This window comes from Magnolia sinica, chromosome 12 (genome assembly GCF_029962835.1).
Source record: "Magnolia sinica isolate HGM2019 chromosome 12, MsV1, whole genome shotgun sequence".
In the NCBI taxonomy this organism is placed as follows: domain Eukaryota; kingdom Viridiplantae; phylum Streptophyta; class Magnoliopsida; order Magnoliales; family Magnoliaceae; genus Magnolia; species Magnolia sinica.
This window is the reverse complement of record NC_080584.1, coordinates 10,005,084-10,132,970: the sequence shown is the minus strand read 5'-3', so window position 1 is coordinate 10,132,970 and position 127,887 is coordinate 10,005,084. Positions and strand designations below refer to the sequence as shown.

Sequence of the window (127,887 nt, the reverse complement as noted above, 5' to 3'; positions counted from 1 at the left end):
AGTCCGATTTCTCCAAATCTATACGATTATGACCACCTTGCTGGACTTGGCAACCATCTCGGAAATCAAGTCCTAAAAGTGTCCAGAAACGCATAACTTGAACCTGGAGCGAAGTATATGAGAAACGCGAATACCTTTGGAAAATGAACTCAGATTTAAGTGAATTAGGCCGTTCACTTGCAGGCCAAATTTAAGCTTTCAGACCGTCAAAATCTGACCCAAATACACCCTCGGATCAGGAAAATTTTCCAGCACAGGTCTATGTACTCGTGGCCCTGATCGAGCGACGATGGCCGTTGAACTGAAATTGGTCCGCCACCGTCGATCCATAAATCCGATCGGACTGAAAACTTAGCCAAATTTAGATCCAATGTCAGGGAGCTTAAGTCCGACCGCATGTAGAAAATGGGCCTCCAGAACAGATCCGTTGGACCGAAACGGCCCCTATTTGGTTATAACCTAAGTATACCATGGCCCTGGGGCCATTAAGTTCAGTTTTGGGCCTATATAAGCCCCTTAAACCCCCTCTCTCTCATTCCATACGAATTTGGAAAACCCTAAGAGAGAGAAGAGAGAAAAGAGAAGGAAAGAGAGAGAAAGTGAGAGTGAGAGTTGGCGTTTGTTCGTGGAATTTAATCCCGCCACTCCACGTGCTTAACTACCACTTCTATATCGCTATTCCGGCGATTCTGATTCCGTTCTTAGGTAAGAAAACCTAACCCTAATATGTTTTAGGGTTTCAAATAGTGTAAGTGATGAAATAGTTAACCTATTTCATGCTATAGGTGACCGTCGTGTCATAGACAAAGACTTGACATACAAACTGAGTTCGATACTCATTTACCGGCGTAAGGTACAGATTATAAATGTTTAGGTTATGGTTTTCAAGGCTTTCAATGTCAATAATAATTTATGACTGGCTTGATTGCTATCACATGTGCTTAGATACGAGGTTTTCCGTACATATGCTTATATATAGACTATGTTGACTTATAACGCATTCCATGAAATGTTTGAATGAGTATGGAATTTGGACTCATGCTTGCCATGATTATCCATTGTGGATATATGATTGTTGTATAGGTGACAACTCCTTAATGAAAGGATTTATCCTAATACATGTTATGACCAACATACGTCATGTATGTTGTAGTGTGTAGCCTAAGTGTTTGTAAGAAATGTCTGAATGAGTAAATATTTGGTAAATTGTATTTTATATGAGTATTGAGATAAGATTCTCAAACGACCTTAGCTATGTGTATAAATCCATTCATGTAGCTTAGATTATTTGATGTGATTTACTTATGAAATATATAGGTGTGAAAACATGTTTATTTGTATTTCATAAAAATGCTCAAGTGGTTCCCTTGTTTGAATTAATTGTTTATTGCTGATATGTCTATCACATATGCTTTCCTATCATGTTTAATTATGTTTGAGACTGCTACATAGTCTAGGCGATCGGTAAAGATTCCGAGTTAGTAGCCGAGGTCGTTCCACCACATCAGATGTGTTCGGGGAATCTGAGTCGTACGCAGATTTGTCGACAGTGGTTAGGCCACACGGAGTGCTTACGCACTCCATGTCGATTAACTCGACGTACGCTCGTACTAATCGAGCTTGTCAAGTAACCCGATTGACCCATTATATGTTCACCATGTATGGACGCTACTGCTTGAATCTAAGGTACCAACTTACCAGTGAAGATCCCGTTTAACCTTGGTACCTCGATCCGATAAGACTCATGAGCCGGACATAGTGGTGTATGGGACACCATGGTTGAGCTGTCGGCCTACGCTAAGGTGACGAGCCTCCCCATAGTGACCAGTAAGCAACCCAAACTCATGAGCCAAATATGGTGGTGTATGGGACACTGTATTCGAGCTGTCGGCCTACGATCAGGTGACGAGCCCGTAATGACCATGAGTATACACTGGGACTACGCTAAGGAGACGAGCCTTTCCGTAGTGACCTCGAGTATAAACCAGGCCTGCGCTGAGGTGACGAGCCGCTCCGCAGCGACCTGAAAACTGCCTATCGTATGTGACTACTATGATTGATGACCCTAGATAGATTAATGTTTGGGTATATGATTTAAAGGGAGGTGCATTAGCTTCTCAATCCTGCTGTATGAATATGACTAATTAAGAACTTGGTTAATCACGCACATGCACCGCATTGCATGTGCCTTTGGCGTTGGAGTTGAGCACGGCGGGAGTGTTGCATGCCGCGATCGTAAGATGATGTCGCAGAGGGAGTGCAGGCGAGGGCATGCATCATTATCGCATAACATCCTTGCATTAACAAGATCATTAGGACATGAGTGTTGTACTGCTTTATCATTATTGCTTGACTGAATTGATAACATGTTAACCTTTGCTTTATGACTCCACTGAGTTGATCACTCACTCCCACGTTCTGGGAAGGTGTTTTAAACACCAACCAGACCCTGTTGTAGATGCAGATGATGGCGATGCTTTCGAGGCAGAGCCGGTCTTTTACGATGAGGAGGAGGAGTTCTCCTATATGCAGCTATCAGGCGGGTCTATGTAGACTATGTACTGATTGACGGGGTTGTAGGGATGTTGTCTAGATGCCATTATACTTGTCATTTTATATTTTGGAACACCGATGTATATTCATTTTGTCCATTTTAGGAGTATATATGTATATATATATTTAACCTGGTAACATGTTCACACTTTGGAGACTTACAATAGTTTATACATTCTATATAATTATCACAGTCTTCCGCTTGTGAAATTTAACTATCTCTGAAGTATGATATGTTGTTTAGCATAATCCCACTCATGTTTAAGGCACTAATACAGACAACATTTAATCATCATTTTCTATGCTGCATAAGTGATGTGTTGGAACTCTGGACTTGGGCTCCTACTCGACTCCCGATTTTCAGGGCGTTACAATATCAAATACGAAGGTAAAGCAGGGATTGCATACCATGTAACATAGTATCATGGTATACTTAATTAATACTAAAAATTGTTTAGTAGGGAAATCATGTGACTAAAGTTTGATGACGATATACAGAATAAAAAACAAAAATACAATACCCGTTAGGAATGCAGCTAACGTTTTGCCCTAGAGACGTCGGCATCATCCGTTGAAGTAGCTCGAGAAACCATTGTTCGGGTCGTTTGTTGGGTCGACGACCATGACGTCCTTCGTGAGGTGAGCTCATCACAAGAAAGGGATGCAGGTGCCTCAATTTTGGTCGGTCCTATAGTTGGCTGAGCAATGGTGCCACAATGACAACTCTCCCAATAAGTTGCAGCTTCTCTCCAATTTTTGAAGGCCCGGAACCTACTGTTGTTGTACCCTTCTACTTCCAATCTGACCTCATCCTAAGATAGATAAATCTCTGCACGACGACCAACCAGTACGACGTAATATTTCTCCTTCCTCATCTGCATAAACAAATTACACTCAAGCATATTAAGAGAGCGCATATGAAAAGAAGATAGCAGAATAAGATAGTATTAGATACAAATGTCTGTATCTAATAATCAAGAAACGGAACTGACATGAATATATAGTTTACACCTACGTTGGTGGGACTATTGCATTGTAGTGAAAGGAATATTAACACATACCTTCTCTAATGTCGAAGACCTATATTAGAGCTTACATCTGTGCAATTTATGATTTTCAGATATGGCTAATATCATGAATGTCTACCTGATATGATCATATGAAACAATTATAGTTATCAATTGTAACGAGTTTAATGTCATCCAGAATATGTAAACCTACCACATATAAACCAACCTAAAAAACAAAAAAAAACAAAAAAAAAAAAAAATCAGAATCACAATCCACACAACCAAGCAAAATAAAATTTTAGTTATTACAGGTCCAGAAGCATAAAGTGTATCATCATGGGACAAACCCCATCATACGGAACTACTACCACCATCACCAAACTTATCTTAGAGGGTTTGCTTTAACCAATCCACACAGCGCTCGGGGCGTAGGCTGACAAAGAATGATGCGAGCTTCTCGTCCCTGCTTAACAGCTGACCAACTTCAATGAACTCAGAGTTGGTTAGGCCCTGCATCTCTTCGAGGACATCCAAAACTTTGCTAGTTCGATTGACCTCCTTTCCTAGGCCAAAGTCATACATAGCTTCCGCAACAGACCTCAGAGATACGCCAAGTACATCACAGGGACGAGGTGGGCGCTGTCGCTTCTTGGTGCTACTCTCGCTCTCACTACGGCCATGATCAGTATCAAATGTGTGAGTGGGAGTGCCGGGAAAGATTTGATTTTGGATGCTCGGTGTGTCCGAGGAAAATTGACCTCGCATGGTCCCTGTAGAATCTCCTAATGTATCCTCTGATAGGTCAATATGATCGTCAAGATCGTAATCTAGCTCTGTCCAAGTCTCGTTCAGATCTCGATTAACCCTAGATGAGGATGTAACCATTGTCCTTGATCCTTGTACATAACGTCCAATCGCATGATTAGAGCCGACGATAACCCCTAGGTCATCCATTCGCTTGATTCTCTTGCCTCGTAGTCTCTCAGCGCGCGGGTGTGACTACAAAAATAGAATAACCTACATTAATTCCATGTATTCATATTTATATAATCAGAGGTTTAGGGTTGAAAGCTTATACATGGGATAGACAGATATACCAGAACTAGATTTTGTAATACCTTAAGATACTCTCCCCATATTTCGTCTGGTGCAGTGGCCACCATACGCTCATTGTCCTAGCCAAATCCACTGGCAACAAGCATGTCCCTGACGTCATTGTACTCCCTTTTGTGATATTGTAGTCTGTTTTGTACGTTCTGCCAGTTGACAAGAACCTCTATTTGTCTTGTCACTTGCTCGGCAGCAACTTGATAAGCTTCTCTTTAAAAGCCGTTGTCGGCTTTCCTTCCCAGTGCGATCTGTTCCAGCAATGTGTTAAATAGAACTTGATCCATTGGAGAGCTCCATTTGATCTTTGCTACCCGGAAGAGGGGTTCTGCAAGGGATTTGACTGTCTTTTCTCATGGTGAACATCGCGTAGGTAAAGTAGGGGACTTAACCGGCGACTATATCGGTGTAGATGTATCAAATACATAATTGTCCAACATTACACTTACATACAAAACACACTATTATGTGCCCTGCTATTCAAACAATCAAACCACCCAAGTTCAATGCGTAAAGAACGTCGGAGTAAGGGGCAAATTCTACAGTTGATTAACACGATAGCAATAGTCCTTAATCGATGCATGTAGATACAAAACGTATATCGAAGAGCACTTCATACGTCAAGACAGAACTTGCGAAAAGTAAATTAGAATGTAACGGCTATCTACTACGCTATCTAGTCCTGCTATTACATTGTGCATCTGCCCACATTCGTTCTGCGATGGCATCACGCGCCTTAATCCATGCTTCTTTCTCCAGTTGATTCGATCGAAATAACCACTGTCGCTCGTCATTTGTGGAGACCTTGGTGGGTGTAGGGTTACCCTCCACGTCGCCTACTGATATACCAGCATCCTGTAGATCTTCATAGCACTCAATATCAGATCGCCAATTGACAACTTTCACTTGTGTTTCAAATGGATACTGCATCGCCGTCTTCAGTATCGGAAATCTACTCTTCACTAAGCCAAAACAACATTCAATGGCATTGTGCAACTGGGCATAACGATAATTAAATAGCTCCCTCATGTTCGACGGTGCTCTCCCAGTTCGATATTCTTGTAAATGGTATCGAACACCGCGGTATGGAGCCATAAATCCTGGCGAATGAGCATATCCAGTATCGACAACATAATATTTTTCTACACATTAAAATTAATGTTAAATTAAGAGTATCATTTGAAACATTCATTAGCAAATTGAATTCCAGGGCAACGAATGTAATGATCTACCATTTGGGACTTTCAAAGGATCATCGGTTTGAGTCAACGCATTATGTAGCACCCTCGTGTTTGATGCAGAACCTTCCCAGCCGGCTAGCAGATACAAAATCTTCATATCAAATGAACAGGCCGCAAGTACATTTTGAGACAGAACCCCTTTCCTGTTGCGGAAGCTAGCATGATCGGGTGCTAGAACGTGCGCAGGAATATGTGTCCCGTCAATTGCACCAACACACTCTTAGATGTGTTACCTGTAATTTTAGCCGGTGCATAGTTGTGAATTGATGGACAAAAAAGAATAATAGACATAAAGAGACCTTCGGAAATACTTATACCTGAAAATATGAAGCCCAATTTAGATTTGTTTGGATCTCAGTGGGTGTCTCTTGTCCGACCTGTTTAACGTAATCAGGATATAGTGATACCAACGCATTAAGAACGTGATGAAAATGCTGGCTAATGGTTTCACCTGATCGAATGAAATGATGCCCTATTATATGATTGCGAACGTATGACCCATCGTGTGAAGAAAAATAACGACTTGTTCTTCAAGACTGACATTCTGACTATCACGAAGAAGTTTCTTCTCGCGGAGTTTAGAACATAACATAAAAAATGCTTTTCGACTCATCCTGAGTTGGGTAACACAGTACTGGTCAGTAGCCCGAATAATCGAGTTGATGAACCGTGCCCGCTCATCATCCCCATAACGTGCCAGTTGTTTGAACATGTAAGCTTGGCAGTATTCTCCAACCGCCGCCACACAAGCTGTCACCGCTTGAACGACAACGGCCCTCCGATTTTCCTCGTCCTCTTCGCTATCCATTTGACCGGGTCACCTACACTTACATGTCCGGAGGTAGGTTTAATAATTATCCACACTATTCATACTGCCCTAGTTTGTGCATTGTGATTTGCTACCATTACTTGCAATTAAAAAAATGATTTTAATTGCAATTCCATAACATCATAGGAGACAACTTCTTTACACTGTCTTGTCAATGGAGTCAGAGGTGAATGACGCCTTTAATCTGATCTAGACAAGGCCAACACATCCATTATTTCACGATATCCAGGGCTAGATTCAAAAGAATTGGATTTACCATCCATATGAAATCTGGAAAGGGGTTGTTTCTGATGCAGGATCATTTGGACATTTCTTCATTCTTAACAGAATCACATCTAATTTGTACTGAAATAATGAACAAGAATGAAACATATATTATAATAGATACACTCCCATCTAGTCCATCGAAGGAAGTCTGGAATCCACTGTTTTCCACTTTCTCCAGGATGACCCGCCCACTCATCACTTTGTTTATTTTTTTTCACACAACCTCACCATTACCAGTTGTTTTTTTTTTTTTTTAAACTTAAAAATGTTGAATGAAAAGAAATCAATAAGATCAAATGTATTATGAATGTGTCTTTTGGTATGGTGTTGCTAAGTTCAACATATATGAATGTTTCTTTTGGTATGGTGTTGCTAACATCAAATGTCTGTATCTAGTTTCGTTGATTTTTTTAACGTGGAAAGGTCAATTCTGAATAACACGAACAAACGGGTATTGTCTAAACTAATTAATTTCCTCTAATACATATGATCTCTCGAATTAAATGGGTATTGTCTAAACCACCACTCGAATTAAAACTTTCTCATAGACCATGATAAATCAAAGATACGTCTAACCCAAAACTGGATCGAAGTGGGTGATTAGATCTATCTTCATAACTGTTCAATCAAGAATAGCAACACCCAAATAAATTTCTTTTTAATACCAAAATCAACAAAATTAAAACTAAGAAACAACCACTTTTTTTTTAGAAAGGTGAGAAACAGCCACTTATTTTCCGAAATGTAAAGATGAAGTCTCGACTCTCAACGACAATCCAGCAAAGAATTTATGCGTTTTGATTGGAATTCAGCAATGAAAAGGATAGGAAAAGGATTAAATCAGATAACCCATCTTTTCTAATCTACTATTAAAAAAAAAAAAAAAGGAGCAAGAAATTAAGATAATAGAAAGGCAAAAAAGAAAAAAAAAAAAAAAAAACTATGTTGAAGTAGACCCTACAGCTCTTCTAAAACACCATTTATTTTAAAAGAAAAGCAGAATCTATTGCAGAAATTAACGCGTGACTGTGAGTCCCTTACTCCTTGATTACATGGATATCAATTTGAGTGTGAGTTCATTTCTTGGGCGGACGCGGATTAAGTGAGATAGGGTAACAACTTGTGGAACTAGGGTCCACATTGATGCATGTGTTGTATATCCGTTTTGCCAAATCAAATGAGGTAGTTCAAAATCTCAGGAGGATCACAGAGTTGGGTTGAAATCCACTCATTAAAAACTTTTTTGAAGGGCCACAAAAGTCCTGTCACAGGTTGGATGACAAATAAACATTAATGTGTCCCTTGTGAAGTTTTTATGGTGAGCGTTTAATCAACACCTGCATTCTGATCTCCTTAAATTTGAATTGTCTCATTTTCTTTAAACATGCCCTGGCACGAGTTACCAATTTGAATGAGTTGTCAATTTTGCTTCTTTTTTTTTTTTTTTTTTGGCTAGCTCAGCTCAATGAACTACTCGAGCTAATTTAGGTTCAACTCCACCATCACCAACATTGTTACAATGGGCTAATATGATTTTTCAAGTTATCTTGATATTTTTAACAGAGATTTCACTCTACAACTGTTTCATCAAACCCTCAGCAAGAACCATCAAAAGCTACATAGGACAACAATTCCTTCCTGATCATTTTTTGGAGCCGTTTTATTGAAATGTATTTGGTATCAGTTCATTCCTTGCCACCAACTATCGGCAATTCTTTCCTGATCATGTTTTGGGCATGAAGCATATCTCAACATATCCTATCTATTTCCATCCAAGAAAACAACCTATTATATTTATATTTTAAAAAAGGGAAAAAGAAAAACACACACACAGAGGCACACATAATGGAGCTAGTGGATTATCTTTAGTTGTAGTTCTTAGTCCTTTTAATGATCTTTTTCTCCTTAGAATGGTCTTTCACTACAAAAGAAAAAACAAGTCCCCAAATCCATGCAGGATCCAACAAATAACTAAAACCCATCAACCAAAAACAAATCTGTCCCATTTCAATCAAAGAAAAAACCACTCCCAAACAACACATTATTATTTTTTTTAAAGCAAAAAAAAAAAAAACACACACACACACACAATGCAGAAACTGGTTTTTCTTCGACTATTGTTCTTAATCATTTTAATGATATTTTTCTCCTCACAATCAAGTACCCAAATCCATTCAAGATCCAAGAAATAAAAAAAATGCAAAACCCATCAACCAAAAACAAATCTGACCCATTTCAATCCAAGAAAAAACACTCCCCAAACAACCCATTATCTAAAAAAAAGAAAAAAAGAAGGAAAACACACACACACACACACACACACACACACACACACAATGCAAATAGTGATTTCTCTATAGCTGTTTGTTCCATGATCCATGAATTGTTATTACAATGATCTTAAGAGGGGGAAAAAAACCCCAACTCCCCAACTCCATCAAGATCTATGACAACAACAACAACAACAACGAACATAAAATCATGTGCATTTCTCTTTCCCTCATAAGAAAGCACAAGAAGATCTCATACACATTACATGAAATGAAGAAACACTCAACCAGACATTAAAGCAGTTTATTGCAATACCTTACAAGACCAATCTGAAAAAGAGATCCAAACAACCACAATGCAAGTTAAATGTACTGAGATTTGGGATTTCATAAATAGTTGGCTAAGAAAGAAGAGGATGCACGTTATCCATTCGTGAGATGCAGGATGTTGAGATATGTTTCATGCCCAAAACAGAGATTGTAGTACATACAGCCTTAGTCGAATATCAAAGTGGAGGAGATACGCATATTCCATGCACCAACAATCTCCTACATGGTTATATCCCAAATCTCCCAATTGGTGTAGGGACAACGAATTCATGTGCAAAATAATCACAGGCATAACATATTCTACGATTATTTAAAAAGAATGGATGCAGCTATTTACATTTTAATGTGAAATGGTGGGACGACGCTAATGGCAGAGGGATATGGTGGGATGGCGATAATGGCGGACGGATTCGCCTCCATCTGATCCCATCCAAAATCTGATATTTGCAAACATCTTCATCAACAATAACGGAGAACCACTAACACATCCCTTGCAACCTTCAAAATCATCACATCCCTCCTAATCCCTCTTAAACCACCTGGTCAAACACGCCCTAAACTGACAGAGGTAGCGAAATCACCATTTTTTTTTTTGTACGGGGTGGGGTACCTACCTGCAATCAATGACCGTCAACTTGTGGCCTTATGAAGATGGGGAAGAAGATTCACCTCACTTTCTACAATAGGGACCGCAAACACCGTGGCTGGTAACGCCGTTGGTCGAAGTAGTCCGACCGTGGCTGTATAACATGGGTGATGAAGATGACCGAAGAACACCCACCTCAACACCGGTGAGGGAGTCGTACGACGAAACCCTAAAGCTTCTCTTCTACCTATCCTCACCGGCCATGAACCTTATATAGATATGCACTACTACCCAGGTCGCAGTGCCTCGTCTCTTCCATCAGCCGACCGAATCGCCTGCGCCCGCTATCTGAAGCAAAGTCTTCAATCCCATCGCGAATCCCATGGGATTTGGTGGGATGGAGAAAAGAGGGGGATGGGGTATTCGCCAAATCCGATTGAAATCCAAGGCACCGTTTACGAGGGCAACACCATTGCCCATACACGGACTGCCCAAACAGCTAGTGGGATGGGAAGTAATGGGATAACCCCCATATATCGTCGTAAGACGATATCCAATGCCCGTCCAAACACGCCCCAAGAGTTCTTGATGTACCTCCTATTGGACTGGATGATAATATACATGAATTAATCCAATCCTATTTGTTTCCAAGCACTAAGGGCATGTTTGGAGCCTCGATTTCAATAAGCATGATAATATACACTTGATGGATGGTCCGATCGACAAGATCTATCCAAAACTAAGTCCTGAATAGACTAACAGGTCCTATTTTGGTGCATGTAATGCTTATACAACATCTTAATGTATGCACCCAATAATAATTGTATGTCAATAACCAATGTAACATCAAAAAGCATGACGGAGCCCAAAACACAGGGATTGTTAACTTCAGATGTAAATATTAGTCAAAGCTAGTACATGATCAAGTTAATTTGATCTAAAGCATGACGGGCATGCCTCTCAATTTTGAGATTGGATGTAATTCAACAATGCAAATGTTCAATTGAGCTCAACATGAGCATTCATAGACAAGTAAACAATCAAACTCTCATGTGGTGAAGAGCAATGATAACAAAATGCTCAATGGTGGAGATTAATCCATTTCAACTCATCATTGGTTTCACATACAAGATATCCACAAACCTAACCTCAAGTCATCCAAACCCAATGAAGTGGAAATGATATCTAGGGTATACAAGAACCATAGATACACAAGTATCTCTAAGCAATGATGGCCTTTGTGTCTACCTCATTTTTTTTTTCCCATGGAGAGTTCCATATGCAATTACTCATGAAGAGCCAAAGAATATTCCATTCAACTAAATGATCATAGGTAAAACAATACATGAATGATTGACTTTTTAGGGTACACATCTAACACATGACCTACACTTATTTGAGAGGTTTGGATGGTTCATGGTCCTATTTCAACAAACGAGTGTCCACAAATGAGAGGTTTGGATTGTTCAACAAATCTAATATTGGGATTTCGACTCAACGACGTAGACTTCCATAATCTAGTCGGTGTAATTTGACTTCATTTGCACTACTTATACAATTTTTGAGCGCCTGTGTATCAAGTGTCACACACAGCAGGAGTTTCAAATAACTCCCCAATAACATCCCAAATACAAACCATCCAAACCTCTACATGACATCCATGTATATGGTATACATACATGCATCCATCACAGTATGTATTTATCTACCGATGTACCCATGTTCGAATGTATTTGTGCATGCATGGGCAGCTTAAAAGTCAATCACAACTGTTCTTCTCCAATGATCTCTTGCAACATCGGTTGAGTGGGTAGAGGTGAGCTTTCCACATGAATGGACATGTTCGAATTCGATGATGTGTCAGATTGACTGTTCATGGTTCTTCCCATGGACTCTCTTAACATATCATCAGCCCTAAAGCTGTTTAAGTCATTGAATTGCCACTCTGTTAAGTAGCCGGGCCACGATATGACACTGCTCACTTCGATGTGGCCTGATAGCATGGCTACCACATGGGACATGGATAGCCATAGCATTGGTGATGTTTGAGTGCACAGAAGAGCAACACCAATCATTCGCAGTGCTTCTTCTTCGTCGAATTTCGGCAGTGTTGGATTGATCAATTCAAATGGACAGTTAGCTTCATGTAGATTCCAAGCCTGAGAAATTACAGAATGATAAATTATTAGAAACACTTTGATGAAAGTATAAACATATCGATATCGAAAGCTAGCCAGTGATCATTTAGTAGAACGAATTATCAACAAAATTCATTTTTTTGTGATCGAAGGAATGCTACTTTGTCGATGTTTGTCTGCAAACACGAAATAGAAACATCCCAGAGGTGCCAATGTGACATGCGTGTGAGACCTAGGATGTTCATTAGCCAGGACCTGCTAAACCCTAGCCCGAAAATCGGGGTGGTCCACTGATTAGGCAGGTCATTTGTACATTTGATTTAAACCATTGGCTCTCCTTTTCGAAGCATTCATAAATTTTATAGAATATAGTTGACCTCGAGTGTGCCATCCTGATTTTTGGGCTAGGAAACCTTTTCCATGGAACCCGCTTGATTGATGCCTCATATCTTGCATATGTATCCCATGTTGGCATGTGTAGGATGCTTGTGTTTTGCAGATTGGTAAGTTGGCATTCCTTTTAAGGTTGCAATTGGATGCACAAGCGAATTGAATTGCAAACCTTCAATTTAACCAAGATGACAAAATGACAGAAGTGAATGAGGTTTCCTAGAGTCCACAGCCAGGAAATACTCAAATTGCAATTACAATTCTTAGTTGTCCAACTCAAAAGTAACACTACTGTAATTTGGTTCCCAGACTTCCAATACGAATGCTAAGGAAATGCAATTTAGTAATTTCCGCTTTATTAGTGTCTCATAATTGCTATTTGAATTTATTCTTCGGATTACAAAAGCTATTCAAATCAGAAGTGCTTCCAAATGCACCCTCGGTGATCATTAATTTGATTCATGAACAACAAAGCCTAATCATTGGAACATGCAAACTGCAAGCAAGATGAAGAATCTCGATAAACCACAAGTGCATGTTTGAATTATCTTCCCACAACACCTAAATCCTAATTGATGAATTAAATTACCTTCCCATGGATTCTACTTACTATAAGGTAATTAAAATGTCATACCCATTCGAGGAGATATATCTTATCTTGATCCAAGCTTGTATCTGCATTGGGCCTTCCGCTAAGAATCTCAAGTGCGAGAACCCCAAATCCGAACACATCAACCTTTTCTGTCAGATGCCCACGCATGGCATACTCTGGTGCAAGATACCCACTTCAAGAATTCAAGAAGCTTAAGGTTATTTCCATATAAACAACTCATAATTAGCAAATTAGGATGTGTTTGGATGCTCAATTGAATTAGATTACAATAATTTGATCAGTAAGATGGTTTTTGAATGCATTAGTGAATTCAATTGTGCAAATTCAATTTAGTCGAGAGGAATGAAATGAACTAATGATTTTGGACAAGTATTCATAGTAATGAGATTAATTTTTTTTTTAAATATGTGTTTGGACTAATAATTGCAATCAGGTTTGATGGTGAATCCAAACACACCCTGAAGTGTAAATGATCAAAGTGGGGCTCCCCCTACCCCATTCATAATGAGACACTGGCCCCTTCACCAGAACTACAATTGCTTTAGTTCTAACCACGGAATTGCAATTTGGTGTTTAGTCATCATATTGATTAAAATGGATCCTTACTCTTGCTCCGGTGGTAGACTCTCAGGAGTTTCAACACCCGGTCAAGGGTTTGAGTATCCATAGGTGGTGAAAACCCACTACTGCGTGAATGTGTGGGGGTGTGTGTGCATGTGTTAAAAAAATAATAATAAATAAATAAATCATATTGATTAAAATAGTCACCCCACTTCGATCATTTCTTAAAAACTGATTCTTGCAATTTAGTCCAATTGAGCATCCAAACGGACCCACAGGTGAATGTAAACAATTGATTTAATAAGACCGTCGAGTGCATTGTGAATTGAATTGCAAACCTTTGGTTTAATCAAGATGAATAATAGAAAGAAATAATGATGTTTCCTAGTACTCATAAGAAGGCTATCAAAATTTTATTTTTCCACCTTAGCATAGTTATAAAACTCAGTGACTCAGCTTGACTTGGCCGAGTCAACTGGACTCAACAAGATTTCAGCTGACTCACATGCAAAATCACTCATGAATGTGAGTTGGTTCTGACCTGGAAAGACTCCTTGAGTCTGTTCACCTAAGTCAATTTGACGTGGCATGATTTTCAAACCGAGTCACTCGCAGGTGGCGAGCATATTGTTTTCAATAAAGGCAGTGTTTCAAATAGCGCCCGTAGCGTAGTGGTAGCGTACGCTACGTAGCGTAGCGTGGCCGTAGCGCTCCGTAGCATCCCAAATAGCGTAAATCCCCTGTAGCGCACGCTACAAGGGTCGTACCGTACGCTACAGCTACGTAGCGCGTAGCGTCCGTAGCGTAAGCTACCATCTATTTTTTTACTATTTTAGTTTTTTTATTATTTTTTCACGTTTTCTTTGTTTCTAATGTTGAGCAATGTGACACTTGTATTGTACTTGATACTTTTAACCCATGGGATTTTTATTTCTTTTCATAATTGTGACTTGTGGTTTCAATTAGACATTATTAATTAAAGTTGTTTACTTAGGAAGTTGTTGATGTGATAATTATTTGATTTAGCTTATATATGTGGATTGGCTTTTAATAATGATAACTAATAACTTTTTGGAACATGCTTACAATTGATAAAATGAATCATCTTTTAGGCATTTTTATAATTTTTTTCCCTTTTTTTCCACTATTTATTATATTTATCCTATTTTTAAATTAAAAAATAGAAACATCGTGTAGCTTACACTACACGCTACGTATTTACGCTACACGCTATAGAGGGCTGAGCGCTACGCATCACGCTACCGCTATTTAAAACACTGAATAAAGGGAAAGTGAGGAGATTCATGACCAAAAAGAAGTGAATTGAACCCATCTGCCAATGCACAGGTGCTGTGTTGAGACTATTTTGCCCAGTTTTAGTTATATCTGCTATTAGTCTGAATATCCCTTAAGCCATTTCTTAAATATTGAGTCAAGTCGAACAAAGACTCGGGCAAGTCTTTGAGAAGACCCAACCCAGTTGGATAACGAGTGTATTTTTTGAGTTTTTGAACTATGTTCTGGACTAATAATTGCAAGTTGATTGTGCATCCAAATGCACCCTAAAGTCACAATGACCAAAGTGGGGTTGGACTCACCCCTTTCAAAATGGGGCACTAGCCCTTAAAATCTTGGATCCAACTTGAAATGCATATAGTTGCAGATTGTTTTTAGTCCATAGTTTTAAAACTGTTGACTTGACTCAAAATGTAGCTGAGTCGACTCGACTGGGCGAGACTTCCAGCCGACTCTCTAAGAATCAAACTTGCATCAGTGTGTTGAAACACAACAACACTATTACCAGTGTTACACAAGCAACAACTGAGTCTTTTTTGTGGATAAATTTATATATATATATATATATATAATTATATATATATATATAAAATAAGTTCAAATCTTTGTTCATGCTGCTTGTATCCTTCAATTATATATTATACCAATTGAGTCAATTTAAGAATCATTTGAGTCTTTAAGTCGACCTGACCCGACTGGAAATAGTCAAATTGAGTTTTTGGGTTTTTGAACTATGGTTTGCTCATCACATTGATCAAAATGGCCACCCCACTTCCGTTATTTCTCATCAACTAGATTCTTGCAATTTAGTTCAATCAAACATCCAATCAACCCTTTAAGTCAGATAGGTGAACGAAGATGGTCAAGTGGCTCTTACACTGTCCCTGCGACCCGTGTGCTGATGTGGGTCTTCTTATCATCGTATAGCTTGGCCAAACCAAAATCTGAAATCTTGGGGACAAGGTCAGCGTCGAGTAGAATATTACTGGCCTTGACATCTCTATGTACAATACGGAGCCTTGATTCTTCGTGCAGATAAGCAAGACCTCTGGCCGTACCCAAGCATATCTCATAGCGGGTGGCCCAGTTTAGATTCAAGTGGCTCTTTCCTGCGAGGAAATGAAATTGCAAATGAGCAGTGTGTGTGAGAACAATGTTGTTTATAAGGTGAGGCCCACCTTTCATATGCCATGGCCCAAATATCATGCTGGTCCGATCATCAGGCAGATAACTTGTGTATGACAAATGTGGTTCTTAACTGTCCATTTATTTCAGACAAATGTGGAACACCTTATGAATGGATGGCCTGGATTCGGGCAATGGCCCATCCATGGTGAGACCCACCAAATAGATGGCCTGGATCTGTTACATACACGCCAAATTGGCACATGTGGATGGTAGGATTCCACACCCTACTCTACGATAGGCCATTACAAGAATATGGTCCCATACCGAAGAGTGCCTGATCAAGGCTCTTGTTTTCAAGATACTCGTAAACCAGAAGCCGCTTATCTCCCTCGATGCAGCATCCATACAACTTCACAAGATTCCGGTGCTGCACTGCAGATATGGTAGCAATCTCTGTTACGAACTGATTCTTTCCTTGATGAGATGCTACCGAGAGTTGCTTCACAGCTATTACCTGTCCATCTGAGAGTGTTCCCTATAAAAATACAATGAATCGATATAAAATAAATGAATACTCACATTACCTATGCATCTAAATGTATGGATGGACGGATGATGTAGAACGGGTCATGGATGACTCAATGGAGTGCCAGGATCACATGAATTTGGGCTAGAAGGGCCCTGATTGGGTAAAAATGACCTAAATGCGAACTATAGCTTCTAACAACCATATCTTTGTGACCAGTTATCGGATTTGTCCATATATATGCATTGGAAAGCTGTTGACGAGCCCTACGACATGGAAATTGATGGAGTATGTTGGCCTCAAGGATTTCTAAACAAATGACAGTTTTCTGAGTCAAAATTATGTTTAGTTCAAAACTTACTATTTTTTGTAAGTTCCTTTTTCACTTTTTGTAGGGTTTTAAGAGTCTGATTGAGGTCCAAAGTCTTTGTTTAATCACCTAAGGGTTGTTTATGAGTTTGGGTAGGATTATATGTGTTTACTACTTTTTAGTAATTTTTACTGTTTCAGAAAAGTTTCCTAGTTTGAGTTGGAGTAGGAGTCTAGGGCTTATTTTGCTTAAATAAGGCCATCAAGTATGTTAACGACAGAACTTTTCATTCAATAATGTCAATTTTATTTCTCATTTTAGAGATTCACTCTGCTTATGAATTCAAGGATTAGGAGAAAACAGTAATCTTCTTCCTTCATCCATGCACCCACTATGCCCGCTAATCTTTGTATGTTTCTAGGTGTGTCATACGCATGCATGCGTTGTTGTCCATTATCAAATTATCAAGAGTGCACAATAAAAGGCCGGTTTGGATGTCCCCAAAAATTGGAATCTGTTTCCATTTTCTCAACACAAACCAAGTGAGACGACAATGTTCTAGAATTACAAACCCATTTTTTTCTCATTTGTGATTTGAGCCAAACCCGTTTTACTGACAAAAGTGGAAACTTCCAAACATGTCCTTAGTTCTTAAATTGCCATTTCTTTTTATTTCAGATCAAACACGAAAAGGTACCTTATAAACAGGCCAAAATCCTCCCTCTCCCAACTTATTTTCTGGACTGAAGTCCTCTGTTGCAGTCCGGAGTTCAGGATAACTGAAATTGTTTGCTTTGGCAGCCACGCTTAGAAACTCTGCAAATTCACATACGAAGGAAGGTTTGGATCATATTATCTACTTAAACAACACATGAAAATATCTATTTTTGAACATGGCCTTCACTAAAAAAAAAAATGTACAGCTGTGTTTGCATGCACAGCCAATTGAATTGTGAGCATTCAGTTGAGTCCCAATGAAATAATCAGACCGTAACGACAATCAGTTTCTCTCCTTTCAAGTCCAACCTCGAAAGTAACGTATTGCAATTTCAATAATATTCCACTAATATGAATATTTTACAAAATTTCCATTTCCAGTTTACTGAACTAATTATTGCAATTTGATTCAATGCATCCAAGCAAAGCGTAAGGGTGTGCTTGGATGTACCCTAAATCACAATCACAATGGATATTTTGGTGAACCGGATGTTCATCAGTTCTGCTGAGTGCTTGAGACAGCAGAGAAAATGGGAAATCCAGTATGAGAGTAGTAATTGTCCAATGACTCAATATCTAGGATGTTTCAGGTCATGTTTGAAATGTTACAGATATTGATCTGGGTTGAATGGAATCCTGGCCACCCAGACATCCGAATATGGCCTAAGAAAGCCAATTGGCCACAAGAATTTTATTGGAGCAATATTATAATTTCTTCTGGTTGAGACCAATGACTCAAATCCATGCCAATTGAGTTACAAGTGTCTGAGTTGGAGTTTCAATACATATCATTTAGGTTGTGTTTGGATGCTCAGTCGAATTGAATCGTAGTAGTCCATTTCAATAAAACAGAGAGTGACCAAGTATGGTTAGTCTCAAGGTTGCAATTGCGACCATTTCAAGTTGATATGCATGGAATTGCAATTACAGTGTCACCCCCAACTTTGGTCATTCCTCTGCAATGATTTGAATGAATTGCAATCCAGTTCAGTTGAGCATCCAAATACACCCTAATTAAGCAATATTGGCATTACCTTCATCTTCATCAATGCTCCTTCTCTTTCGTTTCCAGATAAAAGCTGCGAAAATGGATATAAAGCTCAGAGCACCAACACCAACTACAATCCCGATGATCAAACCAGTCTTGCTTTTCTTTCCTGAACCTGGCGGACGGTTACCAACGGTTGGTGTGAAATCTATAAAATAAAAAAAGGGCCAGATATTCATCTGTTAGTATCAAACAGCTAGAAACTTACAGAATTTAATTCTAATATTCAGTCCTGGATATATTACCTGGCGGACTGTTTCTAAAAGTTGGTGTGAAATCTATAAATAAAAAAAGGGCCAGATATTCATCTGTTAGTATCAAACAGCTAGAAACTTACGGAATTTATTCTAATAGTCAGTCCTGGATATATTACCTGGAGTGACACTGATGGCCGAAATGGATGGACCAAAAGTACCTTGAGCAGGAATACAGCATGTCCCTTTCCCAGCCCAAAAGAGATGGATTTCAAGGAAATTCTTGGTTACATTAACCGGGAAAGTCCTCAGAACGGCACTCCTGGAGAGCCCACCTGCTGCTTTTTTTATATCAAAATCTTTCAATTCAAGATTTCCCTGGAGAAGTGATTAACAGAGTTTCAAAACTAGTGGAGACTATTCTTACATCAAATTCACAAACTACATTATCGGAAATGCATGTCCCGCCCAATGATCAAGTATGGGTATTTTTTTTATTTTTTTTTAGCATTTCACGATTCATGGGAACCAATTTCGAAGTTCAAGATGACCCTTATCATGACTGTCCTATCGATACTCTATGGAACTGTCATTTTCTTTAGACCCTTTAACTATCCCAAACCTAAATTTTAGTAAGATGTTTTATGGTGATATACTTAAATTGAATTTGGATGCACTATTATACGGAATTGGTAATTATTGGTCCAAGAAGAAAAACTAAATTGTATTTATGCTGGAGTAGGCTCCAAATTGCAAGTCTGCTAGATTTAAGTTGGACTCAAAAGAGACCTGACGGCAATTAAAGGGCCATTCTCTTCATTACAAGAACTCAAAATCATAATTGTTATTTTTTCATGCCAAGAGCTGGACATGAACCGAACCGAGTCGAGCTTGGCATGGCTCGGCTTGATTCGGCTGGCAGCCTACCTCAGCTCAAGTTCGGCTCGGCTTGGTCCTCGAGTCGTACTGGCCAGCTTGGCTCAGTTTGGTCAGGAGATTGGGCCAGCTCGAGCTGAGTTCGAGTTCAAGCCTGGAGCTATTTTGTAAAACAAGCTGAAATGGAAGTCATGAAGGGTCCTCAAGTTCTAAAAAGATAGATTTTATCTTATATATATATATAAGTTATAAATCCAGCCAACTAGGCTCAAATTTTTTTTTTCGAGCTAAAAAAAAACAGCTTCGGGAATCTTAAGCAGAATGACTAGGTCAATACAAAACCATCATTGGCACAATCTGTGCTAACGATCTGGCCAGTGCAGATTCATGGTTCTTACTTCCCGCTCACTATCCAAGGACAATGCAAGGGGTCATTAAGCAGTCTTTGTGAACATAAAGTTCACTCTACGCTCACCTCCAAAGGCAGCGCAAGGCCATGCATGCCGCACCGTGCAAACTGTCTATAGGCGAACATGACACCATTCTCTTCAATAGAAGTCCACTTTGCACTAATGGCCAACGTCAGTGCGGTATAATGTATCGCACGTAGAGCATGCCGACAAAAAGCACTCAAAGTCGTCCAATGGCAGCGCAACATGTGTATATAACTGCCTAACAAACTTTCATGTGGGAAATAAACGTGTAACCACCTTGTGGGCAGAAAATAATCTCCTCACATCACTATAAATACCCCTTTTGGCCTCCATTCCAACAACTCACACCATTTTGGTTCCTCAGATAGCTTAAGAGCTCTCTAGATCCTTTGCAAAGGCCTTCTCTTCCTTCTCCTCATGTTGACGCTTGGGACAAGGTGAGAACAAGAGTCCAACAACTCATCCCTTTGAAATGAGGCTTTGAACTAGCCTATGGATCGCTAGCAATGGTGCCGCACCAACTATCTGAATACTAGCAGGCTGGCTCCGTGCTAACTGTCTAAGAGACCTAAGCAGTGGTCTAGCTGATTGTTTAGGGCTTTGAAGGTGGCTCCGTGCTGAATATCCAGAAATTCAAACAATGGCCTCGTGCTAACTGTTTGCGTTGGTGAACTGAATTGCTCGGCAGTCTCAGTAGCTATCAAGACAATCCGCACTGACCCTTGGTTTTTCCAGCAGAATGGTCCAGTGTTGTTTCTGTTTGAGGTCTTTTGAACACCTTAGGGTAAACCTGTGCTAGACCATAACCTGGAATGTACTTTATTCATAGATCAATGAAAGCCTCTCGACAGGGCATATTTGGGTGCATATCTTTGCAATGGAATCAATAATCAAAATAATATCAAACAATAGTCATTTTTAATGAACGCTTGGCTTTCGTTTTATGTTTTTAAATTGTTCGGGGCATTGAGAATCATTTAGAAAAGTCAATATTTTTTTCGTACTTTCTAAGATATTAAATGATAGGCATTCACTTCAAAGTTAAATCATGGAGCTTTTTCCTATGGTTTCTTATGTCTTAACTAGTCGAAACGCCAAATTGATCGATGACTTATCTGGAATGTTGTTATGGATGGTTGCGATCATGTTGAGTATATAGGGTTATGTGATAATTAGTAGTAAAATGGTCCATGCTCGAGTAGGGTGCTAAACATTTTCAAATTTTCACAGATAGTCACTACAAGACAATATACTTTTACCGGCGGCCAAAACCGCCACTAATACTCTTTAGCGGCGCTAGTCTATTTTTACGGCGCTTGTACGAGTGCCGGTAAATATGAAACCTTTGTCGGCGCGCTTTCTGGCTTCGCCGACGCTTTTGCTGAGCGCTGGAATTTCTAGCAGAAGCGCCGGGGTTCCTGAATTCACGGAAAGCGCCGCTATCTGTACAAGCGCCGCTAAAGTCATGTGCAGATTTAAGAGGGCCCAATCAATGTTTTATATTATTATATACAATTCTATTGAAACCTGCATTTTTTAAAAAAATATTTGAAACAAAAAATGTTGCAATATAATGAAAACTGAATATTACACAAAATTTATATTACTATAAAATAAAAAAATATAATATTTATTACAATAAATTGAAAATGGTCTTGAATTATAAATAAATAAATAAACAAACAAATCCTCTATATGGTATACTCCTAGCACGAGTGGCGTCAAAAGGCTGAAGTGCTTGTAAGCCTAAATTTAGGCGCAATTGATTAAAATCCTGCACACATGGCAAAAAAAAAAAAAAAAAAGAAGTCAAAAAGTAGCATTCAACAAATTGATGCATGGAAAACAATCAATCCTTTGATCCTTTGTCCTTAAAAAGTCAAAAACTATCAAGTGATAGAAATGCCCTGAATTCAAGTGATAGAAGTGTAGAAGTGTAGTTGAACTTAATTGCAAAATGTCAACCAGATGACAGACACAAGCTGAAGTCTGTTGCATAAATGCGAAGGAATGCGTACGTGCACTATTGGATTAGTGCTCTCATTCCTCTCTGTGACAAAGAAAACATCTACAACATACCATGTCAGAAACATAACAGAAACTTCAGGTTTGTGTTCATGGAGCTTGGACCGTCAAGGATTCACTCCTGCATAAAGTCTGAGCCAAATGATAAATTAAATTAGATGTGTGTGCAAATGAATACCAAATGGCTCCTCCATTCCAGGAGACTACGAATGATGCATTAAAGCAATAACATAATGGAAAGACATGAAAAGACAAATTAGGAATTAAAGGCATGGGCTCTTAGAGAAGGTTTAAGGATTTATTCTAGAAATTTATTGGGGCCAGTAACTGTTGAAGGGGCCTCTACAAATATTGTTTCTTGAGTGACCAATAGCCATTCAGAGCCACCTCTAGAAACAAAGTTATCTTTTTTGTATGATGAAATCTAACAGACAGCCTCTAAGCTAATTATTTCATTTGTCCATGCACAGAGGTAGTAATGGCTTGGTGGATGCATTGAATGATGTATCTCAAGGAAAAAAGAAAGAATTAGGAACACCAAAATGCTTGAGCTATGAAATTGCTGACAACTCGCCCATCATCAATATTCATGCGTGGCCCATAAGTATTGAAAATCCTAGCAATGCAGATTTCTGTTACAGAACAAACCCAAACATCAAGGGCATACATGAGAATAAAGTCACGTTCTTCACATAACCAATACAATTCCCTTTAGTTTTAATAAAGTTGCAGTATCAATTAGAAAAGAATAAATAAAAAAATAAAAACAAAGAGCACCACTAACTCATTTAGTAAACATCCAACTCTTGTTGTTACCTCAGTTTCAAAAGGTTCCAGGTCAATGCTAGCCAATTTGTTGAAACAGACACAGAGACAGGTAAATGATATTTCTCATAGCAAACATAGAGAGAGAGAGAGAGAAAAAAAATTGATAAAAACAAGAGTAAATCATGTTGGCTAACTTGTTGATTTAGTAACCCAACCTATCATATGCATTGGATCTTAAGTTAATCCAAATTGCAAAATTAGAGTCAAACACTTTCTATCCAAAACCAATCACACATCAATCCTGAACCCATGCACAAAATATAAAATATTTACGAGAGAGAGAGAGAGAGAGAGAGAGAGAGAGAGAGAGAGGTCCTTTCATTTAGCTCAATCCATCTCTCCTTAAACCTGCAAAACAAAACAATAAAAAGAAATTAATCACAATAATGGTTACAGGCTTCTAAAAACAGCACAACCATAGGATGCTCAGATTGAACAAATGGACAATGGCTTTCAATCGGAAATAATTGGACATTTGCTGAATAGTTGGCAACCAAACTCATGGGCCCATTGTGGATGAGCCACTAAAAAATCATGCCTTTGAACAACTTTAAATATTAAACTTTCGTAAATCCCAAGCGAATTGATTCAACATTGTTCATATATTAAACTTTTGTAAACCGCAAGAGATTGATTCAACATTCACTTCAATGACAAGCGCCGTTGAGGTTACAGAAAATAAACAAGATGTGTCATGAAAGCTTACAGGATATGGTGGGTTTGTTCAAAGTTTCCTTGTATTCATGTGAGTTTGTTTGGAAGATATATCCAGATTTATCTATTGCATACCGATACATGCAGATTTTCTTTCCAGAAAAGGTACTTATATTGCCTGCTTATGCAACTAAATCTGCAATTTAAGAAAACAAAAGTCAATGTTTTAAATTCATTTTTCTGACATAATCAACACCCAAACAATACATCATGACTTGAAGTGTATATTTAGAAGCAAGGAAATTACAATTTGGTCATTTCAGTTTATAAGTACAAATAATTGCAATTTGTTTTGACAACAAATCCAAACATTCACATCAAAATAATAACAAACCATCCAAGTAAAATGATAAAATCCAACAACCAGCAATTAATGCATTAACTGAAAAAAAATTTCAAGTAAAATGAAAAAAGGGTGTGAAAGACATTGTCCATCCTAGCGATTTATACATAGTGCTTAACTATGTTATCAAAATCTATCTTGTCAAAAGGGTTCAAAATAGCATGTGTTGACGCATGTACCTAGGTGAGGTTGAGGGTCGGCAACCCAGCCCCAACCGAACACGACCCAGAGTTCAGGTTGGGCCAATCGGGTTCAAGTTGACCCAACTGAAGTTGTACACTTATGGTGCACACTTCATGGAACCATATGAAAACACCCATTGTACAAGCATTTCTCTATAACAATATGACAGAGAAAAACGAGCAGTTTAATGAAAGAAAAGGTCTCATGAAAGAATACAAGCCACTGGTGTCCATAAAAAGCAGAGGGCCCGAAGCAATTCTGTAATATGAAAATGCTAATCAGTCCAAACTAACATGCACAACTGTTAGAGAAGTCAATGAGACAAATGAACCCATTACCGGTATAACACAAAATTCCAAGCAAACATTTTAAAGGGCGCTACTTGATGAATGGCCTAGACAACATACCTATGCCACATTGGCATCTGTGTGTACCACTGAAAAAACACTCAATCCTATTCATGAGAATATTGTTCAACATTTCTCGCTCTTAAACTTACCTTAGCAACAGTCCTGAGAAAGAAGATGGCATGCCGTAGAGAGAGAGGCGCGAGTGAAATGAGTACTGTAGGGTTTATATATATATATATATATATATATATATATATATATATATATATATATATATATATATATATATATATATATGGGAAAAGGTACTATGCGCTCGACCTCACAAGACCGTCCCATGAGGTCGAGTTGTGTGGGCCCCACCGTGATGCGTTTCGAACATCTACCCCATCAGTCAGATGCACCATTCCATCGTGGGCCTAGGTCTCAAAAATCAAGTCAATCCGTGACTTGTGTGGGCCACACCACATACAGAAGTGGGGAGGGGCCGTACACCATTAAAACATTCATAATCATTTTTTGGGCCCACCGAGATGTGGTTTGCAAATCCAGCCCATCCATTATGTGTGTCCCAATTGGATGAGGGTTCAGACCAAGTTTCAGCAGCATTCAAAACTCAGGTGGGCCCCACCAAGTGCTTTTATATGTTTTTGGCATGTCTTCACATGATTTTAGATGGTATGGCCCACCTGAGTTCCGTATACGGCTGATTTTTGGGATATCCCATAATTTAGAGGGGACCCATCAAATGCACGGTGTTGATGGTCGACACGCATCACGGTGGGGCCCACACAGCTCGACCTCACGGGAGCTTATCGTGAGGTCGAGCGCATAGTACCTTTTCCCTATATATATATATACACACACACACACACACACACAGTGATATGCGTGGGCTGTTTTACATAGCACCGGTGAAAGATGCACCCAAAGTGCCGAGTAAGCACGTGTTTGTTGTAGTGCTAGCTTGATCCAATCACGACTGGGCTAAACTTCTCAATCTGAGTCACTCAACTCAACTAATGCTCCATGTCAACTGACTCTACCAATAAACCATATATGTAAATTCTATTCATGACCATCTACATCAACTTTTATAACATAACCTATTAATACTTATTATAATTACTTGAATATTCTTATTAAATTGATAATAAAATATCGAGTCGAGTCAACCTGACCCATTTAGACATTGAGTCTGTTTTCTTGTTTATGAAGTATGGTCCACGCAATGTGTATGAGAGAGAGAGAGACAACCTTTCAGCAAAATAAGCAATAGGTGCCATGAAAATGGTAGCTATGGCTTCTCTGTAGACAACAAAGACCTTTGGACTCAGGTCTAGGTGATGTTGCCTAAGTGAAAACTCTTTACAAACATAAGAATTTTTTTTAAAATAAAAGTTCTACGAGCTACCAAATAAGGAAAACCAAATCTACATATGACAATTGCAGTCATTGTTAACATATTCATCTAAACAAAGCAGTCAAAACTGAAAACAGATCAACCAGTAATGAAATTGCGTTGTAATGTGGAAAATAAAGAGTAGAAAGGTGAACCCCCTGAAATAATGTTCTGTTTGTTTCAAGTACTACTTTCAAGGAACAATATATTACTTTGGCTTTGTGAAAGCACTGCATCAAAAACCAATTTCACAGGGTGCCGTTGTGCATGTATCCAGGTATCTGGTACAACATCGCGAAGTATATGCTATGAGGCTCCAATGAAGAAGTTCCATGTATCACAGATCAAATTGATATGAGTCAGTTGAAATAAACAAAAGCATCTCTGGATGGGAGAAGTTGATAAATAGAAGAGCATGTCCTGACTAGAAAGACTATTGCAAGATCAATCAGCAAGATGGGAGAAGCACCTGCATGACTTGTATGCAGCATTCAACTTTCTAGAAAATCAAAACTGATATACTAAAACAAGGAAATCCATTAATTCTCCTGATAAATCGACTGGGCACAAAACATTGACCACGATCTCAATATTCCTCACATGAAATCCATTAATTCTCCTGATAAATCAAAACTGATATATTAAAACAAGGAACCAATTCATGGCCACATCAGATTAACAGTCTGGAACATGCAAAACGATCAAAACCAAAATCTATAGAAATTTGGGGGAAGACAGAAACTAAGGAAAATCATGGAAAACAGAAACCTTATACCTTTCAAACCTAGCATCTTCAGCATCCCCATTGAGAGAAAAGTGACAACTCGTCCCACAGGATACAAGACCAAGGAAAGCCATGCAACTGGCCTGACCTAGTGTCATTGCACACAATGGGTCAAATGAATTATAAATAATCACTTCCCCTCACTTGTAGAAATTAGACAAAGTACACATTTGTATAAAAGAAATATATCAGTAAAAGAATGAACGTAGACAATTAGGACCAAAGGTCCAAATCCAACTTACATGTAAGCGCACTTAATGAACTAAAGGGGCATTATATGATCCTCCAGTCATAGCTTGTACAAGTGGGGCTCACTGGTTGATTTATAGTGGCATGAAGCAAAGTAGCAAAATATTCAGGTGCAGGTGGAGATGTGCGTCTATTTCAAAAAGATGAGCTGTCACTACCTTTGACAAATCCTGTAATGGTCTTTAATACCAGTGATTTGCATGAAATATGCAAGATGAAGCATCAAGATCTTTGAGATGTTTCAGTTAAAAGGTTTCAAGTTACCTGTAGTTCCAAATGAGAATAGGATATTCATGAATGCTTCCATAGGTTGTTCTACTGCAGTATAATCCTTAGCCCTGCAATTTTGAGGAGAAATATACACTTAGAACTCCAAAAAAAGAAATACCCATTTGGATATCTTATGATCATATGAATATGCAGTTTTTATGAATTTTCACATAACGTGCATTGAACATTCATCTGTTTGGGCCATACCATGATCATCATCGGTGTACTGGTGTGACCCACCCAATGAGTGGATAAGTCCGATTTTTATCTATGATGATCACTATGGTCCATCAAACCTTTTGAACAGATCAGATGTTATACACGTATGACACTTAGGCAGAAAAGGATTGGTTATATGTAGAAGTTTGTGTACAGTCGCTGCATGAGTAGTGGATATTTTTAAGGATAAAATGACTGTGAGTTCCAGAAAAGGATTGGCTATATGTAGAAGTTTGTGACAACATTCACTTGGTACATAAACAGACTTTAATATGCAGTTCTAGCCATGGATTTGTGGCCTCTAAAGGAACGGTGAAGATTAAAAGATAGAGATATCATAGAATGCTCAGTCCGAGAGTTGGCCCACTAAGCTCAGTTTTCAATTTGTACTTAGCATTAGTCTGGGTGGCCCATGTACCATGAACGACTCAGATTTGAAGACCTTGTTGTGGTTTATTTGTTTGGCCCTGTTGAGTGGTTAAGGATCTTTCCAATAACTGACAACTTCAAAATCTAAAACTGTAGTTCTTTCCATAGAGATTGACACAATTCAACATTCTCAAATGAAAAAAAGGAAAAACGAAAATGGAGAAAAGAGAAACCTCAGAAACTGACTCCCTTCCGGATCACTACCACCTTCCATGGCAAAATCCAAAGCACAAAGTTCATTCCCTTTGGTTCACAAACATCTCCCTCAAAAGATCTGAATGACAAACAGTTACAAATAAGGCTTGACAATTGACAGCCAGATTTGTTTGTGATGCCAAGGCAGATAAAGCTCACCAAAGCCTCTCTTTCTTTCGATGCTCCAGATCTGGAAGATTTCTTCCTGAACAGAACCGTCTTGATCCATTTTCCTGGAGATTTCCCCATGCCGCAGCTGCTACGACAGATACCCTAAAACCTCCAAAACCCAGAATTCAAGCCCTGCACAAGATCCAGACACCAGAAGCAGCTCAAACTCCATTTGAATACAAGCATAAATGCCACCAGACCATTCCAACACTATTTACCACTTTATTGTCGCATGAGAATAAAATCAGAGGATCCAAAACCCTAACTAGAAAAAAACAAAAAAAAAAAAAAAAAAAAAAAAAAAAAAAAAAAAACCCTAACCTTATAATGATTCAGTGGCATTTTGTTCAGAACAATTTCGATCCACCAGATCTCACTAAAATCCCCTAATCAGAGAGGACAAAAAAACCCACCAAAATTCACCTCTCCAATCTAGTATCAGAGAATCAAGGAAGAGAGAGAGAGAGGGTTGAATGCCGTAATCAAACCATAAACACTAGAAAGAAAGCCAACAAACAAAACCGAAAACCCTGCCACGATCTTCTGAAAATAAGAGAGAGAGAGAGAGAGAGAGAGAGAGAGAGAGAGAGATCCTCAGAGATCTGAAGCTTACCACAGGAATGTAGCTCTTCGAAACCCTAATTCGACCATTCCTCGACTCCAAAAACCAGAAAAATCCCTAATTAGGATTTCAACATTGAATTAGGGTTTCAACATAGTAAATCCCTAATTAGGGTTTCAACATTGTAAATCACTAAGGTTGAAATTGATGAAATCTAGACTCTTACCTGTTTCAGATCTTCATCTAAGCCCTGAAATTAATGGCAGCTCGCGTGAGAGAGAGAGAGAGTCGGGGGTAGGAAGAAGCTGAGAGTCGCGCGAGAGAGGGAGAAAGTCGGGGGTAGGAAGAAGCTGAGAGTCGGGAGAGAGAGAGAGAGAGAGAGAGAGAGAGAGAGAGAGAGATGGGAGCGAAATGGAAATCGCGGTTTGTTTTTATTTTTATATAGAAACATCCGTGGGCCCGCTTTTAAGTAGCACCGGTGCATGATGCACCCAAAGTGCCGGTTTTACACATTTTTGTTGTAGTGAGAGAACAGTGAAATAGAAATAAAAATGCAACTACAGATAATTTCCAAGTCCGTGTTTGGTTTCACTATCAAATAGTACTGGAATAATTAGTCCAGCAGAAAGGAAATGACCACATTGCAGTTGCATTAGCAAGCATATTAGGAAGTCGCCCTCAAATTGAAAATTCATTCCTTCTGTCCAACTTGAAAGAAAATTGCAATTTGGAGTCCCTCAATGTGACTGCTACAAACAGTAGTCGTGGTTTGATTATTTTCACTTCATGGAGCTAATTATTTAAATTCAATTCAACAATGCATCCAGATGCGGCCAAGAGAGGAAAATGCAATTTAAATTATGAATTCAATACAAAAAGGTCGAATAACGTACATGTTGACAAGTGATGAGCTTTTATTGGAAGGAAGGCTACCAGACAAGCTATTGTTTCCAAGAAACCTACAGATTGAGATGGATCAAAAGAAACACAAAATGCATATACCAAATAACACTTAAAGAGGCTGGATCCAACACAAAGGTTTCTACGTTAAGCTTAACAAATCAATGTTGGGGGCCCACCACGATTTTTTAATGACATCCAATCCATCCATCATTTTTCTCTTATTTTTCTCCTTGGTGCTCAAAAATCAGGTCGATCCAAGACTCAGGTGGGAATGGACCACAACATGGAACAATTGGGATGGTGACAACCACCATTAAAAACCTTCCATATTGTATGAGGGTCCACTACGTTCGTTATATTCCAGCTAATCCACTTGGAATGCATCCAACCAGGAATGAACCTGGAAGACTTAGGTCGTTACAAAACTCAGTTGGGCTTATAGGTTTTAGGCATGACTATACATGTTGTTATTGGTGTTGTCGTACCCTAGAAAACCAATGTGAGCCCTAATTCACTAGGCCTGACAAGGATGATCTTAGTTGTAGATCATGATGACCAAGGGTCCTTGGAGGACAAAATGTTATGCTTTAATTAATGTGGTGTCGCCTTAAACATATTTGGATACGAGTCAAGTGAGGAGTGATTCCTTTGGTTGTCCTTGGGAACTCGAGATTGGACACAATAGTTGTTAACTAGGGAGAGTTGTAGTCCATGGATCCCAATACCTTGTCGTACCATGACCATTTTATCCGACGGGTGCTTGAGGAAGGAGGCGTAAGTCTAAAGAAGATTCACACCAGTGTGAATCTGGCGGACATGCTCACCAAGGTGGTTCCTATAGAGAAGTTTAAGTTTTGTGCGACTTCTCTAGGCTTGGCGATGGCGTAAAACAAGGACAGAGTGTGCACGAGAAGTGATAATGGAACTATGATGCGAGGCAAAGATAAGAGCAGAGGACAAGAAATTACACGTTTGATGACATGATGGAGATTGTTGTTTTTTATGTCTTAAATTTAGTCAGAAACAGGGCCTGTCGATGACATCGACAGACTATTCGATGTCATTCTCAATGACATCAAACAATGCTCAATCCCATCGAGAATTTATGGATTTTCTACAGTTGGTCGCTGGACTAATTGGGTGCTTTTTCGATGCCATCAAAGAGTGTTCGATGACATCAAAGGTTAGTTCAATGACATCGAAGATAGCTTGATGCAATTGTAAAAAATCGGATTTTTTATGTTGTCTCTGGATAGTTTTATTGTTTATTCGATGTCATCGAATGATAAGTTTCCATGAGATCGAAGTGTGTTCGATGCCATCAAACAATTCGATGCAGAGTTGCGATTTTTCTGATTTCGTTTAGGATTCTTCCATATGTTATATATATGAGTGTAATCAGGATTGGGAATGTAATTCAAGGGTTTCTAATTCGTCCAAAGGGTTTCAAGGGTGTAGCAAGGGTTTAATTCGAGGTTGTTCGAATCAGGTAATGTAACGCCCTGAAAATCGGGGGTCGAGTAGAAGTCCAACTCTCGAGTTCCAATGCATCACTTATGCAACATATTTAATGATGATTAAATGTTGTCTGTATTAGTGCATAAAACATGAATAAGATTAAGCCAAATCAGCAAAACATAATCCAGGGACAGTTGTAATACGCAAGCGGAAGACTGAAACGAATATGTATAACTTTACAAATCAGTATAAGTCCCCAAAGTATGTATGCATTGCCAGGTCAACAATTACATGTATTGTTTCAAAATACAAAATGTCAAAAATGTAATAGTCCACTACAAGTATAACCCTAAAGCCCCGCCGATCAGAACGGTGTATGTAAACCCACCTGAATACTGCATATATGAGAAAGCATCCTCATCGTCTGCGAAGTCCGCCTCTGCCTCATCAGTCGAGTCTCCATCTGAAATTAAGACAGAGTCTAGTTGGTGTTTAAAACACCGTCCCATAACGTGGGAGTGAGTGATCAACTCAGTGGAACAATAAAGCAACGGTTAACATGTTCTCAATTCAGTCAAGTAGTAATAATAAAGCACTACAATCGAACATCCCCAAGTACTCTGATTAATGCAGGAGTGGTATGTATAAATGATGCATGCCCTCGCCTGCACTCCCTCAGCGATCTTCATCTAACAGTCGCGCATGTCAGTCACTTCCTCGTGCTCTCTACACATCGCCAAACGGCACATGCAATGCGGTGCATGAGCGTGCTTACTGAGTTCTTATTAGTCCTTTTCATACAGCAGGATTGAGAAGCTAAGGTACCTCCCTTATATCAATTCCCAAACGATGATCCATTCTAGGGTCGTCAGTCCTAGCAGTTCTCATACGATGTTGCGGTTCTAGGTCGTTGCAAAGCGCTCGTCTATCAGTGTAGGCCTAGTTTGTACTCCTGTTACTACGTAAGGGCTCGTCGCCTCTACGCAGTCTTAACGTACGCTCGAGGTCACTACAAAGGGCTCGTCACCTTATCAGTGTAGGCCGACAGCTCGAATACAGTGTCCCATACCACCGTATTCGGCTCACGAGGCTGTGTTGCTCACTGGACACTACGGGGAAGCTCGTCACCCCTGCGTAGGCCGACAGCTCGACCACGGTGTCCCATACCACCATGCCCGGCTTATGAGTCTTAGCGGATCGAGGTACCAAGGTTAAAGGGGTTTTCACTGGTGAGTTTGGTACCTTAGATTCAAGCAGTAGCGTCCATACATGGTGAACATACATCGGGTCAATCGGGTTACTTGACGAGCTCGACTAGTACGAGCGCACGTTGAGTTGATCGACATGAAGTGCGTAAGCACTCCATGTGGCCTAACCACTGTTGACATCCCAAGTACAGCTCGGATTCATCGATCACGTCTTATGCGGCGAAACAACCTCAGCCACCTATTCAGTGCCTGTTACCGATTGCCTGGACTATTCCGTAGTCCCAAACACATTCAATTATAACAGATAATCATACAAGATAATCTGAGCAGTAATGGATCAACAATTCCAATCATACAAGCATGTGAGCATTTGATGGATTTCAACTTAAACATGGATTTACACATATGCAGTCCCTAAGTAAAACAGACAAAGAATATAAGTTACATGGAGGAAATCATACACATCATTAAGGTAGTTGAGAATCTCATCTCAACACCCATGTAAAGTACAATTACTACATGCCTGATCATTCAAACATCTCTACAAACACTTAGACTACATATTCCAACATACATAAATTAATTTACTTAAAACGTATATTATAGCAAATCCTTTCACATAGGAGTTGCAACACGTACAACGATCATATATTACCAAACATCTATCATAACAAGTACTAATCCTAATTCCAGATTCATTTAGTCATATCAACAAATACAAGGAATACACTATATTCAACATAAGTCATATATATATATATATATATATATATATATATATATATATATATATGTAAAGTGCGGGAATCATCGTATCTAAGCGTGTGATAGCAATTCAAGTCAGTCATAAATCATTAACTGACATTGAAAGCCTTGAAAACCATAACCTATACGTTTATAGTCCGCACCTTACGCCGGTAAACGCGTAACGGATTCGTTTTAGACACTTAGTGTTCACACCCCAAGTGCAGGGTTGTGATGTAGTAATAAACTCGGTAAGACCGAGGTCGAATCCACGGGGACTGAAACCTGTACGTTATCTGAAAATAACCAGATCTAGAACTAGGCTAAGATGAAATCTAAACCAATTGTGATTTGAGGAATAATGGTGAACTATTAATCTAAACTTAAAGAATTCAGAGAAAGGGAACTAGGGATTCAGAGGATCCACCTGTAGAGATCAGGGAGATCTTATGCCTGCTTCATGGATATTATACTCAACTTGATATAGTTTTCAAGAGATGAAAGGTATAAGAATTAGGTATGATTCCATCACAAATCCATGCCTAAGAGACAAGGTAAACAACAGAACTTAGACCAATCCATAACCAACTAAAAGATGTATGAGTGTTAGGAAGGATTCCATCATCCAACCATGTCTATGAGACGATGGCGAACAAAAGGGTCTCCGAACATCAAAATAAAAGGAAAGGAATTATTCAAGCCATCACAGATCTACTGTAATTTAAATCACAACAAACCATTAATGACTAAAAGAATTTCTTAAATCAAAACAGAGTCAATCAGTTCAGTTTAAATCAAACCTGTAGAAGCTCCCATCACGCCACAAGCTTCACCTCTTAGCCCTAGCTAAGAGGTTTAGCCTAACATAATCAGACTAAATCTCAACATAATTCATAGGAAAAAGAAGAAAAATAAAGAAAAAATATATAAAAATTCCAAACACTTCTCTCTCCGCCTCTCTTTCTCTATCTGACGTCCCCTGTTCAAGCACACCCTCTTCTCCACGTTTGGAACTCTTTTTATAGCTGCTGGAGTGGTGGAAATTGGATTTGGGAAGCTATCGCACGCGCAGCGAAAGCCTTTTCGCAGCCAAGTTCGGGGCTTCATAACTCTCGCGTTCCTTGCGTTATTCCTGTAAAATCAACGTCTCTTGGAAGTATTTTGGCTGGCCTACACGATGGACGGTTCAGATCTGCCATATGATCAAAGATGGTGGGCCACAACTGCCTGGAAAATCAGATTTCGCGGACGTGCGTAGCCTTTCGCACGTCCGGCGCTGACGTGATTGGTGGGCTCCACAGAGGTGTTTTCAAGGAAATCCACCCCGTCCATTAGATTGCCCTCGAAATTTCGGTAAGAAACGGATGGTTTTTCATGTCCATTGACTCAGAATCAGAGAAGAAATCATTCAAACATCAATTTGAACGTTGCAGGGCAGTCCACTTATGGCCTCTGTATCGCGCACGTGTGCTTGCATGGGTCCAAAAATTCAGCATAGGTTTGAAGTATTCATGGCCCTCTACAAGATGGACGGTTTAGATTATACGTATGTATGCTCTGTGGGGCCCACTAGCGTCCGCAAAACGGACGCCGTCCGTCCGTTATACAGCGCTAAAACGGAAATATCCGTTTTGGGAAGAAGAAGCGGGTCAGCTGTGGCTGACCGGCTTTAGTCGGTTCGGTGCGGCTCGCGTACACGTACATGTGCAATGTACACACCTCACATACGAGCCCCACTGTGATGTGTTTCAAAAATCTGATCCATCCATTCATTTTCTCATCTTATTTAAACCGTCGAGACCAAAGTTGAGACAGTTCCAGATATCAGGTGGGCCCAGAATCAATGGTTTATGGGCTGATCTGTCAGTTGGGGTACTTCCATAGTGATCCGAGGGCTGAAATTTGATATGTACGGTTAATTTATGGCCCTCAAGCCATGTATGAAGTTTTGAGCCAATCAGATGGCGAGAACTATGTGATCTTGCATTCTTCACCAATTTCGGGCCTCTTTAACGTGAATGGCTTAATTTCCTCGGATCCCTGGCATGTAAATTCTTCAGTCTTGGTTCTCTAGAGTGTCTCCCTTGCTCTGGTGACTTCGGAGTGTTAAATCCACACTTCTAGCACCCTTTTTTAGTCCATGCTCGTAAATACACTCTGCATCACAAACACGATTAATTCGGGCCATTAAACGGTAACATGCTTGTAAATCCATGCAATAACTGGGTCTGATATGCAATATTTGACCCTCAACACTTAGCCTTTGTCAACGGCGGATTGGCAACCTATAGCATGAATTAAGTTAGCTATTTCATAACTTACACTGTCCGAAACCCTAAAACAGATTAGGGTTAAGTTTTCTTACCTAAGAACGGAATTGAAATCGCCGGAATAGTGATATAGAAGCAGTAGTGAAGCCCGAGGAGCAATGGGATCGAATCCCAGGAGGAATCTCCAACTCACTCTCTCACTTTCTCTCTATTTCCTTTCCTTTTCCTCTACTCTCTTTCTTAGGGTTTTGGAATTTGTATGGAATATGAGAGAGAGAGAGAGAGAGAGTTTAAGGTCCTTATATAGGCCCAGGACTGATGGAAATGGCCCCAGGGCCAAGGTATACTTAGGTTATATCCAAAGGGCGTCTGTTTCAGCCCAACGGAGCACTTCTGGTGGCCCCTTTTCCACGTGCGGTCGGACTTAAGCTCCCTGACCATGGATCTAGGTCAGGCTGAGTTTTCGTTCCGATCGGGTTTGCAGATCAGCCGTGGCGGACCAGTTTTAGTTTAACGGTCACGGTCACTCGATCAGGGCCACAAGTACATCGACATGTGTGGGACATTTCTCCTGATCCAAGGGTGTATTTGGGTCTGAATCTGATGGTCTGAATCCTTATATTTGGCCCGCAAGTAACATAACTCAGATTACTTAAGTTCGGATTTTATTTCTAAAGATATTCACGTTTCTCACACACTTTGCTCTGGGCTCAAGTTGTGCATTTCTAGACACAATTAAGACTTGATTTCCGAGGGGATTGTCGAGTCTAGTAATGCGGTCATAACTTTATAGTTTCGCGGTCATCGAACTTTCGATGTGCGGTCCAGGTCCGATACGGAGTTTCGGTGTGCTCCCGAGAGCAACCGAGTTTAAGGATGGATTCTAGATTTCAGGGTAATGTAGCGTCAATGATACTGCACAGATTGGGTCTTGCAGATCATATTTAAAGTGATTAGTGCTAATTTCACTAGTACTCTAGTTTAGCACTCGTTAATATTAACCTACTTTCTAAAGGTTTTGGTCCTGGGTGATTTCTGCCTGAGGTGGTACTCGGGTCCTTGTACGGATTTTTCCGAGACGTTACAGGTAAGCTCTCTTCTCTTGTAATTTCTGCTTTCATAGTGTTATCTGTCACTTTGTACCGTGATTTTTTCCCACAAGGGTTTTTCCACGTTAAAATCGTCGTGTTCTTTTCATGCTTGCTTGGTGTGATTGGATTATATCACTTGATTCACCTATGTGCTTCCGCGGTCCCCCAACACATCCCCACCCCCATTTCTATCAGTCCTTGACTCCTTTCCTGTATACCAAACTTTATATCCATCAATTTCTCTAATTTTGGCTCCTTCCCATTTGGTTTCCTAAACACAAGATATGCTAACTCTTCTTCATTTCATTGTATCTAGTAACCATATACTCGTCAATGTCTCTATATTCTGTGGCAAGCCGAATCCTATTCTCATGGAGTAGCTTCTTTACCTATGCGCATCCAAAATGGTACAGGAACCCTTGCCTACTTCCACATGATGGATGGATTGGATGTCATTAAAATGTCACAATGGGCTACACACGTCTATCTGCACATTCAGCTTAACATAGAAACATTTGTATTTGATCCAAATTCAAGTTAAAAATCATATCCTAGGACTAATGTTTGAAGTATTGGTGTCGCTACAAGTTTTGCTAGCCAGGGATGTAGAAACAATATCGATATTGCTGATAACAGGAAATGCGGGGAAACATGAGGAAAACAGTGGAATATTTCAACCAAACTTTGGAAGATGTTAAAATACACATATTTGCTTATTTAGGAAATAAAAAATTACAAAAAGAATGCATACATAATTATTTTCCATTTAATGGGTGCCTAAAAACATGTGTTGTTGTAAGAAATCAGTCTAACCATCCCATCCATCCCATCTATCCATCCAACCTTCCATCTAAACATCCATCGATATTTCAGACTATCGACAACATATGCGAAATCTTCGACAACTGAAAAGGAAACAAAAGATTGTTGTCTTGATATCGCTCATGTTGCGATAACGATAATATCGCGATATTATCTATATTATCGTTGACAAATTGAACACTACATTCAACCATGTGCCCATAATTTTTTTTTGAAATGGAAATCTTTTTAATAAACATATTTTTGGCGATATCGATACATTGGTGATATTATTGAAATATCGCTGATACACTAGCAAAACAAGCGACACCTGGAATTTACACAATCAAAAATAGTGGTGATACATTGGTGATATCAATACATTAGCAATACAAGCGACACCTAGAAATTTACATGGTAAAAAATATTGGCGATAAGCTTTCAAAAAAAAATATTGGTGATACATTAGCGATATCGATACATTGGCGATACTTAGCGATACATCACCGATACTTGGAATTTCTAATACTACCTGTGTTATCGGTATTGCTGAGCTAGAGATATGGATAATATCGGGGATACATTGAACAATGGCTGGGACCAACATGAAAATGGCATGAAAAAAAGGGTGTCTGGCTCTTACAAGTAACTAAGTGAATTCAAATTGAAGAGAGAACTTGGAATTTCACCGGTTAAATTGTTGAAGCTCAAATCCCTGAAAATGTAAAACAAAGAAATAATTTAACAACAGAAAAAACAAAATACAAACTGACGAATGTGATAGCACTGGAAGCTAGTGGCTGACCACCAACTAGGTATATTAATGGACCAAGATAGCTCGTTGAGGGTTTTTCGGTCCAACTGGACTCGGGTCTCATTTTTAGGCCAATGGACCGGGCTTGGGCCTATTTTCAGGACCAAAGAATAAACGGATTGGGCCTGCTCTCATAGTATACAGCTCTTTCTGTTCCGGCTCAGCCTCAGTCCATACCCAGGCCTGTTGATGGCTTTCATGGGTGGACCTGAGCTAATCACTGAGCAAATATAGGAGATTGTGATGTGAACAACTTACAGGTGCTGTAATGATTGATACTCTCCAATGTCAGATGGAATTGTGCCTGAAATCCTATTATTTCTCAAGATTCTGCACAAAAACACAGAATTCAATTGTATTAGAACAACAACAACAACAAGAACAACAGCAAACAGCAGAAACAAAAACAAATATAGATTGGTACCATGATCACTTACAAGTTAGTTAAGTTCTTCATGTTCTTAATAAATGCCAACGATGAGTTCCCGTTCATTATGTCGCTAATTCGCCTGTATGATTATCAGATGGTCAATTAAACAACGACAATAAAAGAAAAAAGTAGTTAAATTGGAAATGACTAAGCAATGCGAACACTCACAGATCGGTTAGGAATATTAAATTAGAAAAACTCGATGGTATCGGACCTTGAAACCCATTCCCTTGAAACCTCCTACATTAGCAGTCACAAGTTAAAATTTTCTAAAATGATCAAATGGGCCGGTTGCGGGCCTGATTTTTAGACCTGGTTATCTCATGGTTTGAAATATTAACTGATATTGAGTCGACTCTAGCTCGGTATCAATGAGAACAGAAGAACCACTGGGTGAGTCACACTCCAAAACCGGACCGAGGAAGAACGAGTCGGGGCCAGTTGTACCCATTTCAGTCTCTGGGTAAGTTGCACTCATGGCCGGTGGGGCCCGAGCCTGAATTTCAGGTCTGGTAAATAAAATGGGCGAGCCCAGACCCAGTCTAACAGCCTATCTATTATGACTCTTACTAGTAGAAAAAAGGGCCATGGCCAGGCCAAACTTTCAACACTGTAATAATGTTCAGGCCCAATATATAAGCGGTTTGACTGCAACCTTAAGACAGAGAATAGAAAAGATTGAATTGAGAGAGGAAAGAGCAAATCTCATTCTATTAGCTTACAGAACTCGAAGCTTAGTCCAACTCCCTATGAACTCAGGTATCAAGCCATCAAACTCATTATCAGAGGCCCACCTGAGATTACAACATGTTTTACAGTGTGAAAATTTCAAATTTAAGATAATTTCATTGCTTAGAAGCAACTCAAAAGTGAGAGAGAGAATTTAAGATAATTTCATTGCTTAGAAGCAAATCAAAAGTGGAAAGAGAGAGAGAGAGAGAGAGAGAGAGAGAGAGAGAGAGAGAGAGTTACAATGAGTTCAGGTTTACTAGGTTGGCAAATGTTGAAGGAATCAGACCGCTGACGCCGGCACTGTCAATGTAACTGTCCAAGTAAAAGAGCTCGTGAGTTTAACTGCAAGTTATTCTCATACATGATTGATGGTTGGAATTGATCAAGCCATGAGACAAAATATAACAGTTGGTGTGATGAGAGGCGTACAAAAGAGAGGCAATAACCCATAGCATACATTGGATCATTAGTGCATTGTGGACCTACCAGTACTGTAAGGTTGGAACATGATTGTGATCAGATGGTGGGGCCCACACATAGTAATCTAGTTTTTGTAGCCGATTTTTTTGCACGGTTCTTTTGCTACATTCCTAGTGAAATTAAGAACATTGCGGAATCAACTTTCAGTGGGCCTTAGTGTTTGATCACTTGGAAGATCATGATCTATTCCTTTTTGTTCATGATGCCCAGACACTAGATGAGGCATTGATGCAGTGATCAAATATAATGGTGGGCCATGGAAGTATCATGCCGTGAACTGGTTATGGGCCCATGCACAATAAAACAAAACAGCTTGCATGAATTCAATCGGTGAGCCGCCAACACAAAACAGCCACATTGACTTACAGAGTGAGATGCATCATAAAGATCAGATGATTACTACCCGGCACCTAGCAGCCCTGGTCTAAAAGATAGGCTAGGCCACTCATTAGGTGGGCCATGGTGTACTGAACAAGTAGACCACTAAAAAAACTTGCTTCAGCTGGCTGTAAACGTTTTACGAGGTGAGTGGAGCAACCTGATTTTTGGGCATGGTCATCTGCAGTGCATGGCTGACCTAATGGATGGCTTGGATGTATACTTGTATAGATGGGCTGGATCTGAAATATATGATTAATAATTTACAGTTGTTCTAGAGCTACCAAATTCCCCATCTCTGGTGGGAGTGGACCTTCAAAACTATTTGCGCCAAAGCCCCTGCAACAGAATTCAAATCAAAATATTTCAAGCAAAATGATAAATTTAATGTCCAATGACTAGATAAATGCCACGTAGACGCATGATGATTGGTCAAGTACCCACTTGCAAGGACACTTTGGGGATATCAGTAGGCCCCACGTGGATAGTCAGCTCTAGGCAGGTTCGGGTTGAGTCCATGTGATGCACCGGTTAAAGTCCAGCTGGATCAGATTGGGTCCAGTTAGTTTTAACAGTAGATTTACATATTTAATATTTGTTGAATATTCTAGCAAAATCATTGAAGTTTCCTAAGCCACACACATGTAGGAGAGCCCGTGTTATACTAGAACATGCATGCAATCTAATCGAATCCATTGGATGGCCTCAACCATGTAAATGCTCTTATTTGTCCCAAACCCAACTTGAAACCTAAATCCAAAGATCTGGTGGATACCCAACGGATACCCAAATCCGATCGGATCCCGGTCTAGGTCCTCAAGAACTAGACCCTGACTAGAAAGGATACAGACTAGGCATGACTTGAACCAAGTTAGCCCGGGTACGGGCAGTGTTTTAAATATCAACGATATCAGCTGATATAAGTTACAGAAGATTGAGGAAAAAACAAAATTTCTCAATTTCTCACAAATCAATTGCAATATTTGTATCCAAACAAAAAAAAATTAAACATGTATGTAACCTAATCTTGTGATTCTTCTTTTGCTTTTGAATGTATTGCTTGTGTTTCCATACATATCTTTTTACGTTTATAAATTTTATGAATGGACTTTGAATATACTTGCATCAGTTCAGTTGGAAAGCACATATATTAGGAACTCATACAAAGGAAACCCCTATTATGTGTACCTTTTTTTTTGTAATGTTTTGATTTCTAAGTGTGTATCGATGTCTTTTTCAACAATCCCTAAATTTTTATTGAAATTTTTGACCAATTTTTCAATATTCCCATGTTTCTCAACAACAACGATACATTATGCGATACAACCGATATATCCCATGCAATAACCGATATTTATCCGTATCTCAAGGGTGTGATACATTACGCGATAACAATATTTAAAACATTGGGCACCGGTACTATAGAACCCAACCCCTTGATAGCCTATCGGGACTAATGAAAAGTTGGTAGGGGCCATAGTGTTGGGTCCAAAGTGGTGGAGTGGTCCATGTGTGACACCCCATCCGATCAAGGATCAGATCTAACAATCACTTGCACCAAAAAATGGTGTCAGTGATTACAGTAGATCGATCATTGAACAAGTCCTTACCATAATTAAAGCCAAAAATCATCTTAAATTAATTGAAATATTAAGGAATTAAGGATATCTTACAATGATATAAGATTTCGTAGGTTTCCGAGTTCCTTTGGGATGCTTCCGGACAGCGCGTTGATACCAAAGGACCTAAACACACACACAAGGTCAATGTAAATGTTAACAGCGTAGATCTTGAAAATGAATGAATTAGAAATGAGTTTGCTTTGCTAAGTATTGATTTGGGCTCAAGCATATTGTGTCAATCAATGGGTCCCACATGTTAAGATGGTTGGATTTTTAGGCCCCTTTTCTTGATGGGGCATGACCCGATAATTGCACTGAAAGGATGATCCTGACCATTTTGAAGAGAAGAACAATGGAAATTGAAACTACCCTATCAATGGTCCATATCCATTCGTCAATATTGATGGGCCAGAGTTATCAGCTCAGTGTCAGTTGCAGATTTTGGCCCATCCATAGCAGTGTGAAACATGGGAACCGTTCTGATTATCCATCCACCTTATGGACTGCACTGTGGATGGTTCATCGTCTGCATTGCTGGCCTTCAAATGGAGGTTTAAAATAAAAATATATGATCTAGTGGGCTCAGTGCAATGGTAACCAATCTGAACCATCCATTTGGTTCAATCCACACTTTGAAAATCCACTCTGAAAATCCACATCAATCCAACGCTCCTAGGCATCCTTGACTGGACATGTCCACTGAGAACAATATTGACCATCCATTTTGCATGCCACTGACTTTACAGTTTGGATAATGCAATCAGTATGATTTTTTCAAGGAAGCTTATGAAGAGGGGACTGAATCTAATGATGGACAGTCTAGATAGGTGATGTGGATGACAGCATGTCGAAATGCAACCAGATGCATGTAAAGGTTTCCATACAGTTAGTTCACTAGATCATTTCTCTAAAATAAAAAAGATCATCCAACAACATGCAATGATTAAATGCCCATTGATCAGATGGCTAGCATTGTTCAATCAGTGCAATTATGATTAAAGACCAAATGCAGAGTGGTTTTGAGCATCATCCCCAACAACACATTATCATGAGTATCATTGCCAACAAATACATCATGACCATGATCATCAATATCATGAACATCGTCTACATCATGATAATAGCCAAACTAATTTTAATTATTACATGCTAGATGCTGTTATGTAACTTACAGGTATTGCATGGATGTTAAATTGCTGATAACTGAAGGCACAGAACCAGTTAAGTAATTTTGACCCAAATTCCTGAAAATGTAGACCAAACATTGTACTTAGTGGTAGTAAATTAGAAGTATTGAAGCAGCAAGTATGGGCCACACATATCAAATGGTCCCAATTTCCCATCAGGAGGGGCCCCACAGATGGGGTATCTTCCCGAATCACATTGATCAAATCATCCGGACCATTCAAAATAAAGGACTCCAATGTGGTTGTTAACATATTTTTCTTTCAACTACCCCTTTAGTGGCCTCTGATTGAATGGCCATGATCATAAGATTGGCGCACTTTCTGACAGCAGCCTACCTGATGGATGTTTCAGATTTTGCGCCTTCCGTTCCATTGCTTCTCCAAAACAATGGGCCATAATGGGCCTAAGCCCATGAGCCCAAGCCCATATCAGTTATTTTATGGGCCCTGACCTGTAGGTCTGACAGCTATGCCAAGGTCTGATAAGTTTGCAGTAAAGATAGAGCTGCATGCTGTCTGCATTATGAAATCCACTCCGTGTAGAGTTCGTTTATTTGTTGGGCCTGAAGTAGACCCAATTTGCAGGCCCAAAGTTAAAACCAAGCCCAGGCCACAATAGGATGGGTCAGCTCAAATTGAAACTCTCATATGCCCAAAATACCCTTATGAGGAAAGGGATTTTTTTGTCATGAACTGGTTATTCTAAGGAGGAGAAATGCATACAGATTGGTGAGATGCGTCAGGTACCCAAGCGCATCTGGGATTGAGCCTCTTGCATCCAAAGCATAAACTCTTCTGAAGGGGAAAAAAGAAAAAGGAATTTATCAGTCTTCTAAAACTAGGAACCTAGACTCAACTCAGTCAACGAATGAGTCAAGACTCAGACGAGTTGACCTGATGGCTTGGCCAAGTCAGTGTGTGTGTGTGTGTAATGACAACAGGGTGTTCCCGCCCCTTTTCAGGGCAAGACTAATCCTTGGGAATTCACGCAATCACCGGCAAACCATGTGCATTAGGTAATCCTAGAGAGGGGAATCGAGCAAAACCACGGCGCTAGCCATTCACCCAACCCCGTGTAAGTCCAAGTCTAGTAAATTTTGACATGGTCTAATTTCTCTTTTAAAAAAATTTAAAATGCATGTCTTTTAATTGTATAGGAGTCTAAGGCTCTTAAGATGAATCAACACATTGCCAAGCACAAGGCTTCTTAGGAATGTCAACGTGTGAGCTTGGGGTTGGCTTCGGCCCAGATAATGAACTGTTTGGACCACCTATTCAAAATTTCATTTTGCCCAGACTGAGCCAGACCCATTGACATCCCCAAGGCTTCTACTGATAAGAAATATTTGACCCAATAAACATATTGTGCACTGTATCCAATGTAAAACTCATAATTTATAGTGAAACAAAACAACGGTGAACTTATACACAGAAACAATATTTGATAAAGCAATATACATGTTTCTAGAATCTCAAACGTTTCATAGGTTGCAAATGAATTAGTCTATTATAAAGCATCAGTGAAACTAGGAGATGATACCATAGATGATGAAGATTAAAACTTAGTATGAAACAAAGGTGCATTATTCAAAACATGTATCGGCACCATAACAAACCATTACAGGGCCCCTTTATCCATAACACATACCTGATTTTTTATACCTTCAAAATAAAATCCCACAAGATGATATACACTATGATATAGATACCAGGTTAATTTCTAGTTCAAAAAGATACGCAAAATCTTCCTCATGTAAGTCGAATTGGCGAGCAAAAAGATTGGGATAGTATTGCTCAACCCCTACCTTAGCATTGACACCAGTTTCCACGGTGCCACCATAGGGGAGATCTCTGTAAATGAGGTAACTCTCCCAAGCCTTGTCTTTATGCATGATTGGATCAACCAGTTCAGAGTTTTCGGTGAACCAGGTTGGGCCGAGCTCTTTATTTTGAAATGGATAGAAAGAACGGTTGGGCATATCAGAGCGAAGGAAAAAAAAAAAAAAAAAAAGTAGTCTGACTTGAGACACTTAATTTGTCTCCTGATTTGCTTCTCTACTTTTGCATGTCATTCCTTAAACTTGTCGAACACCTCAAAATTGTGCTTTTAGAAGTAGACCCAAACTTTCCTCGAATAATCGTCCATGAAGCACACGAAGTATCGTGTACCTCCCTTAGACGGTACTGTCATTGGCCCATAGGTGCAATACTCACAGAAATCCACCTTGCACGCCTTAACTCCCTCCAGCAGTTTCCATTTATGGAGTTCCATCATACCCATCTCGCTCATTTGCCCTAGCCGCATATGCCACAAATTAGTGTCATATGTACTAGATTTTGCATGTGAGGGGGTAGCGGCCTCACGTTTTACCATGCTTCTGACCAACTTGTATAGATTTCCTATTTTATGTCCATTCGTCAGCACCATTGCACCTCTGGTGACCTTGGTCATTCCCCTCGGTTCCATTGAATGTGCAACCGTTCGTATCTAAAACCCTCAAGAATATTAAGTTTTTCTTCAAATCTGGAACATGCCTCACATCACCTAGAGTCCATGTGACTCCATCGAATATTCTTACCTTGATAGCCCCTATTCTGATGGCCTTTCTTGCAACATTATTCTCCATCAGAACATTTCCATCATCATAGGACTTATAGGAATCAAACCAAGTCCTATCCGAGCACATGTGATACGAACATCTTGAATTTAGAATCCATGTGTCTAAAAGATGACTCGTACCTAAAGAAACCGAGAGGAGGTATTCTTCTGAGCTATCTTCCGCTACACTAGGCGATTCACCTATGTTTCATTTTCCCTTGCTTTCCAAGTCATCCTTCCGTTTCTGGCAATCTCTCTTGAAGTGCCCTTTATGCCGCAATAGAAGCAGTCGTCCTTTGCCTTCGATTTCGATCTAGACTTTTTCTTCCTGTCAGACCGAGATTGCTTCGCCGATCTCCCACGTCACTAACCTCCTTTCGTGGCTATCCCTTCCACCTAAGAGTCCTCATCGCTCGACTTCTTACTTATCTCACTAGAGACAAGAGCCGCAGTGATCTCTTCCAGCTTTACTGTATTCTTCTCATGCAACAGAGTAGTGACGAGATGGTCGTATGATGTGGGAAGTGAAGCTAGAAGTAGCACTGCTTCGTCTTCTTCCTCAATTGGCACTCCAAGCCTTTACAATTTGTTATACACCTTTGTAAATGTGTTCATGTGCTTTAGGAGATCCGATCCTTCCTTTATCTGCAGCCCGAAAAGTTGTTTCTTCACGAACAATTTATTTGCGAGGGACTTCTCCATGTATAGGTATTCTAGTTTCTTTCGCATCTCCCGGGGAGATTCCTCATCCAGAAGACACTGACGGATGATGCTCATAGCCTTTTCCCCGAGATCGCTCTAGTCATTATCCGACATCTTCTCCAATTTAGTCTCCAATACCCTTGTGATACTAGAATGTCCTTAACCTTCCATTGCCACAAATTGAAATTGTTCTTCTCATTGAATTTCTGTATATCAAATTTTGACCTTGACATATTCGTTGAATACCCAAACATCCTTAAACTTCTCTCTGATACCACTTTGTTGAGATTTAGACCCCTCAACAAACACATATCAACCCTAGGTATTAAAATTTCGGATCTAATACCACCGTCAATCTATACATTTTGTGGAAGCACGTACAACGAAGATAGAACAATCGGAAATATATATATATATATATATATATATATATATATATATATATATATATATATATATATATATATATATATATATAGAATAATTAAACAATAAAGCAAGCAACCATAGAACACAAGATATTTACGTGGAAAACCCTTGCAGGAAAAAACCATGGCACAAAGCAACAAAAATCCACTATAATCAAAACCTTAGAGTTTACACACTCACCTTCTTCAATTACAAATCACCCAATACTCTCCCCTTACGATGCCCAACCCTTGAGAAAATCCCTTTCCAAGTCCTTACAAGTGTTTAGAAACACTCTCACCTTGCAAACCTTTGCCCTTCGAGAGAAAACACTCAAACTACTAGCCATAATCCCAAATAGGACTTAAATACCATAATTTGCGCTAATATGCATAACATGTCCGGTCAAAACGGACCAAACCAATAGCACTTTTCGGTCGAACCGAAAGGTGCAAATCATCAAAACGTGCAACCTAAGAATCTACCAATTTTCGGTTGAATCGAAAATAGCTTCAGTTGAACAAAAAATGGATTCGGTCAAGCCAAACCAAGACATCACTGCACAACAGATTGGCAGAATCCAAGGCATCCTGCACAACCATTCACCACCTACATGATATTGTTTCGGCTGATACAACCATACTGTTCATGGACAATACTAATATCTATCAGGTGATACATATCTGCTTCGGAGGATACTTTAAACCTTACTCATGACAGCATTAAATGGACCTTGATTGTGAGAAAGTGGGTCCCCACACACATTAATTGATTTAGGCCTGGATTGGGCCCATTTATTTATTGGGCTTAAAATAGGCCCACAGGCTTCAGTTAACACCTGGGCCCAGACATGTGACCCAAGATGCCAATCAGAAAATCCCAGCTAATTAACAGGCTCAATCCAGATCATGGGATCAGATAAGAGGTGAGACCATGAAGCAAAATCATAGAATTGATGGGGTATGTTATGTCTATCAGGCTATCAATGCATGCATTAACATACATACAGTGCTGTTATGCGGCAGGTGGTCCCATTGTCAAATGTGCAGTTGCATTTGATTGCCGGGTTCATGTCCACATCGTCGATGGTCTTAGAATCATCGATGGCGACCCCACTGCATACTTCACCACTTATGTTCTACGTAGGCAATGCGGACAGGTCCCATCCTGAAAAGATGGAGTTTAGAGCGGCCGCTGCACCATCCAAAGGAAATACATGTGTTAAGAACCAACAGTACAGATCACATTGGCAGGCATGAATGGTCATAATTCAGCTATGTAATGATGATCTTGGCTGCCTGAAGTAGGAACACATTTGGGTGGTCCCCACATCTCCCTAACAGGCAATGGGCCAGGATATCATCAGTATTATGATGCATTGGATTATTTCCTCCCTTTCATAAAACCTCTCGCTATTTTTCCAGTTTTGAAAGCATGACTCTTTCCAATTGCTGGATCTGGCGTGGGGCACATGGTGGTGGGCCCCACCATAGATCGAACATAGAGCAAGAAGTCCATTGGTCTAATACTAAAAACCATTTGATAGGTGGCTTCCCAATGGATTGTTTGGAAAGATAACACATTCAAGTTCAATAGACAAAGCTCCCATGTTCAGATGGTTAACATCGTGGTGAACCGGTTGAAATATTCCAACCAAAGAGATTATGTTTATGCTGTACCCCATCTGCTGGACTACTCACAGATATGCCTCAAATCCACGAGGAAAATAAGAAACTAGGAATAATTCATTGATAGGAATAATTCATTGATAATAAAAAACATGATTATAACTTTTTAAATAATAATACTAAACCCTACGATAAGTTTCGGAATTAAACTACAACTAAAATTCCTAAAAATCATGACTTACTATAAATAGTAAACTTTGTATTTATAGACAGTCATGATGTTTACTAGAACTCATGGTTTTCAGCTAAAAATAGTAAGTGTGCTATTTGCCTCAACTAAGTTGTTCTCCTAAATTTTCTAAGCAATTTTCCTAATGCACACGACTTCTAAAACTCAACCCATCAAAAGTAGTTAGGATCAAACTAAAACTAACTATAAATAGTAATAACAAAATTAAAACGGATATTCAACCCTTGATATGATGGAATCTTGCAATTCGGCGTCGCCGGCGTAGTGGGTTGGGTGGCTAAAGTAACTCGTCCTCCCCCAAAATCATATATGGCAAGTCGGATAGCTCATTTCAGCGAGATACGCCCGTTTTAAGATCCTGATGATCGAAGAGGCCTTTTCTGGTCCATCTTGGCCATGAAATTGTCCGCGCGACCCGCTCTACACCACCATCCAAGGTGAGGCCCATCATATAAATGGCTTGGATCATTGAGAAATGACCCGAAACGAAAGGCTAAAGTCTCAATGCACCCAGCCAGTTGACGGCCCTGATTGATTCCACGATTTGCTATCAATGGCAAAACCCCACCATTCTGGATTTGAGCAAACACATATGCATTTGATCCAGCCGTTCATCTGGGTAGACCCACCAGACATCTGCCATCGTCCAAAATTCTCACCCACCCAACAATCCTAACCATCCAAATCACATTACTTGGGAGGATTGCAAATGAATGGTCAAAGGTAAAAGTTTCAAATGATCCCAAAAATCATCTGATCAGATAGATGGGATTGTGCAACGTGCTTGATTTTGTGAATATCAACGTGGCCCCATCAGATGAACAGTCTGGAGCTCGCGCATGACGCCCACGTGTGTGGCATCTGATTCCCTAGTACGGATTAACCAAAAAAAAAAAAAGTGCCAGAAAAATAATTTTATGGAAAACGAAAAATTACTGCGACAGTCATCATATTTTCGGAATATAAAATTACAATACTCTACCAATCCGGTGTACAGCGCATGCATACAACCGTTCGTGTATTTCCCGCCCATCTGATACACCGAATGCTTGGTGTATATCCATTCGCCTGGCAACTTCTGAATTCTGATTATGGTGAAGTCAAACAGTAACTATGTGTACACCCCCGAACACCAAGCATGTGGTGGACCCCACTCATCACCGCCCAACCATGATCACAAACTATAAAAAGCAGATACACTGAAAGTCCAGTATATATTCTTTGAACCAAATTCTCTTAAACAGGTGAAAGTGAATCACTCCCTTGCTTTAAAAAACCATTTCGTAGCTCCCAAATGATTTTCTTTCTTTCTTTGAGAACAAAAGGCCAAAAAATAGCTAGAAATCTCACATGGGTTTCACTTGTGTGGCAAGAAAATAAAAAAGACTCCAAAAAATGGTACTTCTATTGAATAAAGAAATTCTAATATCCCAGATATGAGAGTATTCGCAAGGGCATACATGCATGCATCACTACCCAACCATGACCAGAGGCGATACAAAAGTATATGCACCGAAAGTTCAGTATATACTCTTTGTACCCAATCTCTTTTGGTGGGTGCAGGTGACTCTCTCTCTCTCTCTCTCTCTCTCTCTCTCTCGGGGAACAAAAAACAAATAAAGAAGAAGAAGAAGCTTAGGGCCCGTTTGGCCAGTTGGATTGGAAGGGATCACATGGGTTTCTATTGTTTTGCAAGAAAAACTACCAAACCTTCAGTCACAAAGACCAATAAATAAAATGGTACTTTTTATCTGGAGAAATTCTCCATTGCTCCTAGTTGCATCGGTCCATATGGATAATTCGATTGATCAATCTGAACCGTCCATCAAGTCCAGAACACATTTCATGGACTACCATCCAAAAATCACATTGATCGAATGCTCTAATTCACCTTGATTTGGCCTTATTTTATATACCTTTCCTTTTTCCAAGCAATGGATGAGATGACTAGGATCCCCTAAAAGTAATGACTCTTCAAAATTATAAGCAATCCGTAACGTCCCCAAACAAATAGATAGATCAGATTATCGATTAGACCTATGTGAGTGTAAGAAATCTCGACCATCCAAATTAAAATCCGAAGATCAATGGTTAAAATTTGTTGGGTTGGTCTGTTGTTTTCATGGTAGTCCATAAAACATAGGTTGGACCTAATGGACAATCCAGATCAATAAATTGGACTGAATTGGATCGTCCAAGTGTTCTGATACAAGTAGTAGCACCATAACTAATAATGCTCTGAGAGCGCAAGAGCATTTCTCTTTGTATAAACGAAACTCTCAATTTCTCATACAAGGAAGCATTTGCAACTGCATATAGGAGGAAAAGACATAAATACACAGACAGGTGTCGTACATACCTTCCGATGGGTCTGTTGTAGCAGTAGCTGTAGTTTGAGCTGTGGACCTCTCTATCAAGCACAGGAGATGCATACACCCAAAGCAAAAGGCAAGTAGTATATAAGATGGAAATTTTCGTATCAAATTCATCTTTCTGTTTGGAACCCCCCCTATTTTTGTTTGTTTCGGTGTTTAGAGAGGGAGAGAGCCGAAAATGAAATGGACCCAAATGATTGTGGATCCCAATCTTCTGTTTGACGTGAACATGAGTTTTTTATTTGCTTGAATTTTCAATGTGTCACGTCATCATTGAATGGTGCATTAAAGGGCTTTTTTATTTTTAAGTTGAATTACATATGAAAAATGGGTCAAAAAACGATGTTTTTGCTGATTTAAACTTTTGGGCCCATACGTGACTTATCCACACCATCCAAACTTTTTAATGGAACAATTTCAGGATTAAGAAAATTAGGAAAATCCTAGGTTCAAGTCGGCCACACCTTAAAAAACAATGATCGTAAAGATGTCAACCGTTGAAAGCTATTTTCTCCCCAAGGCCAACGTTGATGTTTATTTGTCATCCAACGTGTTCATAAGGTCACATATTCATAGATAAAAGGCAAAATATACCTGTTTAACTCAAAACTTTTAGGGCCCTCAAAAATCTTTTAATGGTAGGAACTCTATTCCCATTATTTCTTATGGTGTGATACACTTGAGGGTTAGATCTGTCTCATTTTCCGGCTCACACCTTAAAATGAGCTGGAGAAAGTGATGAACGGTGTGTATAAGACACATATATTATAGTGGGCGCCACAAATATAATATTTTTTTTCTTCGCTGACGTGAGGGGCCATGAATGAAGGCGGTTGGCAACCTCACCTTGAAAATGCAAATGCAGCCGAAAATTCAACATCAGGATTTCGATGCTTGGCGACGATATGGATTCTCTGGAGAGGCTTGCCTTGCAAATGTAGTTTCACTTTCCCTCAGTCGCGACTTAGATTCTAGCGTATGTCAACACCCGGAAGTACCGTAGTGTTAAGATAGTACAGATGATCAGTACCTTCCATGTTGTGGAATCAATTCCATAAGCTGAAAGTACAATAATGCTGAATGGATTGTCTTGATCATCACCATCTGTAGATGAATCTAGAACGGTGAAAGTAAAATTTTCTACGGATCACACTCAACCTTAAAAATCAAAAGATACGATCACTAAAGGAGAGTAATTATGATAAAAATGTCCTATCTATGGGGGTAGCATGAAAACGGACGGTTTAAATCGTCGGACCATATCAGAACGTTGGCCTCAGTGGGTAGTGATTTAAACTAGACCCCGAGTCGCGACGGATGCAAAGCGAACTCACTGTGAATTATTCAAAAGGAAGCACTGCGTGGTTGGATCCTTACTCCTGCACCGGTGGTAGACTCTCTGGAGTTCCAACACCCGGTCACGGTTTCGAATATCCAATGTGGAGAAATTCCACTAGCGTGAGTGTGTAGGGGTGTGCGTGCGCCTCTAACAAAATAATGAAGCACCGGGTTGCTTGGGTAAAAGTATAAGAGTTTTCCCTTCATTGAAATACAAAAGTTTTAAACCAATCAAAGCTGATATTACTGTTTTCCCTTCATCCATGCCTTAATGACCTTATGAACAAAGCTGATATTACTGTTTTCCCTTCATCCATGCCTTAATGACCTTATGAACAAGTTGGATGATAAATAAACATCGGCCTTACATTTTAACAGTGGACGTCATTGTCCCACTCTTTCATGTGGTGTGGCCCACTTAAGTTTTGGTATGCTTCAATTTTAGACCCATGCCCTAAAATGAGCCAGTAAAATGGATTGACGGTCCGGATAAATTAACATGGATCAGGGCACTGAGTTACTACGTACGATCCGTGAAAACCGCAATATCACTCGACAGGACACGTGGAAGGACTATCTATCAATCGGGTCCACCTGTATACAATGGCTTGTGTTTTTAAAAATAAAATCCATCAAACAATCCTACCCATTAATTTTCTACAGTTTATTCCATTGAATATTTAACCGTTAAATTTTAATGGTCATAGATGAGATGATTGAAATCGTGAATTCGGTGTAGTTTATATCTTGTAAACCATGCATGCATGCGAAGGCCTAGCACATGTACGGATCCCATTTTTCACACCATCCTGCCACGTTTACTGTAGAGAGTTGGATCTAGGGTATTACAGTTCAATGGGGATAGTATATTATCTCCACTGAATATCTGAGTTGATTGATTTTTGTATATGTATTCCTGTGTAAAAAATAGGAAATAGGTGGCCCACCCTGATCATGATGTGGGGGGGGGGCTGTTAATTTCAACTCGACTCGTGGGTCCGGTCGAGTAAGGACTTTGTTGAAAAGTCGTGGGATTGGACGATCGTAGCCATTAAAACAATCATCTAGGTGGCCCATTTGACAACTTGCATGGACGGCCGTCTTCTTTTGTGCGAATTTTTCTCGAAGCCCAACACTTGACACCTGGCAAGTAAGTAATCCGGCCCTTCCAACTAATGGGCCCAATTGTAATTAAAAGCAAAGTAGAACTTTTAAAAAGGATTACGAAACAATCAGATCTATCGGGTTCAAGACTCGGCTTGAAAAGTCAATTTCTCAAGACTTATTGCCATTCTTCTATAGGTCCCATCAAGTGTAAATGAAGAAAATATGTAAATTGTCTTCAGGATACAATGAACTCTCAATCTGGATTTCAACACAAAAAACTGTACATTTAAGTGTTGAACGGATCTCTAATTTTGATAATGATATATCTTTAAAAAGTTCTAAATAAACGCAGCAAGAGATCATATTAGAGCGCACTTCACAATGAATGGTTTATCTGGAAAATGAAGAGAATATAATGATGTTTCTGAATTATAGTATCCATGATTCATAGCAATTGAATGATTATAGAGTTCTGTTTGAAGAAATACCAATTTGCAGCTTCAAGACCATTTGTCATATGGTAGTTATTTCTATATCCTTTTAGGCAAAAAAGCTATCCAACGGTTTAAAACTGCTCCTACATGAGCGACACGTGGCATAGGTGCTACATGTACAACCATGTCACATTTACTCTCAATCAATACAAACTTTGAACGATGTGTCAAAAAGACTATAGCTCTTTTTTCTCCATGCGAAGATCCACACGTGTGAAGTGCTAAATGTGCCTAATAAAGCGCTTAAGCAGTCCACGCCGCGCACGTGGGTGCGGACGGTGCAACCGTCCTTGAGGGGATTTGAACCCTGGTTGTAAGAGCAAAAATCTCTTCTTTTACTGACTGACTATACACACTTTTTTTGGAAAGTTTAATTAATTAATATATTTATTTACTTAGTAAAAATGACTACCATTGGGAGGGTACCAGATGTTCTATGTGGCCTCTGGTAGTTGTGGTTGGACTAAACTGGAGGTTGGAAGAAGTGAGAGAGCTAGCAATTATTATGGTTGTGCTGGTCTATCTTTAATACTGGCTGTTGGGACCAGTGTACTTTTATTTTACACAAGTTAAAGAAGCATTTCTTGCATGATCTTCATATTCCGAGCCAGCTCCTGGATGAAGGAGACTGCTAGATGTGTCTATGGGGAGAGGACTTCCTGCATTTCAAGACTAGGAAGGGGAGAGCTCCTTCTTCATGGTTGGTCATAACTATTTAGGATTGGGTATGAAGAGGTTTGATTGTATATGCGGGGGTTGAATGGGTGCAATGTTGTTGGATTTGGGGCTGCTTTGTAGCGTACTAGATTTTTGCACTTTTGGATTTTACAAATCATTTTTAAAAAATCACTACAATTAGCTTCTTTTGTCACTTACTGACTTTTAACACTCGATGTTAGCCTATACGTGTGTGTTACTAGTAAAGAACTGTATAAGTTCAATTAATTAACCATAGGAAGCTAACGAATTTGCCCGATCACTTAAACCTCTAGTGTAGGCTCGTGATTTATTCATCTATAATCCATATCTAGCCAACTTATCACTGACTAATAAAGACAGTCGTAACTAAATAAAGACCTACCTAAAACTAAGATAACTAGTGGTCGGATCTTGATGAATGAACTAAACTAACCTAGTTACTATTTTAAGCCCAAGAACCAACAATTTATGGTGATTAAGATCGAATCGTCATTTCTATTAATTGCGAATATCTCATACAATAAACTTCGCTAATCAAAACTCTAATCATCACGGACAAAAAATGTCCATACCCAATTCATTATATAAATGCCATGATTATCTAAATAAACTCTAAACTGCTAAACACGAAACTCTAGAAAGACGTACATCTTAGTATGCTTGACATCTATTGTGGGACATCGATCCGAGATCACAACTCTAATAGTTTAACTTAGACTCGCAAAGAGAGTGCATGAGATGTGCAAATACCATTAGGATTCGTTGGCAACTTAAGTTAATTATTTCCGTCCGATCTTTACCAAAGTTGTGGTTTTCAGATCGTTAGATTGCAACCAAATTTAGGATATTAACCTAAGTTAATATTTTACACATTGGTATAGCCGCGACCCTGATTGACGATCGATAACTTTCAAACTCACTTCTAATCATACTCGTCAATTGGCGCATCCAAATGGCAATCCGATCGTTCCCATGCATAGATCATCACTAGGGTCAACTATCCTACAACATATATTGACCCATTCACCCTCTATCGAACTCCGGTAATTGGAGACACCCTCCCATAGGGTCAATACACCAAAACCCTGGCCTTTGGGGCCAATTACACCACTTTTGGCACTATATAAACCCATATTTGGGGAGCTCCCTCTCCACATATGAATTTATCTTAGAAATTGGGGAAAAGAGATAAATAAAGAGAGAAAGGGAGAGAGAAAGAGAAAAAGATGAAAAGAGAAAGATAGGGTGGTCCTTGGTGTTTGCTTGCACTGGAATTCCTTCGATGAAACTTAAGCTATTACCGTTTTCCCCTATCAAATCCACCCCTACACGTGATCGGAGGTAAGAAATGCATTGTACCTCTCGGTTAAGCTGTCTCCTGTTAAATTCTATGAATCTTACCTAAGTTTCCTTTGATTTGATTAGAAATTGGTGTTTTTCCCTAAAAATCCTAACCTTAACCACAATTAGATCACATGAAACCCTTTCAAGGTGCGAACTATTCTTCTAGGTTTCTTTTTATCAACTATTGATAGTGTTAGATAATAATTTTAGATTATTGTTAGGATTTCATACGTTATATGTGTTTAAGTTGATTTATTATACCAACTGTAATGTCACTTATTATTAGTAGTCAACATGTTTGATGAAATGCTTGAATAAGATGAAATTATTACTGTTATAATTCTTGTATGTAAATTGACAAGTGATGTTGATATATGTTGATTGTATTGATATATATTGAATTATACTGATTTGTACACATGTTTGGTTGATGCACTATATTGTGGTATTAAGTTGTTTCGTGCTTATGTTTATATATTTGATAATCTAATTTGTATTCGTATGGATCGAGCCCTGCAAAATGTTAAATAGGTGGATGACCCACTTTGGGTTGGCTATCTCGGACTTATACGGTTGACCGATGTTGAACACAGATGACCGGCAGTAGTTTGGGCTACACGAGATGCTTCGCACTCAATGTCGGTTTTGTCCTGAGTCCCTCATTATTGATTGGATTTGTCTAATGCATGGCCCAATTATTCTTATGATTGGTGGTTGTATAACATTTAAAAGAATATAGGATACTATTGTTACCATTGAATTAAGTCCATTCATAACCATTAACGTGTTACGATCCTATGTGTCACAATGAGTCACGTGATCCGATTAATTATTCATAATATAATGGCGATTTCCTGGCTTTGCCAACCTGCTATATGAACTGGGGGATTAATAATCACTTGGCTACTCATGCATATCATAGGATATGTAGTTGTGAAAGGTGTTGGAGTCGCTTGTTGAGGGAGTGCTAGTATTATGTAAAATAGGCTGTAACATCCTGGATTTTCACTGGTTTGGATTTTCAAAAATCCTCAAAAAAATTTTAATGTAATTTACTTATATTATCACTTACTGACCATTAGCACTCAATGTTAGTTTATACATGGGTAATACTAGTGAAGAACCGCACAAGTCCGATTAATCAACCGCAGGAAGCCGATCACTTGAACATCAAGTTTAGCCCCATGATTTACTCACGTAGGGCCCAAATCCAACCGACCCATCGCTAACTAATCAAGACAATCATAACTAAATTAAAGATCTAATCGAAGCCGAGTAAGATAAAGCCCGGATCTAAACTAATAGACCAAATCAACACCATTACTCTTTTAGCCTAAAACCGACGGTTTAGAGTAAACATGACCAAATCTCCACTTTCACTACTTATAAATAGGCCACACTGTGAACATAATTAATCTAAATCCTAATCATTGCCCACAAGAAATCTCAAGACCTAATTCATTCTAGAAATACCCCGATTTTTCGAACAAGCTCTACACCGTTCATTATTGGGCCGCTAGTTCTAAAACTATAGAATAATGTCCTTCTTACTGGGCTTGATGTCCATCGCGGGAGTCGGACCTGGGTACTATTCAGTACCGCTCAACTTGAGACAAAGGACGAGTGCATGAAAAGTGCAAGTACCATAAAGGAATGAGTTGAAACTTAAGTGAATTGGGTCATCCACTCTTATGCAAAGTTGAGGATCTCGGACCATCGGTTTATGACCAAACTTCACCTGTGGAGTAAGGATATTTTCCTGCTCATATCTGTATAGACACGGCCCCGATCAACTATTGGTGACCATTGAACAAACTTCTAATTATATCTGGCGATCGGCGCATCCAAATGGCGGGCCGATCATATACATATGTAGATTATCATTAGGGCTAACTATCCTACAGTGTACATCAATATGTACACCCCATAGTGGGCCCTAAAGCTTAGAAAGACCCTCACATAGGTATAGAATAGGAAAAACCTAGCACTTGGGGCCATTTACACCAAATCTGACATTATAAAAGGGCTTCATTTGGGCACCCCCTCTCCCCATACGATTTTGCCCTAGAGAAAAGGAGAGAAAGAGGAAAAGAGAGAGGAAGAGAAGAAGAGAGAGTAGGGTGGGGAAGGCTTTAATGCTTCCCTTCATCGGTCTCCTCTAATCAAGCCCTAGCGTCGATCATTTCCCTCTGCCAAATCCGCCTCATTCGCGATTGGAAGGTAAGAAACAAAACCTACTCCCCAACCTAGGTTTTTTCTAAAATAAATTGTATAAATCTTACCTAATTGCTTCTAAATTGATATAGGAATGATTTTTTTCAATTTTCTAACCCAAGGAGCGCCATGAGTTGGGCGAAACGTCACAAGGTGCGGACTATTGTTCTTAGGTGGCCTAGCATCAATTTTAATATGAATCTAATAATTTTGTTTATTGGATGATGTATTTGGGTAATCTAGAAAAATCTAAATAAGACCTTACACTTTAGGTCCTTCCCAAATCCACATGAAATGGTGATAGACTGTTTGATGCTCCTCAACATGATTGGGTATAAAATTGATGATTGTTGTATAATCTTTGCTCATTTTTTTTTTGTTTGATGTTTCCCCATAACATGTTTGATGCATTAACTCTTGTGTATATTTTGCAATTAGGAGATATATGAAATGCTTGCTTTCCTCACTAACCCACATAATACATGCACCTTTATTTCATAATATTGTTAGTATTTGTTTGTAGGAAATCTGGAATTTGGTTTGGGAAATATGAATGCATGATACTGATTATGTTAGTCGATAACCCTGATTGTTGAAATGCTATGAAATACTATCAAACCCTTGGGTTGGTCAGGAATCCGAGGAGAGAAACGGTGGTCCCGTTGGTAGGACTATCTTGAGGTTAAACCCGTGGATTTGGGGCAAGTGCGTACGGGCTACAGTAGTTAGATTGCATGGGTCGCTGGTACCCGATGTTATCTGTCACGTACTCGCCTGACCCGTGCGGTTTAGTCCACTTACTGGCCAACCTTGTTTTGTTAACCCTGTCTGCTCACATATGTATAGAACCTGGAATACCCTTCAACCGTTGTAACCCATTGATAACCCAATTAAAACCGATCCACCGACTCGTGAGTTGGGCATGGTGGAATAGGACACTGTGTCCGAGCTGTCGGCCTACGTTGGGGTGACGAGTCTCCCCGTAGTGACCGTGAGCGATCCCTTTTCTCAGCACTTTCCATGTGCTTGAAGTTGGGGATGGGGAACCCAACGAGATCAAGGATCGCAGGGTCCTGGCCTTGCACATTGAGGGGTCTTTGTCTCGTAACTAGTTGAGGGTATTGATATGTAGGGTGTACCAGTTTCCCCAAATCTGCTGAATGAACGGAACTAACTTAATACCTGGTTGACATTGTTCATGTATTGCATTAGCTAGGATTTGGCGACTCGGCAGTTGTGGTCTCAATAAGGGAGTGCTGGTCATGCGCAATCGTTAGATGGAGTCACTCAAGGGAGTGTTGTTGCGAGGGTATGCATCATATCATAATACCTGTACATACATTAACAAGATCAGTTAAGATTTTATGAATGTATTGCCTTTCATTAAATTTATAATATAATTGATGTTTGTTACAACTTAAGACTAATATCACCCACTGAGTTGATCACCCACTCCCACTATCGGACGGTGTTTTAAAACACCAACCAGACTCTCTCATAGACCCAGGTGGTGCAAAGTATGAGGAGTCTTTCAGCGCGAGCCTGGATGAGGAGGACGAGTTGTCTTATTTCCAGTTGATGGGCGGTTCATTGTAGATTTCGCAGGCCGACTGGAGTAGCTGAGTAGTAGACTCAGCACACTATTCTTTTGAACGTATTATTCCTTTGTATTTTTGCTAGGTGACTCCTTGTGCGTCCCATCGATATTTTTAGACGTTGTATATATTTAGTTATTTCCCTTCCAGTAGACTAGTCGTGAATTGTGATTCATGTATCCAGCAATTTCATGCTGCTCAGTGAACCAAATTAAATGCAAAATAGTAAAAATTGGTTTTAAGTGATACCTGAGAACTTGGGAGTCGAGTGTATACACGACCTCTAATTTTTAGGGCGTTACATAGGCGTTGAAGTCGCTTGTTGGAGTGTTAAATTATGAGGATCATGCATCATCTCATCATAACATTAATGCACTTAATAACTAAATTAGAAAACTATTTGATTTGTTATGCCATCATTACCTACACTTGATTATTTTGATAATATGTATAACTTAAGAAAATAAAACCACTGAATTAGCTATTCACTCCTACCTGGGACGGTGTTTTAAAACACCAAGCAGGAGATATTATGGGTGTAGGTACCACCTTTGACTCGGGATGGATAAATCCACCCTGACTTCTCCACCTGCTGAAGAGATAAACCGATCAACCTAAATTTCTAATGGGCATAATCCGACTATGTTAGCAAGCCACAAAGCATATATTTGTATTAATTGAGTGTTGAGTGTCATGTATGTTATGCAATGAATATGATGCTAGGTATGTAATGATGTGTGTGCGATGCAATGTCGAATACAATGCGATAACATAAGCAGAGGGGTTGAGAAGGGATAGGTGTTGCATAATGTTAATGCGGGAGTAGATGAAGCTGATTGAAATTGGACGGTTCCATGGATCGTAGTGTCACAAGGATTAGACTGAGTAGGTGAGGATTAGGGTCTTGATGGCTCAAGAGGCTAAAGATTTGGCTTGGCTATGCTAACCTGGGCTAGACTCTTTCCTGCAACCCTCCTTTCTCATTGGTGAAGGGATTGAGGTGACTAAGGGGAGAGGCTTAAGGAGGTTGGGGGGTTTTAGTATGTGGTGGATGATTGGAAATGAGAATGAATGGGGTATTTATAGGGTATAAGGCTAATTTGTAATAGTTGAGAAGTCTAGGAGTGAACAAGGGTAAATGGCTGAGATTTGAGATTGCCACATGACAAGATCTCAATGGTTGGATTAGGTGAAAAAAATGATAATTTTGGGCCAAGGGGAGGGGTACAAAGGCCTTTCAAAGTCTCCACACACTTATCCGTTGAAAGGGATGTCTTGCATGTTTTGAAGGCCTCCTTCCAAGGCAGGAGGTGTGCCACGTGGCGGGCGGCCACTTCTTCCCTCCTGCTTTGGTAGGTGGCCTCCCATAAACGTGTAGGAGCTCCAATTGCTTTGTAGTTCATTTGCTAGAGTTGCTTCGGACTTCTAATGAGCCCATGGGTTTGGGCTTAGACTTAGTTTTGAATTGGCTTAGAGTTGGTTTTGACTAGGTGGGTTGAGCGGGTTTGACCCAGCAAGTTGACTCAGTATGACTTAGTGAGTTGACTCAATATGACCTAGTGAGTTGACTCGATGGGTCGACTCAAGTTCAGGGGCTCCCGGGTTTAGGCTTCTAGGGTTTTTGGGTTGTGGATTAAAGCTTTGAGAAGGGTTTGGAATAGGTTTTAGCCACTGAATTGGGTTGAGACGGTTCAATCCAATCAGCTTGTTGGTCCAAGTGGGGTGTCTACACGGCTACACCATCATATGGGCCCCACTTTAGATGTGGTCCGTTCATAATGCCAGACATCAGATATGAACTGTCCATCATGCAGGCCTATTGATAATGTGGATTGTCCATCATGGAAAGCCTAGCTTCAAAGTGGGTCGTCCATCATATGGGACCCATTTTGGAGACCTTTGATGTGGATTGTCCTCATTTCGGGCTCACCTTGATATGGATCATTCATCTTGTGGTGCCCATCATAAATGTTATTGTACATCATGTGGAGCCCACCTTTGATGTGGATTGTCCATCGTGTGGGCCCCACCTTTGATGTGGGTCGCAAGGCCCCACCTACCTTAGACGTGGGCCATTCATCATTAGGGGCTAACCTTTGATGTGGATCGTCCATTATGTGGGACCCAACTTCAATGTGCATTGCCCATTTTGTGGCGCCCACCTTTGATGTGGACCGTCCATCGTGTGGGCCCCACCTTTAATGTAGGTCATCCATCATGCAAGGCTTGCTGTGGGCCATTCATCATTATGGACCAACCTTTGGTGTGGGCTGCCCATTATGTGGGGCCCACCTTGATGTGGGTCATCCATCATGAAGGCAAACCATCAATATAAATTGCCCATCATGTGTGGCCCACCTTCAATATCCATTGCCCATCACGTAAAACCCACCTTTGATGTCAATTGTCCATCGTGTGAGCCCCTTCTCTATCTTTGATATGAGCACTCCATCATTTGAGAGGTCGTCCCCTTTGATTGCATTGTCACTGATATGCCGAGAGATGAGAACCAGAGACAGAGAGAGAACAAAGTGAAAAAGTATACAGTTTAATAACAAGCATAAGCAACCTTGCGTTGTTAAATTGTTTTTGAAAAGGTGCTTGTATAAGAAGTTACTTGGTATCCAAACAACCCCAAAAGTTTCTGTATTTAAAAGACAAGGAAGTTCAGATACATGTCCATGTACCACAGGGTTGATGTCCATCTAAGAGCATAAATCTATACGTGTCCCAAGTTGACACATGTGGCCAACTTCTTGTTGGTCAATTTTTGCATGCTTGACAAACCGATCGATTTGGTCAATTTTATATTTTTCACGTTAACGAAGACTCCCAATAGTCCAGCACGTGAGCCAGACTCGCCTGACTTTTTAGGCCATGTTCATGGTAGGTGCCGCTTGACAAATGGCACAGATTTTGTTAGCACATACAGGGTTGGCACGCATGTCTTGTAGAAATTGCTTTAAGTTTCTCATTTTTCTTTTCTTGGCACAACCTCTCATCACATCGCATCCCTTGATTCATCAAAAGGAAATCAATCATCAATTCATTCCTCAATAAATTTTCTAACAACGCATGTTCAAAATCACTTAAAATTACCGTAAGGGCATGTATAGTTGTCCACAAACTAAGAACAAGCTAAATAAATGAAAATAATGACTCAAATACCAATTACCAAACTGCTCGATGTCTAAATAGGTGTACACCTATCCATCTGGATTTATGTATCCAAGTATATGTAAACATCGTAGCTATGTTGGTCGCTCAGTTTGTTTTCTATTGTATGGGCGTATTAGAATCAATACAATAGCTTGATCCAAACCAATAAACTTTGACCCCAAATGCCAAAATAAATAGATGTTTAATATGAACGTATATTATCAGTTTATGAGAAGATTGGTTGCTTATTCAATTACTTGCAGAAGTTTATAACGATCAGGCAATAATCGAAGGGTGGTGGGGTTCTTCTTTTGAAGATGAGTTACTTTTTGCTTCGAAAAAAAACCGACTTTTAAAATACCAGTGCAAATCAAACAATATGACAACCTCACAAGCAGTCACTAGAGCAACTATAAGAATGAGTCTTTTGAAAGAACTGTTTGATATTGGATAAAGAACAAATCCAACATGTGAGTGTTGACTTAGATTACAACTAAAAATTATGGCTAAGAATTACCGCCACTGTTAAGATATGCTGAGAAAAAAGATAAATGGATAGATTTGATTGATTGTTGTTGGTTGATTATTTTTTGAGATGATTAAGATTGAGATGTCTTGCTCCATCACATTCCTCTGTTATTTATAGATTTTTGTTGTAACTTATTCTTTTAGATCCTTCTTTCATTACTACAACGATTACAGTAGTCGAAAATCATTTCTCTAGATCCATCTTTCTGTTACGTTTCTTCTTCATAACTGCTCCTCTTCTCTCGACCAAGCTCTACTTTAGTTGATAATCGTTCATCGACCACGTATCAGCCGCATTACTTTTTGTCGGTCGTCTGATGACGTGTAATATTAATTTTCTAGATGTTTCTTTCTTAAATATGGCAGCTAAACCATTGCCAAGTAGTCTTCAAATCCTTCTATCTTTCTTCATATGTTTCCATATGTCTGTTCCGCTTTTGAACACCTCTCGACCATTCATTTCACTTCTAGACGCCTCTCAACCACTCGTTCTGCTCCTGAACACCTCTCGGCAGCTCGATCTACTTTTGGACACCTCTTGGCCAGGCCTCTTGGGTGCCTCTTAGCCACCTAGTTTGCTTTTAGATACCTTTCAGCTGCTCCCTGTCTTTTCATCCTGCCAGTTGTGATTTTGTAAAAAGCATTCCAAGTGTCCTTAAAGATCTTTAGCATGCTATATTTTTTCATTGCTATAATACATGTTCTTTACAATTGAGTTTTCCAAGAACGGTTAAAAATAGAATACAAAAAGTTATATATACATACAAATAGAGTTGTGTATATATGAAAATTGAAAATGATCATCATCACCATCTATTAATCTCATGCAAAATTGCCGCACTGATAATGGTACTTAGGTTATTCGTTGTTGTGCTTCCATTTGACAATGAGAACGATTGGCTGTGAGCAATTAGGATGCCAATTGCGTAATACCCCTGTCCATCCCAAACTTAACAAGAGCAAGAGCTCTGAGTGGCCTCCATGATGTATTTTTTTCTTTTTTTCTCTCTCTTTTTTAAACTGGAAAATTTCATTTCATGTGTAAGTTGTAAAGAATTTGGACAATTCAGGCTTCCCCAGGCAACAAGATCTAGGGGGAGCCTATCATATTGCCTAACACAATCGACATCCTACTTATAACGCGAACCTTAGGAACCCTTTTCGGATTTCCTAATGGACCCCAGACCCACTTTGTCTAGTAAAATCAGACTCTGGATCTGAGGTGAGGGGTCTGAGGTGTGCCTGAAAAGAGAATTTATCTGACGCTCACTACTTAGACATGCCAACACTACAACAAATTAGACTTTTTGCAACGACTTTTTTAGTGACGAGTCTAACTTCAATGCAAAAAGTCAATTTTTTACAATGACATTTCAAGTCATTGCAAAAAATAGATTATTTATGATGGCAGTTTAAATCGTTGCTAATAGTTAACTTTTTTACGACGAACTTCAATTGTCATCGCAAAACTTGTCGCGAAAACTTGTCATATGAATTTTTCACAACGAGCTTAACCAGTTGTTGCTAATAGCCACTTTTTTGTGAAAAATTAGGTGTTGTAAAAAAAAAAAAATTTACGACGACACAAAAGTTATCGCAAATAGTAGCTTTTGCGATGACTGGTTAAGCTCGTTGCGAAAATATAACATTAGACTTTTTTCCACAGTTCTTTTTGCAACGACTAGTTAAACTCATTGCAAAAAATACTGAATTATACTTTTTACGATGAATTTAGTTTTATTGCAAAATGTTAAAGTATTTGCAATAACATTGTAAATCATCGCAAATAGTCGACGTTTTTGCAACAAATTATAATTATCGCCACTAAGACATTTCTTACCATTTTTTTTAGAAAAATTACATGGCGGGAAAGACGTTTCGCCACGCGTTTCAATCCTTATCGCTAATGTCCACTTTATGCAACGAATTAAGTGTCGTCACAAAACATTATTTTTTGCAACGACACAAAAGTCGCTACAAATAGTTTGTTTTACTGACGACAGGGTTAACTCATTGCGACAAATACCAACTGAAACTTTTTACGACGAATGTAATTTCATTGCGAAATGTTAGAGTATTTGCAACAACATTGTAAATCATCGCAAATAGTCGACATTTTTGCGACGGGCTATAATTATCGTCGCTAAAACGTTTCCCACCAATTTTTTCTGAAAAAATTACATGGCGGGAAAGACATTTCGCCACACGTTTCAATCGTCATCGCTAATGTCCACTTTATACCACGAATTGAGTGTCGTCGCAAAATATTATTTTTTGCAACGACACAAAAGTCGCTATAAATAGTTTGTTTTAGCGAGAACCAGGTTAACTTGTTGTGATAAATACCAACTTAAACTTTTTGCGACGAATGTAGTATTATTGTGAAATGGTAGAGTATTTGCAACAACATTGTAAAGTATCGCAAATAGTCGACGTTTTTGCGACGAGCTATAATTATCGTCGCTAAAACGTTTTCCACCAATTTTTTTTGAAAATATTACATGGCGGGAAAGATGTTTCGCCACGCGTTTCAATCGTCATCGCTAATGTCCATTTTAGACAACAAATTGAGTATCGTCGCAAAACATTATTTTTGGCAACGACACAAAAGTTACTGCAAATAGTTTGTTTTAGCGACGATCAGGTTAACTTGTTGCAATAAATACCAACTTAAACTTTTTATGACGAATGTAGCTTCGTTGCGAAATGGTAGAGTATTTGCAACAATATTGTAAATCATCGTAAATAGTCAACGTTTTTGCGACAAGCTATAATTATCGTATCTCAAACGTTTCCCACCAATTTTATTTTTTGCAACGATATAAAAGTCACTGCAAATAGTTTGTTTTAGCGACGACTAGTTTAACTCGTTGTGACAAATACCAACTAAAACTTTTTACGACGAATGTAGTTTCATTGCGAAATGGTAGAGTATTTGCAACAACATTGTAAAGCATCGCAAATAGTTGACGTTTTTGCGACGAGATATAATTATCGTCGTTAAAACGTTTCCCACTAAATTTTTTCAGAAAAATTACATGGCAGGAAAGACGTTTCGCTACATGTTTCAATCGTCATTGCTAATGCCCACTTTATACGACGAATTGAGTGTTGTCGCAAAACATTATTTTTTGCAACGACACAAAAGTCGCTGCAAATAGTTTGTTTTAGCGACGACCAGGTTAAGTCGTTGCGATAAATATTAACTGAAACTTTTTTCGACGAATGTAGTTTCATTGCGAAATGGTAGAGTATTTGCAACAATATTGTAAATCATCACAAATAGTTGACGTTTTTACGACGAGCTATAATTATTGTATTCAAACGTTTCCCACCAATTTTATTTTTTGCAACGACACAAAAATCACTGCAAATAGTTTGTTTTAGCGACGACTAGGTTAACTCGTTGCAACAAATACCAAGTAAAACTTTTTACGACAAATGTAGTTTCATTACGAAATGGTAGAGTATTTGCAACAACATTGTAAAGCATCGCAAATAGTTGACGTTTTTGCGACGAGCTATAATTATCATCGATAAAATATTTTCCACCAATTTTTTTTGAAAAAATTACATGGCGGGAAAGACGTTTAGCCATGCGTTTCAATTGTCATCGCTAATGTCCACTTTATGCGACGAATTGAGTGTTGTCACAAAACATCATTGTTTTTACAACGACACAAAAATCACTGCAAATAGTTTGTTTTAGCGACGACTAGGTTAACTCATTGCAACAAATTCCAACTGAAACTTTTTTTGCGACGAATGTAGTTTTATTGCGAAAGAGTAAAGTATTTGCAATAACATCATAAATTATCTGTATATTGTCTCATTAAGTTCCTGATCGACGATCGAACAGTGCACATTACTGATGATCGCTCGATTGATTTCTTAATCAACAATCGGATGACACAAAGTGATGTTGAACATCTGATGAACTTCCAATTAATGATTGAACAGTGCAAACCAACATAAATCTTGTTATCAATTCCCCAATTAACGATGGAATGGTGCACATTGACAATCGCTTGATCGACCTCCAATCAACAATCGAACGATAGAAAGTGTTGTTGACCATCCGATCAACCTCCAATCCTTTATCGGATAGTGGAAATCATCATGCATCACTTCACTCTAATCAACAATCGAATATTGTACATCACCGACAATCACAAGATCAACCTCCCAATCAATGATTGTACAACACAAAGTGCTTTCAACCAGTAAATCTACCTCCAATCATCAATTGAATAGTGGATGGATGGGATGGATGGATGGTTGGATGGATGGATGTTTGGACGGTTAGATGGATGGATAGATGGGATGGTTGGATGGTTGGTTGGATGGATGGTTGAATGGGATGGTTAGATGGATCAATATGTGAATAGATGGGATGGATGGACCGATGAATGAGATATTTCAGATGGATTAATGGGATGGATGGATGTTTGAATGGGATGGTTGGATGGTTAGATGAATGAATTTGATGATTGGATGGACGGATGGATAGATTGATCGATGAGATGGTTGGATGGTTAGATGGATGGATATTGATAGATTAATCGATGGGATGGATGGTTGGATGGAATGGATAGATGTTTGGATGGAATGGATAGATGATTGGATGTTTGGGATGGGAATGGATGGGTGGTTGTTTGGATGGATAGATGATATGGATGGATGGATGTTTGTAGTCTTCAATAAGTTATTAATGGTGAGCGTACGATCAACACTTTTTCATATGATGTGGTCCACTTGGTATTTAAATCTACTTTATTTTTATACTTATATCATAAAATGATTTGAAAAAAAATGGATAGATAGCTCGTATGAAACACATACATCATGTTGGAGTTCACAGAGCACTGATCACTTGCCATTGGCTATACAAGGTTACTAGCAAATCCACGCTCCAAACAACCCAAACCTAGAATTGGAACCCGCATCTTAAATGAAAACAACTGGATCAAACTGAAATTTGTATTTTCACTTAATCCAAGTCTGTGTGATCTTGTGAACAGCTTTGATGGGAGTTGGCCCTAAGAAGGTTTGAACGGTGGAAATCATTATCTTATTTGTTCTTGTGAAGTGGTCCAGTTGAGCTTTGGATATGTTTTAATTTTATGCTCGTGTACTACAATAAAATGTATGGACAGCATAGATAAAATAAATCACGGTAGCCCCACAGAATCCTGTAACCTGTAAATCCGCTGTGTTGGGGTTGCCTGTAAACTCAATTCGGCCCACCTTGAATGCATGTGGTCTTTCTACTCAGTCCATTCATTTTTCCATCTAATTTAAGAGGTTGACACCAAAATTAAAGCATATCCAAAGATCAAGTAGATCATACCACAGGAAACAGTGGCGATAATGATTTCCACCGTTGAAACCTTTATAGGCCCCAAAGTGATGTTTATTTATCATCCAACCTGTTCATAAGATCATACAGACATGTATGAAGGGAAAACACAAATATAAGCTTGATCCAAAACTTCTGTGGTTCCACACACATGATATCCACAAACCTAACCTCAAGTCATCCAAATCCAATGAAGTGGTAATGAAATCTAGGGTACACAAGAACCATACATACACAAGTATCTCTAAGCAATGATGGCCATTGTGTCTACTTCATTTTTTTCCCATTGAGAGTTCCACATGCAATTACTCGTGAAGAGCCAAAGAATATTTCATTCAACTAAATGATCACAAGTAAAACAATACATGAATGATTGACTTTTTGAGGTACACATCTAACACACGACCTAAAAATTGCACTTATTTGAGAGGTTTGGATTGTTCATGGTCCTATTTCGACAAACAAGTGTCCACAAATGAGAGGTTTCGATTGTTCATCAAATCTAATATTGGGATTTCGACTCAACACCGTAGACTTCCACAATCTAGTCAGTTTAATTTGACTTCATTTGCACCACTTATACAATTACTGAGCGCCTGTGTATCAAGTGTCACATACAGCAGGAGTTTCAAATAACTCTCCAATAACATCCCAAATACAAACGATCGAAACCTCTACATGACATCCATTTAGATGGTATACATACATGCATCCATCACAGTATGTATTTATCTACATATGTACCCATGTTCGTATGTATTTGTGCATTCATGGACAGCTTAGAAGTCGATCACAACTCTCCTTCTCCAATGATCTCTTGCAACATCAGCTGCGTGGGAAGAGGCGAGACTTCCACATGAATGGACGTGTTCGAATTCGATGATGTGCCACATTGACTGTTCATGGTTCTTCCAATGGACTCTCTTAACATATCATCAGTCCTAAAGCTGTTTAAGTCATTGAATTGCCACTCTGTTAAGTAGCCGGGCCGCGATATGACACTGCTTACTTCGATGTGGCCTGATAACATGGCTACCACATGGGACATGGATGGCCTTAGCATTGGTGATGTTTGAGTGCACATAAGAGCTACACCAATCATTCGTAGTCCTTCTCCTTCATCGAATTCGGGCAGTGTTGGATCGATCAATTCAAATGGACAGTTAGCTTCATGTAGATTCCAAGCCTGAGAAATTATAGAATTGTAACTTATTAGTAACACATTGATGAAAGTATAAACATATCGATTTAACATCCATAAATCCATATCGAAAGCTAGCCAGTGATCATTTAGTAGAACGAATTATCAACAAAATTCATTATTTTGTGATTGAAGGAATGCTACTTTGTCGATGTTCGTCTGCAAACATGAAATAGAAACATCCCAGATGTGCCAATGTGACGTGTGTGAGAGCTAGATGTTCATTAGCCAGGTCCTGCTTGACCCTAGCCCGAAAATTGGGGTGGTCCACCGATTAGGCAGGTCATTTGTACATTTGATTTAAACCATTGGCTCTCCCTTTCAAACCATTCATAAATTTTATAGAATATAGTTGACCTCAAGTGTGCCATCCTGATTTTTGGGGTAGGAAACATTTTCCATGGAACCCACTTGATCGATGACTCATATCTTGCATATGTGTCCCATGTTGGCACATGTAGGATGCTCATGTTTCGCAGATTGGTAAGTTGCCATTCCTTTTAAGGTTGCATTTGGATGCACAAGCAAATTGAATTGCAAACCTTCAATTTAACCAAGAGGACAAAATGACAGAAGTGAATGAGGTTTCCTAGCAGAGTCCACAGCCAGGAAATACTCAAATTGCAATTACAATTCTTAGTTGTCCAACTCAAAAGTAACACAACTGTAATTTGGCTCCCAGACTTCCAACAAAATGCTAAGGAAATACAATTTAGTTATTTCCGCTTTATTAGTCTCATAATTGCTATTTGAATTTATTCTTCGGAAAAAAAAAAAAAAAGCTATTCAAATCAGAAGTGCTTCCAAACGCACCCTCGATGATCATTAATTTGATTCATAAACAATGAAGCCTAATCACTGGAACATGGAAACTGCAAGCAAGATGAAGAATCTTGATAAACCACAAGTGCATGTTCGAATTATGTTCCCACAACACCTAAATCCTAATTGAAGAATTAAATTACCTTCCTATGGATTCTGATTAATATCAGGTAATTAAAATGTCATACCCATTCGAGGAGATATATCTTATCTTGATCGAAGCTTGTATCTGCATTGGGCCTTCCGCTAAGAATCTCAAGTGCGAGAACCCCAAATCCGAACACATCAGCCTTTTCTGTCAGATGCCCACGCATGGCATACTCTGGTGCAAGATACCCACTTCAAGAATTCAAGAAGCTCAAGGTTATTTCCATATAAAAACCTCATAGTTAGAAAATTAGGATGTGTTTGGATGCTCAATTGAATTAGATTGGAATAATTTGATCAGTAAGATGGTTTTTGAATGCATTAGTGAATTCAATTGTGCAAATTCAATTTAGTCAAGAGGAATGAAATGAACTAATGATGTTTGACAAGTATTCACAGTAAGGAGATTAAATTTTTTTTAATATGTGTTTGGACTAATAATAGCAATCAGGTTTGATAGTGAATCGAAACACACCCTGAAGTGCAAATGATCAAAGTGGGGCTCCCCCTACCCCATTCATAATGAGACACTAGCCCCTTAACCAGAACTACAATTGTTTCAGTTCTAACCATGGAATTGCGATTTGGTGTTTCGTCATCATATTGATTAAAATAGTCACCCCACTTCGATCATTTCTTAACAACTGATTCTCGCAATTTAGTCCAATTGAGCATCCAAATGGGCCCACAGGTGAATGTAAACAATAGATTTAATAAGCCTGTTGGGTGCATTGTGAATTGAATTGCAAACCTGTTTAATAAAGATGAATAATAGAAAGAAATAATGATTTTTCCTAGTACTCATAAGAAGGCTATCAACATTTTATTTTTCGACCTTTTTGGACCATAGTTCTAAAACTCAGTGACTCAGCTTTACTTGGCTGAGTCAACTTGACTCAACAAGATTTCAGCTGACTCACATGCAAAATCACTCATGAATATGAGTTGGTTCCGACTTGGCAAGACTCCTTGAGTCTGCTCCTCTACTCAATCAATTTGATGTGGCATGACTCAAACCAAGTCACAGGTGGCGAGTGTATTGTTTTCAATAAAGGGGAATGTGAGGAGATTCATGACTGAAAGGAAGTGAATTGAACCCATCCAACAATGCACAAGCGCTGTGTTGAGACTATTTTTCCCAGTTTTAGTTATATCTGCTATTACTCTGAATATCCCTTAAGCCATTTCTTAAATATCGAGTCAAGTCGAACAAAGACTCGGGCAATACTTTGAGTCAAACCAACCCAGTCGGATAACGAGTAGTGTATTTTTTGAGTTTTTGAACTATATTCTGGACTAATAATTGCAAGTTGATTGTGTAACCAAATTGCAAGTTGATTGTGTAACCAAATGCACCCTGAAGCGACAATGACCAAAGTGGGGTTGGACTCACTCCTTACAAAATGGGGTAATAGCCCTTGAAATGCATATAGTTGCAAATTGTTTTTAGTCCATAGTTTTAAAACTGTTGACTTGAATCGAAATGTAGCTGAGTAGACTCGACTGGACGAGACTTCCAGCCGACTCTCTAAGAATCAAACTTGCATCAGTGTGTTTAAACATGTTACACAAGCAACAAGCCTTTTTTGTGGGTAAATTTATATATATAATAAGTTCAAATCTTTGTTCACACCGCTTGTATCCTTCAATTATATATTATACCAATTGAGTCAATTTAAGAATCGTTTGAGTCTTTTGAATCAACCCGACCCAACCGGTAATAGTTGAATCGAGTTCTTGGGTTCTTGAACTATGGTTTGCTCATCACATTGATCAAAATGGCCACCCCACTTCGGTCATTTCTCATCAACTAGATTGTTGCATTTCAGTTTAATCAAACATCCAATCAACCCTCTAAGTAAGATAGGTGAACGAAGATGGTCAAGTGGCTCTTACATTGTCCCTGCGACCCGTGTGCTGATGTGAGTCTTATTATCATCGTATAGCTTTGCCAAACCAAAATCTGAAATCTTGGGGACAAGGTCAGAGTTAAGTAGAATATTACTGGCCTTGACATCTCTATGTACAATTCGGAGCCTCGATTCTTCGTGCAGATAAGCAAGACCTCTGGCCGTACCCAAGCATATCTCATAGCGGGTGGCCCAGGTTAGATTCAAGTTGCTCTCTCCTGCGAGGAAATGAAATTGCTAATGATCATGTCTGTGTGAGAACAATGTTGTTTATCAGGTGAGGCCCACCTTTCATATGCCATGGCCCAAATATCATGCTGGTATGATCATCATCAGGCAGATAACTAGTGCATGACAAATGTGGTTCTTAACTGTCAATTTATTTCATACAAGTGTGGAACACCTTATGAATGGATGGCCTAGATTTGGGCAATGGCCCATCCATGGTGAGACCCACCAAATAGATGGCCTGGATCTGTTACATACACGCCACATTGGCATGTGTGTGGTAGGATTCCACACCCTACTCTATGATAGGCCATTACAAGAATATGGTCCCATACCGAAGAGTGCCTGATCAAGGCTCTTGTTTTCAAGATACTCGTAAACCAGAAGCCGCTTATCTCCCTCGATGCAGCATCCATACAAACTCACGAGATTCCGGTGCTGTACTGCAGATATGGTAGCAATCTCTGTTATGAACTGATTCTTTCCTTGATGAGATGCTACCGAGAGTTGCTTCACGGCTATTACCTGTCCATCTGAGAGTGTTCCCTATAAAAATACAATGAATCAATATAAAATAAATGAATACTCACGTTACCTATGCATCTATATGCATGGATGGACGGATGATGTAGAACGGGTCATGAATGACTCAATAGAGTGCCAGGCTCGCATGAATTTGGGCTAGAAGAGCCCTGATTGGGTAAAAATGACCTAAATGCGAACTATAGCTTCTGACAGTCATATCTTTGTGACAAGTTATCGGATTTGCCCATATATATGCGTTGGAAAGCTATTGATGAGCCCTATGACATGGAAATTGATGGAGTATGTTGGCCTCAAGGATTTCTAAACAAATGACAGTTTTCTGAGTCAAAATTATGTTTAGTTCAAAACTTACTATTTTAAGTAAGTTCCTTTTTTCGCTTTTTGTAGGGTTTTAAGAGTCTGATTGAGGTCCAAAGTCTTTGCTTAATCACCTAAGGGTTGTTTATGAGTTTGGGTAGGATTATATGTCTTTACTGCTTTTTAGTAATTTTTACTATTTCAGAAAAGTTTCCTAGTTTGAGTTGTAGGAGTCTAGGGCTTCTTTTGCTTAAATAAGGCCATCAAGTATGTTAACGACAGCACTTTTCATTCAATAATGTCAATTTTATTTCTCATTTTAGAGATTCACTCTGCTTATAAAGTCATGGATTAGGAGAAAACAGTAATCTTCTTCCTTTATCCATGCATCCACTATCCCGGCTAATCTTTGTACGTTTCTAGGTGTGTCATATGCATGCATGCATTGTTGTCCATTATCAAATTATCAAGAGTGCATAATTACAGGCCCGTTTGGATGTCCCCACAAATTGGAATCTGTTTCCATTTTCTCAACCCAAACCAAGTGAGATAATAATATTCTAGAATTACAAACCCATTCTTTTCTCATTTGTGATTTGAGCCGAACCCGTTTTACTGACAAAAGTGGAAACTTCCGAACACATCCTTAGTTCTTAAATTTCCATTTCTTTTTTATTTCAGATCAAACACAAAAAGGTACCTTATAAACTGGCCCAAATCCTCCCTCTCCCAACTTATTTGCCGGACTGAAGTCCTCTGTTGCAGCCCTTAGTTCAGAATAACTGAAACTGTTTGCTTTGGCAGCCATGATTAGACACTCTGCAAATTCAAATACGAAGGAAGATTTGGATCATATTATCTACTTAATCAATGCATGCACAATCTCTATTTTTGAACATGGGCTTCACTAAAAACAAAATTGTATGGCTGTGTTTGCATGCACAACCAATTGAATTATGAGCATTCAGTTGAGTCCTGATGAAATAACCAGACCGTAACGACAATCAGTTGCTCTCCTTTCAAGTCCAACCTCAAAATTAATGTATTGCAATTTCAATAATATTCCATTAATATGAATATTTTATAAATTTTCCATTTCCAGTCCACTGAACTAATTATTGCAATATGATTCAATTGTGCGTCCAAGCACATCCTAAGGGTGTGTTTGGATGTACCCTAAATCACAATCACAATGGATATTTTGGCAAACTAGATGTTCATCAATTCCGTTGAGTGTTCGAGACAACATAGAAAATGGGAACTCCAGTATAGAGAGTAGCAATTGTCCACTTTTTCTGCCCCAAGTCAATATCTAGGATGTTTCAGGTCATGTTTGAAATGTGTTGCGGATATCGACCTGGGTGGAATGGAATCCTGCCCTCCTGGACATCTGAATATGGCCTAAGCAATTGACCACAAGAAGTTTTTTTGGAACAAAATTGTAATTTCTCCTGTTTGAGACGGAAGACTATATTCCGCCAATTGAGTTACAAGTGTCTGAGTTGGAGTTTCAATGCATATCGATTAGGTTGTGTTTGGATGCTCAGTTGAATTGAATCATAATAATCCATTTCAATAAAACAGAAAGTGACCAAGTATGGTTAGTCTCAAGATTGCAATTGTGACCATTTCAAGTTGGTATACATGGAATTGCAATTACGGCATCACCCCCAACTTTGGTCATTCCTCTGCAATGATTTGAATGAATTGCAATCCACTTCAGTTGAGCATCCAAATGCACCCTAATTTAGCAATATTGGCATTACCTACATCTTCATCAATACCCCTTCTCCTGCGTCTCCAGATAAAAACTGCGAAAATGGATATAAAGCTCAGAGCGCCAACACCAACTACAATCCCAATGATCAAACCAGTCTTGCTTTTCTTTCCCCATCCTGGCGGACTTCTAACAGTCGGTATGAAATCTAAATTAAAAAAGAAAAAAGAAAAAGGATATGGATATTCATCTGTTAGTATCAAACAGTTAGAAATTTGCAGAATTTAATTCTAATATTCAGTCCTGGATATATTACCTGGAGTGACACTGATGGCCGAAATGGATGGACCAAAAGTACCTTGATTAGGTATACAGCAAGTCCCTTTCCCGGCCCAAAAGAGATGGATTTCAAGGAAATGTTCGGTTACAATAGTCTGGAAAGTCCTCTGAACGGCTCTCCTAGAGACCCCACCTGCTGCTTTTTTTATATCAAAATCTTTCAATTGAAGATTTCCCTGAAGAAGCAATTAATTGAGTTTCAAAACTAGTGGAGACTATTCTTACACCAAATTCACAAACTATACTATCAGAAATGCATGTCCCACCCACATGATCAGAAATGAATGTCCCACCCAAAGATAAAGTACAGGTATTTTTTTTAGCATTTCAAGATTTGTGGGAACCAATTTCGAAGTTCAAGATGACCCTTATCATGACTGTCCTATCGATGTTCTATGGAACTGTCAGTTTCTTTAGACCACTTAACTATCCCAAGCCTAAATTTTAGTAAGATGTTTTATGGTGATATACTTAAATAGCATTTGGATGCACTATTATATGGAATTGGCAATTATTGGTCCAAGTAGAAAAACTAAGTTCTATTTATGATGGATTAGGCTCCAATTGCAAGTCCACTAGATTTAAGTTGGACTAAAAAGAGACCTGACTGCAATTTAAGGGCCACTCTCTTCATTACAGGAACTAGAAATCGTTATTGTTATTTTTTCATGCTTACTTGGCTAAACAAATCAATCACTTGTGATCATAGTTGATTTACAACTTATGATTTGAGCTGAACTTAAGCAGAATGATTTGAATCCCATCCCCAAGTTTAAATTTTAGTAAGATGTTTTATGGTGATAAACTTAAATAGCATTTGGATGCACTATTATATGGAATTGGCAATTATTAGTCTGAGTAGAAAAATGAAGTTCTATTTATGATGGATTAGGCTCCAAATTGCAAGTCCACTAGATTTAAGTTGGACTAAAAAGAGACCTGACTGCAATTTAAGGGCCACTCTCTTCATTACAGGAACTAGAAATCGTTATTGTTATTTTTTCATGCTTACTTGGCTAAACAAATCAATCACTTGTGATCATAGTTGATTTACAACTTATGATTTGAGCTGAACTTAAGCAGAATGATTTGAATCCCATCTTGAATCTCTTTTATCTAGATGAATCCTACAATTCTATGATTTGAATCCTATGATTTAGATTCAAATCCGGATTTATAATTGTTCTCTTTTGTTTTAAGGTTTACTTCGATTTGGCATCAAAATATTAATAAGTTCAACCCGCACTAACCATACTCGGCCAGTGCGGAACGATCGACGCTCATCTCCAAGCTAGTGCAAGTTCATGTCATGTGGTGACTAAGGTCAACACAAGACCATCATTGGCACAATCTGCGCTAATGATCTGGCCAGTGCAGGTTCATGGTTCTTACTCCCAGTTCACTATCCAAGGACAATGCAAAGTGTCATTAGGCAGTCTTCGCAAAGATAAAGCTCACTCTCCGCTCACCTCCTTGTGCTGACACTCGGGACAAGGTGAGAACAAGAGTCCAACAACTCATCCCTTTGAAATGTGGCTTTGAACTAGCCAATGGATCCCTAGCAATGGCTCTGCAGCAACTATCTGAGTACTAGCAGACTGGCTCCACGCTGACTGTCTAAGAGACCTAAGTAGTGGTCCAGGTGATTGTTTAGGGCTCCGGAGGTGGCTCCGCGCTGAATTTCCAGAGCTTCAAACAGTGGCCTCGTCTAACTGTTCGAATTGGTGAACTGAATTCCCCGGTGGTCTCACTAGCTATCAAGACAATCTGCGCTGACCCCTGGTTTTTCCAGCAGAATGGTCCAATGTTGTTTCTATTAGAGGTCTTTTGAGCGCCTCAGGGCAAGGCAGACAAGCTGGTTGAACTTCTAAATTTCCAGGAAATATAGGTCATGAATGCTATGGCTACTTGAGTCCTTGAAATAACAGAATGCTCCTCTAATCAATGATATTAACACATTGAAGACGAAAGACCATAGATTAGGACTTTATGCATCATTTGCATGACTCTATTTTGTACCATGTCGCATACTAGTTCTCTCTAGTTTTACCTTTTAATAAAGGGATTTTTTTCCCCAGGTTATGTAATTAAGGACATGTGCCAAACCATAACCTGCAATGTACTTTATTCCTAGATCAATGAAAGCCTCTCGACAGAGCATATTTGGGTGCATATCTTTGCAATGGAATTAATAATCAAAATACTATCAAACCTTATCGAACAATAGACATTTGTAATAAACACTTGGCTTTCATTTTGTGTTTTTAAATTGGTGGGGCCATTGAGAATCATTTAGAAAAGGTCAGTATTTTATTTTGTCCTTAATAAGAAACTAAATGATAGGCATTCTCTTCAAAGTTAAACCGTGGAGTTTTTCCATATGGTTTCCTACTTCTTAACTAGTAGAAACACCAAATTGATCTATGACTTATCTAGAATGTTGTTATGGATGGTTGCGATCATGTTGATGTATATGTGTTGTGGTAATGATGGTTGGAAATCAAAATATCTTTTCTTGTCAGTCTACATAATTAAATTCCGCCTTTTCCAATGTAATTCTACACTTAAGAAAGGTAAAAAGAACATAAATTATTAAATGATTCTTGCATGTTTTTTAAGGTAAATTTCTTGAACGACAAAAAATAAAGGAAAGACAAAAATCCTTCAGCACTATAATGATACCATAAACACGTTTGAGATTTGGGTGAAGGTCTCCAACTCAAAGATGAGTGATAAGAGCTCTCTGTATTCATTGTTATAAGAGTATTTGGTTGTAACATATTTACAATGAAATGGGTTTGTTTCCCAATTCAACAGAAACAACCCAGAAGATAAATACAAAGATACAAATTTGAATTTACTCAATCTTTGTTTTGACCAAGTATTTTCCAGATCTGCTGGAGGTGGGTTATCCTTATCCTTGGACACGTGGCTACTGAGGGAAGTATCCTCTATAATTACTTGGTGCATATTGATGGGAAATGGATCATAGATGAGTTTTAAATATTTTTTTCTGATTTATTTATTTTTATTTTCTAAGAAAATCAGAAGAAAAAAATCTTATGATTTTCAATACAATTTCCAGTTCCATACGATTCAACCCCTATTACAATTTAAAATACAATAATGATTTTGACAACATTGCTTGTGATATAAATGCGGCTAGGAAAAAACCCATTTGTCTATTCTTTGACCATCCTTTTTTAAACTACATGCTTTCTAAGTTTTCAACTCAATAAATTACAGGTAATCATGATGAACCTGATGCTTTGACCAAAGGCATCAATCGATCAATATTTTTTACAACATGCTTTCTTATATAAAACAAAGAGAAATGTGAAGGCTACTCCAATATTACTCTCTCCACATTTGTGTTAGATCTGAGCATAACCAAAAGTTTAGTATATAGGGTTATGTGATAATACATGTAAAATGGAATGCTCTAGGGTGATAAAACATAATGTCTTTTTCAAAATTTCACAGGTAGTGGTCAAATCAATAATTTCTGAAAATTTTGCAAAGAATGTCCGACTAATAGGGAAAGAAAGAAATAACTTATGGCGTTTTTGGATGCACTGTCGAATTAAATTGCAATTTTTTGTTAGGTTAATAAAATTGAAATAACCAAATTGAACTTTCCTTGGCATTCATGTTGAGGGTCTAGAGAGAGATGTAACTACAATTTGGGCTACTTCTTAACCATATATACTAGGAAACATCATTAGCTTCTTTTTTTCATTGACTCTTGATTAGTCCGAGCATTCCCAATTCAATGTGCATCCAAACGCAAAATTAGGAAACGGATCCTACTATAAAATACACACCTGGACATAAATATCGAATACACGCCTTCCAACACCCTGCCAAGTATTTTCGATGCCTATCTCAGCAAATTGCATAGCTATGGTGTATTGGCCGTTCTCAAGCCCGAGACCATAGTATCTTAATGATACTGGCGATATCCTTGCTGTCAGGAAGAGCTCCGGGTCCAAAGTATTCAGAAACTGAGAAGAAGAGCTTCTGATATATGAGGCATTATTGTTCTCAGCAAACAACCCAGCATTGCTGACGGCCCACCTGGTCTCGTCGGTCACATAATATGTTGCTGTGCCAAGAGCTTCATCATCATTTTCATATACCATTCCGTTGGAAGATGTCATCCCTCTGCCGCCACACTTGATTGCAAATGAATAATCTGTAAGCCAATAAAATAGTGAAATAGATCAAAGCCTATGGTTACATGATTCTGATTATGTGGGTGTCGGAATCAGACACTGCTACAGAATGTCTGATTCAGCCAACATAACCTTAGAGAATTTAATACAAGATTTTTCAGCGAGCTTTAACCATTTTTAGAATTTTAATTTAATTTCGTTTGTAGAGGTTTCTTGTTCCCACAGGATTGTATAGGGTGGCCCATCTACATGCACATGTGCCCATGTGGCACATACGTGTGAGACCCAAGCCATCCATCAGGAGAGTCGCACCATGTTAATGCCCTGACCTAAAATCCAGGCTGGTCCACTCATCAAGTGAGCCACGACACCAGAAGAAAATCATGGAGGACGAGCATTTCTGCCCATCCATTTGTTTCTTGATCTGCAGCTCACCGGATTTGAGGATCAGCCTGGTTTACTGGAAGGCACATCTAAATGGTGGGATATAACTGATGGATGGCATGGATCTTGCACCCATGGGCCACATTGGCACCTGTGGTGGGGTGTATGTGGGCTGCCCACTGCCATATGATAGAAAAGTGGAAATAGACTATTTATAATGTCCTCCCATACCATTCATATTCTAGGGTCCGCTAAAAAATTCAATTCAGTTGCTTTCAGGTTGGACCTGAAAGAAATGTAATTGTGATCGACTGCTGCTTCCTCATTATGGATATTAGCATAAAAAATTGCAAACTTTTTGCAATTCAATTCATGCATGCATCCAAACACAGCCAAATGCAAATGGAAGAGGAGAAGAGATGGCTTACAGATTGGAGGATCCCGATTGCACGGAAAGTTCCGCTGAAGACAATTCAATCCTGAAGGCAAAGCACTGAATGCCAGAGAATCAAACACTTAATGCAACTAAAAGAATATGACAATTTCTTATGTAACAAAGATGCACAACCAATTCAGGGAATATCGTGTCCTTAGTTACGACAGTTAATTGAACATGCTTTTGTTTTGTCAAAAGAGTGGAGCAGCATCACCAATGAATAATACCTGTTATTAGAACTATCAATGACGAAGTTGTTGGCGACCAAATTCCTGAAACGGGAGACAATTCAAAAGGAGCTTGCAGTCCATGTTATTACATCGTCGAGAGTACATTGAAGAGAACTGCTGATGTGATAGATTAAAGAGGCGGCGTGCAGATGTGTGAGAGATCCATGCCACTCATTAGGTGGGGACCACTGCAGGGCATGCCCCATCCTAGGAATCTAGTGTGGACCGCACAAGGACGTTGGACACATAGCATTTACTGTCTTTCCCCAACGGACTTTTTTGCTCATACACATGCAGCCTGTAGGATGCGTGGACCAGCCTGATTATTTCCCATGGCATGTTCAAGGTGGGACACACCTGATGGATGGCCCTGATGTGTTTGATCTTTCATACACGTGCTATGTTCACATGCTGGGAATCACTTGGCACTTTCTAGATTGAATATTGGTACCCCAAGTTATACTGCAACTTCCATGTGCTTGATTACAAAGCGCATAGATAAAACTAGTCACAGTTGTGGTGTGTTTGAAATGGGTAATCACTGGTCAGAATATAAATCCAAAACCATATTTATATATCACGAAAAAGAAATAAAGAAGGCTGTTGTCCATCCAACTGCAATAATGAGGAAGTGAGCTTCAAATTGCAATAATTACTAGTTTGGATGAAGTGGAAATGACTAAATTGTATCTACCTACCTCAATACGCATGATAAGGAAGTGAGTTTCAAATTGCAACTGTGTTACTTTCAAGTTGGACTTGAAAGGAACTTACCTGCGAATTGTGGACTACTTGTTCTCAATACTAAGTTTACTACAATTTGGTTATATGATATCTACTCTATTAAACTAAGTATCGCATGTCAATTCAATGGTACATCAATGCAGCCTTAATGGTATAATGAACTATTTTGTAGCTAGAGAAATGAAGAGGAAAATAGCAAGCCTTGTGCTTCTTTCGGACATACAGTTGTAAGCCTTGTGTGATCCAAGATGGAAAGCTTCCTGATAATTGATTGTAGGACAAATCTCTGCCGACACAACATATAAACAAACGAATTCATCAAACGAGATCAACACCAACCAAAAACACTAGATATTAGAGCCTTTTCCTAGATACCAAATGGTATTCATGTTAAAGAATGACAAAAAATAAAATAAAATAAAAATTAAAAAAATTAAAAAAAATCAATGGACTTTTGCAGAAGAGAACAATGAAAGAGACAAATAAAAATGCAACTACAGATAATTTCTAAGTCTGTGGTTGGTTCGACTATCAAATTGAATTGGAATAATTAGTCCAATAGAAAGGAAATGACCACATTGCAGTTACATTAGCAAGCATATTAGGAAGTCTCCCTCAAATTGCAAATTAATTCCTTTCTGTCCAACTTGAAAGAAAGTTGCAATTTGGGGTCCCTCAATGTGACTACTACAAACAGTAATGGTTTGATTATTTTCACTTCATGGAGCTAATTATTTAAATTCAATTCAACGATGAATCCAAATGCGTCCAAGTGAGGAAAATGCAATTTAAACTATGAATTCGATACAAAAAGGTCAAATAACATACATGCTGACAAGTGATGAGCTTTTACTGGAAGGAAGGCTACCAGACAAGCTATTGTTTCCAAGAAACCTGCAGATTGAGATGGATTAAAAAAAAAACACAAAATGCATACACCAAATAACACTTAAAGAGGCTGGATCCAATACAAAGGTTTCTATGTTAAGCTTAACAAATCAATGTTGTTCCTTAATTGCCCTTCCATAAAGCATGGTTGGTCTTATAGCCATCCTATAAAATTTCCCTTTAAATGGTACATGATGATCACGTAAACTCCAAACGCACGTTTATTTCACCCAAGTTGAATTCTATGGGCAATCCTTCTCAATCTCTCCACCACCATTAATTATTGACCCAACATTTCAAAAGTGGTCATTTTGGGAAACTTCTTGGTCAAGAACCTTAACTAAATCCTACTTTTCACTCCTATTGTTAATAAAGTTGAACTCCATATACTCTATTTTATTCCGGCTCTCCCTCGCCTTGTCTATCAAAACTATGTCATTTGCAAACAAAATACACCATGGGATCTCTTCTAGCAAATGCCTCATTAACTCATCCAGAGCTACTGTGAAAAGGTATGGGCTTAATTCCAACCCTTTGTGCAAGCTTACACTAATCAAGAACTCACCTATCTCTCCACCAATGGTCCTCACGTGTTACCGCTCCCTTATACGTATCTTTAATAATGTCAATATATCCTCTTGAAACTCTTTTCTTACCAAACACCCACCAAATTAACTCTCTAGGGACCCTAATATATAGTTTCTATAAGTCAATAAAATTCATGTGTAGATCCTCCCTCCTCTCCCTATAATTCTCCATCAATTGTCTTACCATGAAAATAGTTTCAATGGTAGACCTCCTATGCATGAAACCAAACTGATTTTCTAATGCATTTCTTGTTGGGGGCCGTTACACAAAACCTTAGGATCTAGCCTCCCAAAAACACCAGAATTATGGGATGATAAAGCAATGAAATAAATCAAAGCATAAACCACACGACACGAGATTTTTACGTGGAAAACCCTCAAAGAGGTAAAAACCACGGGATCTCGTTCAAATCAACAATCCACTATGAAGTAGAACATTACAACCAATCAAAAGCACACACCGCTTGGATCAAACCTTCTTCACTCACGCAGGAATGAATAAACAATAAAAGAATAAAGAAAATGGAGAGATATCACCGATCACGAGGACGTAGAAGCATTGAGATGTTGATTGCACAGTAAATCACCTCTACGACCATAACTCTTCCTTCCACAAGCTTCTTCTTTCTCTTTTCTCTCTCTCTCTCTCTCACACCTTTGATAGCCCTAAACCCTTTAGTAAACGCTTGCAAAGCTTTAGGAAACTCTTTTGCATTACCTAGAAAAGCCCTAGGAACCCTTATTTATAGTTTAGGCAACTCCCTTTCGCACCTCTTGCGAAACCGCCTCAGATTTCTGCAATCTGCACAAAATCTGGACTCGAATCTGCATAACCGCGACTGGTCGAGCAGAGTCCTCGACCAGTCGAGCACCTCCCTCGACTAGTCGAGCACCTCGGAGGAATTAATTTAATTGGTCGTTGGACTTTGAGTCGAGCCTCACTCGACTGGTTGAGCGCCACCCTCGACCGGTCGTGCGCCACCCTTGACCAGTCGTGTAGCCACACTTGACTGGTCGAGTAGCGCGATGAAACACTCCAATTTTCAACCTGCTGCAATATCTCTCCTCTGAACTGAAGAAGAAAACCCCATCACTCCCCCTTTCTGACTCATGAGGAGTTCACCTTCTTCAAGCCAGCCAGATTTCTACAAACCTCAAACTTGCCCTTGAGCAATGCCTTGGTCATCATGTCTGACCCATTGTCGTCCATGTGGACCTTCTCAAGCTATAACACCTTATGTTCCAAAGTATCCCTGATCCAGTGATACTGAATCTTTATGTGCTTCGACTTGGAGTGCTGACTTGGATTCTTGCTCAAGTATATAGCAATTTGACTATCGTAATAGACCACGTGCTGCTCCTGCTTCAGGCTAAGTTCCTATAGTAACTTCTTCATCCAAAGCATCTCTTTACATGCCTCTGTGACTGCAATGTACTCGGCCTTTGTCGTCGACAATGCTACGACCTTCCGTAGCTTGCTCTGTCAAGAGACCGCTCCCCCTGCAAACGTGAACATGAACCCCAATGTAGACTTTCTGAAATCTATGTCGCCTGCTATATCTGCATCTGTGTAGCCCTCTAACACAAGTTTTCCATCACCATAGCATATGCTCAACCTGGATGAGCCTCTTAGATACCTCAGTATCCACTTCACCACTGCCCAATGCACTTTGCCAGGATTGGCAAGATACCGACTAACAATACCAACCGCATATGCTATGTCTGGGTGCATACACACCATAACATACATCAAACTTCCTACTGCTGACGCTTAGGGTATCTTCTGCATCTTGTCCACCTCTGCCTTCGTCTTAGAACACTGCATGTTGCTTAATCTGAAGTGATCATCCAGTGGAGTACTGACCGGCTTCGCTGCATTCATATTGAACAACTATAGAACTTTCTCAATATACCGCTCTTGTGACAACCAAAGCTTCCTTCTGCTTCTGTCACAGGTTATCTCCATTCCTAGGATCTGCTTAACTGGGCCCAAGTCTTTCATCGCGAACAACTTGCCCAACTCCTATTTCAGCCTGTCAATCTTCTTAATGGCTTTTCCCATGATGAGCATGTCATCAACGTATAATAGCGGAACTAAGAAATCATCATCTGAGAACTTACGCGTGAACAAACAGTGGTCCGACTCCGTTCTGTCATATCTATGTTTTAATGTAAACGAGTTGAACTTCTTGTACCATTGCCATGGAGCTTGTTTCAGCCTATACAAGCTCTTCCTCAGCCTACACACCATATGCTCTTTGCCCTTGACTTCGAACCCTCTAGTTGGTGCATATAGATCTCTTCTTCCAGGTCACCATGGAGAAATGCAGTTTTAACATCTAACTGCTCTATCTCCAGATCCATGCTAGCCACTAACCCAAGCAGTACCCATATGGATGTCATCTTCACCACTGGTGAGAATATCTCCTCGAATTCTATACCTTTCCTCTGACCAAACTCTTTTACCACAAGTCTAGCCTTGAACCTCGTCTATGAATTCTTCTGTTCAATCTTGTTTCTAAACACCCACTTGTTGCTCAGAGCTTTCTTGCCCGTAGGCAATTTCACTATATCATAAGTGTGGTTTTTATGCAAGGATTCCATCTCCTCTTGCATAGCTTTCAACCACTCCCCTTTATGCTCGTCGACTAGATCCTCAGAATAATCTGCTGCCTCTCCCCCATCGGTGAGCATAATGTACTCGTGCGGCGAGTACCTCTTGGACGACTGTCTGTCCCCAGATGACCTCCTCACCTGTGGCTCAACAGGTGGATTAGGTGAGAGCTACTCCCCCGGTCCATCTTCTGTATGAACTCCCCTGTCCTTTGCACCTTACTGTACTCCCCTGTCATCAGGCACCATGGGAGGAATAACCGGATCCATATCCTCTAGCTCACCTGAACTAGGCAGGTTCTTCTCTGGCTTATCAATGTCTTCTATATACTGATCTTCAAAGAATACCACATCTCTGCTCTTGATGAGCTTCTTCTCAGTCGGATCTCATAATCTGTAACTGAACTTTTCATTACCGTACCCCAAGAACACACATTGCCTGATCTTCATATCGAGCTTGGACCTCTCGTCCTTTAGTACGTGAACGGATGCCCTGCATCCAAACACCCTGAGATGACTGTACGATGGATCTTGTCCAGTCCATACCTTCTCAGGTACTTCTCCATTCAACGGGGCTGATGGAGACCTGTTTATCAAATACACTGCCGTGTGCATTGCTTCTCCCCAGAACGTCTTGGGCAATTTCGCATGGGATAACATACATCTAATTCTCTCTACAATGGTGCGATTCATTCGCTCAGCCACACCATTATGCTGGAGGGTCTTGGGAACCGTCTGTTCATGTCGTATACATAGGGACTTATAATACTCATGGAAGTCACCAATGTATTCACCACCATTGTTAGTGCGGATGCACTTCAATGATCTACCTGTCTCTCTCTCAACCATAGCATGAAACAATTTAAACACACCAAAGACCTCGTCCTTGGATTTCAAAGCATAAACCCAAACCCTCCTAGATGCATCATTTATAACAGTGATAAAATACAATGCCCCGCCCAAGGTTTTTGTCCTCATAGGATCATAAACATCAGAATAAACCAAATCTAATGCATGCACTTTATTAACATGAGAAGTAAATTTAACAAATGAAACTCTATGCTGTTTTCCTAATAAATAATCAATACAAGTTTTGAGAGGTATACATGTCATGTCTAGAAGGAGCCGCTTCCTCGCTAGTACCTGAAGCCATTTTTCGCTCATGTGGCCTAGACGCCTGTGCCACATGTCAATAGCTGAATCTTCCGCTGCGTTCAACCCACCCTTGCATACACTGACACTTGCCTTGTAAATGGTGTAACACCTCTTTCCTCTGGCTGTGATCAACGAACCTTTGATGAGCTTCCAGCGCTCACCAGCAAAACGGCTTTCATAGCCTTCATCATCCAACCTTCTCATTGACATCAAGTTGAGGCGAAGGTTTGGAATGTGCCTCACATCTCTGAGAACCAATGTGCAGCCCACATCAGTCTTCACATAAATATCACTGACCTCTATGATCTTCGATATGCCAGAATTTTCCATCTTCATGGTCCTAAAGTCACCTAACTTGTAGCTTGTGAAGAAGTCCCTACGTGAAGTCGCATAAAACGAGACTCCCGAGTCTATCACCCAGTCGGTGTCCTGACTCGTAGCCGTGAGACAAACATCATGATCTGCTAAAAGAATAACTAACGTCGCTATCTGAAGCGACCACAGTGGAATCTGATTCATCTTCCTTCTCCTTTCCTTTTCCTTTCTTGTCGTTCTTCTTATTACGACATTCATGCTTGTAGTGGCCCTTCTTGCCACAATTCCAGCATTCAACATCCTTCCTGGTACTCGACTTACCTCTTGATTTATCTCGGGCCTTCTTGCCATTCCTATTCTTTCCTCTCCCTCGTTCTTGTGTCACAAGGGCCTCTTGCTGAGTAGACCCCTAAGACTTCCTCCTTGTCTCCTCATTGAAGAGATAGCTAGTTACTTGTTCCATGGACACCTTTCCGTCTGGCGCGGAGTGAGTTAGAGACACCACCAATGTCTCCCAACTATCAGGTAATGAACTAAGCAATAGTAAGGCCCGTGGTTCATCGTCCAAGACCATCTTCATAGAGGAGAGCTAGTTCAATATATTGCCGACTTCATTCATGTGCTCAGCCACAGAACCACCATCTTTGAACTTGAGATTCACAAGTCGTCTTATCAGAAAAATTTTATTGCCGGCTGTCTTCCTCTCATACAACCCTTGCAATTTTAGCCATAGGCTAGCGGCTGAGGTCTCCATAGACACATGGTGGAATACGGAATCGTCCAACCATTGTCAAATAAACCCCACCGCCTTCCAGTCCAAGTTCTTCCAATCATCATCTGTCATATCCTTTGTTTTTGCTGATATGCCTAAGATTGGAGCATACAAGTCCTTGTAATAGAGCAAGTCCTCCATCTTAGCCTTCCATATGGTCCGGTTAGAACCATTGAGACTGATCATCCTTGATGAGCCACCTTCCATAATTCAAACCAATCCCACTCCGTTCAACAAACCAATAGCCTTGATACCACTTTGTTGGGGGCCGTTACACAAAACCTTAGGATCTAGCCTCCCAAAAACACCAGAATTACAGGATAATAAAGCAATGAAATAAATCAAAGCATAAACTACACGACACGAGATTTTTATATGGAAAACCCTCAAAGAGGTAAAAACCACGGGACCTCGTCCAGATCAACAATCCACTATGAAGTAGAACATTATAACCAATTACAAGCACACACCGCTTGGATCAAACCTTCTTCACTCACGCAAGAGTGGATAAACAATAAGAGAATAAAGAAAACGAAGAGATCTCACCGATCATGAGGACGTAGAAGCACTGAGATATTGATTGCACAGTAGATCACTTCTACAAGCATAACCCTTCCTTCCACAAGCTTCCTCTCTCTCTCTCTCTCTCTCTCTCTCTCTCTCTCTCTCTCTCTCACACCTTTGATAGCCTTAAACCCTTTAGCAAACCCTTGCAAAGCTTTAGGAAACTCTCTTGCATTACCTAGAAAAGCCCTAGGAATCCCTATTTATAGTTTAAGCAACTCCCTTTCGCACCTCTTGCGAAACTGCCTCAAATTTTCACAATCTACACAAAATCCGGACTCAAATCTACGTAACCTCGACTGGTCGAGCAGAGTCCTCGACCGGTCGAGCACCTCCCTCGGCTGGTCGAGCACCTCGGAGGAATTAATTCAATTAGTCGCTGGACTTTGAGTCGAGCCTCACTCGACTAGTCGAGCGCCACCCTCGACTGGTCGTGTAGCCACACTCGACTAGTCAAGCAGCGCGGTGAAACACTCCGATTTTCAACCTGTTGCACTATCTCTCCTCTAAACTGAAGAGGAAAACCCCATCATTTCTCTCATGCATTAGTCTCTGCTCAATCACTCTCTCCCACAGTTGGTTTTCTAATTCATTTCTATCATGCCATAGTCTTTACTCAATCATATGTGTATGTGCGTGAATTTGTCTTTATTTGTGTGCATGTGTATATGTTTTCATATCCTTTGTTGGAGTACCATGTGTACATATATATGAATAATATGAGGGTTGGATGCATATAACAATACAACCATTGCCCTAGCCATCTTTTTCTCTTCTCTTTCTACACCTCCTCTTCCACTCCTATTGATTTCTTCTCCAATCTACTTCAACTTGGTATCAAAGCAAGGACTCATCTTGCCGTTCTATTCATACATGCCATATTTTGCTGACGTCAACTACCGTACAACTGATGTTAACATTTGTACTATTCATTCAACCATGTAGCAAATGAAGTGTATGGTTTAATAGATCTTGATTTTAGAAGATTTATTTTTTGGAACTTTCTAGCAAGATTAAAGTGAGTTTTAAGGCTCCCAAGGTATTTTTCTAAAACTATTCATTTTATTGAGAATTCGTGAAAGCAAACCCCAAATTCGGATCACACAACAATAAGCAAACGCAAACAAAGCATACACAAGTACACATGATTTTAACGTGGACAAACCCTTGTGGGAAAAAAACCCATGGCACAAAGTGACAACAATCACTATGAAAGCAAAAGGTACAAGAGATAGAAGAGATGGAAGCACTTACAATTTTGGAAAACCCTCGTGTTCTCCTCTCAAAACCTTAGAAACGTATTAGCCCTCCTTACAATACTCAAATCCCGCAATTACACCCATATATATAGTACAACACCTGGAATAGGAAACAATTCACGCAATTACACAAAACTGTACATGTCATCGATCTGAGTATCGATCAATCGACATCAGCATGAGAGTAAGCATTGCAACCAAATACTCGCAACCCTGAGTCATCAACATCATGACCATTCCACACTTCTTCTACAATTTTACAACCAATCTGTGTAGACAAAGACCGATTCACTAAGAAACAAACCGTGTCAATAGCCTCGGTCCATAGCTCCTTACCTAACCCAACATTGCTTAACATGCTTTGGGCTCTTTCCAAGAGAGTTTGATTCATTCGTTCCACCACACCATTCTGCTCTGATGTGTGTTTGACTATGTTATGTTGTACGATCTCCTCATATTTACGAAATTGGTTGAAATCCTTCGAAGTGAATTCTCCATCGTTGTGCGTCATTAATACTTTTAACTTTTGCCCTGAGTGTTTTTCTACCATTGCCTTCCACACTTTGAAGGTGGCAAAAATGTCTGATTTATACTTTATGAAGTATACCCACACCTTTCTAGAGTGGTCATCTTTGACTGATACAAAGAACGATGAATCCCCTCTACAAACTACGGGCGACGGCCGCCATACATCAGAATGCACATAATCTAAAACACCCTTATTAGCATGTTTTCCCGGCCTAAAAGATAACCTTGATTGTTTGCCAAATATACAATGCTCACATATATCTAAATCAATGCTTTTAAATGCAGAAATCAAGCAACAATCATAAAGTACCATCATACCGTCCTCGCTTATGTGGCCTAGATGTGCATACCACAAACGTGCCGACATGGACTCCGCTACAGACGTTGCAACTCCACCCGATATGGTATTCCCGATCAACTTGTAAAGGTTATAGCTCCGTTGTGCCTTCATCAATATGAGTATCCCCTTGAAACTTTCAAGACACGATCATAACCGGTGAATTTGCACTCAAGTGCATCGAGAGCTCCCAAGGATATCAGATTCTTCCTCAGCTCAGGAACGTGTCTCACATCTGTTAAATATGCTCTGTTCCATCAAACATCATAATGCGCATCGTTTTGATTCCAACAACCTTACAAGCAAAGTCGTTTTCCATAAATATTTGTCCACCATCGCACTCACTATAACTAGTGAACCAATCCTGCTGAAAAGTAATGTAGTATGAAGCCCCCGAATCCAAAATCCACCCATTGCTAAGATATCCGGATTTGGATGTGATCAGAATGTTAAAACCCTCCACCTCTTCATTGGATTCCGTTGTGTTGGCCTCCTTTGGTGCTTCATCTGATTTTTTCCCTTTCTGGGCCTTAGGATTTCGACACTCCTTCTTCATATGCCCTTGTCTTCCACAGTTCTAGCACTTCATCTTTCCCTTGTCCATAGACTTGGACCACAATCGCGAGTTAGCCTTCTCCCGCTCAGAATTTCTTCCCCTACCTACCAACACATCCATAGAGGAACTTACACCGTTGTCCTTCTTTCTCAACACCCTCAACTGAAGGGCTGAGATGACAGTCTCAACATCAATAGTCTCTCTACCATGGCACAGTGTTTACAAAGCTATCATAAGACTCTGGAAGAGATTTCAACAGAATTAAAGCTTGATCTTCATCGCCAATCTTCACATCGACACTCATCAATTTGCAAATGAACTGATTAAACGTGTTGATGTGATCATTAAGATCCAACCCTTCCACCATCTTCATATTATATATGTACTTTCTCAAGTACAAGCTATCTAGCTTCTTCCAAAGTCCTGTGGTGGTCTTTTGATCAAGAACATTGTAAAGGACGCCATCTGTCAAACATAGTTGGTAGACGTAGACATAGTTGGTTGAGGTTTTCACCCTCTCATCCAATTCTTCCTAGTCTTCAATGTTCGTAGACGTAGGACACTTCTCTACACCAAGGAGTGCATGTTGTAGCTCTTGTTGAACTAGACGGCCTCTCTTCATCACCTTTCATAGCTTGAGTTATTTTTATCCTTTAAGCCTACTTGCAGTTGCAACGCATATTTACTAATAACATTGATTATCTCCTCTCCTAACCCAAATTTTATTAATAAAATCCTGCCAATTATTCTCTTAACATCTACAACTATATCCTTTAAAACTTCATCTACCACCATCCCTACCCCCATTTCTATCTATGCTTGACTCCTTTCCTATATACCAAACTTTATATCCATCAATTTCTCTAATTTTGGCTCCTTTCCATTTGGTCTCCTAAACATAAGCTATGTTAACTCTTCTTCATTTCATTGTATCTGCTAACCCGTTACTCGTCAATGTTTCTATATTATGTGGCAAGACGAATCCTATTCTCATGGACTAGCTTCTTTACCTATGCACATCCAGAAGGTTGTGGGAACCCTGCCTACTTCCATGTGATGAATGGATTGGATGTCATTAAAACGTCGCAATGGGCCGCATATGTCTATTTGCACATTCAGCTTAATTTAGAAACATTCATATTTGATCCAAACTCAAGTTAAAAATCATATGCTAGGACCAAAATGAAAATGACATGAATAGAAGAGTGTTTGGCTCTTACAAGTAACGAAGTGAAGTCAAATTGAAGAGAGAAATTGGAATTTCACCAGTTAAATTGTTGAAGCTCAAATCCCTGAAAATGTAAAACGAAGAAATAATTTAACAACAGAAAAAACAAAATACAAACTGACTAATGTGGTAGCACTGGAAGCAAGTAGCTGCCCACCAAATAGGGATATTAACAGACCAAGATAGCTTGTTGAGGGTTTTTGGACCCAACTGGACTTGGGTCTCATTTTTAGGCCGATGGACAGGCCTGGGCCTACTTTCAGGACCAGGGAATAAATGGACTGGGCCTGCTCCCATAGTATGCAGGTCTTTCTGTTCTGGCTCAGCCTCAGGCCATACCCAGACCTGTTGATGGCTCTCATGGGTGGACCTGGACTAATCACTCAGCAAATATAGGAGATTGTGTTGTGAACAACTTACAGGTGCTGTAGTGATTGATACTCGCCAATGTCAGATGGAATGGCATCCGAAATCCCATTATTTCTCAAGATTCTACACAAAAACACAGAATTCAATTGTATCAAAACAACAAGAACAGCAACGGCAGCAGCAGCAGCAGCAACAAACAAGAACAAATATAGATTGGTATGCTGATCACTTACAAGGTGGTTAAGTTCTTCATGTTCTTAATCAATGCCAACGACGAGGTCCCATTCGTTATGTCGCTAATTCGCCTATGTGACCATTAGATAGTCAATTAAACAACAAAAATAAAAGAAAAATTATAGTTAAATTGGAAATGACTAAGCAATGCAAATACTCACAGATCGATTAGGGATGTTAAATTAGAAAAACTTGATGGTATCAGACCTTGAAAAGCATTCCCTTGAAACCTCCTACATTAGCATTCATGGGTTAAAATTCTCTACAATGATCAAATGGGCCAGTCGCAGGCCTGATTTGTAGGCCCAGTTATCTCATGGTTCAAAATATCATCCAATACTGAGTCGACTCTGGCTTGGTATCAGTGAGAAGAGAATGGGCGACTGGGTTGAGTCACTCTCCAAAACCTGACTGAGTAAGAACGAGTCGGGGAAAGTTGTACCTATTTTAGTCTCTGGGTAAGTTGCACTCATGACTGGTAGGGCCAGAGCATGAATTTCAGGTCTGGAAATAAAATGGCCGAAGCCAGACCCCATCTGACAACACATCTATTATGACTATTGCTGGTAAAAGAAGGGGCCATGGCCAGGCCAAACTTTTAAGACCGTGTGATAGATGAACCAAACCTTGTCATAATGTCGAGCCCCAACATATAGTGGTTTGACTGCAGCCTTAAGACGGAGAATAAAAAAGATTAAATTGACAGAGGAAAGAGCAAATCTCAGTATATTAACTTACAGAGATTTAAGCTTAGTCCAGCTCCCTATGAAGTTGGGTATCGAGCCATTTAACTCATTATCAGAGGCCCACCTGAGATTGCAACATGCTTTACAGTTTTAAAAAAAAAAATAATCAAATTTAAGATAGTTTCATTGCTTAGAAGAAAATTAAAAGTGAGAGAGAGAGAGAGAGAGAGAGAGAGAGAGAGAGTTACACTGTCTGCAAGTTTACTAGATTGGCAAATGTTGAAGGAATCGCACCGCTGACACCGGAACTGTCTATGTAACTGTCCAAGTAAAAAAGTTTGCAATCAGATGGTGGGGGCCACCCATATTTATCTAGTTTTCGTAGCCAATATTTTTGGATGGTTCTTTTACTATATTCCTGGTGAAATCAAGGACATTGTGGAATCAACTTTCAGTGGGCCTTGGTGTTTGATCACTGGAAGATCATGATCTGTCTGAGATCATTCTGCTGCATATCATTCGTTTTTGTTTGTGATGCCCAGCAGTGTTTGAAGTATCAGTATCGCTACAAGTTTCGATGGCCAAGGATACAGAAACAATATCGATATCACCAATAATATCGCCGATAACCAGAAATGTGGGGAAACGTTGAAAAAACAGTGGAATTTTTCAGTGAAACTACAGGAGATGCTAAAATACACATATTTACATATTTAATAATCATAAAGTTGCAAAAGAATGCATACATAATATGTTTCCATTTAATGGGGGCCTAAAAGCATGTGATGTTGTAAGAAATTAGTCCAACCATCTCATCTATATCCTTCCAACCTTCCATCCATTGATATTTCATAATATCGACAACACATGATATTTTGCCAAGAAATCGACAATAACTGGAAAGGAAACAAAAGATTGTGGTTTCGATATTGCCCATGTTGCGATAATGATAACATCACGATATTATCAATAATATCGTCTACAAATTGAACACTGCATACAACAATGCGCTCATAAAAAAAATTTAAAATGGAAATATTTTTAATAAACATATTTTTCTCAATATCAATACATTGGCGAGATCATCGACATATCATTGTTATAGTGACGATACAAGCGACACCTAGAATTTACACAATTGAAAATATTGATGATACATTAGCGATATTAATACATTGGCAAGACAAGCGACACTTGGAATTTGCATAGTAAAAAGATATTGACAATACATTTGCAATCTCGATACATTGATGATCCGTAATGATACATCGTCGATACCTGGAATTTTTTATGCTACCGGTGCTATCGATATCGCTACCGGTGTCATCGGTATCGCCAAGCTGGAGATAAAGATAATATTGGAGATATTTCGATAATATCAGGGATACTTCAAACAATGATGCCCAGACACTAGATAAGGCATTGGAAGTAATCATGCCATAAACTGGTTATGGGCCCATGCACAATGAAACAAAACAGCTTGCATAACTTCAATTGGTGGGCCACTCAAGTGAAACACCCATATTGAATTAGAGATGCATCATAAAGATAAAATAATTATTACTACTCAGCACCTAGCAGCCATGGTCTAAAAGACAGGCTGGGTCACTCGTCAGGTGGGCCATACTGAACAAGTAGACTGCCTAAAAAAAACTTGCTTTAACAGGCTGTAAACCTTTTACACCATGGCCCATATGACGAGTGGAGCAACCTGATTTTTGGGCCTGGGCATCCGCACTGGGCAACCAACCTGATGGATGGCTTGGATGTATACTCATGTAGATGGGCTAGGTATCAAAGATATGATAAATAACTTACAGTTTTTTCAGAGTCACCAAATCCCCCATCTTTGAAGGGAGTGGCCCATTGAAACTATTTGAGCTAATGCTCCTGCAACAGAATCCAAATCAAAATAATTCAAGAAAAATGATAAATTCAATGTCCAATGACTAGACACATGCCACATGGACTCATGATGATTGGTCAAGTACTCACTTGCAAGGGCACTTTGGGGATATCAGCAGGCAGGAATAGGCCCCATGTCGGTAGTCAGTTTAGGTCTGGGTTGGGTCCATGTGATGGACTGCTTAAAATCAGTTTGAACCAGGTCAGGTCTGGTTAGTTTTAATAGTAGATTTATATATTTAGCATTTGTTGATTATTCTAGCAAAAGAAGTGAAGTTTCCTTAGCCACACGTGAACCCGTTTACACACCAACCCCTTCTCAAAGTGGCACATTTGCGTGCAATCTAATCCATCCAGCGGATGGGCTCAACCATGCAAATGCTCTTATTTATCCCGAACCCAACTCAAAACCTAGATCCAAAGACCTGCTAGGTACTCGGCGGGTACACAAAACCCAAATAGGATCTTGGTTCAGGTCTTCAATAACTAGACCCCAACTGGAAAGGATATGGACCAGGCATGATCCGAACCAGCCCTATCAGGAACAATGACAAGTTGGTAGGCGCCGTAGCGTTGGGTCCAGAATGTTGGTCCACATGTGACACCCCATCTGATCAAGATCGGACGACTATAACAATCCCTTGCACCAAAAAATAGTGTCAGTGATTACAGTAGATCATTGAACAACTCCATACTGTAATCATAGCCAAAATTCATCTTAAATTAATTTAAAATCACATAATTAATTTAATCATGTACTAAGGAATTAAGGATATCTTACAATGATATAAGATTTTGAAGGTTTCCAAGTTCATTTGGGATGCTTCCAGACAATGCATTGATACCAAGGTTCCTAATTCAAAACCAAAACCAAAAAAAAAAAGATGAATGTAAATGTAAACACATAGATCTCTAAATGAATGAATTAGAAATGAGTTTGCTTAGCTAAGTATTGATTTGGGCCCATACATCATGTGTAGCTCAATGGACCCCACATATTGAGATGGTTGGATTTTTGGGCCTATACATCATGTGTCACTCAATGGGTCCCACATATTGAGATGGTTGGATTTTTAGGCCCCCTTTTCTTGATGGGGCATGACCCAATAATCGCACTGAAAGGGTGATCCTGACCATTTTGCAGAGAAGAACATTGGCAGTTGAAAGTTGCCCTATCAATGGTTCATATCCATTCGTCAATATTGATGGACGAGAATTATCGGCTCAGTGTTAGTTGCAGATTTTGGCCCATCCATAACAATGTGAAGCATGGGGACCATTCTGATTATCCATCCACATTATGGATTACACTGTGGATGGTCCATCGTCTGCATTATTGGCCTTCAAATGGAGGTTTAAAATAAATAAAGAGACATGATCTGGTGGGCTCAGTGCATGGTAATCAATCTGAACTGTCCATCTGGTTCAGTCAACACTTTGTCCACCACTCCGAAAACCCACATCAATCCAATGCTCCTCGGCATCCATGACTAGACCCTGTCCTCTGAGAACAATCTTGTCCATCCATTTTTGCATGCCACTGACTTTACGGTTTGGATAATGCAATCAGTATGATTTTTTCAAGGAAGCTTATGAAGAGGGGACTGAATCTAATGGACAGTCTAGATAGGTGATGAGGATGCTAGCAAGTCCAAATGCAACTAGGTGCATGGAAACATTTCCATACGGTTAGCTCACTAGATCATTCCTCTAAAATAAAAATGGTCATCCAACAACATGCAATGATTAAAGGCCCATTGATCAGATGGCCAGCATCAGTGTAATTATGTACCAATGGGGCATCCATGGTTGTGGCCACCGAATGGACAATCTAGATGCAATGACTGTAAGACCACATGCAGAGTGGTTTTGAGCATAATCCCCAACAACACATTATCATGAGTATCATTGCCAACGAATACATCATGCTCATGATCATCAATATCATGACCATCATCTACATTATGATCATTGCCGAACTAATTTTAATTACATGTTAGATGATGTTACGTAACTTACAGGTATTGCATGGATGTTAAATCGCCAATAAATGAAGGTAAGGCACCAGTTAAGTAATTTCGACCCAAATTCCTGCAAATATAGACCAAACACTGAACTTAGTAGTAGACTAGAAGTATTGAAGCAGCAAAGATGGGCCACACATACCAAGTGGTCCCAATTTCCCATCAGGAGGGGCCCCACAGATGGGCTATCTTCCCAAATCACATCGATCAAATCATCCCGACCATTCAAAATAAAGGACTCCAATGTGGTTGTTAGCATATTTTTCTTTCAACTACCCCTTTAGTGGCCTTTGATCGAATGGACATGATCATAAGATTGGTGCACTTTCTGACAGCAGCCTACCTGATGGATGTTTCAGATTTTGTGCCTTCTCGTTCCATTGCTTCTCTGAAACAATGGGCCAGACTGGGCCTAAGCCCATGATCCCAAGCCCATATCATTTATTTTATGGGCACTGACCTATAGGTCTGACAGCTATGCCAAGGCCTGACCCATAACACCACTAACAGGTAAATGTCCGGCTCTGATCAGGCATCAACATAAATAATTGGTGAGTCTACCTTGGCATGCAGCATCCTCTATCCCGAAAAAGCTTCACGTGTTTAGGACATCTGAGCCATGTAAATGGTGGACCCGATATTGAAGATCACTTGTCTAAAAAAGTAGGCTGATCCACACATTAGATGGATCATATGTGTACAGTGAGTCAGACCATTGGCCATCTTTTGATTTCAATGGTGTATCCAGCTTGCTAAATAGAGCAGTCTGCCTGGTGAGCAGATTGACTGGATTTCCTCACCACAGGACCTTCATGGTGGGGTCCAAAGTTTACATGATGTCCAATACAAATGATACATTTATTTGTTGGCTGAAGTAGACCCAAGCTTGCAGGCCCAAAAGTTAACCCAAGCCCAACCCACAATAGAATGGGCTTGAAAATCAGATGGGCCAGCTGAAATTGTAACCCCCATATGCTCAAAAGACCCCTATGCAGAAAGGGGTGTTTTGTTCATGTACTGATTATTCTAAGGAGGAGAAATCCATACAGATTGGTGAGATGCGACAGATACCGAAGCGCATACGGGATTGAGCCTCTTGCATTCAAAGCATAAACTTTCCTGAAGGGTAAAAAATAAAAAGAATGAATTTATCAGTATTCTAAAACTAGTAACTTAGACTCGACTCAGTCGACAAATTAGTCAAGACTTGGATGAGTTGGCCCTATGGCTTGGCCAAGTCTAGTATTATATATATATATATATATATATCAGTGTTTTAAATAGCGGTAGCATGATGTGTAGCGCTCAGCCCTTTATAGCGTGTAGCGTAAATACGTAGCGTGTAGTGTGAGCTACACGATACTTCTATTTTTTAATTTAAAAATAGGACAAATAATAGATAGTGAAAAAAAAAAAAAGGAAAAAAATATATATAAAAATGCATAAAAGATTATTCATTTTTATCAATTATAAGCATATTTAAAAAAGTTATTAGTTATCATTTATCAAAAGCCAATTCACATATAAAAGCCAAATCAAATAATTATCACATCAACAACTTTCTAAGCAAACCACTTTAATTAATAATGTCTAATTGAAACCACAAGTCACAATTATGAAAAGAAATAAAAATCCCATATGTTAAAAGTATCAAGTATAATACAAGTGTCATATTCCTCAATATTAGAAACAAAGAAAACGTGAAAATAATAATAATAAAATAAAATAGTAAAAAAAAATACGTTGTAGCTTACGCTACGGACGCTATGTAGCTGTAGCATACGCTACGACCCCTATAGCGTATACTATAGGGGATTTACGCTATTTGGGACGCTACGTAGCGCTACGGCCACGAAACACTAATACACACACACACACACACATACACACGCACACACACACACAATGACAACAAGGTGTCCCTGCTTCTTTTTAGGGCAAGACTAATCCTGCTGATGCACACAATCACCCACAAACCATGTGCATCAAGTAATCTCGGAGAGGGAGAATCGAATATGCGTATGTGGAGAGCAAACCCACAACACTCACCATTCACCTAAACCCCGTACAGGTCCAAGCCTACTAAATTTGACATAGTCTAATTTATCTTGAGAAAATTTTTAAAATGTCTTTTAATTGCATAGGAGTGTAAGGCTCTTAAGATGAATCAACCCATTGCCAAGCACGAGGCTCCTTACGAATGTCAACGTGTGAGCCTGGGGTCAGCTTTGCCCGGATAATGAACTGTTCGGCCGTCCTATTCCAAATTTTCATTTTTCCTAGACCGAGCCTGACCCATTGACATCCCTAAGACTTCTACTGATAAGAAATATTTGACCCAATAAACATATTGTGCACTGTATCCAATGTGATACTCATAATTTATAGTGAAACACAACAATGATAAACTTATAAACAGAAACAATATTTGATAGATTCTCAACCGTTTCATAGGTTGCAAGTGAATTAGTCTATTATAAAGCATCAGTGAAAGTTGGAGATGATACCATAGATGATGTATGGTCTATTATGAAGATTAAAACCTAGTTTGAAACAAAGTGCCTTATTCAAAACGTGTTTTGGCCCCATAACAGACCATTACAGGGCCCCTTCTATCCATAACACGTACCTGTTACGTGGCTGATTTTTTATACCTTGAAAATAAAATCCCACTAGATGACATTTGCTATGAAATAGATATCATGTTAATTTTTAGTTCAAAAAGATCTACAAAATCTTCCTCATGATGTAGGAAATATAACATGTTCATAGAAATGATTGAAGTTTGTAACATGCGATCGACTAAGATATTGTCAAGTAACTTGAAGATATAACAGAAAGAGTGCTACTAGTTTGACTGTTAATGAATACAATAATCTGAATTACTGTTGTCAATACAAAGAATGGATACTTGGTATGGTGATGGGGCCCACCTTTTCAGTTCATCGTGATGTAGAGTTCATCCAGCGGGCCACATCCTCCATCCTCATAGTGAAAAATGATTAAGTTGGATGACACAAACTTTCTGGTCCATGAACCGTGGATGGATGGTTTGTAGAAGACGAGCAATGGTCCACGTTCAATGCCATGAATGGTTAGGATGAAACGATTGGTGGGAATTTGGGCTGCTGAATCTCTGTGTTGAGGCCCACCAGATGGAAAGTCCTGAATAGTGTTTGTCAATCGGTTGGACTCCAGTGGGCAATGATACAAATACTGCTGAAAATTTGAAAATCATGTGATTTTTTCACGAGAAATTAGCTGCACGAAGCTATCCTGATATTGTCACTAGATTTTCAAAATATTAACTTTTCTTAATTGTTTTGCCATGTTTATCCCTATATTGTGTAACAATTATACATACACACAAATTCTCAAGTACAACAAGTTGGAAGGTACAACCATTTTGGTAAGCGGTGAATAATTAATTTTATTAGCAGTAATAAATAAAGCAATGGAAAAAAAAAAAAAAAAAAACTGCAGCGAAGGTAGGCTCCACCATGGTGTTTATGTGAAATCTTCTCCGTCCACCAAGTGCGTCACTCCATGTTAGGCGCGAAGCCCAAAACTCACACCCATCCGTGATTCAGGTGGACCATTGACGCAGGTATGGACCTGATGAGATCGATCACCATCTTCCTCGAGGTATAATTACTCCGAATCCACGGAGCTTCTCTAGACTCCACACATAGATTCCTTGAATCCACAAGGAAAATCAGAAAAATACAAATAAATTCTAATAAATTTGAAAATAAATTGATTCAAGATAAAAACGAATTTACAATCCTCAAAATAGTGATATCAAACCTACGAAGAAGTTTCGGAATCAAACTCCAACTTAAACTCCCTAAAAAACGTGACTTACCATAAATATTAAACTTACTATTTATAGACGGTCATGATTTCTATTAAACTTCATGTTTTTGGCTAAAAATAGTGTCCAATTTGGCCTAACCACATTATTCTGCTAATTTTTCTAAGCCCTTTTCATGTTGGACACAACTCCGAAAGCTCAGAGGATCAAGGATTATGATCAAACTAAAACTTATTATAAATAGTAAAAACGGAATTAAAATGGACTTTCAACTGTCGATATGATGGAATCTCACAAATCTGGCATGGGCAACCCGGAGTAGCAAGTTGGTTGGCTAAAGAAGCTTCTCCTACCCCAAAATCATATATGTTATGTCGAATAACTCATTCCAATTTGCGAGATACGTCTGCTTTAAGGTTCTGACGGTCCTGATCACTTTTGCCTCCGATCGGGCCTTCTCTGGTCCATCTTGGCCATGAAAGTATTCGCAACCCACTCTACATCAACCACATTATTGGAAAGAGTGTACATGGCAAGTCTCATCCTCCAAATTGTAACCCTTAGTGTGGCCCACCTGAATCATAGATTAGCTTGACGTTTGGGCTTCAGGCCTATATTTTAGGGTGGCATCTAATGGTCGGCATGGATCTCACATACACATCATGGTGGGTCCCATCGAAAACAAGGGTCATTGTCCCCTAACATTAGGGATTTTAGGACTGGATTGCCTAACGTTAGCACAAGCACTGACATTGTGTGCTTCTTGAAAAGCTTTGTGGACCCACCATGATGTATGTGTTTTATCCATGTGGTCAATCCATTTTGCAAGCTCATTTCTGCAGATGAATCCAAAAATGAGGCAAATCCAAATTTCAGGTAGACCACACCATAAGAGAGTGGTGATTGAAGGCCCGCCATTAAAAACTTCTTGGGGGCGACAAAAGTTTTGGGTCAAGCTGATATTTGTGCTTTGACTTCATCTAGGTCTATGTAGCCTAATTTACAGGATGGGTGGCAAATAAACATTATAGTGGGCCCTATGAAGTTTTTAATGGTGGGCGTTCAATCACCATTGCTTCTTGTGGTGTGGTCCACTTGAGATTTGGATCTACCTCATTTTTGGGCTCATGCCCTGAGATAAGCTGAAAAAATGGATGAACGGCATGGATAAAACACATACATCATGGTGGGACCCATAGAGCTTTTCCAGCAATACATGATGTCGATGCTTGTGTTACACTGCCGCCGCAATTTAAATCCTAAAAAACAAATTTTTGGGGATGCCAACCCTTGTTTTTTATGGAGCCCATTATAATGTGTATGTGAGATCCAATCCTACCAATAGATGTCACTCCAAAATATAGGCCTGGACCCGTCTGTGATTCTTGTGCACTATGCTAAGGGTTACGGTTTGTAGGGTGAGACTTAGCCTGTATACTCTTGCCAATATTGTGGTCCACCCGAATCGCAAATGGGCTGATTTTTGGGCTTTGGATCTAACATGGGGTGATGCCCTTGGTGGACGGGATAGATTTCACATAAACACTATAGCGGGGCCTACTTGACCCGCGTGCATTTTCACACACAGAGATTTGCTCTATTTTGAAAACCCCTAATTTGCTCTGGCCCACTAGATTTTTGGTTTGGTAGAGAGATGCATGAGAACTTTGTGAGGACTTTTGACACATGATGTGAGCCCAAAATCTAGATGGTCCACTAGATGTATCACCTCATGAAACGCTATAGGTGAACTTTTATACTTGAACCAAAAATCTAGTGGGCGAGAGAAAATTGGAAACCACCAAGCCCTTAATCTAGTGGGCGAGAGAAAATCTAGTGACACATGATTTGACTCATCTAGTGGACCGTTCGATTTTTCTGACCACATCATGCGTCAAAAGTTCACATGAAGTTCCCATGAGAGCATCCCCCCCCCGAACACACACACACACACGCGCGCGCGCGTTTGTATAACCGGAGTAGCTGCGATTTATTGAAAAATAGGAGAAGACATTGGAGGCGCCGGTTAAGGCCAGAGACCCTCTGATGCCTAAGTCAGGTAGTTTCGAAGGAGGAATAGAAGAATCGGGATAGTTGTTGTGCGTTTTACTGTAGAGGATGCCTTTATTTATAGACTTTTGGGAGCGGTGACACATATGACAATGCCTCTGGTGATTACGTATTACGGAAGAAATCTTCTTCTAGATGCGTCGTGGTTATCTCCCCGAGATCCACGGCAAAGATCTTATCTCAATATATTCTAAGTGTCGATGTTGGTAACGAGGTATCTGAGGCCGACCTCCGAGTTCAAGGTCTTTGGTCGAAGCCGACCTCTAAGGCCAAGGTTGATACCCGAGGCCGAGGTCAATATCCGAGGTCGAAGTTGGCACTTGAGGCCGAGTTCGTCATCCGAGGTCAAAGTTGGTAACCGAGGCCGAGGTCATATCCAAGGTCGACCTCCAAGGTTGGTAATCGAGGCCGAGGTCGAAGCAATCCATAATCATCGAGTATAGCTGTTTGGCTCATCTGTCTCATACATCTGGTCAGTTCATTTTTACCCATAACAATAGATATATACAATGTTTTATGTATCGTTGTCGCATAATGTATCACACCCTCAGGATACGGGTACATAAAGATTATCATATAGGATATATTGATTATACTGCGTAATGTATCATTGTTGTTGGAAAGGATGGGAAAATATTGGGAAATTGGTCAAATTTTTCAATGAAATTTCAAAAATTGTTAAAAAAAGACTACACAAAATGGATAGAGGTGAGAGCATGAAGCAAAATCGCAGACAACATGTGGCCTAAGATGCCAATCATAAAATCCCAGCCAATTAACAGGCCCAATCCAGATCATGGGATCATATAAGAGGTGGGACCATGTAGCAAAATCACATAACAGATAGGATGTGTTATGTCTATCAGGTTATCAATGTATAGCACGTGCGTTAGCATACATACAGTGCTGTTATGTGGCAGGTGGTCCCATTGTCGAACGTGCATTTGCATTTGATGGCCGGGTTCATGTCCACATCATCGTCGATGCTCTTCGAATCATCAACGGCGACCCCACTGCATGGATCACCACTTATGTTCCACGGAGGCAATGCAGACACGTTCCATTCCCAAAAGATGGAGTTTAGAGCGACCACTGCACCATCCAAAGGAAATGTGTTAAGAGCCAACAATACGGATCACTTCATGCATGGATGGTCATGATTCAGCTATGTAATCATGCATTGGATTATTTCCTCTCTTTCTTACAACCGCTTGCTATTTTCCAGTTTTGAAAGCACAACTCTTTTCAATTGCTGGACGCAGCACTGGGCACATGGCAGTGGGCCCCACCATGGATGGCTTATAGCACGAGAATTCCATTTGTCTAATACTCCGAACCATTTCAAAGGTTGCTTTGCCAATGGATTGTTCGGAAAGATACACATTCAAGTTCGACAGGCAAAGGTCGTGAAACCACACGAACCAATTTAAATATTCAATCAAAGGGATTATCTTTCTGTCGTCCCCCTTCCAAGGTGAGGCCCATCATATAAACAGCTTGGATCATTGAGAAATGACCCAAAATCATAAGCTAAAGTCATTGTACCCTATAGCAATACATCCGAATAATCCAACATTTGAACAGTCCTGGCCCAATGGACCCAGCTGGTTGACGGCCCTGATAGATTTCATCCATTAGCATCAGAAAGTCAACATTGCTTTAGATTCAATGTTTTGCTACCAATGGCAAAACCACTCCATTCTTAATTAAATAAAATATTGTAATATATCATGAGCAAACACATGTATGTGATCCAGCCGTTCATCTGGCTAGGCCCACCAGACATCTGCCATCGTCCATAATTCTCACCCGCCCAACAATCCTAACCATCCGATAGCATTACTTGTGAGGATTGCAAATGAATGGTCAAAGGTAAAGGTTCCAAACAATCCCAAAAGTCATGATCGGATGGATGGGATTGTCCATCGTGCGTGATTTTCTGAATATCAACGTAGCCCCGTCAGATGAACAGTGTGGAGCTCGTGCACAACGCCCACGCGTGTGGCATCTGATTCGCTCGTACAGACCAACAAAAATAAAATGATGTCCCCGTTGAAAAATGAAAAATTGCAGTATAAGTCACCTTGGATACCGTGACAGGTACCATATTATAGTAATATAAAATTACAGTACTCTACCAATCCGGTGCACGGCGCATGCATACAACCGTTCGTGTATATGCTTTTCCCCCATTGATACACCGAATTATTGGGTGTATATGCTATTTACCAACTTCTGAGTTCAGATTTATGGAAAAGGCAAATAGTGACTATGGATACACCCACGAACACTAAGCATGTGGTGGCCCCCACTCATCATTGCCCAACCATGATCAGAGGCGATAAAAAGTAGATACACTGATAGTCCGGTATATATTCCTTGAACCAAATGCTCTTAAGTAGGTGAAAGTGAATCTCTATCTCTCTCAACGACCATTTCATAGCCCAAAATAATTTTCCTTTCTTTGAGAACAAAGGCCAAAAAATAGCTAGAAATCTCAGATGGGTTTCACTTGTTTGGCAAGCAAAATAAAAATAAAAATAAAATAAAATTAGAGCCCAAAAAATGATACTTTTAAAGAAATTCTAATTTCCCACAAAAGAGAGTATTCGTAAGCTGCATGCATCACTGCCCAACCATGACCAGAGATAATACAAAAGCATATACACCGAAAGTTCAGTATATACTCTTTGCACCCAATTCTTCTTTGGCAGGTGAAGGTGACTCTCTCTCTCTCTCTCTCTCTGACTATTCCAAATCCCCCAAAATGATAATTCTCTCGAAGAAAAAGAAATAAAATAAAAGCTTGAAATCTCACATGGGTTTCTATTGTATTGCAAGAAAACGACCAAACCTTCAATCACAAAGACAAATAAATAAAATCGTACATTTAATCTAGAGAAATGCTCCCGTGCTCGTGGAGCACTCTATAAATTATAGTGCTCCTATTTACATCGGTCCATTTGGATAGTTCAATTGATGAATCTGGGCAGTCTATTAAGTCCAGAACACATTTCATGGACTACGATCCAAAAATCAAACTCATCGAATGCTCTAATTCACCCTCGATTTCGCCTTATTTTCTGTAGCCTTCCTTTCCAAGCTATGGATGAGATTACTACATTCCTTAAAAATAGTGATTCTTTAAAATTATAAGCAATCCGTGACGTGTCCTAATAAATAGATGGACCAGATTGTCAATTGGACCTATTTTATTGAAATAAATCTTGACCGTCCATATTAAAACCCGATGATCAACGGTTAAAATTTGTTAGATTGGTGTGATATTTTCATGGTAGTCAATAAAACATAGGTTGGACCTAATGAACAAACCAGATCAATAAATTGGACTGAATTGGGTCGTCCAAGTGAACTGACACAAGTAAGAGCACCATAACTAAGAATGCTCTGAGAGCGCAGGAGGATTTTTCTTTTAATGTATAAACAAAATTACAATTTCCCACATAAGGGCGTATTTGCAATTGCATGTATAGCACATATATAAATACACAGACAGGTGTCGTACATACCTTCCAATGGGTCTGTTGTAGTTCGAGCTGTGGACCTCTCTACCAAATAGAAGAGATGTATACACCCAAAGCAAAATACAAGTAATATACGTATCAACTTCATCTTTCTATCAAAACCTCTTTCTGCATCAAATGGCTGAGAGAGAAGAAATGAACCCAAATGATCTTCTAGAGATAAGGAAATGGACCCAAATGCTCGTATCCTCTTTTTGTGATTTTTGGAGAGAGAGAGAGAGAGAGAGAGAGGGAGGGAGCTTGCCTTGCCATGCCGTCGTTGAATCAGTTCATTTTCCCTCTGTCGCGACTTACGATATAGCGTATGTCGCCACCCACCGGTGCCGACGTGTTGAGATAGTGCAGATGATCAGTACCGTCCATATTGTGGAATCAATTCCATATGGACTACTTAAGTAAAATAATGCTGAACGGATGGTATTGATCATCACCATCTGTAGAAGAATTTAGAAGAACGAAAGTAAAATTTTCAATGGCTTGCATTCAACTGTAAAAATTCAAAAGATGCTATCGTTACAGAAGGGTAATTATGATAAAATGTCTTATCAATGATGTTATCTGAAAATGGACGGTTCAAATTATCAGACCATATAAGAAAGTGGGCCTCAATGGGTGGTCACATAAACTAGACACTGAACCGCGACGGATGCAAAACGAACACGCGGTGTATTATGAGTAATTTACGACTGTACGACCCATTTATGGCCCAATTAGGAGACTAAGCCCACCTCATTTTCCTCTGCGAGAATACGCCCCAGCTGTACGGACGCCTTTCCAAAGGTTGAAAATGCCCCTCCTTTTTCAATTTTAGCCCACTATCTCATTTACGCTCAAAAACACGTCCGGACTCGTGTCTATCAACCCTCTCTCTTCTTTTCACCTATTTTCTTCACTAAATCGCCGTACAATCTTCATTTTCTTCACTAAATCCTCGTATAATCTTCATTTTCTTCACTAAATCGCCATATAATCTTCATCATACTATCACATTACATATTCCCTATTACATTCTCCTTCAGCCCAAGCGCATTCTTTTTACGAATGCACGTGAAATCTTGAAGACCTCTCTCCAAAGAACGTGTTTCACATCAACGCATTCTTATTCTTTTTCTGGAACACGGATTTCACTGAGTGTTAGGGAGTGATTGTAGTTCGCGGTCAACTACCTTGAAGTTTAAATTTTAGGTAAATTTGTAATTGTTTACATAGAAGACCATGGTCAATTTCACGTGGTCAATATCCTGCATTGCTAAGTCAAATTTATGTGACCATCCAATTAGATGAAGTATCGTGGTCAATTTCACTCACTTTCCGGTCAATATACTGAATTGATCGGTCAACTTCATACACTACTTGGTGATTTTCACGCAATTTACTATCAAATTGTAGTGCGTTTCTGTAATACGACGTTGAATCTGTAGTGCATTTAGTGTAATACGTTTGTGAATGTTATATATTGAATACATCCATTGCTTTTTTTGAGCCTGTTTGGTTTTCTATAATCCAGATAAATCGCCGTAAAGAAGTAATTATTACATTTTTTCACTTGTTTGGAAACGAGTGAGTAATTTCACCTAGAAAATCAGTCTGAAAATGTTGCCTTAAATGCATGGGCCCACCATAATGTATATAATATATCCGTGTCGTCCATCTGTTTATTTAGAATATTTTGAGGCTAGATGCGAAAAAATTTGGAAGATCTAATGTTCAATTGGCCCACATGAAAGGAAACAATGGATTTAATTTGTCCACTGTTGAAAGTTGATTCTTTTACTGGGCCCACATTGAGGTTTATTCACCATCTAACCCGTTCATAGGGTCACATGGACACGGATAAGTGAAAAGTATAAATATAAGCTTGATCTAAAATTTCTAAGGCCCTCAACAAGTATTTAATGGTAGGCATTCAATTCTCATGATTTCGTGTGGTGTGGTCCACTTGATGTTTTGATTTGCCTAATTTTTGGGGTCATGCCTTGAATTCATTTGGCATAATGTATGGGCGGTAAATTCCTCGATTTATGAGTCAGCATTGGGAAAGATCTTACCTTGATAAATAATGATTACTCATTTACAAGATAATTACACTTGAGCCAGAAAACCAAATAGGCCCTGAAATTGCGAATTGTTATCACTACGATTCAAATTTCCAACAAGACATTCATTTGACGGTCAATACCATTCATTTGAAGGTCAATCCCCTTCACTCAACGGTCTATTCCACGCATTTGTACAGTTAATTCCATGCGAATCTCCCTAACCTCACGGTCAATTCAATTCATTTCGCGGTCTACATTGGGAAAGATGTTGTAATTACATAGGTAAATAATTATTACTTGTAATTACATGGTAAATACAAGTGAGCCCAAAAATCAAACGGGACCTGTTCACTTACTTTGCAATCATTTTCAATCCTTTCAGGACCCAGAATTGAATGATAATTCATCGCGAAAAATGCAACATTCCCTGGATGTGAGTAAAATTGACTGTGAAGTGAGTAAAAATCGTTGCGAACTGAGTGGCATACATTCCTGTAATTTAAAATTTTGCGAATCTGACCGATAAGCCTGTCATACTTGAGCTGGTACAATGGTGGATTTCCTACTACTCGGTCAAATCCACCATATACATGTGAACACTAAACGAGTTATATTATTGTGTTTGTTTTCAGGAAATGGCTTCAGTAATCATCCTATGCTCATATGGTGGGGAATTAGTTTGTGAAAATGATCGTTATACGTACAAGGGTGGAGAGTCGAAAACTACAGCTGTATGTGTTGACATTCCATATGAACAGCTTCTATCGAAAATGTACAAAATTGCGAAGAGTAGAACTGAGGATTACGATATAAGGTTGAGGGTATTGTATCCTTGCACAAACCAATCAGTCCCTCCAGTTGTAATTGAAGACAATGACGATGTGAGAATATTCTTGACAGCACAACTGAAGCACCCGGATCACTACATCCCTTTATTCATCGAGACAATGCAGCGCGTTAATGAACCAGTACTCGAAGACCAGGTCGGTTATAGTGGGTTCGAACATGACACCCCAGCAGTAGGAAGTTTGGGTGAGGAACATATCTTTACTTACAAATATAAGTGTTCACCTTCACAGGTTCCTCCAAACAGCACTCCGGTACCCGTGCCGGCTCATACACCAAACTTGATGATAAGTCAAGGTCATACATCAAACTTCATAACAACTCCAGTGAGGTTGTCGGCTGACGTGAACCTCAAACTTGAATACATGGTAACACCTTCACTTATGAGAGTAGATTTGCCCTCAACATCCAACATCGGAAATGTGAGTGGAAGCGACATTTCATTGCTTGAGCAGGGTCGATCATTGGACTTCACCACAAGGCTTCCCATCGTGCCTTTCGATGATGCTGGTTTCACCAATGCGGACTTGTCACCGTATTCATGTTCTGTTGATGACCCAATTGATATAGCCGTTAACCAAACGTTCGAGGACAAGAGCCGGTGTCAGTATATTTTGAGGCAATTTGCAATCCGCAACAACTTTCAATACAAGGTATTGTATTCCACAAAGAAGAAATTCGCCGTGGCATGTATGGAAGATAAGTGTGAATGGAGGGTGCACGCATCTAGGGTGAACGGTGCGGGAATATTCAAGATTAAGACCTACAAGGAAAAATATACTGTGGAATGTCATGGATGAAGAGTGATCATCGGCAAGCAAGTAGTAAGCTGGCCAGCGAACTGGTTGTCAATCGCATTAAGCAACGCATGGGGTTAAGGCCGAAGGACATAATAGTCGCAATGTCAGATAAGTATAATATTGTTATTAGCTATAATAAGGCATGGCGTGCTAAAGAGATTGCAATCGATCGCGTAATGGGGTCTTATGAAGACTCTTACAAAGAACTCCCGATGTATTTACATGAGTTGAGGATGGCGAACCCGGGGACTTTGACTTCTCTGCTTGTGAATCAACAGACGATGAGGTTTGAGAGATGTTTTGTTGCACTCGGACAGTGTGTTAGAAGTTTTCAAACATCTCTGCAAAGGGTCTTGGCCGTTGATGGGACGCATTTAAAAGGTAAGTACAAGGGTATTTTGTTTGTTGCTACGGCATTGGATGGTGACAATCACATCTTTCCAGTCGCTTTTGGTATCGGAGAATCAGAGAATAGCAACAGTTGGAACTGGTTCCTTACATACCTCAACGATTCGTTAGGGAATTTACCTGGTCTTGTTATCATATCAGACCGTCATAAAAGGTCTAATGAAAGAAGTTCCACATGTCCTCCAGGCAGCAATCCATGGGTACTGCGCCTACCATATATACCGAAACTTGGTGGATACGTTCAAGTCATTGAAAATCTACTACTGGCAGGCTGTAAAGACTTGTAGGAGGGCTGATTTCGATAAATTCATGCATCATATCGAACTTGCCAACCCCCCAGTACATGCATGGCTAAGGGAAATAGGTTATGAAAAGTGGGCATCTTCGCATTTCCTAGGAAAAAGGTTCAATTTGGTGACTACAAACATAGTTGAGTATGTTAACGCTCTATTCAAAGAAACACGAGAATATCCAGTGACTATGCTGATAGAGACGGTCAGATTGAAAATTCAAGAGATGTTTTGTAAAAGAAGAGAATCAGCCTCATCATTTGTTGGACCGTTGACACCGTGGGCCGAGAAACAAATAAAGGATCTCATACCGAAGGCACGAGATGTTCGTTGCCACGCAATTTCCCGAGATTAATACTATATTGTGGGAGACTACAATGATACCGTCAAACTCAATGAGCTTTCATGTACATGTCGCGAGTTTGAAGTAAAGGGTTTGCCTTGTTTTCATGTTCTTTCAGCATGTATAAACCACAATCTTCTTCATTACTCGTATTGCTTCCCGTTGTACACGGCGAGGAATTATCAGATCACCTATGAAAATTCGGTGTACCCAGTATGGGACAAAAGTCAATGAAAAATTTCTCCTGCATTCAAGGAGTACTGTTCGAGAATCCGGCCTCCGCTACAAATGAGGTCAGCTGGAAGACCAAAGAAGGCACGGATCCTTTCCCGTGGAGAGGAACGAACTACAAAAATATGTGGACGTTGCAAACAAGCGGGTCATAATCGTCGGAGCTGCAAATTTTCAATACCTTCAAAATAATGTAATTTGAATTGCATTTTTTGTAATACGACTGTAAATGTTGTATATTGAATACATCTATTGCTTTCTTTGAAATTGTTAAGAGTATATTGAATTATGCCCATTCACTTCATGTTATAAGGGCACTTCATGGTCATTTCAATGCATATCACGGTCATTCCTGCCTATTCCGTGTTGATTCACGGTCGTTTCGAGGCATTTCGCGGTCCAATCGCCTCACTTCATGGTCAGTTCCATGCATACCACGGTTAATCCCGCCTATTCCGTGTTGATTCATGGTCATTTTCGAGGCATTTCGCGGTCATGCCTCTTCATTTCACGGTCATTCTTGCCTATTCCGTGGATGATGTATGTTCTAAAGGAACAACAAGCATGGTTACTGGTTATCTTGTAAACAATTCCCTGTTGATTCACGGTCATTTCCAGGCACTTCATGGTCACTCCCCTTCACTTCACGGTCATTTGCGTGCACTTCACGGTTCACGGTCATTTCCAGGCATATCACTGTCACGCCCCTTCACTTCGAGGTCATTTGCAGGCATTTCACAATCAATTCGCTTCAAACCATGATCATTCCCATGCATTTCACAGTCATTCCCAAACAATTCCGTGTTGATTCACGGTCATTTCTAGGCATCTCACGGTCACGCCCCTTCACTTCAAGGTCATTTGCATTGCATTTCTTCGTCAATTCGCTTCAAATCTTCGTCAATTCGCTTCAAACCATGATCATTTCCATGCATTTCACGGTCAATTCGCTTCAATTCATGATCATTCCCATGTATTTCACGGTCATCCCAAATAATTCCGTGTTGATTCACGGTCGTTTCGAGGCATTTCGCGGTCAATTCCCTTCACTTCGCGGTCACTTGCAGGCACTTCGCGGTCAAATCGCTTCAAACCATGATCATTCTCATGCATTTCAGGGTCATCCCAAACATTTTCGTGTTGATTCACGGTCGTTTCGAGGCACTTCACGGTCAATTCCCTTCACTTCACGGTCATTTGCATGCATTTCGCGGTTGATTCGCTTCAAACCATGATCATTCCCATGCATTTCACGGTCGTCCAAAACAATTCTGTGTTGATTCACGGTCATTTCGAGACATTTCGCGGTCAATTCCCTTCACTTCACGGTCAATTGCATGCATTTCGCGGTCAAATCGTTTCAAACCATGATCATTCTCATGCATTTCACGGTCGTCCGAAACAATTCCGTGTTGATTCACGGTCGTTTCGAGGCATTTCGCGGTCAATTCCCTTCACTTCACGGTCATTTGCATGCATTTCGCGGTTGATTCGCTTCAAACCATGATCATTCCCATGCATTTCACGGTCGTCCAAAATAATTCCGTGTTGATTCACGGTCGTTTCGAGGCATTTCGCGGTCAATTCCCTTCACTTCACGGTTAGTTGCATGCATTTCGCAAATCGTTTCAAACCATGATCATTCCCATGCATTTCACGTCCAAACAATTCCGTGTTGATTCACTCTCGTTTCACTCCGTCATCAATTCCCTTCACTTCACGGCCAATTGCATGCATTTCATGCCAAATCGTTTCAAACCATGATCATTCCCATGCATTTCACGGTCGTCCGAAACAATTCCGTGTTGATTCACGGTCATTTCGAGGCATTTCGCGGTCAATTCCCTTCACTTCACGGTCAGTTGCATGCATTTTGCGGTCAAATCGTTTCAAACCATGATCATGCTCATGCATTTCACGGTCGTCCAAAACAATTCCGTGTTGATTCACGGTCGTTTCGAGGCATTTAGCGGTCAATTCCCTTCACTTCACGGTCATTTGCATGCATTTCGCGGTCAAATCGGTTCAAACCATGATCATTCCCATGCATTTCACGTCGTTCAAACAATTCCGTGTTGATTCACGGTCATTTCGAGGCATTTCGCGGTCAATTCCCTTCACTTCACGGTCATTCGCATGCACTCGCAAATCGTTTCAAACCATGATCATGCTCATGCATTTCACGGTCGTCCAAAACAATTCCGTGTTGATTCACGGTCGTTTCGAGGCATTTAGCGGTCAATTCCCTTCACTTCACGGTCATTTGCATGCATTTCGCGGTTGATTCGCTTCAAACCATGATCATTCCCATGCATTTCACGGTCGTCCAAAACAATTCCGTGTTGATTCACGGTCGTTTCGAGACATTTCGTGGTCAATTCCCTTCACTTCACGGTCAGTTGTATGCATTTCGCGGTCAAATCGTTTCAAACCATGATCATTCCCATGCATTTCACGGTCGTCCGAAACAATTCCGTGTTGATTCACGGTCGTTTCGAGGCATTTCGCGGTCAATTCCCTTCACTTCACGGTCATTTGCATGCATTTCGCGGTTGATTCGCTTCAAACCATGATCATTCCCATGCATTTCACAGTCGTCCAAAACAATTCCGTGTTGATTCACGGTCGTTTCGAGACATTTCGCGGTCAATTCCCTTCACTTCACGGTCATTTGCATGCATTTCGCGGTCAATTCGTTTCAAACCATGATCATTCCCATGCATTTCACGGTCGTCCAAAACAATTCCGTGTTGATTCACGGTCGTTTCGAGGCATTTCGCGGTCAATTCCCTTCACTTCGCGGTCAGTTGCATGCACTTCGCGGTCAAATCGCTTCAAACCATGATCATTCCCATGCATTTCACGGTCGTCCAAAATAATTCCGTGTTGATTCACGGTCGTTTCGAGACATTTTGCGGTCAATTCCCTTCACTTCACGATCAGTTGCATGCATTTCGCGGTCAAATCGTTTCAAACCATGATCATTCCCATGCATTTCACGGTCGTCCGAAACAATTCCGTGTTGATTCACGGTCGTTTCGAGGCATTTCGCAGTCAATTCCGTTCACTTCACGGTCATTTGCAGGCATTTCGCGGTTGATTTGCTTCAAACCATGATCATTCCCATACATTTCACGGTCGTTTCGAGGCATTTTGCGGTCAATTCCCTTCACTTCACGGTCAGTTGCATGCATTTCGCAGTCAAATCGTTTCAAACCATGATCATTCCCATGCATTTCACGGTTGTCCAAAACAATTCTGTGTTGATTCACGGTCGTTTCGAGGCATTTCGCGGTCAATTCCCTTCACTCCATGGTCATTTGCATGCATTTTGCGGTCAAATTGTTGTAATTTCCGAAAGTTTTACGTATTTTGAATCGATATCGATGATCTCGATACATTGTGTTTACAGTGAAAGGCAGTGGCTGATATCTTGCAATATTGTGGGTTAGGAGAAGTATGGAAAAAAGTGCGGTCATTAGTGAATCCAAGGTAATTTAATGATGGTGAAAGTAAACCTTCCGGTTGCATGCAAAAAATATAAATGAAAAAGGTTCCACTCAACTCCATCTGTAAGAAATGCCATGCCTAGGGACACCTTTTATGATACATCGCCGCAAAAGGTCTCCTCAAATAATTTCGAACCATCAACATGTTTGTGTGTGTAATCTGAATTTCAACCGAAACTTTACATTAACAGCCAAAAGGGCATCTCATTGCCCGTGCACTCCAAATACTATTTCTCGTCAGGTTAAGGTTGTAAATATTATTGATTGTTACCACGGTCATCTCCATTAAGCCCTTGCATGAAGCCCATACCACTATCAGAAGCTGGACATTTTCTGGAACTTATCGATATATCGAACTATTGTCGATATATCGAATACTTGTCGATATATCGATACTTAGATATATCGACATGTACTCGATTATATCGATAATACAATTTAAAAAGCATTATGTCGCTGGACAGAGTGTGACTATTTTTGATCAATCGAACATGAGTCGATATATCGGTCGGTTGTAAGGATGACTTACTAATATTATATCGACTAAATTTCGATATAATCGACAACTTACTATAGAATTGATCGATTAAGTTTCGATTCTATCGATGATATTCGATATATCGTGTTACATTCGATATATCGAAGTGTAATTTTTTTGTATTTTTTTTTCTAACGTGTTTGAAATATTTTTTTTTTTGTTTGCTTTTATAGGTTAGCTTTTTAGTACACGCCCGTGTTGGTACACACTCCATGTTATCCAAGTTGTGTTTATAGTGTGCTTCTTCTAGTTTCTTAAGTTGCACGGTCACTTGCAGGCACTTCGCGGTCAAATCGCTTCAAACCATGATCATTCCCATGCATTTCACGGTCGTCCAAAACAATTCTGTGTTGATTCACGGTCGTTTTGAGACATTTCACAGTCAATTCTCTTCACTTCCCGGTCAGTTGCATGCACTTCGCGGTCAAATCGCTTCAAACCATGATCATTCCCATGCATTTCACGGTCATCCCAAACAATTCCGTGTTGATTCACGATCGTTTCGAGGCATTTCGCGGTCAATTCCCTTCACTTCGCGATCATTTGTAGGCACTTCGCGGTCAAATCGCTTCAAACCATGATCATTCCCCATGCATTTCACGGTCATCCCAAACAATTCCGTGTTGATTCACGGTCGTTTCGAGGCATTTCGCGGTCAATTCCCTTCACTTTGGGGTCATTTGCAGGCACTTCGCGGTCAAATCGCTTCAAACCATGATCATTCTCATGCATTTCACGGTCATCCAAAACAATTCCGTGTTGATTCACGGTCATTTCGAGGCATTTCGCGGTCAATTCCCTTCACTTTGGGGTCATTTGCAGGCACTTCGCGGTCAATTCGCTTCAAACCATGATCATTCCCATGCATTTCACGGTCATCCCAAACAATTCCGTGTTGATTCACGGTCGTTTCGAGGCATTTCGCGGTCAATTCCCTTCACTTCGCGGTCACTTGCAGGCACTTCGCGGTCAAATCGCTTCAAACCATGATCATTCTCATGCATTTCAGGGTCATTCCAAACATTTCCGTGTTGATTCACGGTCGTTTCGAGGCACTTCGCGGTCAATTCCCTTCACTTCACGGTCATTTGCATGCATTTTGTGGTCAAATCGCTTTAAACCATGATCATTCCCATGCACTTCACGGTCGTCCGAAACAATTCCGTGTTGATTCATGGTCGTTTCGAGGCATTTCGCGGTCAATTCCCTTCACTTCACGGTCATTTGCATGCATTTCGCGGTTGATTCGTTTCAAACCATGATCATTCCCATGCATTTCACGGTCGTCCAAAACAATTCCGTGTTGATTCACGGTCGTTTCGAGGCATTTCGCGGTGAATTCCATTCACTTCACGGTCATTTGCATGCATTTCGCGGTTGATTCGTTTCAAACCATGATCATTCTTTCAGCATTTCACGGTCGTCCAAAACAATTCCGTGTTGATTCACGGTCGTTTCGAGACATTTCGCGGTCAATTCCCTTCACTTCACGGTCAGTTGCATGCATTTCGTGGTCAATTCGCTTCAAACCATGATCATTCCCATGCATTTCACGGTCGTCCGAAACAATTCCGTGTTGATTCACGGTCGTTTCGAGACATTTCGTGGTCAATTCCTTTCACTTCGCGGTCAGTTGCATGCACTTTGTGGTCAAATCGCTTCAAACCATGATCATTCCCATGCATTTCACGGTCATCCAAAACAATTCCGTGCTGATTCACGGTCTATTCGAGGCTTTTTTATACATTTTTGTAGTATAAATTAGCACAGAACCCTCTTATATCTTTACTATTTTGAACTAAATGAAGGGCACAGATAACCTGATCTGTTCTTTATGTATAGATTTGTTTAATTGTGTGAGTGTACAGTAAACGTCTCTTCATAAAATAATAAAATAAATAAAGTAAAAATAAAAATTGATGTGACGTGAAGGGCATGACCGTGAAATAAGCCGAAAGGACCGTGAATCAAGACGGAATAGGAGGGAATGACCGTAAATGAATATGGAATAGGCGGGAAATGACCGTGATGTGTGAAGAAATGACTGTGAAGAAAAGATATCATTTACTGCAAAATGTTGTCTTCACCATTCATAATGAAAACAATATTACAAATACATCATTTCCTTCAAATTTATGACAAAATATACAACACATCATTTACATCCTTTCACCATGAATGTCATATCGTACATCATTTACAACATTTCACAAAATTTTTCGATTCCTCTCAAGCCTAAGACAAATATATCATATTTTCAACTCACTAAGGCAATCATAGGCTATTGACTCCCTAAAGCTGGAAGTGAATGGCCGCAAGTCTCTCCCTGTCAAAATGTGGTTGCTACACAAAATGTCGATATATTTCATGACAAAAATGCCACAGTCATATCCGTTCGTCTGCTTTGGTATAGATGTATCTTCTCTGACCGTCCAAGCATTTCCTTCCAGCGTAGCCCTATCTCCAGTGGCGTAAAATAATATAGGCAAGGCCTCCTTTATCAGATCAATATGTTGCCTGTATCGATTAAGTGCCCTCGAGTATAAACTGTCAAGTATAATGATTTCTCGGTCTCGAGGGTGGATGACCATCAGGTACCAATGACTGTTGGCGTGATTGACTGGTACATATGCCTGTCCATGTTTGGCAAGATAAGATATCAATATCCAGAAATTTAAGATTTGGGTATACCTAGCATTGATAACGTGTAACGACACCATTACCTCTTCATGTTGCCACATGGCCTTCTGCCCCTCATGCGGCTTGACAATGCTGATCGGAGAGAGTTTTTCTAGCCCTTTAAATAATAAACGTGAATCGTCACTGCCAACATCCCGATATATTCGCAATGTCGACATTTGCATGCCGATACATGGCTATTACAAACAACATAGTAAATTAGAACATATATCATATAATGGAATAGCATATTAACGATGATCCAAATCATATAGTCACCAGGAAATATGTGGGACAGAACTTGCAGTCCTTTGTATATAATAGAGGAAATGATCGGTGTCTTCTCTCCAAGAAATCGACGTACTTGTCAATAGCCTAATCAATAAAGAAGGAAAATTAACCTATATACTCTTTTATATACAAATTTTAAAAATAACCATATATGTATGTGTGATTTTCTTACCACGCTGTCAACCCAAGCATTCTTCTCCCAAATGGTCTTGAACCATCGAAATTCAGGTGATTCTTTGTTTGCGTTGGCCCAGCTTTCCAATTCATGGAGTTCGTCCTGCGATATTACCCTAAGTGGATCGATCATGGCCTGGAGGGGTATCGGAGAAGTCGGAAATTCTCTCTGTTTCTCATCGTTGGCGGCGTTGCTTGGAGTGGTTTGCACGGCAGAGATAGAAATGAATGGAGAACACTTGTAGACAGACGGCTTCAGCACCCTCTTAGGTCTCCTCGTATATACTGGAATGGATTGCAGTGATTTCTCACGTATATCAACGCCCAACGCGTCCTCGTCCTCCTCAGACTCTTTCTTCTGATTCTCACAGTCCTCCTTCCAAAACCGAATCTTCTCTATACGAAATGCCTCCATCTGCTTCTTCAACTCCACTTTACCCTCCTCCAACTCTTCCCTCTCCTTCTTCAATTCTTCCTTCTCCCTCAACAGCATTTCCCTCTCCTTCTTCAAAACCTCCATCTCATTCAACTCCTCCTTCTCTAACCTCAAAGCTTCTTTCAGTTTCAGCATTAGTTCAACCTCATTAAGTACTACTTCTCTCTCCCTCTTAATCGATTCTTCTCTCTCTTTTAGTGTGCGTTCGAGAAGCTTCAACTCTTCCCTCTCTCTCTCCAACTGAAGCCTCTGCGCCTTCAGCTCCTCCCTATCTTCCATCGACTCCCCAGTGAGTTACAACTCCGCTCCCTCTCCCTCTCCATCACCAGTACTGTCTTCCTCTCCCCCTTCTCCCTCTCCACCCTCTTCACCCTCTCCCTGTCCCGATTTCTCCTCCATAACTGCATCATCTTCATCTTTAGTGCTCTACAGAATGAAGCAATGTATGTATCAGTTATATAACATGTCAAATTAAATATAAAATATCAACATAAAGGAAGACGTTTCTGACATCTTACATCAAATATATCACGGGCCAAACGAACGGACTCTGTTTCCAACTCCTCTGTGGTTGGCTCTAAGTTAACAATGATCTTAGCCTGCAAGAGAACATCTTCATTTTCTGGCTACAAAAACACACACGCAAACACACAAAGACACACACACACACAAATATATATAGTTAAATGAGTGACCACTTAGTTTCATAGAAATTGACTTACATCTTTACTCTCTATAATTTCATGAATCTTCTTATACCTCGGAAGCTTCCATCCCCGATATTGTATGATTCGTGGAAATTGGAAGGGAACGTATGAAATTATACATTGTTGGAGAGCTGGTACTCTCTCAACGGCCCATATCTGTTACAATGAAATAACAAGATTAAATATATTTTGCTATAAACTATGAATTAAAAAAGACCAGGAAAGAATCCGTACCTTTAGGGGAAAAATGCAACAGGTGATATTATAATGAGGCCCTTGGGATGCCATGAAGGCATTCTCGATCCCTTCTGTCATCGTTTGGTAGGCCAAACTACCCCAGGGGTAGATATTAAAATCTTTCAATGAGTCGACAAGGTCAATAAACTCTTTACAACATTTAATTTTCGTGTCGGTACCCCTAACAAACCACTCTACACATAATATTAGGGCTAACTTCACGACATCTTTGTGCTCATTGCTATCAACTATCCTATTGAACACCTCTTGTATATGCTTCTTTAGGATAGGATATGTATGGAAGTATTTGTCTCTTAATGACTTCTTCGAACAATGGATATTGGGTATATAGAGATCACTAGTCTTCAGCCCTGTTATTAGGGTGAAGTCCATCTTGGTAAATTTTATACGGTTCCCCTGTATCTTGAATACAAAGTTGCCTATATATCTGTTAATAAGTGCGTGAAAAATGGCTCCTATAAACCTGAATGATGGAATGTCTAATAAAAATGAGAATGGGGTCTGCCTAAATATATTTAATCTAGTGTTATTCTTCTCCAACCCCTTCTTCACACTATCAAACCACCATGTCAATGAACATCTGCATGAGATAGTAGGGGCCGACTCGCCAATTCCCTTATGCAAGGGTTTGTCATCTGCAATGATGAATTAGAAATTAAATTAACGATAACATTCTGTATTTAACGACACATAATGTAAAAGTTGACTTACTATGGTGAAAATTCTTAAAGTATGGTGTGACTATATCGAGTTAGCGGTCAGTTTTTGGCGAATTCCAAATGAAAGTACAAGACTTATTAGTGAATTTTCACAAGTTTTGGGCCTCTTTCACTCATTTGTCAGTGTATTTCATACAGTTCTTGGTAAATTTATATCAAGGTTGGCAGTCAAAAAAATGTCAATATCAAGCAGTCAATCGGGCATTTTGAAGAATTTCATGTCAAATGGTCATCTCATGGGTCACATTCAACAACTTCACGGCCAATTTCACTAAGATATGGGTCAATTTCAGAGTTATATGTTGCATTTTGGCCATGAACGTCATGGATTTGACCATGTGCGGATTTGTCTAAGGACTGTAATCGACCGTTAAGTGAAGGGGATTGACTATGAAATGCATGGAATTGTCCGTGAGGTGAAGAAAATTGTCTGTGAAATAGGTGGAATTGAACGTGGTGTGAAGGGTATTGTCCATGAAAAGCATGGAATTGACCATGATGTGAAGGAGAATGACCGGGAATTGAACGCGAAATGCTTCGAAACGACCGTGAATCAACACGGAATTGTTTTGGACGACCGTGAAATGCATGGGAATGATCATGGTTTGAAACGAATTGACCGCGAAATGCCTGCAAATGACCGTGAAGTGAAGGGAATTAACCGCGAAATGCCTCGAAACGACCGTGAATCAACACGGAATTGTTTGGGATGACCGTGAAATGCATAGAAATGATCGTGAATTGAAGCGAATTGACCGCAAAATGCATGCAACTGACCGCGAAGTGAAGGGAATTGACCGCGAAGTGCCTCGAAACGACCGTGAATCAACATGGAATTGTTTGGGATGACCGTGAAATGCATGAGAATGATCATGGTTTGAAGCGAATTGACTGCGAAATGCATACGAATGACCGTGAAGTGAGGGGAATTGACCGCGAAATGCCTCAAAATGGCCGTGAATCAACACGGAATTGTTTGGGATGACCGTGAAATGCATGGAAATGAACATGGTTTGAAGCGAATTGAATAACTCAGTGGGTCCTCGGTCTGTTAACTCAGTCGGTGCTCAGTCACTTTCATGCTCTTCATTTAGTTTCATATCTAATTTTATTCTTTGTTTAAACAACTCTCAATGTGGGCAATTTGAGTCCTGATTTCGCTCATTTATCAGGACATGCCATACCATTAAGCATTTTTAAAAAATGAAATTGAATTGGGGGACCGTGCGAATAAGTACTATAATATACAGTGGGGTCCACCCAAACAAAGCTTAATATTTTTAAAATTTGTAAATGGATTGTGGACGGTGCGCATATATAGTAAAATATATAGTGGGGTCGAAAAAACGAAAGCAGGGATTACAATATACCTGCCATTCGAGGCTTCTTAGCTGGGGGGATCATATTTTGTCCTATCTTCGGCTCAAAAAAGTCGAAAAAGACGTCTGTGAGGTGTGTATTTTCGACCAGATAAAGGGAAAAGAAGGAAGCGGTAAAAGAAGGGTTTTACTGCTTCAATGGACAGTCAGAGGGGGGAGAAGTGATCAGAAATTGGTAATCTACGGGTTGGATGAACGATCAGAGAGAGAAAAAAGGAAAAAAGCTAGGATTTTTTCGGTGGAGACGCAACTGGCAGCGGCAGACGGAACAAGCAAGGGCATTTTCGACCTTTGGCAAGCCCTCTGTACAGCTGGGTCGTATTCTCGCAAGGGAAAATGAGGTGGGCTTAGTCTCCTAAATGGGCCATAAATGGGTCGTACAGTCGTAAATTTCTCGTGTATTATTCATAAAGAACGAGAAATTTGCGACTGTACGACCCATTTATGGCCCATTTAGGAAACTACGCCCACCTCATTTTCCTTTGCGAGAATACGCCCGAGCTGTACGGAAGGCTTGCCAAAGGTCGAAAATGCCCCTGCTTGTTCCTTCAAGCGGATATGTGGCGCTCGAAGACCAGCGCTGACACTCCTCGAACTCCGAGTTGTACGAACGATTCAAAGATATCAGAGTTACATGGGCCCCACAGTTACGTATTTATTATATCCACAACGTTCATCCATAGTTCGAGATCATTTCGGAGCATTATAAAAAAAAAATCCTATCCAAAGATCAACTGGACCACACCACAAAGAGCAACGGGAAAAGTGATTTTAACCGTTAAAAATTTTGTAGGGCCCACCATAACATTTATTTTCCATCCAATATATTCATAATGTCACAAAGACCTGGATGAAGAGGAAAAACAAATTTTGTAATGATCCAAAACTTCTGGGACCCCTAAAAGGGTTTCAATGGTAGACGTTCAATCTTCCACTGCCTTTTACAGTGTGGTCCACTTGATAGCTAAATCTGTCTTATTTTTCTTCCCAAGCATTAGTACGAGTTCGCAAAATAGATGGACGGTTTGGATATAACACATACCTCATAAAAGGACCCACAAAGGCGGTGGGGATTACAACAGGGAAAAAAAAGAGCTGGTATCTTTGGCTACGGATTATAACCGTAGCGATAACCGCAGCCAATGCTTTTTCAATATGTCCTCTACGATACATCGAAGGTCTTTCGATATATACTTCGATATATCGAATGTCTTTCGATCAATCGGAAAAGGTCCAAAACTGTCCAGCAACTTTGCATAAAAAATCCTGCAATTTTCGATTAATCGAAGTGTATTCGATATGTATCGAAGATATAGCTACAGATTATAGCTGTAGCCATAATTGTAGTCCGTAAAAGTCTATGCAAATTTTTTTATTTTTTATTTTTTAGTTTTTATTTTTTACATGGAGAACTTTATTCTACCTACAATTTTCTCTAATACATATTTATATAAATATGTATATATAAGCATATAAAAAAAAATTCTCTCTTTTTTTCATTTATTTCTCTATTCATTTAACAAGAATATCTTATAAACCAAAATTAGTTACTTGATGTACCCTATATGATTTTGGGGTAGGAGAAGATACTTTAGCCAACTAACCTAGTTATTTTCTAAGATTCCATCGGGTCGATGGTCGAAAATCCATTTCATTCACTTTGCGGTCAATTTCAATCAGTTCGTGGTCATTTCCATGCATTTCACAGTCAATTCCTTCCACTTCACGGACAATTCCATGCATTTCACGGTCATCCCAAACTATTTCGTGTTGATTCACGGTCGTTTCGAGGCATTTCGCGGTCAATTCCCTTCACTTCACGATCATTTGCATGCATTTCGCGCTCAAATCGCTTCAAACCATGATCATTCCCATGCACTTCACGGTCATCCCAAACAATTCCGTGTTGATTCACGGTCGTTTTGAGGCATTTCATGGTCAATTCGCTTCACTTCACGGTCACATGCAACTGACCGCTGATCATGAATGAAGCGATTTGACGACGAAATGCATGTAACTGATCGTGAAGTGAAGCGAATTGACCGCGAAATGCCTCGAAACGACCGTGAATCAACACGGAAGTGTTTGGGATGACAGTGAAATGCATGGGAATGATCATGGTTTGAAGCGATTTGACCGCGAAATGCATGTAACTGATCGTGAAGTGAAGCGAATTGACCGCGAAATGCCTCGAAACGACCGTGAATCAACACGGAATTGTTTGGGATGACAGTGAAATGCATGGGAATGATCATGGTTTGAAGCGAATTGACCGCGAAATGCATGCAACTGACCGTGGAGTGAAGAAAATTGACCGCGAAATGCCTCAAACGAGTGAATCAACACGGAATTGTTTGGAATGACCGAAATGCATGGGAATGATCATGGTTTGAAGCGAATTGATCACAAATGCATGTAACTGACCGTGAAGTGAAGCGAATTGACCGCGAAATGCCTCGAAACGACCGTGAATCAACACGAAATTGTTTGGGACGACCGTGAAGTGCATGGGAATGATCATGGAGAGAAGCGAATGGAACGCGAAATGCATACAACTGACCGTAGAGTGAAGGGAATTGACCGCGAAAATGCCTCGATAGTGAATCAACACGAAATTGTTTGGGATGACCGCAAATGCATGGGAATGATCATGGTTTGAAGCGATTGACCGCTAAATGCATGCAAATGACCATGGAGTGAAAGGAATTGATGAAATGCCTCGGGAATGATCATGACCGTGAATCAAAATGACACGGAATTGTTTGGGACGATCGTGAAGTGCATGGGAATGATCATGGTTTGAAGCGAATTGACCGCGAAATGCATGCAAATGACCGATCAAGTGAAGGAATTGATCCGCAAATGCCTCGAAACGACCTGTGAATCAACACGAATTGTTTGACGATCGTGAAGTGCATGGGAATGATCATGGTTCGAATGCGAAATGCATGCAAATGACCGTGAAGTGAAGGAAATTGACGAAATGCCTCAACGCATCGTGAATCAACATTGTTTGGGATGACAAATGCATAAGAATGATTATGGTTTGAAGCAATTTGACCGCAAAATGCATGCAAATGACCATGCAACTTAAGAGACTAGAAGAAGCACACTATGAACACAACTTGGAAAACATGGAGTGTGTACCGACATGGGTGTGTACTAACAAGCTAACCTAAAAAAGTAAAACAAAAAAAATATATAAAAAAAATAAAAAAAATACATTAGAAAAAAAATAGAAAAATTACACTTCGATATATCGAATAGAACACGATATATCGAAACTCTTCAATATAATCGAAACCTAATCGATTAATGGTAGAGTAAGTTGTCGATTATATCAAAATTTAGTCGATATAATATTAGTAAGTCATCCTTACAACCGACCGATATATCGACTATTAATCGATTGATCGAAAATAGTCACACACTGTCCAGCGACAAAATACTTTTTAAATTGTATTATCGATATAATCGAGTAGATGTCGATATATCGAGGTATCGATATATCGACTAGATTTCGATATATCAAAAATTGTCAGAAAATGTCCAGCGTCGAACTGCTTTTTTAGTGCAATTTTTTTGTTTTTTTTTCTAATGTGTTTTTTTAATTTTTTTTATATATATTTTTTGTTTTACTTTTTTAGGTTAGCTTGTTAGTACACACCCATGTCGGTACACACTCCATGTTTTCCAAGTTGTGTTCATAGTGTGCTTCTTCTAGTCTCTTAAGTTGCATGGTCATTTGCATGCATTTCGCGGTCAATTTGCTTCAAACCATGATCATTCTCATGCATTTCGCGGTCATTCCAAACAATTCCGTGTTGATTCACGGTCGTTTTGAGGCATTTTATGGTCAATTTCCTTTACTCCCCGGTCATTTGCATGCATTTCGCGGTCAAATCGCTTCAAACCATGATCATTCCCATGCATTTCGCAGTCATCCCAAACAATTCCATGTTGATTCACGGTCATTTCGAGGCATTTCGCGGTCAATTCCCTTCACTGCATGGTCATTTGCATGCATTTCGCGGTCAAATCGCTTCAAACCATGATCATTCCCATGCATTTCGCGGTCATCCCAAACAATTCCGTGTTGATTCACTATTGCTTTCGAGGCATTTCGCACAATTCCTTCACTCACTCCACATGCATTTCGCAAAATCGCTTCAAACCATGATCATTCCTATGCATTTCGCTATTATCCCAAACAATTCCGTGTTGATTCACGGCTGTTTCGAGGCATTTCGCAATTCCCTTCACTCCATGGCCATTTGCATGCATTTCGCAGATAATTCGCTTCAAACCATGATCATTCCCATGCATTTCGTCCCAAATAATTCCGTGTTGATTCACTCATTTCGAGGCATTTCATGTCAATTCGCTTCAAACCATGATCATTCTCATGCATTTCATTCCAAACAATTCCGTGTTGATTCACTGTCTATTTTGAGGCATTTCACGGCCAATTCCTTCACTCCACGGTCATTTGAATGCATTTCGCGATCAAATCGCTTCAAACCATGATCATTCCTATGCATTTCGCGGTC

General features: G+C 39.7%; 2 protein-coding genes and 2 long non-coding RNA genes across 7 annotated transcripts; all 4 read right to left on the bottom strand.

Moving 5' to 3' along the window:
* Positions 1-11,415: 11,415 nt before the first annotated feature.
* Positions 11,416-107,758, bottom strand: LOC131219919 (uncharacterized). Its single transcript, XM_058214905.1, has 48 exons — positions 107,676-107,758; positions 105,048-105,237; positions 99,309-99,380; positions 98,257-98,328; positions 97,019-97,090; positions 96,151-96,222; positions 94,581-94,652; positions 94,385-94,456; positions 93,808-93,879; positions 93,646-93,717; positions 93,464-93,535; positions 93,036-93,107; positions 83,070-83,135; positions 82,465-82,527; positions 81,495-81,539; positions 81,260-81,324; positions 80,097-80,467; positions 76,250-76,448; positions 75,983-76,141; positions 74,917-75,035; positions 73,709-73,919; positions 73,132-73,363; positions 71,277-71,427; positions 69,859-70,251; positions 51,213-51,442; positions 43,990-44,061; positions 43,252-43,323; positions 42,131-42,202; positions 40,725-40,796; positions 39,840-39,911; positions 39,590-39,661; positions 39,036-39,107; positions 38,875-38,946; positions 38,696-38,767; positions 38,267-38,338; positions 30,022-30,107; positions 28,575-28,695; positions 27,567-27,640; positions 27,045-27,141; positions 24,067-24,127; positions 21,736-21,867; positions 19,294-19,492; positions 18,907-19,068; positions 17,853-17,971; positions 16,644-16,854; positions 16,069-16,300; positions 13,356-13,506; positions 11,416-12,352 (listed from the first exon to the last, which is right to left on the bottom strand). Exons 2-48 carry the CDS (start codon positions 105,110-105,112, stop codon positions 11,957-11,959), a joined length of 5,850 nt encoding a protein of 1,949 aa, XP_058070888.1. The 5' UTR covers positions 105,113-105,237; positions 107,676-107,758; the 3' UTR covers positions 11,416-11,956.
* LOC131220894 (uncharacterized) lies at positions 21,968-23,359 on the bottom strand. 2 transcript variants are annotated; one of them, XR_009158875.1, is made up of 4 exons: positions 23,266-23,359; positions 22,988-23,081; positions 22,504-22,581; positions 21,968-22,198 (listed from the first exon to the last, which is right to left on the bottom strand). It is a non-coding gene; the product is annotated as an uncharacterized LOC131220894 (long non-coding RNA). The 2 variants fall into 2 exon arrangements; XR_009158876.1 differs by having other exon boundaries at positions 22,988-23,353.
* Positions 27,063-29,543, bottom strand: LOC131220895 (uncharacterized). 3 transcript variants are annotated; one of them, XR_009158879.1, is made up of 6 exons: positions 29,375-29,543; positions 29,200-29,244; positions 28,908-28,972; positions 28,575-28,718; positions 28,394-28,494; positions 27,063-27,640 (listed from the first exon to the last, which is right to left on the bottom strand). It is a non-coding gene; the product is annotated as an uncharacterized LOC131220895 (long non-coding RNA). The 3 variants fall into 3 exon arrangements; XR_009158878.1 differs by having other exon boundaries at positions 27,064-27,640; positions 29,200-29,265; XR_009158877.1 differs by lacking the exon at positions 28,908-28,972 and having other exon boundaries at positions 27,066-27,640; positions 29,200-29,265.
* Positions 107,759-118,943: 11,185 nt separating the features above from the next.
* LOC131219918 (ubiquitin-like-specific protease ESD4) lies at positions 118,944-120,553 on the bottom strand. The gene is made up of 4 exons (XM_058214904.1): positions 119,837-120,553; positions 119,653-119,748; positions 119,418-119,570; positions 118,944-119,327 (listed from the first exon to the last, which is right to left on the bottom strand). Exons 1-4 carry the CDS (start codon positions 120,551-120,553, stop codon positions 118,944-118,946), a joined length of 1,350 nt encoding a protein of 449 aa, XP_058070887.1.
* Positions 120,554-127,887: the final 7,334 nt, after the last annotated feature.

What these genes read in the sequence shown, in the direction of transcription:
- LOC131219919 (XM_058214905.1), bottom strand. Translation starts at nt 105,112, where the DNA reads ATGAACCCGGCCATCAAATGCAAATGCACGTTCGACAATGGGACCACC. An exon ending in CTGTCGCATCTCACCAATCT is followed by an intron (nt 98,329 to 99,308) that starts GTATGGATTTCT and finishes CTATATTTGCAG; the next exon opens with GAATTTGGGTCGAAATTACT. An exon ending in CTAGTAAACTTGCAGACAGT is followed by an intron (nt 94,457 to 94,580) that starts GTAACTCTCTCT and finishes TTGCAATCTCAG; the next exon opens with GTGGGCCTCTGATAATGAGT.
- LOC131219918 (XM_058214904.1), bottom strand. Translation starts at nt 120,553, where the DNA reads ATGGAAGATAGGGAGGAGCTGAAGGCGCAGAGGCTTCAGTTGGAGAGA. An exon ending in TCTGTCCCACATATTTCCTG is followed by an intron (nt 119,571 to 119,652) that starts GTGACTATATGA and finishes TGTTTGTAATAG; the next exon opens with CCATGTATCGGCATGCAAAT. An exon ending in CCATGTGGCAACATGAAGAG is followed by an intron (nt 119,328 to 119,417) that starts GTAATGGTGTCG and finishes AAACATGGACAG; the next exon opens with GCATATGTACCAGTCAATCA.